This window comes from Vulpes lagopus, chromosome 7, assembly GCF_018345385.1.
Source record: "Vulpes lagopus strain Blue_001 chromosome 7, ASM1834538v1, whole genome shotgun sequence".
Lineage (NCBI taxonomy): Eukaryota > Metazoa > Chordata > Mammalia > Carnivora > Canidae > Vulpes > Vulpes lagopus.
Window position 1 is genome coordinate 11,552,639 of NC_054830.1, and position 131,999 is coordinate 11,684,637.

The 131,999-nt window shown below is 43.5% G+C and overlaps 10 protein-coding genes and 2 pseudogenes across 10 annotated transcripts; 5 read left to right on the forward strand and 7 right to left on the reverse strand.

The window, feature by feature from the left end:
- The first annotated feature begins 13,418 nt into the window (after positions 1 to 13,418).
- Positions 13,419 to 14,366, forward strand: LOC121496029 (olfactory receptor 10H1). The gene has a single exon (XM_041764212.1). The coding sequence runs from the start codon at positions 13,419 to 13,421 to the stop codon at positions 14,364 to 14,366; it is 948 nt and encodes a 315-aa protein (XP_041620146.1).
- Positions 14,367 to 28,395: 14,029 nt separating this feature from the next.
- LOC121495999 (olfactory receptor 10H1-like) lies at positions 28,396 to 29,355 on the reverse strand. Its single transcript, XM_041764166.1, has one exon. The coding sequence runs from the start codon at positions 29,353 to 29,355 to the stop codon at positions 28,396 to 28,398; it is 960 nt and encodes a 319-aa protein (XP_041620100.1).
- Positions 29,356 to 39,205: 9,850 nt separating this feature from the next.
- On the reverse strand, positions 39,206 to 47,080 carry LOC121495095 (olfactory receptor 10H4-like). The gene is made up of 3 exons (XM_041762385.1): positions 46,994 to 47,080; positions 45,749 to 45,809; positions 39,206 to 40,176 (listed from the first exon to the last, which is right to left on the reverse strand). The coding sequence occupies exons 1-3, from the start codon at positions 47,078 to 47,080 to the stop codon at positions 39,206 to 39,208; spliced, it is 1,119 nt and encodes a 372-aa protein (XP_041618319.1).
- A 257-nt stretch (positions 47,081 to 47,337) lies between these two features.
- LOC121495096 (olfactory receptor 10H3-like) lies at positions 47,338 to 48,852 on the reverse strand. Its single transcript, XM_041762386.1, has 2 exons — positions 48,729 to 48,852; positions 47,338 to 48,296 (listed from the first exon to the last, which is right to left on the reverse strand). Exons 1-2 carry the CDS (start codon positions 48,850 to 48,852, stop codon positions 47,338 to 47,340), a joined length of 1,083 nt encoding a protein of 360 aa, XP_041618320.1.
- Positions 48,853 to 54,794: 5,942 nt separating this feature from the next.
- LOC121495098 lies at positions 54,795 to 55,430 on the forward strand (annotated as a pseudogene).
- Positions 55,431 to 60,169: 4,739 nt separating this feature from the next.
- On the forward strand, positions 60,170 to 65,568 carry LOC121495099 (olfactory receptor 10H3-like). The gene is made up of 2 exons (XM_041762387.1): positions 60,170 to 60,260; positions 64,604 to 65,568. Exons 1-2 carry the CDS (start codon positions 60,170 to 60,172, stop codon positions 65,566 to 65,568), a joined length of 1,056 nt encoding a protein of 351 aa, XP_041618321.1.
- Positions 65,569 to 72,253: 6,685 nt separating this feature from the next.
- Positions 72,254 to 76,967, forward strand: LOC121495100 (olfactory receptor 10H3-like). Its single transcript, XM_041762388.1, has 2 exons — positions 72,254 to 72,293; positions 76,003 to 76,967. The coding sequence occupies exons 1-2, from the start codon at positions 72,254 to 72,256 to the stop codon at positions 76,965 to 76,967; spliced, it is 1,005 nt and encodes a 334-aa protein (XP_041618322.1).
- A 4,703-nt stretch (positions 76,968 to 81,670) lies between these two features.
- Positions 81,671 to 93,646, reverse strand: LOC121495101 (olfactory receptor 10H4-like). Its single transcript, XM_041762391.1, has 2 exons — positions 93,568 to 93,646; positions 81,671 to 82,635 (listed from the first exon to the last, which is right to left on the reverse strand). The coding sequence occupies exons 1-2, from the start codon at positions 93,644 to 93,646 to the stop codon at positions 81,671 to 81,673; spliced, it is 1,044 nt and encodes a 347-aa protein (XP_041618325.1).
- On the reverse strand, positions 93,646 to 101,368 carry LOC121495102 (olfactory receptor 10H3-like). The gene is made up of 2 exons (XM_041762392.1): positions 101,296 to 101,368; positions 93,646 to 94,655 (listed from the first exon to the last, which is right to left on the reverse strand). The coding sequence occupies exons 1-2, from the start codon at positions 101,366 to 101,368 to the stop codon at positions 93,646 to 93,648; spliced, it is 1,083 nt and encodes a 360-aa protein (XP_041618326.1).
- Positions 101,369 to 102,357: 989 nt separating this feature from the next.
- On the forward strand, positions 102,358 to 102,979 carry LOC121495103 (annotated as a pseudogene).
- A 4,816-nt stretch (positions 102,980 to 107,795) lies between these two features.
- On the reverse strand, positions 107,796 to 108,786 carry LOC121495567 (olfactory receptor 10H2-like). The gene has a single exon (XM_041763186.1). The coding sequence runs from the start codon at positions 108,784 to 108,786 to the stop codon at positions 107,827 to 107,829; it is 960 nt and encodes a 319-aa protein (XP_041619120.1). The 3' UTR covers positions 107,796 to 107,826.
- Positions 108,787 to 120,519: 11,733 nt separating this feature from the next.
- LOC121496280 (C-type lectin domain family 4 member G-like) lies at positions 120,520 to 127,119 on the reverse strand. Its single transcript, XM_041764709.1, has 7 exons — positions 126,990 to 127,119; positions 126,541 to 126,648; positions 125,946 to 125,999; positions 125,760 to 125,849; positions 123,518 to 123,669; positions 122,132 to 122,235; positions 120,520 to 120,759 (listed from the first exon to the last, which is right to left on the reverse strand). The coding sequence occupies exons 1-7, from the start codon at positions 127,069 to 127,071 to the stop codon at positions 120,621 to 120,623; spliced, it is 729 nt and encodes a 242-aa protein (XP_041620643.1). The 5' UTR covers positions 127,072 to 127,119; the 3' UTR covers positions 120,520 to 120,620.
- Positions 127,120 to 131,999: the final 4,880 nt, after the last annotated feature.

Below are 131,999 nucleotides of genomic sequence, written 5' to 3' on the forward strand. Positions count from 1 at the left end.
AATCAGAAATCCCACAAGGGAGAAGGCAAGACCAAGGAGAAATAGGAAAGGAACAAAACACTGCTGAGAACCTTTTTTTTATTTTCTTACCTCTGTGCCAGAGATGTGGGTCAAGGATGTTCCAGGTAGATTTAAAGGTGCAACAGAAAGATAACAGAAGAGAATACAGCCTCTTCCCTAAACAGTTTTGATAAGATCCCCGCCTAAATGCAAACTGTACCATTGGTGGTGGTGTGTATTCAGTGAGCACTCACTACATGAAGCACCATGGTGAAGACCAGGGACCCATAGTGAACAAAGCAGACCCAGCCTTGTGTGTACGAGAGATGGCAAGTTGAATACAGATGGAGCAGTGAAGGGCAAATTATGAGAGCATTCTGGAAGCTCAAGGGGCCAACTGACCCATATCAGAGAGTGTGGAAGACTTCCAAGGGGTGGTAACATCTAACCCAAGGCCTGAAAAATGCATAGAAATGAGCCACGCAAGAGAGTGATGGGAAATACAAGTGTCTGGGTTATTCCCCTGGTTTATTTTCTTCCTGCCACCAAGATTCCCTCCTCATCTTTTTCTTTTTCCTGGTATCACCTATAAGTCTCCCTGAGTCACTCATCTTTGTTCTTCTCATGACAGTAGAGACTCTGTTGAGCACCCACTATGGGTCATATACTATTCTTCTGGCTTTATAGACAGAGCGCATTGAATGCCCTTACTAGGGGGTAAGGTTTCACATTCCTAATTGCACAGATGGGGAAGCTGAGGCACAGAGAAGCTGGTTTAGACCATTACTCCAAGTCTACATTCAGTTTATGTTACTTTGTTAGTGCTTCCACAGCAAAGTACTGCAGATTGTGCATCTTAAATAACAAAAATTTATTTTATAACAGTTCTGGAGGCTGGAAGTCCAAGAGCAAGTTGTCAGAGGATTGTTTCTCCTGAGGTCTCTCTCCATGGATTGTAAATGGCCATCTTCTCCCTGTGTGTTCACATGATCTTTCCCTTGCATCTGTCTGTGTTCAAATTTCCTCTTCTTGTGAGGACACCAGTCATATTGCATTAGGATCTACCCATATGACCTTATTTTACCTTAATCACCTCTTTAGAGATCCTATCTCCAAAAACAGTTACATTCTGATGTGCCAGGGATTAGGACTTCAACATATGAGTTTTGGAAGGACACAGCTCAGATAGCCTTCAACTGGAGCAAGCCCAAGATGAAGTCTCCAAGCTGACAGATCTGAACAAGCCACTCTCCTCCAAGGTACAAGGAAATGAGACTTCTTAGGTATGGCCAGTCCTATGAGTAGAACCACATGTTGCTGAATTCCTGCCTTCCCCATTCACAAAAAGGTCTGTGGCTGTGCTCAGATATTCTGAACTCATCAAGAAAATGTTGGCGATTGCTCTCCATCCCAGTCCTGCTAGGCACAACTTTCAGCAGAGACTGTACCTTTTGTAATAAAATCCCTAGTCTCCTAGGCAATTATGATCAATGAAAGCTTCAACCATTCCATGAAAAGAAGGTAAGATGAATAGGCCAGATGTACATCAGAACCCACTGATTAATCCTAGTACCACTAAAAAGCATGTCTGTCAGGCATTATATTCTTCCTGATATGAAGCAATAGAAAACACACAACACTCCTTATCAAGTAAGGTTGCCCAAAAGAACTTGAATCCAATCAAGCTTTTACCTTTAACCTCTAACAGTTTATAACAGGAAATACAGCAGTTTGAGTCTGCCAACACAGGCAGCACCCTTTTTGAACTCAGCCACAGTAACTTCTTGCAAGATACATCCACGAAGGCAAAAGAAACAAAAGCAAAAATGAACTATTGGGACTTCATCAAGATAAGAAGCTTTTGCACAGCAAAAGATACAGTCAACAAAACTAAAAGACAACCTACAGAATGGGAGAAGATATTTGCAAATGACCTATCAGATAAAGGGCTAGTTTCCAAGATCTATAAAGAGCTTATTAAACTCAACACCAAAGAAACAAACAATCCAATCATGAAATGGGCAAAAGACATGAAGAGAAATCTCACAGAGGAAGACATAGACATGGCCAACATGCACATGAGAAAATGCTCTGCATCCCTTGCCATCAGGGAAATACAAATCAAAACCACAATGAGATACCACCTCACACCAGTGAGAATGGGGAAAATTAACAAGGCAGGAAACCACAAATGTTGGAGAGGATACGGAGAAAGGGGAACCCTCTTACACTGTTGGTGGGAATGTGAACTGGTGCAGCCACTCTGGAAAACTGTGTGGAGGTTCCTCAAAGAGTTAAAAATAGACCTGCCCTACGACCCAGCAATTGCACTGTTGGGGATTTACCCCAAAGATTCAGATGCAATGAAACACCGAGACACCTGCATCCCGATGTTTATAGCAGCAATGTCCACAATAGCCAAACTGTGGAAGGAGCCTCGGTGTCCATCGAAAGATGAATGGATAAAGAAGATGTGGTTTATGTATACAATGGAATATTACTCAGCCATTAGAAATGACAAATGCCCACCATTTGCTTCAACGTGGATGGAACTGGAGGGTATTATGCTGAGTGCAGTAAGTCAATCGGAGAAGGACAAACAGTGTATGTTCTCATTCATTTGGGGAATATAAATAATAGTGAAAGGGAATAAAAGGGAAGGGAGAAGAAATGTGTGGGAAATATCAGAAAGGGAGACAGAACATAAAGACTCCTAACTCTGGGAAATGAACTAGGGGTGGTGGAAGGGGAGGGGGTTGGGAGTGAATGGGTGACGGGCACTGAGGGGGGCACTTGACGGGATGAGCACTGGGTGTTATTCTGTATGTTGGTAAATCGAACACCAATAAAAAATAAATTTATTATAAAAAAAAGAAGGGACTGAGGACATTAAAAGACGAGGCCTGCTGCACCCAGGTTTAGAGAACTGAAAGAATCAATAATTTGCCTAGTGGAGGAATACAGAAAGATTCCCACTAACATGAGAAATGATAAGAATGCTTACTCTCAATATATATCTATATTGAATCCTTATGTTGTACACCTGAAACTAATATAATGTTATATGTCAATTATATCTCAATTAAAACAAAAAAATGTACACTATAATTACTTCTGCATTGTACTGGAGGTCCTAGATACTGCACTAGAACAAGAAAACAAAAAAAGAGGTATAAGGATTGGACGGGAAGACTCAGTGTTGTCAATATTTGCTCATAACAATTATCTATCTAGGAAAGCTTTGAGAATTAACTAACAATATAGGTTTCCAATATAATTAACCTCAGGAACACAATATAATAGAAAAAAATATCCCACTGACAAAAGCAACAAAATTTATGTGGTATCTAACTATAACACTAGCAAGAAATGAGCAAGACATTTATGAGGGAAACAGTAACATTTTGCTAATGGACAGAAAAGAATTTCCAGATAAATGGAGAAAGATACCAAAGATATAATAATGTAAAAGAACTCTCCCTAAATTAATCTGTAAGATGATAAAAACCTGATAAAAATTTTAACATGAAATTTGAAATGCTAATTCACAATTCACATGGACAAGTACCTGTGTAATAATATCTGATGCAAATGTGAAAAAAAGAATAAGGAATGGATGATAAAATTAGAGATGAGAATATGGAGGATTCAAATAGCCACTTCTTCATGGCTAAAGACCCTGGCCAAGTTATTTAACCTCCTTATGCCTCTGTTCCTTAAATTTGGAACCTGAGGATGCCTGAGTAGAGTTACGATGACTCACATATATACCTTTTTATGTAATTATAATCTTAGAAGAATATTAGGAACAAAGTACTGACCAAAGCTTAGTCATTATTAACTGCTACAACTACTGTTAGTATCAAAGATAAATATAATAGTATAATACATTATTAAAATATTAAAAAAACATTGTATTATATGGGAATAGACGTACAAAATAGTGGAACAGAATGAGTCATGGAGTAGAACTACATATAAGCAAACTTATATTAAAAAGGTGGCACTCCAAATCAGTGGAGTATTTATTAACTCATGTTAGAGCAATACAACCACACACCTAATAGAATCGCTGACATCTAGAACACTGTGAACATCGGATGCTGTCGAGGATGTGGAAAACAAAGAACTTTCACTCATTGCTGGTGGGAATGCAAAATGGTACCACCACTTTGGAAGACAGCTGGCAGTGTCTTACAAGACTAGATATATTCTGACCATATAATTCAGCAATCATACTCCTTGGTATTGACCCAAAGATGTTAAAAATATAGGTCTATAAAAAATCTGAACACAGATGTTTACAGTAGGTTTATTCATAACTGCCAAAATTGGAAGCAACCAAGATGTCCTTCAGTAGGTGAATGGATAAACTGTAGTCCATCCAGACAATGGAATATTATCCAGCACTAAAAAGAAGTAAGCTATCAAGCCATACAAAGACATGGAGGAACTTTAAATGCATATCGATATGAGAAAGAAGCCAATCTGAAAAGGCAGACTGTATGAATCCAACTACATAACATTCAGGAAAAGGCAAAACTATGGAGACAGTAAGAAGATCAATGGTTGCCAGGGGTTAGGGAGGGGGAGAGAGGGATGATTAGGTGGAACACAGAGGATTTTAGGGGAGTGGAAATACTTTGTAAGATACCCTAATGATGAATATATCTCATTACACATTTGTGAAAATCCTTAGAATATATGATGAGAGGGAACCATAATGTAAACTATTGACTTTGGGTGACGATGATGTGTCAATGTAGGTTCACCAATTGTAACAAAAGAACCACTCTGGTAGGGGATATTGATAATGGGAGAGTCTATGAATATGCAGGGCAAGGAGTATATGGGAAATCTCTGTACCTCTCTCTTAAATAGGCTAAGAACCTAAAACTGCTTTTTAAAAAGTCTTAAAAAATAAGTTGAAATCCATCCTGAAATGTTTGCACAATATTTTTTGGTAGATTAAAGTTAGAGAGCCTGGCAAACTTTCTCTGTAAATGGACAGATGGTAAATATTTTCAACTTTGCAGACCACACTATCTCTGTCACAACTACTCAATTCTGCCCTCATAGCACAAAAATAGTCATAGTTGATGAATGGGCATGAATGTGTTCCAAAAAAACTTTATTTATAGAAACAAAATCTATGAGAGATAGTTTTTCAACTCTTACATTATAGTATAAAAGCACTAGAGAAAAACCAAGCATATTTCTGACAGGAACAGTATTAAGGCACAAGAAACAGAAGGCAGAAGAAAAAGATTGATAGACAAAATTAGTATTTAGAGTCTCTTCAAAAATGCTTGCATATCAATAAGAATAAGACGATCCAATAGGAAAATGAGGAAAGGCTTTGGATAGACATATCAAAAAGAGGAAACTCATATGGTTAATAACCAGTGGAGATTTTCAACCCCATTAGTAATTAGGGAAATGCAAATGAAAGCCACAACAGGAGACCACTTGGCAACCATATTGGCAAAATTAAGTTTTACATGATCAAGTGTTAGTGAGGGTGTGGGGAAATAAATCCTCTGACACACAGGTCCTGGGAGTGTGAATTAGCACAGCCTCTTGGGAGTTTAATTTGGCAATTCTTCTTAAATTTAAGAATCATGTTTCCTATGACCTGATTATCTTGCTACTTAATTTGTCTTTGATAGTGTCTGTGGGTAGTAAAAGACATACAAAGATATATAGTTGCATTATTCCTAATAACAGAAAAATTAGAAGCAACTGAGGTGTCTATTAGTTAAGTATATACTATACATAAACATAAAATTGAATATTAAACTTATTTTATAAAAATGGAGTGGTCCTACAGCAGTGGTTCTCACCTAGAGGCAATTTTGGCAATATCTGGAGATATTTTTGTTATGACTGGGGTGGGAAGGTTACCGGCATCTAGCAGGTAGAGAACATTCTGCAATGCACAAGACAACTCCCATCGCAAAGAATGACTCAGCCCCAAAATGTCAGTATTGCCAAGATCCAGAAACATTGATCTCTACAAATTAACATGGATTTCACTTTGCAATGTTGAATAAAAAAAAGTTACAGAAGATACCTACCTTAAACCACAACAAAAACTCACAGTAGTAATCTTATTTTACAGATTTGTGTTTGTTCACGTGCCACATGCATACAAAGGTCTGGAGTGATGCCCATCAGATTCATCATCATAATTGCATGGCTGGCCATTGCATAACTTTTAGCCTTATTTCAATTATTTAATAAGAAAAAACAAATAGTTGTGGGTTTTTTTTATGTTTTATATCTTTAAAAAGACATTTAAGGGATCCCTGGGTGGCGCAGTGGTTTGGCGCCTGCCTTTGGCCCAGGGCGCGATCCTGGAGACCCGGGATCGAATCCCACGTCGGGCTCCCGGTGCATGGAGCCTGCTTCTCCCTCCGCCTGTGTCTCTGCCTCTCTCTCTCTCTCTGTGACTATCATAAATAAATAAAAAATTAAAAAAAAAAGACATTTAATTGCACAAGTGCCCTGAATAGGGAAGGATGAAGGTCAAGAGGGCATGTTAGGCAGACTCCTTGGCCCCAGTGGCCAATGGCAGGGCCACTCTCCTGTCAACGTCAGAAGCCAGGGCCTCAAATCCCAAATTTGCAGAACATTAGACTCTATCTGAGTCCTTGAGAAGCTCAGGTAATTGACTCATCCCTGGTAGGCAGGGAGGGAAGGAAAGTGAGGACATAGTGTCACTGAGGTTGCCTCCTCCCTTGTAGGGTCCCAAGGGGTCCCAGCATCCCTGTAGCAGTCACAGAGGGAGTAGGACCACAGTGAGAGAAGGCAGCAGGTAGGGAGCAGAGGTAGCATAAATAATGGCGGTCAGGCTCAGGTAAACCCCTCTCCCCGCCGCCACCTGACCAGCTGGCATGCTCAGGGTGGCCACTCCTTGCCTTGCAGCCCAGCCTTCACTTGCACAGCTGTCACCTGCAGAGAAACACCAACCTAGAACGTCCCACCGGAGTGAGGCATTGGCAGATGCAGAGCCTCTACCCCAGGTGAGTCACCTTCCCCGTGTTCACCTGACTAGGAGAGACCTGGGGAGCCAGCATCTGCCCTTGACTCAGTGAAGCCACCCTGTTTATATAACCCTTTTGCAATTTGAGTCTATGGTGTGGGGGTAGCAGGCAGGGCTCCACTTCCTAGCTTCAAGGCAGTGGGATGATTCTTTTGCAGGCATTACCCTTTTTGGAGTTCACATTACCTTATGAGGGAGGTTCATTGGACAGGGGAGAAACTGAGGCAGAGACAGAAAAGATGCTACTCAAAGTTAGCCAAGACACCTGTCTGGCTTTACGTCTCTTTCTCCTTTCTGTCCTGCCCAAACACCTATGGTAGATGATTAGGGAGAAGCAAAGACAAGAGAGAGATAAGAGAATTCAGGATTGAGAGGCTGCAGCCACCTCCAGGAGTGTAAACTATCAAGGAGGCCGGAGGGACAGAAGGGGTGATGTCAAAGAGTTAAGGATGAGGAGGAAGAGACAAGGCAGGTAAGAGATGTCTTAAGTGGGAAGGAGGATGTGAAGAAAGGAAACCAAATAGTTTCAGTAAGAAGAGACAGCCAGGATGGGGACAGATAGGTAAGGCAAGATGGGGGTCTGAGAGGCAAGACAAACCTAGCCTGTAGCTCTCAGCCAGGGGCACTTCTGCCCCCAGGAGACATATGACAATATGCAAAGATACTTTTGATTATCATAACTGAGAGGTGCTACTGGCATCTATGGGTACCAGAGATGCAGCTCAATCCTATAATGCATACACAGTCCCCACCACAAAGAATGACCCAGACCCAAATGTCCCTAATGCTGAAGTTGGGAAACCCAGCCCTGGAGGTGTGTGTGGGCAGGAGCTGTCCCCACCACTTCCAGTTGGCCAGATCACCTACACACTCTCTCCGGGCCAGTTAGGCTGACTTACAGAGGAATTCACCCGGTGTTCTCTTGGTAGATCAACATCAGGAGGGTTTTAGTCTCCCTCTCTGCTGTCCTAGACCCACATCCATTATGGTTTATGGGTTTTTTTTTCTACTTAAAAAAATTAATGAGACTCACATTTTAGAGCAATTTTTGGTTTATAAAAAAATTGAACAGAGGGACGCCTGGGCAGCTCAGTTGGTTAAGAGTCTGCCTTCAGCTTGGTCACGATCTCAGGGTCCTGGGATTGGCCTATGTTGTGCTCCCTGCTTAGTAGGGAGTTTGCTCCTTCCTTTCCCTCTGCCTCTCCCCACTCCGTTCTCATGGTCTCTCTCTCTCTCTCTCTCTTTCTCTCTCTCTCTCAAATAAATAAATTTTAAAATTCTTTGAAAAAATTGAGAATTCATCAGTTGCATATAACACCCAGTGCTCATTACATCACGTGTCCTCCTTAATGCATCTGAAGCTAATGATACACTATATACTAATTGAATTTAAATAAAATAAGTTTAAGAAAATTTAAAAATTGAGCAGATAATGCAGAGAATTCTTATAGACCATCTCTCTCTGCACAGTTTTTCCCCTTAATATCCTGTATTAATGAGGTACCTCTGTTACAGTTGCTGAGCTAATATTGACACATTATTTTTTTAAATGTACTTTATTTATTCCTGAGAGAGAGAGAGAGAGAGAGGCAGAGACACAGGCAGAGAGAGAAGCAGGCTCCACACAGTGAGCCTGATGTGGGACTTGGTCCGGGGTCTCCAGGATGAGACCCTGGGCTGAAGGCAATGCTAAACCGCTGAGCCACCAGGGCTGCCCATATTGACACATTATTATTAACAAAAGCCTACAGGGGTACCTGGGTGGCTCCGCTGGTTAAGCCTCTGCCTTCAGCTTGGGTCATGATCTCAGGGTCCTGCGATTGGCCATGTCAGGCTCCCTGCTCAGTGGGGAGCCTGCTTCTCCCTCTGCTTCTGTCTGCCTCCCCCTGCTTGTACTCTCTCTGTGTCAAATAAATAGATAAAATCTTTAAAAAAAAAGACTACAGTTTACATTAGGGTTCATTGTTGGTGTTGTATATGCTATGATTTTTGACAAATGCACAATGTGTATCCACCATTACAGTATCATACAGAAGAGTTCACCAGCTTACCTCATCCACCCATCGGAGTTCACCTATTTATCCCTTCCTCCTCTGCCCTGAGCTTCTGGCAACTACCAGTTTTTTTACTGTCTCAATAGTTTTGTCTTTTCCAGAATGAACAGGTACCCTCTAAACTTCATTCTGGATCCCCTCACTCCAGAGGAGCTGTATATGCAGCTCTGGGTCACCTCCTCAGGACATAGTGGCTTCTTACCTTCTCAAACATCCTCTCCCTTTCTTTCTTCATGGCTGTGGATTGTTGTGATCTTAACTGATATGGGGAGGGAGTGTGTGAATAGTCCAGCATGGTGAAGCTGACATCTCCCACGTCCTGGGAGTGGCCTCTGATATTCATTAACAGCCACCAGTAAATGGTAAGTGTGACAGGGAGGTTAGGAAAAGATAAGCTTTGGGGTACCTGGGTAACTCAGTGGTTGAGCATCTGCCTTTAGCTCAGGCTGTGATCCCAGGATTCTAGGATTGAATCCTGCATCAGGCTCACCACATGGAGCCTGCTTCTCCCTCTGCCTATGTCTCTGACTCTCTCTCTGTGTCTCTCATGAATAAATAAATAAATAAAATTTTTTTTTTAAAAAAAGGAAGAAATAAGCTTTGGGGTCATTCAGATGTAGGTTCAGATCCTGGTTTCCCCATTCCAAAACTGTGGTCCCTTGGGCAAGTGATGTGTCCTCTGTGAGATTCAGCTGTCACATCTAAAAAATGGGGATCGGGCAGCCCTGGTGGCGCAGCGGTTTGGCGCCTGCCTTTGGCCCAGGGCGCGATCCTGGAGACCCAGGATCGAGTCCCACGTCGGGCTCCCGGTGCATGGAGCCTGCTTCTCCCTCTGCCTGTGTCTCTGCCTCTCTCTTCGCTCTCTGTGTGACTATCATAAAAAAAAATATATATATTTATTCATTCAGAGAGATTTAATATAAAATGCATAAGCATATATTAAATGCTGGGTCTATAGGATATATCCAATAAAGTGTAGCTATTCTCATCAGAAACTCAAAATCCAGTGCCAGAGACAGTTGCATCTCCAGCAGGACACATTATGATGAGGGTCATGAGAAAGTTAGGAGCAAGGAGTTTTAAACTCACTCAGAAGTCATTGTTTTGGTCTATATATACAATAGAATATTACTCAGCCATTAGAAGTGACAAACACCCACCATTTGCTTCAACATGGATGGAGCTGGAGGGTATTATGCTGAGTGAAGTAAGTCAATCAGAGAAGGACAAACATTATATGGTTTCATTCATACGAGGAATATAAAAAATAGTGAAAGGGATTATAGGGGGAAGGAGAGAAAATTAGTGGGAAATATCAGTGAGGATGATAGAACATGAGAGACACCTAACTCTGGGAAACGAACGGGGTGCAGTAGAAAGGGAAGTGGGCCGAGGGATGGGGTGACTGGGTGATGGGCACTGAGGGGGGCACTTGATGGGATGAGCACTGGGTGTTACACTATATGTTGGCAAATCGAACTCCAATTAAAAAATATACAAAAAAATAAAAAAAGAAGTCATTGTTTTAGAAGCACGCAGGAATGAGTGATTAAATCTGCTTTGGGAAGATAGTGTCCAGGATGACATTTAAGCTGAATCTTAAAGATAAACAGGCATTTAATGGGTAGAACGGGGAAGGAACCAAGATTGGGGCAGAGGGAACATGCCAAGGAATTACAACTTACCGTCTATAGATCATTGCTCTCGTCACGATTAAGCAGGGGCTGATAGAGGCCAAGGATGCTGCTAAACACCTTGCAGTGCATAGAATGTCCCCCTACCTCATGGCAAAGGATGATCAGGCTCTAAAAATCAAGAGTCTCATAGTTGAGAAGCCTTGCACTAGATGCTGGAGAGCCACTGGAGGCTTGTGAGCACAGCCCTCATGACCTGGTCTCACCATTCAGCCTCTCCTTGGAGGTTTTTTATTTCCAAATCATTGACTTAGACCCACCCCTCCAAGATCTCAGGGTGGCAGGACTGGCTAGGAGGTTGTTGAGGCCACAGTCCTGGGGACCTATGGGCAGGTGCAAAGGTGGAGGAAGGATACAAAGGACTCCAGGAAAGAGAAGCCAAGTAACTCTGGAAACTGGTGATATTTGGGGAATACAGCCTCCAGTCACCAATGTAGCTGTTCCCTCCTTCATTCTCACTATCCACCTGTCAGGGCTTGATTAGGGACCTATGCCTACCTAAGAGGGCACTGACTACTTTTCCCTTATTTTTTAAATTGTGGTAAAATACATACAACATAGAATTTACCATTTTAGCCTTTTTATAGCATACAATTCAGTGGCATTAATTACATTCATGATGTTGTAAAACCACCACCTCTATCTAGTTCCAGAACATTATCCTCACAGGAAACCCTGTGTCCATTAGCAGTCATTTCCCATTGTCCATCCCCAGCCCCTGGCAATCACTATTGTGCTTTAAACACCTGCAAGTATGGATATTCCTAGTGGCATTATTCATAACAGTGAAAAAGTAGAAACAATCCAAATGTCCGCTAAATGGTGAGTAAATAGACAAAATATGGTTTATCCATATACTGGAATGTCTGTCAATCATAAAAAGCAACCAAGTTCTCAGAATGCTACTTGCTACAATGTGGATAAACCTCAAAAACATTATGTGGAATGAAAGAAGCCTGGCCCCAAAGGCCACATAGTGTATGATTTCATTTAGATGAGTGTCCAGAACAGGCAAATAGAGACAGAAAGCAGATTACTGGTTTACAGCCCTTTTAAACTTTATATTGCCTCATAAAAAGGTCATTTAAAAGTGGTTAAGTTATCCATAAAGAGACATTAAAGTCTCATTAAACTGAAGTGATTTACTGATTCCAGACTGTGTTTCCTCACTTAGTATATTGATTTAATTATCATGGGTACCACTTGCTAGTGTCAGGTCACATTCCAAGAATAACTCATATATTTCTCATAGCAACTCTTTGAAGTAGGCAGGAGGAAAGGGAGGTACAGAGAGGTGAGGAAACTTGCTCAAGTTTACACAGTAGGCAGAACAAGAATTCAAACTCAGGTTGGCTGGCTCCCATGTCCCTTTATCTCATGGCCATGTTATATTGCCTTGGAACATACAGACATGTCTCACGGGATCTGGAAAACAACCAGAAGATTATTTCTACTTAGCCTTCTGCCTCTGACTCCCTGCATGGGTAATGCCAGAGAAAGAATCTGATTTAAGTTAGAGGTGCATGCAGGTCCGAGAAATTGTAGCCATGGGGTAGGGGTATCATGTGGTGTCTGAGGCTATGGGGAGAACGGAATTTATCAGAAGGGAGTAGGAGAACACAGTGACAATGGCTGGAAGCTCCCAATATTTTCATTTAGAGAGGTAACCCAGAAGGATAATGAAAGGCATAGTCTTTGGAGATAGCCAGCCATGGGTTTAAGGCTTAGCTCTGCCATTTTGACAGCTTCACCTTGAGCAAGTTGCCCAACCTCTATGCACACCAACACTCTTGCTTTTTGCTTTTGTTTTTTAGATTTTATCTATTTATTCATGAGAGACACACAGAGACAGGCAGGGACATAGGCAGAGGGAGAAGCAGGCTCCCTATGGGGAGCATGATGGGGGACTAGATCCCAGGACCCTGAGATCATGACCTAAGCCAAAGGCAGACATTGAACCACTGAGCCACCCAGGTGCCCCTGCACATCAATACTCTTAATGAGTATGTTCAAGATGCTCAAAATGCAGGTGATAAAAACAGCACCTCCCTTGCTAGGTTAATGAGAGGGCTAAATCATAAGAGGCAAAGAGTGGGAACTCAGTCAATACGTTAACCTTAAAAATAAAAAGCACCAATTATTTTACCAGCAAAAGATGTGTTTATTTGGGAATAAAAGAGAATCACAACCCAGTGCAAACAAGCTTCTGCAGAACCAAAGGTAGGTTGAGGGGAACAAAGGAGAGGTAGACTTTTTAAGGAAAAAAGATGAAGTCAGGAAGGGTGTCATAAAAAGTCCATTAGAGTAAACTGAGAGTTCAAAGTATAGTGGCCTTTCCCTGGGACAGCTGTTAGGGATGAGGAGTAGTATCCACCCCCAAGGTCAAGTCCACCTCTCCCTGTCTGGTTGTTGGATTTGCATGGTACTAGGAGGGGCAGGTCATGAGGGCTATCCCTGCTGAAACCTCTTGGTGCATTTTAGTGAAGTTTCCCTCTACTAATTCTCATAAATGACAGCTGTCATTGATCAGGGGCAGCCTCCTGTCCAGGTCCAGGTGTGGTGGAAGCCTTTCTCCATCCAGTAGCCGAGGTCTCTCTGTGACACTTTGCCCTAGGCACAGCCTCCATGCAGAGAGGCAATTTCTCAGTGGTGACTGAATTCATCCTCGTGGGCTTCTCGACCTTCCCCCACCTTCAGCTGATGTTCTTCCTGCTGTTCCTGCTCATGTACCTGTTCACGCTGCTGGGGAACCTGCTCATCATGGCCACTGTCTGGAGCGAGCGCGGCCTGCACACGCCCATGTACCTCTTCCTGTGCGCCCTGTCCATCTCCGAGATCCTCTACACCTTGGTCATCACCCCGCGCCTGCTGGTAGACCTGCTCTCCTCCCGCCACACCATCACCTCTGTGGCCTGTGCCAGCCAGATGTTCTTCTCCTTCACGTTCGGCTTCACCCACTCCTTCCTGCTCACGGTCATGGGCTACGACCGCTATGTGGCCATCTGCCACCCTCTGCGCTATAACGTGCTCATGAGCCCCCGAGGTTGTACCTGCCTGGTGGCCTGGTCCTGGGTTGGTGGCTTGGTCATGGGGCTGGTGGTGACCACAGCTGTTTTCCACCTCACTTTCTGTGGACCCAATGAGATCCACCATTTTGCTTGTCATGTGCCCCCTCTCTTGAAGCTGGCCTGTGGAACTGATGTACCAATAGTGGCCCTGGGCGTGGGGCTGGTGTGCATCACCGCCCTGCTGGGCTGCTTTCTCCTCATCCTCCTCTCCTATGCCTTCATCGTGGCTGCCATCTTGAGGATCCCCTCTGCTGAGGGAAGGCACAAAGCCTTCTCCACCTGTGCGTCCCACCTCACTGTGGTGGTCGTGCACTATGGCTTTGCCTCTGTTATCTACCTCAAGCCCAAGGCTCCCCAGTCTCTGGAAGGAGACACTCTGATGGGCATCACCTACACAATCCTTACACCTTTCCTCAGTCCCATCATCTTCAGTCTCAGGAACAAGGAACTGAAGACCGCCATGAAGAAGACCTTCCTCAGCAAATTGTATCCAGAAAAAATATGATGATCTGGGAGGAATTACTTGGAAACAGCTAAATTGGGTTACCAGATGCTACCATTGGAAATGGCGCCCTGTAACCACATAATAACCTATATTTATCTGATGCTTTAAGGTTTACAAGGACCCTTGAAGGCAACATCCAAAGGTATACACAAAGGTTAATTAGCATTAAGAGTGTATTCAGAGTGGAAAGATGTATGAGATGATGACACAGAGAAAATCAGATTTCATGATTCTTACCTGCTGCAGGACACTTTATCAGGCAGCATCAAACCTAGGATCTGTTCTGCCAGATTCTGAGCCAGAGTGGTCTAATTACTCCCACCACCATTAATCTATATTATGAAGAGAAATGGAAGAGGTCAGGTCCCCACCTTCTACTAGGCAACAATGGGTACCTACAGCATGGATTTCATAAGGCTACAAAAGACTCAGCCAGATTAAAGTGGAGGAGAGCAAAGAACCCAAAATTTTGTGCAATAATAATTGGAAACTATTATAATAAAGCAGACTCACAGAAAAAGTCAAGGAAACCTCTGCATTTCAAGTATGCATCTTGAGCAGCTGCACAGAAGGAGAGAAGTCTCTACAATCAGTACAAGGGAAAAATCCCACTGTGAGAAATTGTCTGCTTTGTTAGAGAGCGATGTGGCACACAAGCCAGTGGGGAACTCTTCGTTGAGCCACAGCGAGTACAGAGTCCAGGATAAAGGCATTTCTCGTTATCAGACCGGCGTACTGCTTCCCTGTGGGCATGAGGGGGCGGTTAAGGTTGACCATGCTACATAGTATTTATAATTTGTTGAAAATATGTGTATTTAAGAGAATGACACATACTGTATAATATTACTTATATGCAAAACCTAAAAAAGCTGAACTTGTAAAAAAAGATAGTAAAATGGTTGGTTACCACAGACTGAGGGATGGGGGAATTGGGGAAATGTTGTTTAGGGGTACAAATTTGCAATGAGCAGACAAATAAGTCCTGGAGATCTCATGCACAGTATGGTGATTATAGACAATACCGTTATCAGTAACTTAAAAGTTGCTGAGAGACTAGATCCTAATTGTTCCCACCACAAAAATGAAATGATAATTACGTGACATGATAAAAGTACTGGCTAATGCTATAGTAGTAATCATATCAAAATATATATGTATCAAGTCAACACATAGCACACCTTAAACTTAACACAATGTTATGTGTCAATTATATCTCAATTAAAAAGAGGTTTCAAAAAAAAAAAAAAGGTTTCCCAAACAAGGGGTAGTGGAAGGGGAGACAGGCAGGGGGGTAGGGTGACTGGGTGATAGGCACTGAGAGGGACACTTGACGGGATGAGCACTGGGTGTTATACTACATGTTGGCAAATTGAACTTCAGTGAAAAAAAAATATTAAAATGACAAAAAGGGGTTTCCTTGGGATGCCTGAGTGGCTCAGTGTTTGAGTGTCTGCCTTCAGTTCAGGGCGTCAGCTCCCCGCAGGGAGCCTGCTTCTCCTTCTGCCTATGTCTCTGCCTCTCTCTCTGTGTCTCTCAGGAATAAATGAAAAAAATCTTTAAAAATTTTAAAAAAAGGTTTCCTTGAGGTATCTGTCTGGCTCAATTGGTAGAACATGTGACTCTTGATTTCAGGGTTGTGAGTTCCAGCCCCATGTTGGGTATAGAGATTATTTATAAATAAAATTTAAAAAAAAACTTTCCTTGACAAAGTTAGTTTCTGAATATGAATTTATGGATTATTTTAAAATTGCAATTTATCATAATACTTAATGGACACTAGTTTATGGTGATACTGTTGTACACAACAACAAATGTTATTGAAATGCACAAACAATAAATTAGTCAAATTAGCTAAAGCTAAAAAAAAAGAAAATATGTTTATTCATGTTTTAGTTGAATAATAAACTATTCATCATTTGTCCTAAAGTTGAATTGAGTTATTCTCTATAACTTGAGCAATAAAAATATCCCATGAAATCATGAAGTGGGAGGTTGTAGGAAACAACTTCAGTCAAAAGTGGGAAATCCAGACCATCTTCCTTTGCAGAATGCACACTGCACTGCATATTTCTTGTTACCTGTCATGTACATCATCTCATTAGTCTCACAATGAAGGATCAAGGCAGATAGATTCACATCCGCTCCATTTGACAGAGGGTCAAAATGGTTGCGTGACTCATCCAACATCATGCAACTTAGTAGGACCAAGTTTCTGCTGTAGATCTTTTGTGAATCCTAGTCTTGGCCACCCAACACTTCACACACCATTTTCCTACAGTGGGTTTTATGGGTTAGAGGACTAGTCTATCCTCTAACCAAACACTCCAGGATCTGAGAGCCTTTTTTCAGTTTTTAATTTTTTAGTTTTTTTTTTTTTTTTTTTTAGAGAGAAATAGAGTGAAATGGGAGGAAGGGGCAGAGGGGGAGAGAGAATCATAGGCAGGCTCCATGCTCAGCATCGAGCCCGATGTGGGGCTTGATCCCACAACCCAGAGAGCACCACTTAACTGTAACCAGATCAGATATTCATCTGACTGAGCCACTCAGGCACTTGGGAGCTTTTTATTTTATTTATTTTTTTTAATTAATTAATTAATTAATTAATTCATTCATTCATTCATTCATATTTTTTTTAAATAGAGTTCAGTTTGCCAACATATAGCATAACACTCAGTGCTCATCCCATCAAGTGCACCCTCAGTGCCCGTCATCCAGTCACCTCCACCTCCCACCCACCTCCCTTTCCACCACCCCTTGTTTGTTTACTTGGGAGCTTTTTAAACCACAGGTGGGCAATTGCAACCCACAAAGCACTGGAGCATGAATCTTTGGGACATTGATGGACTATTTCTACAGATCCAGGACTACTTCATGATTTTATAATATATTTGGTCTAGCAGTGAATTCCTTTCACATTAAGCCAAGATGCCTCCTTTGCCTAGCAGCAAAGCCAATCTGGATAAGAATGCAACCTAGCCTCTCTCATTTTATTCATTAAAGGCCAAGTTAGCCTCTGATCCTACTGGTATCTAAATGGAAAGAGAATCTGGAAGGTGATTGGGTACCCACAGTGAGTCAGGCCCGTACTGTCTTCTGCTAAGTTACTGTGATCCCTTAGACTATCAGCTTTCTGAGGAAATCTGTCCATCTTGCTCATCATCACACACCACCAACATGATACTTGGAAGATATAATTTATTAATAAATATTTCTTGGGTGAACCAATGTATTTCCTATAATACTGTACCGAACAAACCAGAATGATGGCTTATAATATTTATTATAAGAAACCTCACTTCACCCCAAAGCAGTTGGAGATGGTGTGGGGGGGAGCTGTGTTTGAGGTCAGACTGACCCAGGTTTGAACTTGCTTCCCATTTTCCCATCAAATAGATTGACCTCTTACTGATATATCCCGCATCTGTGTAAATAAAAGTATATTCAAAGCAGTGACATTTATGATTGGAAAACATAACATTAGATATATCCATTAGTGAAGGATTATTAAACAAATGTTTGTTCCTTCATATTTGGAACACAAAGCAGCCATTAAAACCATTTGATCCTTGGACTTCATCAGTGTCATTTCTCCCTGGGGATCCTACCCAGTATCAGGGCTTTATGTACACTCTGCACATAGGAGACCCCCCAAATTCTTATCTTCATCCCTGTCCAACTGTCTACTCAATATCTCCACATGGATATCTAGTAGGTATCTCAAACTTAATGTGTCCAAAACCTAACTTTGGAAGTTCTCATTACCATGATCATTCTCTCTCTCTGGCTCTCTCTGGCTCTGCCCCCCTCTCTCTCACACCCCCACATGCAATTTTTCCAGGCTTTCTTATCTCAGAAATCAGTGACTCAATCTCAATTCTCTGAAAATATTTCAGCTCAAAAATCATAAAGTCCTTCTCTAACCATACTACACAAAATAGAAACATTCTGGCTATGTTCTATGTCTCTTGATTTGAGTTACTTGTCTGACACATGCTTATTACCACCCGGCATATATCTGGTTATTGTCCATCTTTGCTCACCAGAATATTGTTTGATGTAGTCAGGAACTCTTGGTCCATTTTGCAAACTGCTATATGCCTACACAGTTTATGGTAAGTTCTCAAATATTTGTTGAGTAAATTAATTTAAAAGAATGATGGCAAGTGAAGGTAACTGTGAGGCACAGTTTTTGTCTATCCAAGCAGATAGATAAAAAATTTTTCAAGTTTGATAACATGGTTGCTGTGGGTGTGGGGGGATTGGCTCTCTTACATTGCTGTTTGTGCTTATGCAAGTCACTTCTCCTCTCTAAGCCTACCCTGAAGGAATATAACAGCACCTACCTTCTAAGATAGTTTTAAGACTAAAGTAAGACAATGCTTGTGAAGGGCTCAGCATGGTGCCTGACACAAGGATATCCATAGCAATTAGGATGAGTTTACAATTTCAAGTTTTGTTTAATGAGCTCAGGATCAGAGAGACCAGTGTGAGTTGAGGCAATGACCAATTGGAGCCATCAACTTTGATGTATCCATCTTGGTTATCAATGCTGTAGAAGTAGTAGGACTTCAGTGGAGAGGATTGGGGTGCATTAGGGGACACCACTGGGAGAAGTGAGGCTCCAACTAAGCTTCCTGACCTAGCTCTCTTTGCCCAGAATCCTCCTCTCCTGGAACATCCTCCTCCCTATGGCTCCTAGCCTCCACGAATGGTCCCCACGACTCATCACCATGGCAACAGCTAATGGCACCAGAGCTAGGTGACCCTGGCTCTCTCAAGAGGTAAAAAGATGCTCTGAATTGCAGACAGGGTTGTGCAGTGATTAAGTGGTGAAGCAAAGTGGCATTGGTTAAATCACATCTCATCTCTTGGCCTCAGTTTCCTATCATTAAAATAGGTTTAACAATAATGTCACCCCTTAGGATAGTTCTGAGAATTAAATAACATTATCTATGTAGGGTGATTGACAATGACTGGCATGCAAATGCAAATTCCAGTTTTTAAAGATCTGTTTAACAATTATTTGCAACCTTCTGTGTCTCAAATCCCGTGTTAGTTTTGGGAGTACAGAGATGGGTCCATTGCTATTCCCTGTCTTTGAAGGGTTTCTAGGTACTTGATGGAACGACACACAGAGAAATATCAGGGCTCTCACCAATATATGGACCAAGTACTAACAGCCACCAAAAAGGGCATGACTCTCACAAGTGCTCCCTAGAAGATACTTGGAAGTTTCTGGAGAATTTTTGGTTGTTACAGCTGAAGGAAGAGGAGATATGCTACAATATCTAGTGCGTGAAGGCCAGGGATGCTGTTCAACATCCTACAATGCACAGAACAGACCCTACTACAAAGAATGAGCCATCTCCAAATGTCAATAGTGCCAATGATGACAAACTTTGTTGTATTTATTCAACAAACATTTATTGAGCACCAACTGTGTTCCAGGCACTTTTTTAGATGCCATTAGGGATACAATGTTAAACTGAATAGACATGACCCCTGATTTCAGTGCTTGTACTTGAGAGAGATAGATGTGGGCATTAAAAAAATAATCAGCCTAATGAATATATATTATAAACTGTGATAAATGCTATGAGGGAAAAAAAGGAGTTGCTATGATAGGAGCTGCTAATAATAGGGATGGTAACATAGTGTGGGGAAATCTGGAAAGGCTTTCCTGAGGAGGTGGCATTTAAGGTGGCATGACCTAAACATGTGTAAGAGTAGAGGGAGGGTTCCAGGTAGAAGCAACAGGCTGTGCAAAGTTCCTAAGGTCCAAGCATGCCTGGTTTATTACAGAACAACTGAGGAGCTAATGGGAAGGAGCTGGGGGATAGAACTGGAGATGAAGCAGTGAGCCAACCACACTAGAGTTTATACTATATCTCAAGAGTATATAAACAGACTGATGAGTTTTCAGGTTTTCCTTTTAGAAAGATCCCTTTGGCCTCTGGACAGAGATAGCCTGGGGCAGGGTAGTGGGGAGGACGAAAACACCTTTGAGGAAGGAACTGGCAAGGGCAAGGGGGTCAAGGTCAACACTGGAGGAGAACAGAGCAAGAGAAGTAAAGGCAGCAAATTGCATCTCTCAAACTGGCCTTTGCCTCCAGCAATTAGCACTGAAACACTTGGTGGCTCCAATTAGTGCAGAGAGGGAAAAGTCCCCTAAAGTCTGGAGATCTCCCCAACAACAGCCCTTCTCTGTGCTCCAGGTCTTTTAATCACCTCTCTGGGCTCTGGCTCTGCCTTGGGGATACCAAAGAATGTGGCACAAAGGGGACCATTAATAAGGAATGGCAAACAGCTAGGAATGGAGGGGGTGGGGGAACTTCATAAAGTAGGAGCTGAATGATGGAGGGAAGGTGGGACAGGGCCCCTGGGTGTGGGTGTGGGGTCCTGGCCAACACTTGTGAGCAGAGGGGAGAGGGCTGTCTCCACCTCTGTGATGTCAAGGGTCATCACCTAAGACACTGTTGTGTTTACAATGACTTTTTGGCCTATATTCCTATTCCTACTTTCTTTCACCAGATAAGTTAATGATGGCTTCTATTTTTTGGTCTTTTTCAGGAAAAATAAATGCAAGGTTATTGGGGAGTCAAGGAGTGGGGGTCTAGTAGGGCAGGGACTGGGGTCAGGCAAGTGAGGTATTCACCTTGACCACCAAATTAAAGGGCCACCAAAAAATTCAGTGATCAAGATAAATCATATGTAATACCATATTTTAAAAGTCAAAATTAATGCAAAAAATTCATGATGAACAGCAACATTTCCACATCAACATTTTAAATATAGATGGGATGCAAGGGTGTGCTTTCATAACCCTGCCTCAAACATTGTCCTGACCCAGTCCTTGGAGTTTAGAATACATCACTTATAGAAACAACATGCATTCATTGAGTTCAAATTCTTTCGTTGTTTAAAATTTTGAAAACAACTAATACTAAATAAAGCAACGGAGTAAAAACATGGTTTCTTCAAATTTCAGGATGAGTTGACATTGGTCAATCAAACAAGAATAAGTTGATTTTCTGATGACAACAGGGAGCCACAGTGATACTTCTTGGAAATAATCCGGAAGTCATTTTTGCCATAGCTCTTTCAAATTCAGTCTCTTCCCATTTCCCAGGTCAACTAGTATAGTCCAAGATATCTCTGGATCTGTGACCAGGCAAGCTCTGGCTACACCCAAGATGTGTGCTGGCCACTTAAACGTACCTCATACATGACAACTCTGAGAGGGGTGGCTCTTACCATCTGGGACTCTTTCTCATTTTGTAAGGGAAGCAAAGGATGTTGCCAAATATTGCTAATTAACTACTTTGAATTTTCTGTCTCTTTTTTTTGATAATTTTTTTATTGGAGTTCAACATATAATATAACACCCTGTGCTCATCCTGTCAAGTGCCCACCTTAGTGCCCATCACCCAGTCACCCCATCCCCTGCCCACCTCCTCTTCCACTACCCCTTGTTCGTTTCCCAGAGTTAGGAGTCTCTCATGTTTTGTCACCCTCTCTGATATTTCCCACTCATTTTCTCTCCTTTCCCCTTTAGTCCCTTTCACTATTTTTTATATTCCCATATGAATGAAACTGTATAATGATTGTCCTTCTCCAATTGACTTATTTCACTCAGCATAATACCCTCCAGTTCCATCCACGTTGAAGCAAATGGTGGGTATTTGTCATTTCTAATGACTGAGAAATATTCAATTGTATACATAGACCACATCTTCTTTATCCATCATCTTTTGATGGACACCGAGGCTCCTTCCACAGTTTGGCTATTGTGGACATTGCTGCTATAAACATTGGGGTGCAGGCATCTTGGCTTTTCACTGCATCTGTATCTTTGGGTAAATCCCCAGTGCAATTGCTGGGTCATAGGGTAGCTCTATTTTTAACTCTTTGAGAAACCTCCACAATTTTCCAGAATGGCTGTACTGGTTCGCATTCCCACCAACAGTGCAAGAAGAAGGTTCCCCTTTCTTCACATCCTCTCCAACATTTGTTATTTCCTGCCTTGTTAATTTTCCCCATTCTCACTGGTGTGAGGTGGTATCTCATTGTGGTTTTGATTTGTATTTCCCTGATGGCAAGTGATGTGGAGCATTTTCTCATGCGCTTGTTGGCCATGTGTATGTCTCTTTGGTGAAATTTCGTTCATGTCTTTTGCCCATTTCACGATTGGATTGTTTGTTTCTTTGTTGTAGAGTTTGGTAAGTTCTTTATAGATCTTGGATACTAGCCCTTTATCTGATAGGTCATTTGCAAATATCTTCTCCCATTCTGTAGGTTGTCTTTTACTTTTGTTGACTGTTTCTTTGGCTGTGCAAAAGCTTTTTATCTTGATGAAGTCCCAATAGTTCATTTTTGCTTTTGTTTCTTTTGCCTTCATGGATGTATCTTGTAAGAAATTGCTGTGGCCAAGTTCAAAAAGGGTGTTGCCTGTGTTCTTCTCTAGGGTTTTGATGGAATCTTGTCTCACATTTAGATCTTTCATCCATTTTGAGTTTATCTTGGTGTATGGTATAAGAGAGTGGTCTAGTTACATTCTTCTGCATGTGGATGTCCAATTTTCCCAGCCCCACTTATTGAAGAGACTGTCTTTTTTCCAGTGGATAGTCTTCCCTGCTTTGTGAAATATTAGTTGACCATAAAGTTGAGGGTCCACTTCTGGATTCTCTATTCTGTTCCATTGATCTATGTGTCTGTTTTTGTGTCAGTACCACACTGTCTTGATGACCACAGCTTTGTAGTACAACCTGAAATCTGGCATTGTGATGCCCCCAGCTATGGTGTTCTTTTTTCATATTCCTCTGGCTATTCGGGGTCTTTTCTGATTCCACACAAATCTTAAGATGATTTGTTCCAACTCTCTGAAGAAAGTCCATGGTAGGGATCCCTGGGTGACGCAGCAGTTTGGAGCCTGCCTTTGGCCCAGGGCGCGATCCTGGAGACCCGGGATCCAATTCTGCATCAGGCTCTTGGTGCATGGATCCTGCTTCTCCCTCTGCCTCTCTCACTCTCTCTCTCTCTGTGTGACTATCATAAATAAATAAAATTTTTAAAAAAAGAAAGTCCACGGTATTTTGATAGGGATTGCATTAAATGTGTAAATTGCCCTGGGTAACATTGACATTTTCACAATATTAATTCTTCCAATCCATGACCATGGAATATTTTTCCACCTTTTTGTGTCTTCCTCAATTTCTTTCAGAAGTGTTCTGTAGTTTTTAGGGTATAGATCCTTTACCTCTTTGGTTAGGTTTATTCCTAGGTATCTTATGCTTTTGGGTGCAACTGTAAATGGGATTGACTCCTTAATTTCTCTTTCTTCAGTCTCATTGTTAGTGTATAGGAATGCCACTGATTTCTGGGCATTGATTTTGTATCCTGCCATGCTGCCGAATTGCTGTATGAGTTCTAGCAATGTTGGGGTGGAGTCTTTTGGGTTTTCTATGTACAGTATCATGTCATCCGTGAAGAGGGAGAGTTTGACTTCTTCTCTGCCATTTTGAATGCCTTTTATTTCTTTTTGTTGCCTGATTTCTGAGGCTAGGACTTCTAGTACTATGTTGAATATCAGTGGTGAGAGTGGACTTCCCTGTCGTGTTCCTGATCTTAGGGGACTCAAGTTAATAAAATCACGAATGAAAGATGAGTGATCACAATCAATACCAAGGAAATACAAATGATTTTATGAGCAGCTGTACGTCAATAAATTAGGCAATCTAGAAATGGATGCATTTCTGGAAAACCACAAGTTACCAAAACCGGAACAGGAAGAAATAGAAAACCTGAACAGGCCAATAGCCAAGAAGGAAATTTAAGCAGTCATCAAAACACTCCCAAGACATAAAACTCCAGGGCCAGATGGCTTTCCAGGGGAATTTTATTAAATGTTTAAAGAAGAAACAATACCTATTCTACTAGAGCTGTTCTGAAAGATAGAAAGGGACGGAATACTTCCAAACTTGTTTTATAAGGCCAGCATCACTTTAATTCCAAAACCAGACAAAGACCCCCCCCCCCAAAAAAAGGAGAATTATAGACCAATATGCCTGGTGAACACAGATGCAAAAATTCTCAGCAAGATACTAGCCAATAGGATCCAATAATACATTAAAAAGATTATTCACCATGACCAAGTGGGATTTATCCCCAGGATGCAAGGTTGGTTCAACACTCATAAAACAATCAACGTGATAGATCATATCAACAAGAGAAACAACAAGAACCATATGATCCTTTCCATAGATGCAGAGAAGGCATTTGACAAAATACAGCATCCATTCCTGATCAAAACTCTTCAGAGTGTAGGGATAGAGGGAACATTCCTCAGCATCTTAACAGCCATCTACAAAAAGCCCACAGCAGATATCATTCTCAGTGGGGAAAAACTGAGAGCCTTTCCCCTAAGCTCTGAATCTTCTCAGTATAACCCAGGAACCTGGCTTCAAAAGGGGTCACAATTTTTTTAGAGCAAACAATTTGGTGTTTGAACAAGACAATATTTTCTATATTAATACATATATTAATGAAAGCCAAAAACAGAAATGCTATAGCCAGTTTTGTTGAGCTTACAACATTTCTCTCTAATTCTCTCACACCGGATATTTCTTCCTAACTGTCTCCCCTCCTCCAAGAATAACGTATCTCTAGTTCTGCCTCATTTTATCAGTGCTTGCTAAAGTTGGTCCCTTGTTTCCAATCCAGATCTTCAACCCTCCTTGGAACACACTGGATTCCTCCCCTTGTAACCCCTGAGAAATGTATGCTTCTGATCCCCAGTTCCAATTTAAAGAATGTTAGTTTCTCCACTTCAGGGGCAAGATCTTTTTTTTTAATGTTTGGCAATTTTAGCCTTTTCTTTATTATATTTTTCTGAATACTAAAGTATTATATGCTTATTTTCATGAAATTATAATAATATGGAAGTATATAAAGTAAAAACGTCACCCCTTCAAAGCGTAATTATGATTATTTTTAAAATAAATTTATTTTTTATTGGTGTTCAATTTGCCAACATATAGAATAACACCCAGTGCTCATCTCATCAAGTGCCGCCCTCAGTGCCTGTCACCCAGTCACCCCCACCCCCGCCCACCTCCCCTTCCACCACCCCTAGTTCGTTTCCCAGAGTTAGGAGTCTTTCATGTTCTGTCTCCCTTTCTGATATTTCCCACTCATTTTTTCTCCTTTCTCCTTTATTCTCTTTCACTATTTTTTATATTCCCCAAATGAATGAGACCATATAATGTTTGTCCTTCTCTGATTGACTTATTTCACTCAGCATAAAACTAATGGATTTAATCTCTTTATATCTCTGTTTCCTCGTCTTCAAAATGGAACTAATTATATGACCTTCCTTGTGAAGTAAAAGAACCGATGTATGTTAAATCATTTAAGACTATACCTATCATTAGCTATCAGGGAAAATCAAATCAAAACCAATAAGATACTACTAGAATGGTTATGATAAAAAAGTTAGATATGTTAGTGGTTGGCAAGGATGTGAAGAAAGTGAGACCCTCAACACACTGCTGGTGGGGATGAAAATGGTGCAGTCACTTTGGAAAACAGTCTAGTAGTTCCTCAAATGATTTAACATAGAGTTACCATTTGATCCCTCAATTCCACTCCTGGATATATACCCCGTCCCCTGCAAATGAAAATGTATGCCCACGCAGAAACTTGAACATGAATGTTTATTGCAGCATTATTCATTATAGCCAAAAGTCGGAAACAGTCCAAATATCTATCAACAGATGAATGGATAAACAAAGTGTGGTCTATTCCAACAATGGAATATTATTCAGCCATAAAAGGGATGAAACACTGATTCATGCTACCATGTAGGTAAACCTTGAAAACATGCTAAGTGAAAGAAGCCAAACACAAAAAGACCAATATTCTATGACCTCATCTATAAAAAAATGCCCAGAACAGGCAAATCTATAAAGATAGTCATTAGTAGCTGCTTAGGGCTAGAGGGAAGGGAGGAAAGAGGGATGGCAGCTAAATGGCACAAGGTTTTATTTGGAGATGATGAAAATGTTCTAAATTGACTATGGTGATGATTGCACATATCTTTAAGTGGGTGAATTATGAGGTATGCGAAGTATATCTCCATAGAGCTGTTTCTTTAACAGATCACACCTAGATAAATGCTCCCCAAAATGGGAAAAAATACAAGTTGTTATCAACTATTAATAACTATTAACAAGGAAAGAAGGAAGATAGGAAGGAAAAACGAAAGGGACAGAGCGAAGGAGGGAGGCGGGGGAGGGAGGGAGGAGGGAAGGAAGGAAGGAAAGAAAGAAAGAAAGAAAGAAAGAAAGAAAGAAAGAAAGAAAAAAAGAAAGAAAGAAAGAAAGAAGAAATAGAGAAATTTGGTTACTTTTGTTTCCAAATCAAATATCTGGCTTTATCTTTGAGCTAAAGATTCTGTAGAGCAGTGGTTTCCAAAGTGTCATCATCAGAGCAGCAGCCTCAGCACCTGAGAGCTTGTTAGAAATGCAGATTCTAGAGCCCCTTCCCAGACTTGTTGAATCAGACACTTTGGAGTGGGGCCCAGCAGCCTATGACCTAACCAGCCATCCAAGTGACTGTGATGTGTCTCCAGTTTGGAGAACCATTACCCCATACCGCATCCCTGTACCTCGCTGGCTTTGTGACCCTGAGCAGGTCCCAAACCTCACTGTGCCCAGTTGTCCATTTAAAAATAAGGTACAGCCCCAAGGGGCTGCCTGACTTTGCCTAAGCACCTCCCTTGAAGCAGGACTCAGCCTGTGCATGTTACTGACCAATATATCTGACTCCATAACACACGAAAGAGAAATGGATGTTTATTGAGGATTGCAAGGGAGTCAGAGAAGGGGAATTTACATCAGGCACTTTTGGCAACCTCATAAACCTTATAAAATGCCCATTTACATGTCTATTCTTTCCTCAAACTTCTTCACCAATCATTGGACCACCACCTCCTTTATGTCCCAGTTAACTACTAGTAACGGGTTTTTCCTTCTCTCCCAACCCTTTCCCTCAGCCCAGACCCCACTTCCTTAGTCCCCTGCCACATCTTTGCCCCATCTGTCTACACAGCTCTTTTCCTCCAAGGAGAAATTCAGATTGCTTTTCTTTCTTTCTGTAATTTGCATCCTCAGGCTGGTCATTCAGCTCAGCTAACAAAGGCAACACATAGGAGGAGACATCTTTCCACCAACAATGTGAAGAACTAAAAATGAACAATCATCTTCTTCATTAAAAATGCTTTATTTTCTTCAACATGGTGTTCAGAATGAGAGCAATGATGTATCTGAAGCAGAGGACACAATGGTGCCCAATCACAGTTTATATATATTTTGGGCAGAGCAGCATCTCTCATTTACACATTGTGATAAACTATGCACATAGGTTTCCCCACATAGTACGGGGGCATCACCCCCTACTTCACCCCCGCCCTACTCCCAGCCACCCTCAGGCACATGAACCAGGAGGAAGTTGATATACATGATTAATATTGGGGAGGTTGTGACCCCAGTGAATCTGGGAGGAATGAGGTCACTGAGACCAGGTGAAAGGAGAGAAAACAAATATCTAGAATTTAGAGTACTTGCCAAGTAGGCAAGTGGGGGGAATTCACATACAAGAATCATCACTAGAGGCACCCAGGAGGCTCAGTCAGTTAACTGTCTGCCTTTGGCTCAGATCATGATCCCAGGGTCCTGGGATCCAGCCCCAAACATTGGGCTCTCTGCTCATCAGGGAGCCTGCTTCTCCCTCTGCCCCTCCCCCTGCTCTCTCTCTCTCTCTCTCTCTCTCTCTCTCTCTCTCTCACACACACACACACACACACTCTCTCTCTCTCTCTCTCTCTCCTGTGCACGTGCTCTCTCTCTCTCTCTCTCAAATAAATAAAATCTTAAAAAAGATCATTATAAGTGAAGCATAATCATTCCCATCTTATCGATGGAAGCCTGAGGAGCCTCTACCCAACACATCCCCTGCCACAAAAGAAGCCACTTCAGGAGCTCTGGGGATAGAGTTTGCTGAGGAAGGTCTTCTTCATGGCGGTCTTCAGTTCCTTGTTCCTGAGACTGAAGATGATGGGACTGAGGAAAGGTGTAAGGATTGTGTAGGTGATGCCCATCAGAGTGTCTCCTTCCAGAGACTGGGGAGCCTTGGGCTTGAGGTAGATAACAGAGGCAAAGCCATAGTGCACGACCACCACAGTGAGGTGGGACGCACAGGTGGAGAAGGCTTTGTGCCTGCCCTCAGCAGAGGGGATCCTCAAGATGGCAGCCACGATGAAGGCATAGGAGAGGAGGATGAGGAGAAAGCAGCCCAGCAGGGCGGTGATGCACACCAGCCCCACGCCCAGGGCCACTATTGGTACATCAGTTCCACAGGCCAGCTTCAAGAGAGGGGGCACGTGGCAGAAGAAATGGTGGATCTCATTGGGTCCACAGAAAGTGAGGTGGAAAACAGCTGTGGTCACCACCAGCCCCATGACTGAGCCACCAGCCCAGGACCAGGCCACCAGGCAGGTACAACCCCGGGGGCTCATGAGCACATTGTAGTGCAGAGGGTGGCAGATGGCCACATAGCGGTCGTAGCCCATGACCGTGAGCAGGAAGGAGTGGGTGAAGCCGAACGTGAAGGAGAAGAACATCTGGGTGGTACAGGCTGCAAAGGCGATGGTGCGGCGGGTGGAGAGCAGGTCTGCCAGCAGGCGCGGGGTGATGGCCAAGGTGTAGAGGATCTCGGAGATGGACAGGGCGCACAGGAAGAGGTACATGGGCGTGTGCAGGCCGCGCTCGCTCCAGACAGTGGCCATGATGAGCAGGTTCCCCAGCAGCGTGAACAGGTACATGAGCAGGATCAGCAGGAAGAAGGCAGGCAGGAGATGGGGCGGGAAGGTGGAGAAGCCCACGAGGATGAATTCAGACACAGAGCTGTGGTTTAGGCCCAAGGTGGCAGCCATCCCTGAGTGGGGAGAGAGTGAAGGTGGCCCGGTGGGCAGGAGTGCCGGGTCTGCACTGAGCCCAGCCCTGGAGGACTTCCTGGGGTGGGGCCCTCACTCTGCAGGCCATGGCCAGTCCCTCTGCCACTGGCTGCTCACGATGACCATCAGCACTCCTCAGAGCTGTTTGGGGTTCAGGGAAGATCATGTGCCTCAAGGGCACAGTGTAGGCCCTGGTGCATAGTAAGAATACAGGAAACAATGATAATACTAGTAGTAGTAGTGGTGGTGGTGGTAGTAGTAGTAGTAGTAGTAGAAATAATGATAGTAGTAACCACTATTTTAAAATCCTGGTGGAAGGAGCTCAGAGTGTCTATTCAGCCACACCTGGATTGAGTCCTCCTTCAGAGCTTGTCAGTGCTTTGGGTCATTTTTCTAAGTAGTAATGGAAAATTAAAGAAAAAAGCAACAATTCTGTCTTTTTTTTTTTAAGTTATGATGTGGGGGTCACCAATACAAATTTTGGAATTGGAGCGACTTGGTGCTATTTTAAATTCCATCTTTGAAAGGATGATGCAAATCTCACCATCCTTATGCTGGGTTTGCTGCATCATCTCTAAGCTGTCTGCAAGGTTTAGCAAGTAGTATGTGGTGGCTTTTTTTCTCTTTATATAAATCTCTACCATGTTAACCACTTGAGTTAAATAAATTTGAGAAATTGTTTTAAAACAGTGCTTCCGACAACTACACCCACAGCAACAACATCGGGTTGGTTCCTTAATCTTTTCGAGCCTTAGTTTCCTCACCCCTTAAAGGAAGTTGATGATTAACAATGTCTAGCTAACAAGATTATTATGAAGATTAATAAGATTAAAAAAGATTAATAAGACTATACAGATAATGCACTTACTAGGGGACATAGAATAGATAAGAGAGTAAACACTGGAGAAGTTAAGGCTGAGAATAGACATAAATGACCAGAATTAGATTCTCTTAAAGTGTAGCAACTTATGGTTGTATCTCTCTTTTAATTTGGTATTTAATACATTTATCTCTTTCATAATTACTGGTGTTTTAGGACTTAATTCTGGTACATTATTTAATACTTGAGCGGTTCTATATATATATATATATATGTAGATATAGCTAATGTATACTTATATATGGATATTTAATCCGTACAAATACACATAGACACATCTACATACCTATTTACTACACCAAAAACAAACAAAAAGAAAAAAAACAAACAAACACTAAGAGCATGGAATTATCACCAGAAAAGACCCTGTGTGGGCCACAAAGCAAGCACAATTGTATTCCTAAGTACCAATATCATAGAGACCCGGGTTTCTGATCATTTGGCAATAAAACTGTAAATTAATAATAAGAAGATATCTCAAAGTTCCCAAATATTTAGAATGTAAAGTCAGGTCGAACCACTTGACATCACCACAGTTACGTAATACTCATTAATCTTCAGGCTAAAAGGAAAAATTAATGAAAAGTTGAAATAACAACCAAATGAAATGGATTGTGTCTTGGGATAGAAAAAGGATATTAGTGGAGAGTTAGAAAAATTCTAGTAAGATCTGTTGCTATGTAGTGTTACATACCAATGATTATTTCCTGGGTCTGATCATTGTACTGGGATTCTGTAAGATCCTGGCATTAGAGAGGGTTGGTGAGGGGGAGGATAGGAATTTTCAGTATTATTTTTGTAACTTACGTTTCATAAATTTAAAATTAGTTAATAGAATATTACAAAATATGATATCACTCAAAGTTGCACAAAACCTGTCAACAATCTAGGAATTACTTTAAATAAGAACACACAAGAGCTTCATGGAGAACAATTAAATCTCTACTAGATAGAAAACATGGCAGATCATATAAGTAAATGTATGAAAAGAAAAGACACTGTCAGAAAGATGTTCATTCTCCCCCAAATTTAACATATACATGCAATGTAATCTTCTCAAAAATATCCATTGGATTGCTTGAGAGAGATGATAAATTTATTCCAAAATGTTTATGAAAAAATAATGACCCATGAATCACTAGTCAGTCTTGAAATGAAGAGTAAAAGGAGGTGGGTAGAAGGGAATTACCTTCTGAGAAATGGAGACATTCTACAGATTCTTGGAAACAAAGCAGTGTAGGATTAGTGCAAGGACACACAGATGACCAGTGATTCCAAATGCAGACCTCCAAAACAGAGCCATTTGTATATGGTTAAGGTCACACCACAAGTCTTTTGGAAAAAGATGAATGTTTAAGGGGATGTTGTTGAGGAAAGTATCTCCATACAAACAAAAACCAAAACTCTGTATAAAAACAAAACAAAACAAAAACAAACAAACAAACAAAAACCAAAACTAGACTCTCAATATCCCAACGAAAAGTGAATCAAGATAGATTAATAACAATTGTGACAGATAAAAACATAGCTAATGAAAACAAGTGTAATAGGATCTTTGTGCTCTAACAACGGGAAACAAGTTCCTTAAACAGAAAAAAAAGACACAAACTTTATTTATTTATTTTTTTTTAAGACACAAACTTTAAATAAAAAAGATTGATACTAACAAAAAAAAAAAGATTGATACTTTAACATCAGATTTATGAGTCATATTAACAAAGAGCATCACAGATAAAGTTAACAGATGGCAGAGAACAGGAAGCTATTTGCAATATAGGTAAGTTCTGGAGCTCTGCTATATAACCCAGAGCCTATACTTAACAATACAATAGTGCGCAATTAAAAACTTCTTAAGAATATAGGCAAAAAAAAAAAAAAGAAAGAATATAGACAACACTATTGTATTCTAATCATAAAACTTGCTAAGAGATTAGATCTTCATTATTCCCAACACAAAAAAGAAATAATTATTATGTGACCTGATAGAGGTGCTAACTATCACTGCAAGGGCAATCATTGCGATATATAAATATACCAACTCAGCATGTTGTACACCTTAAATCGATACCATGTTGTCAGTATATTTCAATTAAAAATTTGTTAAGATGATAGATCTCATTAATGTTTTAACACACAAACATACAGAGGAAGGGGACGCAAGTAACCTTTTGGAGATGGTGGATACCTTTATTACCTTGATTGTGGTGATGGCATCACAATTATAGCCATATGTCCAAACTCATTGAAATGTATACATTAAAAACATACAGATTTTTGTATAATATGTATACTTCAGTCAAACTGAAAAAAAAAAAACCCAAACCACTGACAAGAGACCAATATCTAATGAGATATCTAATGAGACCAATCTACAATGAGAACAAAGAAAAATGAGAAAACCAAGGAGAAAAAAGACAGGATCATGATAGAAAGTGGGCAAAGGAGAAAAAATAAGTGGGAATTATCAGAAAGGGGGACAGAACATGAAAGACTCCTAACTCTGGGAAACAAACTAGGGGTGGTGGAAGGGGAGGTGGGAGGGGGGTGGGGGTGACTGGGTGGCGGGCACTGAGGTGGGCACTTGACGGGATGAGCACTGGGTGTCATTCTGGATGTTGGCAAATTGAACACCAATAAAAAATAAATTTATTAAAAAAAAAGAAAGTGGGCAACGGAGGAGGTGGGCATGGGAGATTTGCAGCTGAGGAAGTGCAATAAGCAAGCAGCAAAGATGTAAGCAGATGACTAGCAATTAGAGGAATTCAATTTAAAACGGCAATACTAAAAAAAAAATAAAAAAAATAAAACGGCAATACTCTGTGAACACAGTGAGCACAGGCATCCCCTTCCACTTGTTAAAGCTGCAAGACTTAGAAAGCTGGATCTGCTATGTGTTGACCTAGAGGTGAGATAAGTGGACTGTGGTCACTCGTGCGGGTACTTGGTGGTTCATGGCCAAATTAAGGGGACACTTACCTGAAGTCCCACAAACACTGCTCCTAGGTCTCCATCTGAAACTCTCACACAGCTCAGTGAGGGGACGTGGTCAAGGCCAGTCATTGCAGCATTGTCTGTGATGGCAGAGTCCGGGGCAGTCTGCGAGACCCTCACCACCTGGAGGTGTGGAGAAGTAACCTGTGGTGGGCGTGAACCATGAAGCTCTAAATGGCATATAGGAAAAAAAAAAAACCTGACATCCACATAGCAATGTGGATGGCTCTTAAACCGTAGTTCTGGATGAAAAATTAGAAAAGAAATGTATACACACACACACACACACACACACACTTATATTGATATCTGTATCACTGACAAATATATATATCTCAGTGATCCATACATGTATATCCATGATACACACATCATTATTACATTCATTGCATACATTTGATGACAAGATTTCAAATACTTACACTGGGGCAGGGCTCACCACGATATCACAACACTGCTTCCACACTCCTCACTCCCTCCCCCAGAAGGTTGTTGCTAAGTGGTATCTTAGAGCCATGGTCAGCCAATGCTTGGAGGTCCTAGAATCCCATCTGGAAAATGGACAATTGGGCTAAGTGTCAGGATGGGGTCCTTCATAGAGGAAAGTAACATTTGTGGGCTGACAAGGACCTGGGGGCAGCCCAGCAATCCTGGGGCACTAGTCTCAACAGCCTCCTCTACCTCAAATCTCAGCTATCATCTCTGGCTCCCACTCCCAGCCCCTCTGTGCCATGGCCTAGCCCTGGCTCTGGCCTCACATCCTGTCTCCTGGTGCACTGTGTCTGCCCACCTCCCCTTTTCAACTCCACCCCTCTGCTGGCTGCCACAGTCCATCCTCTGAGACACACGCACCTTGTGGAGTCCTGCCAACCTGGGGTTCTAATTCCAGGTCCTCACCCTGTGTTGGGATAAACAGAGAACTGCTCTCATAAGTTCCCTGTGGGGATTTGATGCCAAGTGATTAACACAGAGAAAGTTCTCAAAGAATGCTAGCTGGCATTGTAGTAGTCACTTTTATTGTCATTATTGGGCTGGCTGTCACTCACACTTCTCTTTCAGGTGATGCATATTGGTGCCAACCCCTGTTCTGGGGTAATCTTTGCTCTACACTGTGAATATCTCCTGCCCCAGCACCTACTGCTACTCCCTTGGGCAGCCCATTTCTTCCTATTTCCTGGCTACAAACAGGCCAGGGTATGTGCTCCAAAATGTATAAATGGTACAAAAAAAGGGGGTCTCTCTTGGTTCTGTGTCTCTGTCTGGCACTTGTTCTATGTCACCCTTCTGAGAACAACTCCTCCAAAGTCTCCAAGTGACTTATACAAATGTGACTTAAAGGAGGAGAAAGGCCAGGCCCTCATCCTAGCTATAGGCTCTCAGCCAGAACCCCAAGCCTGGGCACACTCAGGCTGGCTCCCACATCTTGTCCCTGTGCCCTTCTTTCACACTATTCAACCCACTCAGCTCTCTCTCCTTATGTACCTGTGTTAGAGACTCAGGAATGGACTCCCAGGAGCATAAGCAAATAGAGCTGAACACAGACACACAGGTACATGGTTCTGAAATGCACACTGGCAGTGAAACCCAGGAGACACTCAGCCAGGAACAGAGACACTGTTGCTTGCTCTGCAGCCATCTACTGAGCACGAACCAGGTGCCTGGAACTTGTCTGGGATTGGGATAAGCTAGGAACACATAAACAAGGGCCGTGGTGGGTTGAATAGCACCTCCCTTCAATTCATGTCCACTGGAAAGTTAGAATGTGAGCTTATTTGGAAACAGGGTCTTTGCAAATGTAATCAAGGTAAGGATCAAGGTGGGATCATCCTGGATAAAAGTGCATCTTAAATCCAATGACTGGTGTCCTCACAGGAGTAGGAGGGGACACAGAGAGGGAAGCAGCCTGTGAAGACGGAGGCAGAGGCCAAGAAATGCCTGGGGCCACCAGAATCTGGAAGAAGCCAGGAAAGATTCTCTCCTAGAGCCTTTGGAAGGAGCATGGTCCTGCCAAATCCTAGCCTCCAAAATGGTGAGAGAATAAATTTGTGTTGTTTAAAGCCACCTGGTTGTGGGACTTTGTCACAGTAGCACAGGAGATGAATATATACAAACACAAGTGCACATATGCAAACAGTATTCACAGAAGCACACACAGTGCTGCATAAATGAACACATGTGCACGGTGAGAAACCCAGTGTCACCCTCCTGGCTCAACACCACTCTCCCCACACCTGTACAGAGACCACTTCCTTCCTGGGAGTGGACGCCAGCATCCCTGACTGCTGGGGGTCCAGGCTTTGAGGGAAAGAGGCAGCGTGGGCAGTAGATGGGACCAGATTGCTGGGACTGTAACCCTCCCTCCACCCCATCACCCTCCCAGAGCCCTCCCTCCAGCCAGAGCCTCCCTCTGCTTTGGTTTTCCATGGTCCTCATGCTTTCTCCCTTCCAGCTCCTTTCGCTCTTGCCACCTGTTCCTGGAAAGCACTGCTGGAAAGAGTTCCTCTTCCTTGCTTGCAGAAGACTGTTTGCCTGGATGCCCTGTTTGCAGCCAGGACTGGGACTGCGCCTCCTGCCGCGCGGGGCCAGCAGGAAGCCAGGTGGGAGCTTTATCTCCCTGGCTCCCTCCTCTGTGGTATGGATTCCCACAGGTCTCTCCTCAGAGCCTGGGATGCAGGATGCCAGCTCCTCCAAGTCCAAAGAGGGTGAGCGGGGCCCTGGGAATGCCCCTTCCTCTCTGGATCTTTCTCTCTCCTTCCTTCTTCTCTCCCTTCCAGTCATCCCTGCTTTCTTATCTCTCATGCTCTCTCCCTCCTTCTTCCATCCATCACATCTTCACTGAGCCCTTGCTAAGGAACTTGGTCTGAATCTCAGGACCCAAAAATAACATTGCTATAACCAGGCCCTAAAAGAACCCTCAGATTCAGGAGAGGCAGAGCTGGATGCAGACATGTTACACCATATAAAATGCAACAGTAGAACACAATGTATTATAAGCTATAGTGTATTGTAATTGCACAGGAGCATTATTTACTCACTACATTGAGTTTTTTAGTCGATCAACAAATATGTAATAAACTCCTACTATGTGCCAAGCAAGTCTTTCCTTTTTGATACTATTTCAAGTTTTTTCTTTGTTTTTAAAATTAGTGCCAAAAAGGAAAGGCAATATAATTTGTAAATTAAATTACACAACCTGTATCTCATTAACTTAGTAGTTGGAGTCACTTAGTCTTTAGCTGGAACACTATTGTTATGGTATCAAGGAAAAAATGTTATACATGCGATAGGATTGTGCATTTAAAGAAATAGAAACAAACAGTAAAAAATGAATTCAAAACATACTGAAACATTATTAAATACGTTATATGATATATACACATTCATATATATATACATATGTATATGTATATACATCCATCCTGGTAGTTCTCTTCTCTGGGGAACTCAAATACAAAAAACTCAAAAGAAAAAGAAGCCTTGTGAAGATGTCCCTTTTCCATCTGAAGAAATGAATTCCAGATATCCGGATCCCTGGTGGGTTTTGCTTCATTTAGTTTCTCCACCACGTTAGCCCCCTGCAATTCAGCGTTCTCTCTGACGATGTGCGTATTCGGGTATCCTTATTATAATGCAGAAGCCCCATCACATGGAGCACAGAGAATGTTCCTGGTGTCCTCCAGTTCATAGTCTACTAAGTTTGTTGGGGGGAGACCATAAGCCCCGGGCTGGGTACCCACATGGTCATGTGTGTCCTCACAACACACCCAAATGCCTTGCTGCCAACGAGCAAATTCTGTAGCCAGGCTGTTGGGACTCCTTCACCTCTGCTAATAGACTTCCAAAGATACTTCCCTTGAGCAATCTCAATGTCCTAAGTCTTCTCCATAAAGAAGAATGGCCTAAGAATCTGGCTTGAAATGAATTTCATCATGAAATCACATAACATATAATGACAGGATGCCATTTCAGAAGTCAGTTTTCTAGGGCTGCTGTAACAAAGCACATAAACCACTTTGGCCAGAAGCCAAAATCAGGGTCACCAGGTGTGAGTCAATGTGTGAGCAGGGCTGCATCCTTTGGAGGATCCAGGGGAGAATTTTCTCCTGCTTTCCCAGCTGGGAGAGGCAGCAGGCATTCCTTGGCTCAAGGTTCCCATCTCAGCTACTGCAATCCCTCCTTTCAGTGTCACAACCCCTATTTCTCTGTGTCTGATTCTTTTATAAGGACACTTGCAATCATAGCAGGCTCATCTGGGTGATTCAGGGCAACCTCCTGTCTCACATCCTGAACTGAATCTCATCTGCATGCAGTCCCTTTGTCCAGGGAAGGGAACATAGTCACAGGCTCTGGATAAGAGCACCTCAGGTAGGACGGATTGGCATGAGTCATTAACACCAATAATTGTAAAATAATGAAATAAAACCCCAGGGTCTCATTGTCAGTGTTGATGTGACAAAGTGTCTCTGTAACTCCTCTGGAGTCAGTGTTTCTCTCCGGCTGTGTGAAAGGGTTATGTGCACAAGCTGTACCTGCCCTCTTCCCTGAAAGGTGTCTATTCCTTCTAATGACAGCTCTCTCCTCCTGGTCACAACCACACTTTTCTCTGTGGGCACGGGAGAGAGAGGTGCATTCCTGATCACCAACTGCACACACATGCAGATTGTAATAGATTCCTGCTTCAGCACTTCAGGACACTGTGGCTGGGAACAAGTAATATCTCAGGTTTGCATTTTCTGCATTTCAAAAACGTGGATAGTAATAGATGTGGGTCATATCTAAATGTGCAAAAATAATAGTTCATTTTGAACCTTAGAAGAGTAAACAAATACACAGGAAATCCTTCCCACAACATTTGGCAAACAGCAGGCACTCATATGTGATAGTCATTCTTAGGTTTATTATTATAACACATCTCCTTCTTCCTGCAACTCAAATATCTGGCTAGAATTTCAAGTAAGAATTTACACCAACAGAAGGACCCTTCCCTGGATCCTCAGACATAAGCTTTCCAAATCCCAGCATGGGAGTCAGACAGAAAAAGTTCCATGTGACCCTCCATTCAAATATTGCTTGATCTCCACCAATATTTCACATCTGCATATTAAGGGTACCTATATCCTGACCTCTCTTTTTACCATCTTGGAATAGCACTGTGCCTACAACATAATCCCCTAGATAGATTCAAGGAAACACAGGAATGAGAAATTGCTATTTTACTGAAGATAATGTGGGGAAAAGGGGAATGGGATTTCCATAAGAATTCAGATAACATTCCACTTTTAACATTCTGTATGTTCTTACCTAAGCACTGGACCCTGTCCCCTTTGTCTGTCTGTCTTTCCATCTTTCTCTTTCTCTGCTTCACATTCTGATGTACTTCACTCAACTGAGATCAACATAGAAATCTCTTTAGGGTCCATCCACTCCAAAGACAGTGAGGAACTATAAACAGTCAACGATCTCCTTGGAGACAAATAGTTTATCTTTTCTTGTGCATTTGTTATAATTAAAAGATAATACTTATACAACACCGGACACAGTGCCTGATAAGAAAAGCCCCCATGTTGATGGCATTTATTATTATGCTTATTTCTGTTTATCCTTATGGTGGAGGAGGGAAGGTCCTTCCTTGCTCCTCCATTTAAGATGAATGCCCAGACATCAGTGCCCAGACACATCCATGTGATGCCTCTCCACTAGCCCATAGGTAGATAACACATTCTTAGAAAGAGGTAATGGGATGGAATTCATCACATGGGGTCAACAAGAGACAGAGCCTGTGCAAGAGAGGGGCAAACAATTGGGGGAAAAACAAATACCTAGCTTGCTTCAATACCTATGGATGCATACAACAATACCTATTCAGTATTTTTATATACTAAATTTCCACAACAGTCTTAGGTAGAGTCATTATTATTCCAGTCCTGCTATCACATTTCCTTACCACCAAACATGCTATCAGGAGCCTAGAGGACTGAATTTTCTCTGAAAGCTTTTCTTTATGGCATTCTTGAGCTCCTTATTCCTGAGGCTGAAAATGATTGGGCTGAGAAACGGGGTGAAGACTGTATAGGTGGTGGCCATCAGGGTGTTACTGTCCATGGAATGGAGGCTCTTGGGCTTGAGGTAGATAATGGAGGCAAAACCATAGTGCACAATGACCACCGTGAGGTGGGAGACACACGTGGAGAAGGTCTTGTGTCTGCCCTCAGCAGAGGGGATTCTCAATATGGTGGACATGATGAAGACATAGGAGAGGATGATGAGGAATAAGCAGCCCATCAGGGCTGAGAGACACACCAGGATCACACTCAAGGTTACAGAGGATGTCTCATTCCCACAGGCCAATTTTAGGAGGGAAAGTACATGGCAGCCAAAATGGTAGATCACATTAGACCCACAGAAGGTGAGGTGAAAAACTAACAGGGTCACCGTCATCCCTATTACTGAGCCACCAGCCCAGGTCCAAGACACCAGACGAGCACAGGTGTCGGTGCTCATGAGCACGTTGTAGCGCAGAGGGTGGCAGATGGCCACGTAGCGGTCATAGCCCATGATCGTTAGCAAGAAGGAATGGGTGAAGCCAAATGTGAAGGAGAAGAACATCTGGGTGGCACAGGCCACAAAGGTGATAGAGTGGTGGCTAGAGAGTATGTCAACCAGCATGCGGGGGGTGACAGTAACAGTGAAGAGAATCTCAGAGGTGGACAGGGCACACAGGAAGAGGTACATGGGTGTGTGCAGGCTGTGGTCACTCCAGACAGTGGCCATGATGAGCAGGTTCCCCAGCAGCGTGAACAGGTACATCAGCAGGTAAATCAGGAAGAAGACAGGCAGGAGATGCCTTGAGAATGTGGAGAAGCCCACGAGGATGAATTCAGACACCATACTATAGTTCTGACCAGCCACGGATGCTGCATCTGCTGAGACTAGAAAAGGAATGAAAAAAAAAAAGAAGAAGAAGGAGAAGAAGAAAGGGAATGAAAGTACATGGTTTATTTTATGAAAGACAAGGTTGATTCAACATCAGAGAACCTATCATGTGATTAGTCACATGAATAAACTAAAAAGGCAATGTCATATAATTATATCAACTCAGGCAGCAGTCCTGAATTACAAAAGTGCAATTCCTACTTGTGATTTTAAAAATTGCTATATAGTTGAGATAAAACATTGCCTTATTTTAGATATACAGGATGATGTGTTTTATGTGCACATATCTTTTTTTTCAGCTATACTCAATTTTTTTATTGGAGTTCAATTTGCCAACATATAGCATAACACCCAGTGCTCATCCCATCAAGTGCCCCCTTAGTGCCTGTCACCCAGTCACCCCCACCCCCCACCCACCTCCCTTTCCACCACCCCTTGTTCGTTTCCCAGAGTTAGGAGTCTCTCATGTTCTGTGTCCCTCTCTGATATTTCCCACTCATTTTCTCTCCTTTACCCTTTATTCCCTTTCACTATTTTTTATATTCCCCAAATGAATGAGACCATATGTTTGTCCTTCTCTGATTGACTTATTTCACTCAGCATAATACCCTCCAGTTCCATCCACGTTGAAGCAAATGGTGGGTATTTGTTGTTTCTAATGGCTGAGGAATATTCCATTGTATACATAGACCACATCTTAAGATGAATGTGCACATATCTTAAAGATTTTTAAAAAGCTTCTTCTCAACATGAAATCGACTAGGACTTTCTTAGCTAACTAAGAATATGTACTGCAAAACTAGCAAATAGTACATTTTGTGGGAAACTATGGATGCATTGTTTTAGAATCAGGAACATGCAAGTTTACTCACTGCCTCTGCTGCTCATTAGCATGGAACAGAAAGCCAAGAGTGGTGCTTGAGAGAAGATATAGAAAGAAGGAATATCAGGATCGGAAGGGAAGAGATATGATCATCTACCTAGAAAGGTAAAAGAATGAAGGTGGAGTATACTTGAGCAAAGACAGAACACCAGCTGCAGAAGATTAGATCAGCATCCCAAACTCACAGTATTTCCCGTAGAATTACATCCATAATAATCATGTTAAAGATAGAATTTAAGGAAAACATAAGATAGCATCACCATTAGTGGTACAAACTATGAGGAGATAGTGCCCATACATTTTGGGCTCAGGATTTCTTTACATTAGAAATATATTGAATCCCCTAGAGGGCTTTTGTTTGAGTGAGATACAACTCTTCATTCTTACCATATTAGTAATTAAAACTGAGATTCTTTGAAAATATTTAGTTATTAACACATTTTACAGAACAGTAATCAACCTTTTATTCAACCTTAAAGAACAATCAATTCATGTTAATATAAGTAACATTTTAGGAAGGTAACTGCATTAAAAAAAACTCATTTAGTGAGGAGTGTGACTTTATTTTAAATTTTAGCAAGTTTGTCCAAATTCTGGCTGGATGGAAGATAAGATGATGCTTGTATCTGCTTCTTCATTCAGCCTGCGGCATTATGTGGTTTTCAGTTGAAACATATGACAAAAATACATCCTCACCTTCATTGGAAAAATGAGGACCTGATGGTCCCTAGAAAGAATCTCTGGTACCCCAGGGCCCTCATATTACACTTTGAAAGCCTCTGGTTTAAGATATCTAGGAATTAACCAAAACATATGCAATACCTCTAAGGATAGAAATTTTAACCACTGGTAGATATGCAGAAGATGGTCTAGATACATGGAAAACACGGAAGCCAATGTGTTCTCTTGGACAGGATGAGTTAATGTAGAAATTATGTCAGTTCTTCCCCAAGTTATATTCAGTGCAACTGCATTTACAATTTAAGAAGTTAAATTTAAGAATTATTTTAAATTTTTTCCTGAAAGATAAAGTCAGTGAAAAGCTATACTGGTCTTCTAGAAATGGAGTACACAGGAGAGACCAAGAGCTATCCTTCCCAGTATTGAGACTCACTGTAGACTCAGAATCATTTTTTAAGAAAGTGTGACAATGAAATAGACACGTATGATATGTATGATACATGGATCACGCTGATTGGATATCTCAGAAAATATCCCTGCCTGATTTAAAACCCACTAGATGATAAAGATGGGAGCAGAAGTCAGACAGAAAAAAAATTGTTTGTTTACTGGTTTGTGGTGGAAAAACTGGCCATTTTATGAAGTGGTGCAAATCTGAATTCCTAAGACCACACCCAAACTAGATGGCTTTCACACATAAAATGAAATATAAAGTTAATAGGAGAAGGTGTAGGAGAATAACTTTGTGATTTCGGAGTAAAGAAGGACTTCTTATTCAAAGCTCAAACACACAAACATTAAGGTGATGTGGAGAAAGGGAAACCCTCTTACACTGTTGGTAGGAATGTGAACTGGTGTCACTTTGGAAAACAGTATGAAGGTTCCTCAAAAAGTTAAAAATAGAGCTAACCTATATTCAGCAATTACACTACTACATATTTACCCAAAGAATTCAAAAATACCAATTCAAAGGGATATATGCACCCTGATGCTTATAGCATCTTTATCTTCAATAGCCAAATTATGATAACAGCTCAAGTGTTGGATAAAGAAGATGTGGTTTATATACACAATGGAATATTACTCAGCCATAAAAATAATGAACTCTTGCTATTTGCAACAACATGGATGGACCTAGAGAGTATTGTGCTAAGTGAAATATGCCAGTTAGAGAAAGACCAAGACCATATGATTTCACTCATATAGGGCGTTTAAGAAACAAAAAACAGAGCAAAAGGAAAAAAAAAAGATAGTGAGAGTCAAGCCAAGAAAGATACTTTTAACTGCAGAGAGAAACTGTTGGTTAAAAGAAGGAAGAAGGGTAGAGGATGGGGGAGATAAGTGATGGGGATTGAGGAGGGCACTTAATGCGGTGAGCAGCGGGTGTTGTATGGAAGTGCTGAATCACTGTATTGTAAACCTAAAACTAATATTGCTAAAACTATATTGCCCAGTTAACTAGCTGGATTCAAATAAAAACATTAAAATGCATGAAATGTGCATATGCACATTTTATGTATAAAGAAATATTTGAATTTCGTAAGCATATCTTCTGTAAGTGCTGATGCCATTCTCTGGAGATAAATGTTAACTGGTTGAAAAAGAAACAAACATGGAAACTCCCCCCAAAAATGTGTTCAACAAAAAGATCTCAGATCCATGAATAAGTATGTAAATTGGGGAAAGAGCCTTTGCATTGCTGAAAATTGTCTTAGGAAATATCAGAAAGGGAGACAGAACATGGAAGACTCCTAACTCTGGGAAACGAACTAGGGGTGGTGGAAGGGGAGGAGGGCGGGGGATGGGGATGAATGGTTGACAGGCACTGAGGGGGGCACTTGATGGAATGAGCACTGAGTGTTATTCTGTATGTTGGCAAATTGAACACCAATAAAAAATAAATTTATTATTAAAAAAAAGAAAATGCAAAAAAAAAAACCTATCTAAAATAAATACGAAACCAGTGACACTAAGGAGGAGAGATCTCAATAGAAAAATGAGCCAAGAACATGAGCAGAGAGTCACAGGAGGAGGCACACAGACACACGAAAGGAAGGTTTTAAGACAAGAAAAGGCCTTAGGAAATGACCATTGACTCACTATATACCTCTTCATTTCTCGGGATTAGAAAATGCCCAATGCAGGTGGAAATATGTGGAGAAAGCACTTCTCAGGGATGCTGGTGAGAACCGAGAATGGAGAAGCATAGACCACATGGGCTGTGTGCACCAGACATGTGCTCGGGACCATCTCTCTCCATTGTCCCACCTGTCTGAAGGGAGCAAGTCGGAGGATGGTTCTGCAGCATTGCCTTAGTGGGGAAACGGACAAGCCTGCGTGGGAATCGAAGTTGGGAAGAGGGCAAGTCACATGGGCTGTGTGCAAACAGCAGGCCCCAGGCAGCAGTTCAATGCACACATGGCAGCAAACATGAACCTGTAAAATGATCTTGAGTGAATGAAGCAAAAGCAGATGAACACTCGAGCGTAATTCCATTTGGGCACACGACAACTAGAGCACCTGAAATTATTCTGGATGATGCTGTACCAGTGTATACATGTCACTATACATTTGTCCAAACCCACAGATTATGCAACACAGACAGTGAACTCCTAATGTAACCTGTGGGCTGAGGTAATAACAATTAACTGGTTTACCAACTGGGACAAATGTACCACAGCGATACCAGGTTGGACAACCTTTAGCAGGCCTCAACCCACCACATGCCAGTAGCATCCCTTCCCTCTCCATGAGATGTGACATGCAAAAGTTCCTCCACACATATAGAAACACTTCAGGAGAGCGGGGACAGATCCAGGCCCAAACAAGAATGCTGACTTAGAAGATGCAAAGGGCAGTAGGCTGGGTGAAGAATCCAAGACCCAGAATGGACAACCTGAGAAGACCCCACTCCCACCTCCCCCCCCCCGCCCACAGCAGCTGCCCAAGGCTGAGAGCCTATCTTGTGATCCTTCTCCTAAACCCTGTCCCCATCCTGAGATGGGCCTTGCTCCCCACAACTCCGAGTATTGCCACCTACCCTGTGGCCTCCTGGTCCCCCTTAGCCTGGGCTGTCTCTTCCAGGAAGCAGCCAGTGGGGGAGAACAGAAGAAGCTCTCCTGCCTGATGCTATCAGCAGCACACAGGGGCAGGTGTGGGGCCAGACCTCAGGGCTCCTGGAACTGATGCTGTGTGCTTTTAGCCCTGCTACAGCTTGCCAGCAGGCTGCTCCCCAGGGGCCCCCTGGGACACCAACCTACAAGGGCTGCCCTCAGGGTCTGGAGAGGCCAGGAGGATCATCAGAGGGCCTCCAGGGACCTGCTGCCTGTACACCTTCCTCCAACACTCCAACACAACCAAGGTTCCCTGCTGTCTCTCTCTGCCCAGAGAGCCCCAGCCCCCACTGAGGACTGGGACTCCCAGTCTTGGGGGAGATAGGGGTGGGTTAGATGCTGGATAGGTCCCCTTTGAGTCAAAGCAGTGTCAGAGGGAAGATAGGAGCTGAGCTCTGCCCTGGGGTCAAGGCAACTGGAAGACTTCCCACAATAAGGGTAGTTTAGAGCTGGATCTCAGAGAGTGATTTCCCTTGGTAAATGGAAGTGGTCAAACAGTCCAGCCCCACCTCTCCTTGTGGTCAGTTCTTCTCTATCCTTGGTGGCCTGGTGGTCCAAGCCAGAGAGTCCACATTAACATATACCTGTCTGTAATATAATCAAACAATATTTTTGGTGTCCTATGTTGTCTTTGTTTCCTGACCATATGATCAGAGAGTTTTTGTATGCTGGTGAGATGACTGGTGGCTCTAGGTTTAGTGTTACCACACATCTGCTTCCAGCTCCAATATCTGGTCTCACCATTGAGTAATAGTGCAGATCCACAGAAGGTTCTCTTCTTGATCCTCAGATATAAGCTTTTTCACACCCCCACATGGGAATCAGACAGACAGAACGTTTCGTGTGACCCCTTCATTCAAGTGTTGTATGACCCACACCAACATTTCTCACCTGCATAATAGGGGTATCCATACTCTTGACCCCTTTTGTGCCGTTTGAGATAGCACTGTGCCTACAACACATCCCCCAGATAGATTCAAGGAAACAGGAATGAGGACTTGATGATTTCCTGAAAGTAATGTGGGGAAGAAGGGAATGGGATTTCCATAAGATGTCAGGAAGCAAAACACCTTTATTATTTTTATTTTATTTTATTTTTTTAAATTAATTTTTATTGGTGTTCAATTTACCAACATACAAAAAAACACCCAGTGCTCATCCCGTCAAGTGTCCACCTCAGTGCCCATCACCCATTCCCCTCCAACACCCGCCCTCCTCCCCCCTTCCACCACCCCTAGTTCGTTTCCCCGAGTTAGGAGTCTTTATGTTCTGTCTCCCTTCCTGATATTTCCCAACATTTCTTCTCCCTTCCTTTATATTCCTTTTCACTATTATTCATATTCCCCAAATGAATGAGAACATACACTGTTTGTCCTTCTCCGATTGACTTATTTCACTCAGCATAATACCCTCCAGTTCCATCCACGTTGAAGCAAATGGTGGGTATTTGTCGTTTCTAATGGCTGAGTAATATTCCATTGTATACATAAACCACATCTTCTTTATCCATTCATCTTTCGATGGACACCGAGGCTCCTTCCACAGTTTGGCTATTGTGGCCATTGCTGATAGAAACATCGGGGTGCAGGTGTCCTGACGTTTCATTGCATCTGAATCTTTGGGGTAAATCCCCAACAGTGCAATTGCTGGGTCATAGGGCAGGTCTATTTTTAACTCTTTGAGGAACCTCCACACAGTTTTCCAGAGTGGCTGCACCAGTTCACATTCCCACCAACAGTGTAAGAGGGTTCCCTTTTCTCCGCATCCTCTCCAACATTTGTTGTTTCCTGCCTTGCAACACACCTTTAATATTCTGTATGTTCTTGTCCCAACACGGAGCCCTCTCCTCCCTCTGTTTTTTCCCTCTCCCTCCCTCCCTCTTTCTCTTTACTTCACATTGAGACATCCTTCACTCAACTCAGACCAACACAGAAATTTCTTTAGGGTTTACCTTCTCCAAAGACAGCAGGAACTATACAAGAGTCAGTCATATTCTTGGAGAGTAAGAGTTTATTTTCTCTTGTGCATTTGTTATAATAAAAGATAATACTTATACAATGCTGGACACAGTACCTGATAAGAAAAGCCCCAATGCTGGTGGCATTTATTATTATGATTATTTTTGTTTACCCTTACTGTGGAAGAGGCGTGTCTGCCCCCCTTGCCTATGCAAGAAGAGCCCTGTGTATCAGTGTCCAGACACATCCATGTGATGGTCCCCATGGCCCATAGGTAGATAACACATTCTTAGACAAAGCTTATGGGATGCACTTCATCACATGGTCCAAGAATGAGGGAGGATGATCAAAAGAGTGGCAACCAAATTGAAAGAAAAAAACACCTACGATGCATCCACCACCTATAGATCATCCAACAATACCTATTCAGTATTTTTATATACTAAATTTCTACAACAGTCTTAGGTAGAGTCATTATTATTCCAGTCCTGCTATCATATTTCCTTACCACCAAACATACTATCAGGAGCCTAGGGGACTGAATTTTCTCTGGAAGCTTTTCTTTATGGCATTCTTGAGCTCCTTATTCCTGAGGCTGAAAATGATTGGGCTGAGAAACGGGGTGAAGACTGTATAGGTGGTGGCCATCAGGGTGTTACTGTCCACAGAGCTCCTGGGCTTGAGGTAGATAATGGAGGCAAAACCATAGTGCACAATGACCACCGTGAGGTGGGAGACACATGTGGAGAAGGTCTTGTGTCTGCCCTCAGCAGAGGGGATTCTTAATATGGCAGCCACGATGAAGACATAAGAGAGGACGATGAGGAATAAACAGCCCATCAGAGCTGAGACACACACAAAGATCACACCCAAGGTAACCGAGGATGTCTCCTTCCCACAGGCCAACTTTAAGAGGGAAAACACATGGCAGCCAAAATGGTAGATCATATTAGACCCACAGAAGGTGAGGTGAAAAACTATCAGGGTCACCATCATCCCCATGACTGAGCCACCAGCCCAGGTCCAGGACACCAAACGGGCACAGGTGCGGATGCTCATGAGCATGTTGTAGCGCAGGGGGTGGCAGATGGCCACATAGCGGTCATAACCCATGATCATAAGCAAGAAGGAATGGGTGAAGCCGAACATGAAGGAGAAGAACATCTGGGTGGCACAGGCCACAAAGGTGATGGAGTGGTGGCTGGAGAGCATGTCAACCAGCATGCGGGGGGTGACGGCAACAGTGAAGAGAATCTCAGAGGTGGACAGGGCACACAGGAAGAGGTACATGGGCGTGTGCAGGCTGCGCTCACTCCAGACAGTGGCCATGATGAGCAGGTTCCCCAGCAGCGTGAACAGGTACATCAGCAAGTAGAACAGAAAGAAAGCAGGCAGGAGATGCTGTGGGAAGGTGGAGAAGCCCACGAGGATGAATTCAGACAGCATGCTATAGTTCTGGCCAGCCACGGATGCTGCATCTGCTGAGATCACAGAGGGAATGAGAGGACCAGCAGAAAGATCATGAATCTATATAACAATATTGTGTTTGAACAACAGGAAATATGTGAAATGGGTAAACATTAGGTAACAATGGGTAAACAATGCATTTCCATGCATTGTGTTAGGACTGGGAGAATGACCAGGGTACTCACTGTTTCTGCTGTTCTTTAGCATGGAACTGAAAGCTGTGAGCGGTGCTATAAAGGAAAGAAAGAGAAAGTAGGTGTGCAACCATTGGAAGGGAAGAGACCTGCTCATCCATCCAAAAAGGAAAAGAATAAAGACATAACATACCACAGCAAGAGAGAGCACAGAGCTGCAAATATTAGATCCACTTCCAAAAACCAGTTATTTCTCATAGAATTACAACAGTAGTAATCATTCAGAATATGAATTTTAAGTAAGGAAGATACCATTCCCAATAGTGACACAAAGTATAAAGAAACATTCTCTAGCATTTGGTCTGGCGATTTCTTTGTACTCAAGAAAATTTGAGCCTCTAATGAACTTTTGTTTGGGCGCATTATCACTCCCCATGTTTACCATCTTAGAAATTAACACTGAGATTCTCTGAAAATATTTGATTTTAGGTGCAGTCAAGATGGCTGGCTGGAACACAAGACAATGTTTATATGTACTCAGCCTGTGGCAACACGTGATTTTAGTTGAAGGATATGACAACAATACATCCTCATCTTCATTGGAAAACTGAGGACCTGATGGTCCCCAGAAAGGATCTCTGGGACGACAGGGTCCTCCCTCACACTTTGGAAGTCTCTGTTATAAAATATCTAGGATTCCATCAATCACATGCAATTCTTCCAAATTCAGAAAATTTAACCATTAATGAAAATTTAGAAGTTGATTTGAATACATGGAGAAAAATCTATACTCTCAGATGTCGTCAGTGAATATGGTAATTATGACACTTCTTCCTCAAATTATATCATCAGGCAGCTGCCTTTACAGTTTCAGGGAATCAGCTGTACATTTCACAAAAGTTTCCTTAAATTCCTTTTGAAAAACAAAGTCACTGCAAAACTATACTACTCTTCTAAAAATGAAGTCAATGGGAAAGAGATGTTCTGGCAGATACAAGACTCATTATACGCATTATACACATCATAGTCATCTCTCAGTGTAACTCTGAAACAGATAAAGACACTGACCAAATTGATTGGATACCCCAGAAAGTATCCCTGCATGAGTCACAGCTTAACATGTGATAAAGGTGGGAGCACAGATCAAAGGGAAAAGGTGGACAGTCTAGGAGTTTGTGGTGGGAAAACTGGTCCTTTCATGAAGCAAAGTCAATCTGAACTTCTGCCTAAGACCACACGCAAACAGGGATTCCAGGATTCAAGAATGAATTTGAAATAGGACTGAGAAGTTAATAGGAGAAGGTGTAGGAGAATCATTTTGATGACCTAGGAGTGGAGATGACATCTTAAACTTAAGAAGCACAAACACTGGTTGATTGTGAAGGAACAAAAACACCAACACGAAGAGTTTTTGTTCAACAAAAGATATCCCGGATCCAGTTAACAGGAGATGGAAAGGTGGGGAAAGATCATTTTAATGGTCCACAATTGACCAGGGAATGTGATGTAGAAGAAGCCAGTTACCTCTACAAGTAGGAAGCTCAATACAGAAATGAGCAAAAGTGTGAGCAGAGAACTCACAGAGGGTGTAGCACAGGCAAAAGAAAACACACTAAAAAGAAAAAAAAAAAAAGAGAGGGAGGAAAGGAATGAGAGAAAGAAAGGGAAATGCAGTGGGAATTCAGTGTAGACCTATTCAATGCCCCAAATGAGAAAGTGCCCAGTGCTGATCAGGATCTGGGGAGAAAGCAATATTTGTGCACTGCCTGTGAGAGCCAGGTGGGGAAAATTAACAGTTCATCTGCTAAGTGCACCAGCACAGGGCTCCAGTATCTATCTCCATTGCTCACATCTGTCACAAGGGACCTATCAGAGGATGGTTTTGTAACTGCCTATAGTGGAGAAATGGACAAGCCTGCGTGGGCATCATAACTGGGAAGATGGCAGGTCACATGGGCTGGAGCAAACCCTGGAGCCCCAGGTACTAGTTTCATGCACTTGCAGCAGCATAAATGACTCTTTTTAAAAAAAAAAATTATTTTTTTATTGGTTTTCAATTTGCCAACATACAGAATAACACCCAGTGCTCATCCCATCAAGTGCCACCCCCCCAGGGCCCGGGAGCCATTCACCCCCACCCCCCGCCCTCCTCCCCTTCCACCACTCCTAGTTCGTTTCCAGAGTTAGGAGTCTTCCATGTTCTGTCTCCCTTTCTGATATTTCCTACCATTTCTTCTCCCTTCCCCTCTATTCCCTTTCACTATTATTTATATTCCCCAAATGAATGAGACCATAAATGACTCTTAAAATAATAGTGAGTGAATGAAGCAAAAACCAGATGAGTGCTCTAGCATAATTCTACTTGGGCACATGGAATATAGAGCACCTGAAACTATTCTGGATGATGCTGCAACAGTATATACATGTCACTATACATTTGTCAAAACCCACAGAATGTGCGACACAGACAGCTAATATAACCTGTGGGCTGAGTTCATAATAATGTATCCAGATTGGTTCCCAACTGGGACAAATGCACCACAGTAGCACAAAAGGTAAAAGAGGAAGCAGTATGCAGGGAAAAGGAGGTATGTGTTTTTCGGTCAACCTAAAACTTTTCTATAAGATCCAAAATTAACCAATTTTCTATGAAATTAAAAAAGGAAGAAGAGAATTTACAACATACAGATGCATAGAGAAACAATACCTCTCTACGAGAGCATATACCTACCAAAGAGCGTGCTTTCAGTATGTTAGAATGGTTGTTGAAAGTAGAGGGAAACAGGGTGGCATAAATAGCTGCCCCTGGGCCCTGCTTCTCTCCATCTGTGTGGCTCCACCTCCCCCCCCTGCACTGCTCACTTTCCCGGGCTCCTCCTCTGCTCCCACTCCACTTGGGCTTCCAGAGACAATTGTCTAAAACACGCACCCAGTGTGCAGTCATCAGAGCGAGGCTTCAAGTCCCAGCTTTTCTGTGTGTTTCTGAGAAAGAAGGTTCCAGCTCTGAGTCTCCTCTCCTTAAATGAAACATGGGAGTAAGCGGAGCCCTGTCTTTAGAAGGTCCACGAGGATTCACAGAAGGGGCCCCATGTTTACCTAATCTGAGTAGTTATCACTGAATTTGACATCGTTTCCAAGGTGCGTGGATGTCATCCATCTGTTCCACGTGACACCAGTTGGCCTCATTCTAAACTCATGGTCTCTGGCCCCAGAGGAGCCCTTAACCTCTGGTAACCTGACAACGCAGTTCCAGGAATGGTTGGGCCAACCTCCACCCTCTCACCTAGCCCCTGCCTCACCCTTAGAGTCTGTCTTCCCACGTCCCGCTCGACAGAGTGGCAGCAGTGCTCTGCGCTGGCTCCCCCATCTCCTCTGACAGGTGCAGGAGACAGTTCTGTCTTCTCTGGTGTCACAGAGGATGGCTCACACAAAGGGGCTGAGCTCACACACAGGTGTGCATCCACTGCACTCACTCTTGTGCCTCCCCACAAGGATACTCTCCAGGTCAGCACATGCCACCTTCACCTAAGTCAGGACACAATAGCACAGACAAGATACACACCAGGAGCAATATTTTTGATCTTCAGTATTTGTATACGTGCGGCATTTGGACCAGATCATTCTCTGGGGATGGTGGCTGTCCTGTGCATTTAACAATGGTCAACAGCATCCCTGGCCTCATCCCCCCAGATGCCAGTACACCCGTACCCCACCTGAGTCATGACAACCAAAACTGTCTCCAGTGATGTGCACATGTTCCCTGTAGTGCATGTTCAGCCTGGGCTAAGAGCCATTGATATAGAGGCTGCAAAGACACTAGGCTAGGTGAAGAACTCAAGACCCAGAGTGGGCACCCTGAGAAGATGTCCCAACAGCCCTAGACTAAGATCCTGTCTTCTGTCCTTCGTCCCACATCCTGTCTCCTCCCCCAGTTTGGGTCTGAATCCCCACGACTGTCGAAGTATTACAACCTACCCTTTGCCTCCTGGTCCCCCTCAGCCTGGGCTGCCTCTTCCAGGAAGCAGCCAGTGGGGGAGAACAGAAGAAGCTCTCCTGCCTGATGCTGTCAGCAGCACACAGGGGCAGGTGTGGGGCCAGACCTCAGGGCTCCTGGAACTGATGCTGTGTGCTTTAACCTGGCGGTAGCTTCCCAGCAGGCTGCTCCCCAGGGGCTCCCTTGGACACCAACCTGCAAGGGCTGCCATCAGGGTCTGGAGAGGCCAGGAGGATCATCAGGGGGCCTCCAGGGACCTGCTGCCTGTACACCTTCCTCCAACACTCCAACACAACCAAGGTTCCTTGCTGTCTCTCTCTGCCCAGAGGATTAGAGACTAGGGACTCTCAGTCTTGGGGGAGATAGAGGTGGATTAGATGCTGGATTAGTCCCCCTTGGGTCAAGGCAGGATCAGAGGGAAGGCAGGAGCTGAGCATCCCAGAGTGAGAAACCAGGACTCTGCCCTGAGGTCAAGGCAGCTGGAAGGCTTCCCACAATAAGGGCAGGTTGGAGCTGGGTCTCAGAGAGTGGTGTCTCTTGCTCAATGGAAGTGGCCAAACAGTCCAGCCCCACCTCTCCTTGTGGTCAGTTCTTCCCTATCCCTGTTGGCCTGGTGGTCCAAGCCAGAGTCCACATTAGTCTGTTCATCCTTGGGCTATAACAAAACACTTGGTCTCTGTCCAGTTCCTGAGACACAGCCCCTGAGCCCTTGACTCAGGAGTGATAATAGTGGCTTTTGTATTCTAATGAGATGAGTGGTGGCTGGGAGCCCAGGATAATTTTAGAAAGGAGGCTGCTCACCAGATCTAACAAGGGGTGATTAAGAGGGGAGAGGGACTACAGATCAATATTCAAAACTCATGACCAACGATTTAATCAATCACATCTGTGTAATAAAACCTCCATTAAAAAACTCCCTGAAGATGGAATTCAGAGACCTTAGCAGTTGCTGAACACATGGAGGTGCTAGGAGGGTGGCATGTCCAGAGAGGGCATGGAGATTCCTCACTCCTTCCTCTATACCTTGCAGGATGCCTCTCTCTTTTGGCTGTTCCTGAGTTGTCTTTCATAATAAACCTTAGAGAGTGAGTGTGGCATTTTCCTGATTTCTATAACTCATTGTAGTCAAGTATCCAAACTGAAAGGGGGAATTTGGAAATCCTCACATTTGTATCCATTTCAGACAGAAGTGCAGGTACCCTGGGCACCCAATACTTGTGACTGGCATCTCGAGGTAGTGTCAGTATTGAACAGAATTATAGGACACCAAGGTGGTGTCTGGGTAGCTGGAGATTTGGTCATTGCTTTGGAAAGAACTCATCCATTTGGTGTTTTGAGAGTTAGAAGTAGACACAGCTCACTTCCTGTCTCCCTCTGTCCAGTCAACAACACTGTTGTCAACCTCAGTATGCCATCCAGAGTGCCCCAACACCTTTCCCCATCTCTTCCTGCATCTGCCCACCTTATCTGCTCTCAGCAGCCTGCATCCCTCATCAGACGGGGGGCGGGGGGGAGAGGTCTCTACAAACAGGAGTCTGACCATGCTGATTATGACTAAAATGTACCTCTTGGTACAAACACTTTGGAAAACTGTGTAGAGGTATTTATTCAAGCTGAACATAGGTATTCCCTATGAGTTTGTATTTACACAGCTAACTACAGTCCCAACGTAACACATCAGTATTAATCCACTAAAAGACAAGCACTACATGTCATAAGAGCACCATTCACAGGAAGCCCCACCAAGAAACATTCTTGACTATGTTCATACAATGGAATACAGATCTTTCTTCCATGCGTTTAAAAAACATTTAGGGGTCCCCATGGCCCTTAGAACAAACTCCTCAAGTGGACACAATGGTCTTGCATGCTCTTGCCCTTCCTACTTGTCTGCCTTCACATTACAGACCTCCCCCAACCACCTATACTCTCTGGGGCACACTGAACATACCATTGTGCCAAATGCACCATATCTCTGTCACCCTGAGCCTTTGTTTTGCTCTCCCGCCTGTCTGCAAATGTCTCTTCCACCTGCCTGTCTCACCTGAAGCATACCTACTCACCCTCCAGATTTTCCTGCAGACACCACCAATTTCAAAGCCTCCTAATCCCAGGTTGTGTCTGTGACCCACACTTAGCTTTTCCAGATCCCTAGGCTGTCCCCAAACACCTGTGACCACTCTGCTATCATCTTGGTTATATGACAGCTTCCCTCAGTGGACCATAGCATAGATAGGAGAGGACAGAGATCTAGCCTTTGGTATTGGGGGATCCCAGCACCTAGAATATTTCCATATAAAATAAGTCTTCAAAAAAAAAACCAAAAAAACAAACAAACAAAAAAATAAGTCTTCAAAACATTTCTTGACTATATGAATGAGTAAATGAGGGCAAAGTGCTGTGAGGACATATCGCACTCCTTTCTGTTCATAACCATGGGCAATGATCAGCATGTTCAGCATCTGCCACCCAGAGCACCACAACATGCTCATGAGTCCTCACGGCTGTGCCATTGTGTGTTCTGATGTTGGGCTGGTGGCTCAATCATGGGGATGATGGTGACCCTGACAGGTTTTCACCTCACCTTCTGTGGGTCTAATGTGATCCACCATTTTTCCAGCCTCATGCTTTCCCTCCTAAAGTTGGCCTGTGGGAAGGAGACATCATCTGTCACCTTGAGAGTGGTCCTGGTTTGTGTCACAGCTCTGATGGGCTGTTTATGCCTCATTGTCCTCTCCTGTGTCTTCATCGTGCCCATGGTATTGAGGATCCCGTCTGCTGAGGGCTGGCATAAGACCATCTCCACTTGTGTCTCCCACCTCACTGTGGTCATTGTGCAATATGTTTTTGGCTCCACTATCTGGCTTCAGCCCATGGACCCATTTCTATGGACAGTAACACTCTGATGGCCACCACCTACAGTCTTCACTCCCTTTCTCAGCCCAATCATTTTCAGCCTTCAGTGTAAGGAGCTCAAGTGTGCCTTAAAGAAATCATCCAGAGAAAATTCAATCTCCTAATCACCTGACAGTTGGAGGAATTATGATGGTGAGGAAATGTGACTTGAACTCCTGTGTCCCTCGGACTGTTCCAGGGTTTCAAGTATATGAAAATATCCACACCCACAAGAGATGGTTGCATGCTTGGTGTTTGTTTTCCTCCAATTTGTTTGCCCTCCTTACATGGGATAGTTGTCATGATCTCTTGTTCTTGACCCTGTATGATGAAGTCCGTCCCATTAGCTCCATCACAAGACATGTTATCTACCTGAGGACTGGAGGGCAGCATCACGTGGGTTTGTCTTGTTAATGATGCACAGGGTTCCTCTTGAATGGACAAGCAATGGAAGACTTTCCTCTTTTTCACCGTAAGGATAAAGAAAATTAAGCATAATGGGTTTTTTTGTATATTTTTTATTGGAGTTCGATTTGCCAACATATAGCAAAATACCCAGTGCTCATTCCATCAAGTGCCCCCCTCAGTGCCCGTCACCCAGTCACCCCATACCCCGCCCGCTCCCCCTTCCACTACCCCTTATTCATTTCCCAGAGTTAGGTGTCTCTCATGTTTTGTAACCCTCATTGATATTTCCCACTCATTTTCTCTCCTTTCCCTTTTATTCCCTTTCACTATTTTTTATATTCCCTGAATGAATGAGACCATATAATGTTTGTCCTCCTCCGACTGGCTTACTTCACTCAGCATAATACCCTCCAGTTCCATCCACGTTGAAGCAAAGGTGGGCATTTGTTCTTTCTTTCTTTTTTTTTTTAATTTTTATTTATTTATGATAGTCACACAGAGAGAGAGAGAGAGGCAGAGATACAGGCAGAGGGAGAAGCAGGCTCCATGCACCGGGAGCCTGACGTGGGATTCGATCCCGGGTCTCCAGGATCGCGCCCTGGGCCAAAGGCAGGCGCCAAACCGCTGCGCCACCCAGGGATCCCTTGTTCTTTCTTTCTTTCTTTCTTTCTTTCTTTCTTTCTTTCTTTCTTTCTTTCTTTCTTTCTTTCTTCCTTTCTTTCTCTCTTTCTTTTCTTTTCTTTTCTTTTCTTCTTCTTTTTTTTTTTTTGGTTTTATTTATTCATGCAGAGAAAGAGAGAGAGAGAGAGAGGCAGAGACACAGGCAGAGGGAGAAGCAGGCTCCATGCAGGGAGCCCGACAGGGACTTGAACCCGGGTCTCCAGGATCACGCCCTGGGCTGAAGGTGGCGCTAAACCACTGAGCCACCCGGGCTGCCTGATTTGTCATTTCTAATGGCTGAGTAATATTCCATTGTTTATATGGACCGCATCTTCTTTATCCATTCATCTTTCAATGGACACTGAGGCTCCTTCCACAGTTGGCTATTGTGGACATTGCTGCTAGAAACATCGGGGTGCAGATGTCCCAGCGTTTCACTGCATCTGTATCTTTGGGGTAAATCTCCAGCAGAAAAAATAAACATAATGTTAAATGCCACAAGCATTGGCCCTTTTCTTATTAAACACTGTATCCAGTGTTTCATAGTACTGTGTTTTAAATTATAATAAAGTATTTGCCTCAGAAGATGGTTTTCTGTTCATAATTCCTCCCTGACTTGGGAGAGATAGACCCTAAGGGAGGTTTTCTATGTTAAGAGTTTAGAAGGTGAAGGAGAGAGAGAGAAAGAGAACTAGTGGGATGGAGTCCTTTTAATTGATATGAACAGAAACTGCCTAAAATTGGATATGGGGCAAAATCTGGGAAAGGAATGAAGAAGGACAAGGAGGTTGGTAACAGGGCAATTTTCACAAAAGAAAAGGGAAGAGTCAATGAGAGAGGAAGCGATGAGAGATAGAAGGATAGAGACAGAAATGACAGCTGGAAGGGAGAAAGGGTTCACGCTTGCTTTAGAACTTAAAGGATGGTAAAGAGGTGTTGCTGTCTGACATCTTATGGATATCCTTTACTCTTCCCCCCCATATTACTTTCAGGAAAGCATCAATTCTCATTCCTGTGTTTTACTTGAACTTATCTGGGGCATGTATTGTGGGCACAATGATATCTCAATATGACACAAGAGAGGTCATGGTTTAGGTACCCCTATTGTGCAGATGAGATCTGTTGGTGGAGGTTACACAACACATGAGGGGAGGGGTCCCATGGAAATTTAGTTCTGGGTGTCTCCGAGGCTGGGGTTTGCAAAAGCATCTGTCTGAGGATCAGGAAAGGGGGCCTTGTGTGGATCCAAACTATTACTCAAAGGTGAGGCCAGATATTGGAGTTGGAGGCAGATGTGTTGTTTCGTTAAGGCCACAGGCACTAGTCATCTCAGGAGCATACAAAGACTCTCTGATCAGATGGTCATTAAACAGAGACAACACATAGACCAAAATGTGTTTAATTACATCACAGAGAGGCATATGTTAATGTGGACTCTCTGGCTTGGACCACCAGGCCAACAGGGATAGGGAAGAACTGACCACAAGGAGAGGTGGGGCTGGACTGTTTGGCCACTTCCATTGAGCAAGAGACATCACTCTCTGAGACCCAGCTCCAACCTGCCCTTATTGTGGGAAGCCTTCTAGCGGCTCTGACCCCCGGGCAGAGTCCTGGTTTCTCACTCTGGGATGCTCAGCTCCTGCCTTCCTTCTAAACCCTGCCTTGACCCAAGGGGTACTAATCCAGCATCTAATCCACCTCTATCTCCCCCAAGACTGAGAGTCCCTAGTCTCTAATCCTCTGGGCAGAGAGAGACAGCAGGGAACCTTGGTTGTGTTGGAGTGTTGGAGGAAGGTGTACAGGCAGCAGGTCCCTGGAGACCCTCTGATGATCTTTCTGGCCTCTCCAGACCCTGATGGCAGCCCTTGCAGGTTGGTGTCCCAGGGAGCCCCTGGGGAACAGCCTGCTGGGAAGCTACAGCCAGATTAAAGCACACAGCATCAGTTCTAGGAACCCTGAGGTCTGGCCCTACACCTGCCTCTGTGTGCTGCTGACAGCATCAGGCAGGAGAGCTTCTTCTGTTCTTCCCTGCTGGCTGCTTCCTGGAGGAGGCAGCCCAGGCTGAGGGGGACCAGGAGGAACAGGGTAGGTTATAATATTCGACAGCTGTGGGGAGCCAGGCCGAGACAGGATGGGGACAAGTCCTGGGAGAATGATCATAGGACAGGCTCTTAGATTGGGAGTCTCTTCGGGTAGTGCATTCTGGGTCTTGGGTTCTTCACTCAACCTAGTGTCTTTTGCACCTTCTGAGTCTTCTTGTTGGAGGCTGATTCTGTCCCCTATATAATGTTTGTCCATGTGTGGAGGCCCTTTTGGTTTTCACAGCTCTTGGGGAGAGATCGGATGCTGCTGGCATCTAGGGGGTGGAGGCTTGAGTTGCTGCTAAAGACTGTCCAATCTGGTATTCATGTGGTTCATTTGTCCCAGTTGGTGAACTAATATAAATTCATTATTATTAACTCAGCTCACAGGTTACATCAGGATTCACGTTCTGTATTGCACTTTCTATGAGTTTTGACAGATACAGAGTGACTTGTGTACACCGTTACACCATCATCTACAATAGTTTCCAGTGCTCTGTGTTTCATGTGCCCTAATGAGTTATGCTACAGTGTTCATCTGCTTTTGCTTCATTCACTCAAGATCTTTTTACAGGTTTATTTATGCTACTGTGTGTGCATGGAACTGGTGTCTGGCACTCCAGTGTTTGCATCCAGCCCCTGTGACCTGCTCTCTTCCCTGTTATAGTGCCCAAGTAGGCTTGTTCATAACCCCACTACAATGCTACCGACACATCCTGTGACAGCTCCCTCAGACAGCTGTGAGCATTCAAGATAGATGGTCAGGAGCTCTGTGCTGGTACATACAGCTTGTAAAGTCTATGCCTCTCCATTCTCGGTTCCTGCCAACAGGCCCAAGGCTTAAGTGCTTTCTCCCATATTTTGACCTGCATTGGGCACTCTCTAGTCTAGGGAAATGAATGGGTGTAAGTGAAAGTGCAGGGTCATTTCCTCCACCCTCTCCTTGCCTTAAAACCATCGTTTCATGTGTCTGTGGACCTCCTCCTGTGACTTCTCTGCTCATATCCTTGTCTCATTTCTGTATTGAAGTCTCTCCTCCTTAATATAACTGGTTTCTTATTTATTCTAGATAATATTCCTTGGTCAATTTTCTGCAGTGCAAACCTCAATAACTAAATATTTCAAAGACTCTCCGGTTTAATAACTGACTGGAGAGTTACAACTTACTCAAAGAAAAGCACTGTAAGGGGCTCAATAGTTTTTTAGCATAAAGAAATCCCGGGTCAAAATGTGTAAGAGCTGTCTTGTTATAGTTGGTATCACTAATGGTCATGTTATCTTACTTTTTCCTTAAATTGTATGTTTTGCATGATTACTATGGGTGTAATTCTACAGGACATATAATGAGTTTGGGATGTTGATCTAATCTTCTGCAGCTTGAGTTCTTTGTTTGCTCAAATATATTCCACCTTCATCCTTTTACCTTTCTAGGTAGATGATCACATCTCTTCCCTTCTGATCCTGATCATCTTTCTTTTCTTACCATCCTCAAGTACCACTCCAGGCTATCAGTTCCCAGCTAATGACCAGCAAAGACAGTGAGTAAGCTTGGCTTGTTCTGATTCTAAAATAATGCATTGTTAGTTTCCCACTTCATGTACTATTTGCCAGTTTTGTGGTATATATTCTTAGCTAGCCAAAAAAGTCTCAGTCAGTTTCGGGTTGAGAAGAAGCTAACTCTCAAAACAGCAAATGGATGAGTTCTTTCCATAGCAATGACCAAATCTCCAGCTACTCAGACACCACCTTGGTGTCTTATAATTCAGCTCAATACTGACACTAACTACCTCGAGAGGCCAGTCACAAGTATTGGGTGCCCAGGGTACCTGCACTTCTGTCTGAAATGGATACAAATGTGAGGATTTCCAAATTCCCCCTTTCAGTTTGGATACTTGACTACAATGAGTTATAGAAATCAGGAAAATGCCACACTCACTCTCTCAGGTTTATTATGAAAGACACAACTCAGAAACAGCCAAAAAGATGCATCCTGCAAGGTATAGAGGAAGGAGTGAGGAATCTCCATGCCCTCTCTGGACTTGCCACCCTCCTAGTACCTCCATGGGTTCATCAACTGCTATGATCTCTGAAATCTTTCGTTCAGGAAGTTTTTATGGAGGTTAATACATGGTCATGATTGATTAAATAATTGATCATCGCTACGAGAGTATCAATCTGTAACCCGTCTCTCCTCCCTGGTGGTTCCAAGTCTCTGATCACTGCGTGGTAGCTCTGGAGAGCAGCCTCCTTCCTAAAGTTATCCTGGGCTACCAGCCACCACCCAATTCACTAAAAATCAAAAGCCCCTAGATAAAACATAGTGAAAGGGATTTTAGGGGAAAGGAGAGAAAATGGGTGGGAAAAATTAGAGAGGGTGACAAAACATGAGAGTCTCCTAACTCTGGGAAATGAACAAGGGGTGATGGAAGGGGAGGTGGGCGGAGAGTAGGGGTAACGGGATGACAGACACTGAGGGTGACCCTTACGAGATGAGCACTGGGTGTTATACTATATATTGGCAAATCAAACTCCAATACAATATATATGTATATTACATATATATTTAAAAAGCCACTAGTATCACTCCAGAGACAAGGGCTTAAGGGCTGTGTCTCAGGGACTGGACAAAGACCAAATGTGTTATTATAAACCAAGGATGAACAGACTAATGTGGACTCTCTGGCTTGGACCACCAGGCCACCAGGGATAGGGAAGAACTGACCACAGGTAGAGGCGGGGCTGGCCAATTGGCCAGAAGACACTGAACACTTCCATTGACCAAAAGACACCACTCTCTGAGACCCAGCTCTAAACTGCCCTTATTGTGGGAAGCCTCCACCTGCCTTGACCCCAAGGCAAGGCCCTGGATTTTCACTCTGGGGTGCTTGGCTCCTGTCTTCCCTCTGACCCTGCCTTGACCCAAGGGGTACTAATCCAGCATCTAATCCACCTCTATCTCCCCCAAGACTGAGAGTCCCTAGTCTCTCATCCTCTGGGCAGAGAGAGACAGCAGGGAACCTTGGTTGTGTTGGAGTGTTGGAGGAAGGTGTACAGGCAGCAGGTCCCTGGAGGCCCCCTGATGATCCTTCTGGCCTCTCCAGACCCTGAGGGCAGCCCTTGCAGGTTGGTGTCCCAGGGAGCCCCTGGGGAGCAGCCTGCTGGGAAGCTACCGCCAGGTTAAAGCACACAGCATCAGTTCCAGGAGCCCTGAGGTCTGGCCCCACACCTGCCCCTGTGTGCTGCTGACAGCATCAGGCAGGAGAGCTTCTTCTGTTCTTCCCTGCTGGCTGCTTCCTGGAAGAGGCAGCCCAGGCTGAGGGGGACCAGGAGGAACAGGGTAGGTTGTAATCTTTGACAGTTGTGGGGAGCAAGGCCAAGAGAGGATGGGGACAGGTCCTGGGAGAAGAATCATAGGACAGGCTCTCAGCCTCGGGCAATTGTTGGGAGTCTTTTCAGGTTGTTCTTGGATTCTTCACCCAGCCTAGTGTCCTTACTGCTTCTAAATCAGCATTCTTGTTTGGGGCTGAATCTACCCTGTCCCTCCTGAAATGTTTCTATATGCCTGGAGGAACTTTTGGTTGTGACAGCTTATGGAGAGGGAAGAAATGCTCCTGGCATCTAGTGGGTTGAGGTCTGGGTGGCTGCTAAAAGTTGTCCAATCTGGCATTCTTGTGGTGCATTTGTCCCAGTTGGTGAACAAATATTGATTTGTTATTATTAACTTGGCTCACAGGTTACATTAGTGTTCACTCTCTTTGTTGCGCATTCTATGAGTTTTGACAGATGTAGAGTGACATGTATGCACCATTAAATATCATCCAGAATAGTTTCAGGTGCTGTATTTTTCATGTGCCTAAGTTGAATTATGCTTCAGTGTTCATGTGCTTTTGCTTCATTCACTCAAGACCGTTTTACAGGTTTATTTATGCTGCTGTGGGTGCATTGAACTGCTGCCTAGGGCTCCAGGGTTTGCTCCAGCCCATGTGACCTGCCATCTTCCCAGTTATGGTGCCCACGCAGGCTTGTCCATTTCTCCACTACAGGCAGTTACAGAACCATCCTCTGTTAGGTCCCTTGTGACAGATGTGAGCAATGGAGATAGATACTGGAGCCCTGTGCTGGTGCACTTAGCAGATGAACTGTTAATTTTCCCCACCTGGCTCTCACAGGCAGTGCACAAATATTGCTTTCTCCCCAGATCCTGATCAGCACTGGGCACTTTCTCATTTGGGGCATTGAATAGGTCTACACTGAATTCCCACTGCATTTCCCTTTCTTTCTCTCATTCCTTTCCTCCCTCTCTTTTTTTTTTTTTCTTTTTAGTGTGTTTTCTTTTGCCTGTGCTACACCCTCTGTGAGTTCTCTGCTCACACTTTTGCTCATTTCTGTATTGAGCTTCCTACTTGTAGAGGTAACTGGCTTCTTCTACATCACATTCCCTGGTCAATTGTGGACCATTAAAATGATCTTTCCCCACCTTTCCATCTCCTGTTAACTGGATCCAGGATATCTTTTGTTGAACAAAAACTCTTCGTGTTGGTGTTTTTGTTCCTTCACAATCAACCAGTGTTTGTGCTTCTTAAGTTTAAGATGTCGTCTCCACTCCTAGGTCATCAAAATGATTCTCCTACACCTTCTACTATTAACTTCTCAATCCTATTTCAAATTCATTCTTGAATCCTGGAATCTCTGTTTGTGTGTGGTCTTAGGCAGAAGTTCAGATTGACTTTGCTTCATGAAAGGACCAGTTTTCCCACCACAAACTCCTAGACTGTCCACCTTTTCCCTTTGATCTGTGCTCCCACCTTTATCACATGTTAAGCTGTGAATCATGCAGGGATATTTTCTGAGTATCCAATCAATTTGATCAGTGTCTTTTTCTGTTCCAGGGTCACACTGAGAGATGACTATGATGTGTATAATGTGTATAATACGTCTGCATACCTACCATATCATTTCTTTCCTATTGATTCCATTTTTAGAAGAGCAGTATAGTTTTGCACTGACCTTATTTTTCTGAAGGACAAGCATTAAGAAGGGCACGTGATGTGATGAGCAGTCAGTGCTATATTATATGCGGCATATTGAAATTTAATTTAAAAAATAAACAAGGAAAAAAGGAAATTTAGGAAACTTTTATGAAATGTACAATTGATTCTCTGAAACTATGAATGTAGTTGACTGATGATATAATTTGAGGAAGAAGTGTCATCATTACCATATTTACTGTTGCCATCTAGAGTATGCATTTTTCTCCATGTATTCAAATCCACTTATATTTTTATTAATGGTTAAAATTTCTGAATTTGTAGGTATTGCATGTGATTGAATCCTAGATGCTTTATAACAGAGGCTTCCAAAGTGTGGAAGACTTGTGTGGACAACTCTAGGGCCTCAGAGACTCTTTCTGGGGACCATCAACTCCTCCTTTTTCCAATGAAGGTGAGGATATATTCCTCAAATGTTTTGACTAAAACCACAAATTACCACAGGGTGAATGAAGGAGTAGATAAACTGTCTTGTGTCCCACCCAGTCAGCTTGACTATATCCAAAACTGAATATTTTCACAGAATCTCAGGGTTAATTGCTAAGATGGTAAACATGGGGAGTGAATAATGTACCCATACAAAAGCCCATACAAAATGACCATTAGAGGCTCAAATTTTCTTGAGTACAAAGAAATCGCCGGGCCAAGTGCTTAAGAATTGTTTCCTTATACTTTGTGTCACTATTAGGAATGGTATCTTCCTTTTTACTTAAAATTCATGTTCTGAATGATTACTACTGTTGTAATTCTATGAGAAATAACTGGTTTTTAGGAAGTGGATCTAATATTTGCAGCTCTGTGCTCTCTCTTGCTGTGATATGTTATGTCTTTATTCTTTTCCTTTTCTGGATGGATGAGCAGGTCTCTTCCCTTCCAATGGTTACACACCTACTTTCTCTTTCTTTCCTTATAGCACCGCTCACAGCTTTCAGTTCCATGCTAAAGAACAGCAGAAACAGTGAGTACCCTGGTCATTCACCCAGTCCTAACACAATGCATCTAATATTTACCCATTTCACATATTTCCTATTGTTCAAACACAATATTGTTATATAGATTGTGATCTTTCTGCTGGTCCCCTCATTCCCTCTGTAATCTCAGCAGATGCAGCATCCGTGGCTGGCCAGAACTATAGCATGCTGTCTGAATTCATCCTCGTGGGCTTCTCCACCTTCCCACAGCATCTCCTGCCTGCCTTCTTTCTGTTCTACTTGCTGATGTACCTGTTCACGCTGTTGGGGAACCTGCTCATCATGGCTACTATCTGGAGTGAGCGCAGCCTGCACACGCCCATGTACCTCTTCCTGTGTGCCCTGTCCACCTCTGAGATTCTCTTCACTGTTGCCGTCACCCCCCGCATGCTGGTTGACATGCTCTCCAGCCACCGCTCCATCACCTTTGTGGCCTGTGCCACCCAGATGTTCTTCTCCTTCACATTTGGCTTCACCCATTCCTTCTTGCTTATGATCATGGGTTATGACCGCTACGTGGCCATCTGCCACCCCCTGCGCTACAACGTGCTCATGAGCATCCGCACCTGTGCCCGTCTGGTGTCCTGGACCTGGGCTGGTGGCTCAGTCATGGGGATGATGGTGACCCTGATAGTTTTTCACCTCACCTTCTGTGGGTCTAATGTGATCCACCATTTTCTCTGCCATGTGTTTTCCCTCTTAAAGTTGGCTTGTGGGAATGAGAATTCCTCAGTCACCTTGGGTGTGATCCTCGTGTGTGTCTCAGCTCTGATGGGCTGTTTATTCCTTATCATCCTCTCCTATATCTTCATTGTGGCCGCCATATTAAGGATCCCCTCTGTTGAGGGAAGGCACAAGACCTTCTCCACCTGTGTGTCCCACCTCACTATTGTTATTGTGCACTACAGTTTTGCCTCCATTATCTACCTCAAGCCCAAGGGCCCCCATTCTATGGACAGTAACACCCTGATGGCCACCACCTATACAGTCTTCACCCCATTTCTCAGCCCAATCATTTTCAGCCTCAGGAATAAGGAGCTCAAGAATGCCATAAAGAAAAGCTTCCAGAGAAAATTCAGTCCCTTACGCTCCTGATGGTCAGTTTGGTGGTGAGGAATATGATAGAATGACTGGTGGGAATTAAGTCTACTCCCATGGACATAAGAAAATAAGGTATTGTTCGATGCACCCAGGTGTTGGAGATATGGTAGGTATTTGTTTTACTCCAATTTGTTTTCTCCTCTCTTGCATAAGATTTAGTGATCACAATCTCTTATTTAAGATCCGTTGTGATGAGCTCCATCCCATACCTGTGTCTAAGACTGTGTTATCTCCTTATGGGCCAGAAAGGAGCATCACATGAATGTGTATAGCCACTGATCCAAATCATTGACCTTACCTCCTGCACGGTAAGATAAACAGAAATAAGCATAATAAATGCCCTCTCATTGGGCTTTTCTTTCAGGCATTTCCAGTGTTTTATAATTACCCTTTAATACGAAAATGTACAAGTAAATAAATTATTTGTCTCCAAGAAGGTAGTTGACTCTGTCTAGTTCCTTCTGTCTGTTGATCTGAGTTGAGTGAAGGATGTCAGAATATGAAGAGAAAGAGAGAGAAAGCGATTGGAGGGGGTGGGTATAGGGCAGGAGAAGGTTCAATGATCAGATTCAAAAACAGAGAATGTTAAAAGTGTGTTGCTATCTGACATCTTCGAGAAATGCTTTTCCCTTTTTCCTCTTTCCTCCCATTACTTTCGGTAAAACATTAATTTCTCATTCCTGTGTTTTACTTGAATCTATATGGGGGATGTGTTGGAGGGCACAGTGCTATCTCAAGATGGCATAAAAAGTAGTCAGGGTATGCGTACCCTCTTTAATAGATGAGAAATGTTGGTGGATGTTACACATGAATGAAGGAGTCACATGCAACTTTAGATCTGTCTGAGTCCCATGCTGGAGGTCTGCAAAACCACATGTCTGAACATCCAAGAAGAGGGCCTTCCGTTGGTGTAGGGTCATACTCTAAGGTGTGACCAGATATTTGGGCCACAGGCAGAAGATATTTTATCATAATAAATGTAAGAATGACTATCACATATGAGTGCTTTCTTTTTACCAAATGTTGTGGGAAGGATTTCCTGTGTATTCGTTCACTCTTCTAAGATTCAAAATAAACTATTATTTTGGCACATTTAGATATGACCCACATCTATTACTATCCACATTTTTGAAATGCAGAAAATGCAAACCTGAGAGATTATTTGTCTGCAGCCACACAGCCCTGAAGTGCTGAAGCAGGAATCTATCACAATCTGCATTTGTGTGCAGTTGGTGATCAGGAATGCACCTCTCTCAACACCTGCAGAGAGAAATATGGTTGTGACTGAGAGGAGAGGGCTGTCATTAGAAGGAATAGACAACTTTCAGGGAAGAGGGCAGGTACAGCCTGTGCACACAGCCGTTTCACACAGCCAGGGAGAAACACTGACTCCAGAGGAGTTACAGAGACACTTTGTCACATCAACACCGACAATGAGACCCTGGGGTTCCATTTCATTATTTTACAATTATTGGTGTTAATGACTCATGCCAATCCGTCCTACCTGAGATGCCCTTATCCAGAACCTGTGACTATGTTCCCTTCCCTGGCCAAAGGGACTGCATGCAGATGAGATGCAGTTCCAGGATCTGAGATAAGAGGTTACCCTGGATCACCCAGATGGGCCTGCTATGATTGCAAGTGTCCTTATAAAAGGGGGCAAGAGGGGTCACCCACAGAGAGAAATAGGGGTTGTGACATTGGAAGGAGGGATTGGAGTAGCTGAAGCAGGAACCCTGAGCCAAGGAATGCCTGCTGACTTACAGCTGGGAAAACAGGAGACAGTTTCTTCCCTGAATCCCCCAAATGATGCCGCCCCGCTCACATGTTGACTCACACCTGGTGACCCTGACTTTGGCTTCTGGCCTCCAACATGGAAGAGGAAAGATGTGTGTGGTTTTAAGTCACCGGTTTATGTGGTTTGTTACAGCAGCCCTAGAAAACTGACTCCTGAAATGGCATCCTGTCATTATATGTTATGTGGTTTCATGATGAAATTCATTTTAAGCCAGATTCTTAGGCCATCCTTTTTTATGGAGAAGACATAGGGCATTGAGATTGCTCAAGAGAAGGGTTGAGTATCTTTGGAAATCCATTAGCAGAGGTGAAGGAGTCCCAACAGCCCGGCTGCAGGATGCTTGTTGGCAGCAAGGTCCTCCGGTGTATAGCTGCAGGGTACCCAGCCCAGGACCTGGGGAGCCCATCCTTCACATGTACTTATGACTCATATATGCTGAGTCCTTCACTTCTATGGAATATGTGGCTAAGTTTGCTGGGAGGAAAAAATGTAAAATCACAGCTCTTGACACTCTTAAGGCATTTTGCAGCCTTCACATGGTGCGGAGATCTTGCTATCTGCACTTCATTGTGGTTTATATGAATCAGTTTTGAATAGCTTGATTATTGTACAGCACACATTGGTACCCCAGTCCCCCGTAAATCTCCCCATTAGATTGTAAGCTCCTCAGAGGCAAGGACTCTGTCTTGCTTACCATTGTAGCCTACTATGCTACTGTGCTTCTTCTAATGCTATTATAATATATTACATATTATATATAGTATGCTATAATTGTATTGTCCACTATATAAAATGTAATATATATTAAGTTATATATAGTACGTATTATATACTATGATACTATATATATAGTATATGTAACATGTAATATACCATATTAATATGGTAGATATGTTAATAAGGCATATAATATATAATATACCGCATATATTTTATATATATTATGATATAAATTATATACCAATATGTAAATATAATTAATATCATTCTCTAGCACAATTGTATTATAATAGTGATAAACAAATAATAATAAATTTATATATATGAATACATTATGTGTATATTATTACATACATGTGTATTATTAGGTATTATATTTGATAATAATTTATTACACTGAATTTTTATAAAACATAGTTTTTATATATAATATAATTTAATTATAAATGCAATGATAATATATAATTATTAATATAACATACAATAGTGACACAGTATATATTTTCATGAGTATAATTAAATATTAATGTGATTATAATATGTAATATAATACTAATATTATGAAATATAATACATTGCATATAATATTACATTATAATATCAATAGATATAGAGACTTATTATAGGAAGAATAAGGAACCAACACAATATTATTTGTGGTGTTTTGACCAGTGCTTTAAAACCATTTCTCCTATTTATTTAACTCATGCAGATAACATGGTAGAGTTTTGTACAAAAACGAAGAAAACCACCACATAATACTCAGCTCAGAGTTGATGCAATACACAGCTCAGAGTTGATGCAAGCCTACTGGACATAGCGATGTGAGATTTGCATTATCCTTTCAAAGATGGGATGTCAACCAGCACCAGATTGTTCCAATTCAAAATTTTTATTAGAGATCGCAATAAAAAATTGTTAAGGAAAGACTAGGCTTGTTTTTTGTGAATTTTCCATTCTTCCTTAGAAAAGTGGCTGGAGGCACTGACAAGCTCTGAAGGAAGATTCAACCTGGGTGTGGGTGAACACAGACCCTGAGCTCCTTCCACTGGGATTTTAAAATAGTAGTTATAATAATTATTAATATTATTTTGAATCCTTGCAAGGAGCCTGTTTCTTCCTCTGCCTGTGTCTCTGCCCCTCTCTTTGTGTGTCTTTCATGAATAAATAAATAAAATCTTAAAAAGAAAAAGAAATCATCCAGAGAAAATTCAATCCCCTAATCTCTTGACAGCTGGAGGTGATACAATGGTGAGGAAATGCGACAAAACTGCTTTGTCCCTAGAACTGTTCTAGGGTTTCAAGTATATGAAAACAGACACATCCGCAGGAGATGGATGCATGCCTGATATTTGTTTTTCTCCAATTAGTTTGCCCTCCTTGCATGGGATCTAGTGGTTCTGATCTCTTGTTCTTGACCCCGTGTGATGAAGCCCATCCTATTAGCTGCATCACAGAACATATTATCTACCTGGGGACTGGAAGGCAGCATCATGTGTGTGTGTGTCTTGTTAATGATGCACAGGGTTCCTCTTGAATGGGCAAACAATGGAAAACTTTCCTCTCTTCCACCATGAGGATAAACAAAAAATAGCATAATATTAAATGCCACATGCATTGGCCCTTTTTTAATCAAACACTGTATCCAGTATTTCATAATATTGTCTTCTAAATTATAGCAAAGCACAAAAGAAAATAAAGTATTTGCCTCAGAAGATGGTTTTCTGTTCATAATTCCTTCCTGCTTTGGGAGGGATAGACCCTAAGGGAGGTTTTCTATGTTAAGAGTTTAGAAGGTGAAGGAGAGAGAGAGAAAGAGAACTAGTGGGATGGAGTCCTTTTAATTGATATGAACAGAAACTGCCTAAAATTGGATATGGGGCAAAACCTGGGAAAGGAATGAAGAAGGACAAGGAGGTTGGTAACAGGGCAATTTTCACAAAAGAAAAGGGAAGAGTCAATGAGAGAGGAAGGGATGAGAGATAGAAGGATAGAGACAGAAATGACAGCTGGAAGGGAGAAAGGGTTCACGCTTGCTTTAGAACTTAAAGGATGAGGGATCCCTGGGTGGCGCAGCGGTTTGGCGCTTGTCTTTGGCCCAGGGCGCGATCCTGGAGACCCAGGATCGAATCCCACATCCGGCTCCCAGTGCATGGAGCCTGCTTCTCCCTCTGCCTGTGTCTCTGCCTCTCTCTCTCTCTCTCTCTGTGACTATCATAAATAAATAAAAATTAAAAAAAAAAAAGAACTTAAAGGATGGTAAAGAGGTGTTGCTGTCTGACATCTTATGGATATCCTTTACTCTTCCCCCCATATTACTTTCAGGAAAGCATCAATTCTCATTCCTGTGTTTTACTTGAACTTATCTGGGGCATGTATTGTGGGCACAATGATATCTCAATATGACACAAGAGAGGTCAAGGTTGTAGGTACCTCTATTGTGCAGATGAGATCTGTTGGTGGAGGTTACACAACACATGAGGGGAGGGGTCCCATGGAAATTTAGTTCTGAGTAACTCCCAGGCTGGGGTTTGGGAAGGCATCTGTCTGAGGATCAGGAAAGGGGGCCTTCTGTGGATCCAAACTATTACTCAAAGGTGAGACCAGATATTGGAGTTGGAGGCAGATGTGTTGTTTCGTTAAGGCCACAGGCACTAGTCATCTCAGGAGCATACAAAGACTCTCTGATCAGATGGTCATTAAACAGAGACAACACATAGACCAAAATGTGTTTAATTACATCACAGAGAGGCATATGTTAATGTGGACTCTCTGGCTTGGACCACCAGGCCAACAGGGATAGGGAAGAACTGACCACAAGGAGAGGTGGGGCTGGACTGTTTGGCCACTTCCATTGAGCAAGAGACACCACTCTCTGAGACCCAGCTCCAACCTGCCCTTATTGTGGGAAGCCTTCTAGCGGCTCTGACCCCTGGGCAGAGTCCTGGTTTCTCACTCTGGGATGCTCAGCTCCTGTCTTCCCTCTGACCCTACTTTGACCCAAAGGGGATTAATCCATCATCTAATTCACCCCTATCTTCCCCAAGACTGGGAGTCCCAGTTCTCAGTGGGGGCTGGGGCTCTCTGGGCAGAGAGAGACAGCAGGGAACCTTGGTTGTGTTGGAGTGTTGGAGGAAGGTGTACAGGCAGCAGGTCCCTGGAGGCCCTCTGATGATCCTCCTGGCCTCTCCAGACCCTGAGGACAGCCCTTGTAGGTTGGTGTCCCAGGTAGTCCCTGGGGAGCAGCCTGCTGGCAAGCTGCAGCAGGGCTAAAAGCACACAGCATCAGTTCCAGGAGCCCTGAGGTCTGGCCCCACACCTGCCCCTGTGTGCTGCTGATAGCATCAGGCAGGAGAGCTTCTTCTGTTCTGCCCCCCCTGGCTGCTTCCTGGAACAGGCAGCCCAGGCTGAGGGGACCAGGAGGCCACAGGGTAGGTGGCAATACTCGGAGTTGTGGGGAGCAAGGCCCATCTCAGGATGGGGACAGGGTTTAGGAGAAGGATCACAAGACAGGCTCTCAGCCTTGGGCAGCTGCTGTGGGGGGGGTGGTGGTGGGAGTGGGGGTCTTCTCAGGTTGTCCATTCTGGGTCTTGGATTCTTCACCCAGCCTACTGCCCTTTGCATCTTCTAAGTCAGCATTCTTGTTTGGGCCTGGATCTGTCCCCGCTCTCCTGAAGTGTTTCTATATGTGTGGAGGAACTTTTGCATGTCACATCTCATGGAGAGGGAAGGGATGCTACTGGCATGTGGTGGGTTGAGGCCTGCTAAAGGTTGTCCAACCTGGTATCGCTGTGGTGCATTTGTCCCAGTTGGTAAACCAGTTAATTGTTATTACCTCAGCCCACAGGTTACATTAGGAGTTCACTGTCTGTGTTGCATAATCTGTGGGTTTGGACAAATGTATAGTGACATGTATACACTGGTACAGCATCATCCAGAATAATTTCAGGTGCTCTAGTTGTCGTGTGCCCAAATGGAATTACGCTCGAGTGTTCATCTGCTTTTGCTTCATTCACTCAAGATCATTTTACAGGTTCATGTTTGCTGCCATGTGTGCATTGAACTGCTGCCTGGGGCCTGCTGTTTGCACACAGCCCATGTGACTTGCCCTCTTCCCAACTTCGATTCCCACGCAGGCTTGTCCATTTCCCCACTAAGGCAATGCTGCAGAACCATCCTCCGACTTGCTCCCTTCAGACAGGTGGGACAATGGAGATAGATGGTCCCGAGCACATGTCTGGTGCACACAGCCCATGTGGTCTATGCTTCTCCATTCTCGGTTCTCACCAGCATCCCTGAGAAGTGCTTTCTCCACATATTTCCACCTGCATTGGGCATTTTCTAATCCGGGAAATGAAGAGGTATATAGTGAAAGTGAAGGGTCGTTTCCTCAGCTCTTTCCTTACCTTAAAACCATCCTTTCACGTGTCTGTGTGCCTCCTTCTGTGAGTTTTCTGCTCATGTCCTTCGCTCATTTCTGTATTGAGGTCTCCTTAGTGTTACTGGTTTCATATTTATTTTAGATAGTATTCCCAGGACACTTTTCTGCAACACGAATGCTCTTTTCCCAATTTCCACATACCTGTTCATGGATCTGGGACATCCTTTTTTGATCAAATTCTTTGGGGAAGTTCATTTCTGTTTCTTTTTCCAATCAGTAACATTTACTAGTGAGAATGGCATCAGCTCTCACAGAAGATATGCTTATAAAATTCAAATGCTTTCTTTATATATAAAACCTTCATATACCCATTTCTTGTCTTTCTAAAATCACCTTCCCATTTGTGTTTTTGAGGTTTGCTTAAGAAGTACTTCATCACTCTTAGTTCACAAAGTTGTTCTCCTGCGCCTTCTCCTACACACCTCATATTCCCTTCTATGGGTGAAATCCATCTGGATTCTACCTTTTTGTGCAGTCACGAACTCAGGTTTACACCGTTTCATAAAATCACCATTTTCCCACCACAAACCAGTAAACAATCTATTTTTTCTGTTTGATTGTGCTGCCACCTTTACCACTTATTGGGTTTTGAATTAGGCAGGGATATCTCTGAGGTATCCAACCAGCATTATCCAGTATCATACATATGATACATGTTTGTTCTAGGCTCATAATTGGTTTTTTTTTTGAAGATTTTATTTATTTGACAGAGACAGAGAGTAAGAGAGCACAAGCAGGGGAGAAGCAGGAGTCACTGAGAAGCAAGCTGTACCCCAGCACCATGGTATCATGACCCAAGCATAAGGCAGACACACTTAACCAACTGTGCCACCCAGACATCCCTAGGCTCACAATTTTTTTTTTTTTTTTAGGCTCACAATTTTTAAAATGATTCTGAGTCTATAATTGAGTCTCAATATGAGGATAGATATCTTTGTATCTCTCTTGTGTATTCCATTTTATTTATTTATTTATTTATTTATTTATTTATCAAATTTATTTATTTGAGAGAGAGAGAGTGTGTGTGTGTGCACGAGTGGGCGAGGTGCAGAGGGAAGGAGACAAGCACAACCCAGGTACCCCTTAAATTTAACTTCTTAAATTGTTTTTTTAAGATTTTATTTATTTATTCATGAAAGACAGAAAGAGGCGGAGACATAACAGAGGGAGAAGCAGGCTCCCTGCAAGGAGCCCGATGTGGGACTCGATCCCTGACCCCAGGACACGCCCTGAGCCGAAGGCGGTGGCTCAACTGCTGAGCCACCCAGGCGTCCCTAACTTCTTAAATTGTAAATGCAGTTGCACTGGATATAATTTGGAGGAAGAACTGACATAATTGTTACATTAACTCATCCCATCCAAGACAGCACATTGGCTTTCATGTTTTTCATGTATCTAGACCGTCTTCTACATATCTATCAGTGGTTAAAACTTCTATCCTTGGAGATATTGCATGTGTTTGGCTAATTCCTAGATATTTTATAACAGAGGTTTTCAAAGTGTGATATGAGGACCCTGGGGTTCCAGAGACCCTTTCTAGGGGCCATTAGGTCCTCACTTTTCCAATGAAGGTGAGGATGTGTTTTTGTCATATGTTCAACTAAAAACTGCATATAGCCACAGGCTGAATGAAGGAGTAGATACAGACATTGTCCTGTGTCCCACCCAGCCAGCACTGGACAAACTTGTTAAAATATAAAACAAAGCCACACTCTCACTAAATGAGTTTTTTAAATGCAGTTACTTTCTGGGGTGCCTGGGTGGCTCAGTCGGTTAAGTGTCTACCTTCAGCTCAGGTCTAGTTCTGGGTGTCCTAGGATTGAGCCCCCCTGCTCAGTGCAGAGCTTGCTTCTCCTTCTCCCTCTCCTGTCACTCCCTCTGCTTGTACTCTCTCTCTCTGTGTCAAACAAACAAATAAATAAATAAAATCTTTTAAAAGATGGAATTACTTTCCTAAAATGTTAATTATATTGACAGTACACTGTTCCTTTAGGTTGAATCAAATGTTGGTTATTGTTCTGTAAAATGTGTTAATAACTAAATATTTTCAAAGAATCTGTTTTAATTCTAATATGGTAAGAATGGAGTGTTATAACTTATTCAAACAAAAGCTCTCTAGTGGACTCAATAGTTTTCTAGCATAAAGAAATCCTGAGGCCAGGGGCACCTGGATAGCTCAGTTGGTTAAGAGTCTGCCTTTGGCTCAGATCATGATCCCTGGGATTGAACCCCACGTTGGACTCTCAGTTCAGTGGGGAGTCTGTTTCTCCCTCTCCCTCTGCCCTTCCCCAATTCAGGCTGTCTCTCATTCTCTCACCCAAATAAATAAATAAACAAAAGTCTTTGTTAAAAAGGAAAAGAAAAGAAAAATCCTCAGGCCAAAATATTTGAGAGCTGTCTCCTTATAGTTTGTGTCACTAATGGTAATGTTATCTTACTTTTTCCTTAAATTCTATGTTTTGCATGATTATTGTTGGTATAATTCTATGAGAAATGCTATGAGTTTGGGAAGATGATCTAGTCTGCTGCAGCTTGTGTTCTTTCTTTGTTTTAATATATTGTGCCTTCATTCTTTTACTTTTCTAGATAGGTGATCACGCCTCTTCCCTTCCAATCCAGATACTCCTTCTTTTTATATCTTTCCTCAAGTACTGTTCCAGGCTTTCAGTGCCCACCTAATGAGCAGCAGAGACAGTGAGTGGCCTTGCTTATTCCTGATTCTGAAATAATGCATTGATAAATTCCCACATCATATACTATTTGATAGTTTTGTAGTATATATTCTTAGTTAAGAAAGTCTCAGTCGGTTTCAGGTTTAGAAAAAGCTTTTAAAAAATCTTTAAGGGGGATCCCTGGGTGGCGCAGCGGTTCGGCGCCTGCCTTTGGCCCAGGGCGCGATCCTGGAGACCTGGGATCGAATCCCATATCAGGCTCCCAGTGCATGGAGCCTGCTTCTCCCTCCGCCTGTGTCTCTGCCTCTCTCTCTCTCTGTGACTATTATAAATAAATAAAAATTAAAAAAAAAATCTTTAAGGGTTCCCTGGGTGGCTCAGCGGTTGAGCGTCTGCCTTTGGCTCAGGGTGTGATCCCGGAGTCCCAGGATTGAGTCCCACATTGGGCTCCCTGCATGGAGCCTGCTTCTCCCTCTGCCTGTGTCTCTGCCTCTCTGTGTCTCTCATGAATAAATAAATAAAATCCTTTAAAAAAATCTTTAAGATATATACATATATCAATCATCATGCTATTTATCTAAAATAATACAATGTTACATGTCAATTATCTATCAACTTTCAAATCATAAATAGGAACTGAAATTTGGTAATCCAGGATTGCTGCCTGGATTGATATAATTCATGGCATTTCCTTTTTGGTTTATTCATGTGACTAATCACATGTAGGTTTTCTGACACTGTCTCATCCTTGTCCTTATGGAATAAACCATGTATCTTCATATCCTTTCTGGCCTCAGCAGATGCAGCATCCGTGGCTGGCCAGAACTATAGTATGGTGTCTGAATTCATCCTCGTGGGCTTCTCCACCTTCCCACAGCATCTCCTGCCTGTCTTCTTTCTGTTCTACTTGCTGATGTACCTGTTCACGCTGTTGGGGAACCTGCTCATCATGGCTACTATCTGGAGTGAGCGCAGCCTGCACACGCCCATGTACCTCTTCCTGTGTGCCCTGTCCACCTCTGAGATTCTCTTCACTGTTACCCTCACCCCCCGCATGCTGGCTGACATGCTCTCCAGCCACCGCTCCATCACCTTTGTGGCCTGTGCCACCCAGATGTTCTTCTCCTTCACATTTGGCTTCACCCATTCCTTCTTGCTCATGATCATGGGCTATGACCGCTACGTGGCCATCTGCCACCCCCTGCGCTACAACGTGCTCATGAGCCCCCATGGATGTGCCCGCCTTGTGTCTTGGACCTGGGCTGGTGGCTCTGTCATGGGGATGATGGTGACCCTGATAGTTTTTCATCTCACCTTCTGTGGATCTAACGTGATCCACCATTTTGCCTGCCATGTGCTTTCCCTCCTACAGTTGGCCTGTGGGAAGGAGACATTCTCTGTCACCTTGGGAGTGATTCTGGTGTGTGTCTCAGCTCTGATGGGCTGCTTATCCCTCATCGTCCTCTCTTATGTCTTCATCGTGGCTGCCATCTTGAGGATCCCTTCTGCTGAGGGCAGGCACAAGACCTTTTCCACCTGTGTGTCCCACCTCACTGTGGTCATTGTGCACTATGGTTTTGCCTCCATTATCTACCTCAAACCCAAGGGCCCCCATTCTACAGACAGTAACACTCTAATGGCCACCACCTATATAGTCTTCACCCCGTTTCTCAGCCCAATCATTTTCAGCCTCAGGAATAAGGAGCTCAAGAATGCCATAAAGAAAAGCTTCCAGAGAAAATTCAGTCCCCTAAGCTCCTGACAGCTAGAGGAAATATTGTGGTGAGGAAATATGACAGAAGTGCTGCAAATAATAAGGACTCATTCCATAGGAGTTTTGTAGGGATCAGTATATGAAAATACTGCATAGGTATTGCTGGATGCATCCATAGGTGTTGGAGCAGGCTAGGTATTTGTTTTTCTACCACGGTTTTCCTCACTCTTGCATAGGTTCTAGCAATCATTATCTCTTATTCTTGACCCCATGTGATGAACCCCCTCATATTACTTCTTTCTAAGAATGTGTTATCTACCTATGGGCTGGTAGGGGCATCACATGGATGTGTCTGGGCACTAATGTCAATGGTTCATCTTGAGTGGAGAAGCAAAGAAGGACCTTCCTCTCTGCCATGAAAAGAATAAACAAAAATAAGCATAATAATAAATAGCACCATAGGGCACCTGGGTGACTCAGTGGTTGAGCCTCTGTGTTTGGCTCAGGTCAATACAAATCCCAGGGGTCCTGGGATTGCATTCCTCATCAGGCTCCCCACAGGGGGCCTACTTCTCCCTCTGCCTGTGTCTCTGCCTCTCTCTGTGTGTCTTTCATAATTAAATAAATAAAAATCTTTAAAAAAATAATAAACACCACCAGCATTGAGGCTTTTCTTATCAGGCACTGTGTCCAATGTTTTATTTTTATCTTATTTCATTTTTTTTATTGGAATTCAATTTGCCAACGTATAGCATAACACCCAGTGCTAATCCCATCATGTGTCCAGTGTTTTATAAGTATTGTCTTTTAATTATAACAAATGCACAAAAGAACATAAACTATTTGTCTCCAAGGAGATGGTTGACAGTTTATAGTTTCGCACTGTCTTTGAAGGAGATAGACCCTAGGCAGTTTTCAATGTTGATATGAGTTGAGTGACAGATGTCTAAAATGCAAAGTGGAGAAAGAGAGAGACAGAGGAACAGAGACAGAGATGGGGTGGGGGAGAAGGTTCAGTGTTTACCTAAGAACATACAGAATGTTAAAAGGGTATCGCATTCTGATAACTTAGGGAAATTCTTTTTCCTATTGCCTCACATTACTTTCAGTAAAACATCAATTTCTCATTCCTGTGTTTTACTTGACTCTATATGGGGGATGTGTTGGAGTGTACAGTGCTATGTGAAGATGGCAGAGAGAGAGGTCATACCCTTAATGCAGATGAGAAATGTTGGTATGAAGGAGTCGCATGGAGATCTGTATGACTCCAATCCTGAGGTTCTGGAAACTATATATATACACACACACACACACACACACATATATATACAAATGTATACATATACACATGTGCATACATACACACATACACATACAAATATATACATATATGTGTATACATATGTGTATATATGTTTATGTGTATATATATATGTATATGTGTGTGTGTATAAATAAATATATGTTTTCCAGAACCTTAGGATTTGAGTCAGACAGATCTCCATGCGACTCCTTCATTCCAACATTTCTCATCTACATTGTATACATCTGTATATGTGTATATATATATATGTATATGTAAGTATAAATTCTTACTAAAAGTTGTGGCCAGATATTTGAGTTGCAAGCAGCATATGTTCTATAATAATAAACCTAAGAATGGCTATCACATATGAGTGCCTGCTGTTTGCCAAATGTTTTGGGAAGGGTTTCCTGTGCACTCACTCTTCTACCCTCAAATTATTATTTCTGCACATTTAGATATGACCCACATCTATTACTATTCACATTTTTGAAAAGTAGAAAATGCAAGAGATTATTTGTCCCCAGTCACAGTGTCCTGAAGTGCTGAAGCAGGAATCTATTACAACCTGCTTGTGTGTGCAGTTGGTGATCAGGAATGCACCTCTCTCTCCCGTGCCTGCAGAGAGAAGTGGGGTTGTGACCAGGAGGAGAGAGCTGTCATTACAAGGAATAGACACCTTTCAGGGAAGAGGGCAGGTGCAGCCTGGGCACACAGCTCTTTCACACAGCCAGAGAGAAACACTGACTCTAGAAGAGTTACAGAGACACTTTGTACACATCAACACTGACAATGAGACCCTGGGGTTCCATTTTATTATTTTACAATTATTGGTGTTAATGACTGCCAGGTGACATGCCAATCTGTTCTACCTGAGATGCCCTTATCCAGAGCCTGTGACTATGTTCTCTTTCCTGGTCAAAGGGACTTCATGCAGATGAGATGTACTTAAGGGTCCGAGACAGCCACAAGTAATAAACAGAGGAATTCAAAACATATTGTAACATTAAATATGTTATATGACATATACACACCCGTATATATATACACACATATATGTTTACACATCCATCCTGATAGTTCTCTTTCTCTGAGGAACTCAAATACAAAAAAACTCAAAAGGTAAAACGCCTTGTAGAAATGTCCCCTTTCCAGCTGAAGAGATGAGTTCCAGATCTCCAGATCCCTGATGGGTTTTGCTTCATGTAAGTTTCTCCACCAGGTCAGGCCCCTGCAATTCAGTGTTCTCTCTGACGATGTGCGTGTCCATGTATCCTTGTAATGCAGATGCCTCATCACTCAGGAGTTTTAGCATCTCCTCTGACTCATGCAGTCCACATGGAGCACGGAGAATGTTCCTGGTGTCCTCCAGTTTCTAGTCTACCGAGTTTGTTGGGTGGAGACCATAGGCCCTGGGCTGGGTGCCCTACAGCTATACAGTCATGTGTGTCCTCACATCACACCTGAGGGTTTTGCAGCCAATGAGCAAATCCTGCAGCTGGGCTGTTGGGACTCTTTCACCTCTGCTAACAGATTTCCAAAGATACTCAGCCCTTTCCTTAAGCAATCTCAATGCCCTAAGTCTTCTCCATAAAGAAGAATGGCCTAAGAATCTGGCTTGAAATGAATTTTGTCATGAAATCACATAACATATAATGACAAGATGCCATTTCAGAAGTCAGTTTTCTAGGGCTGCTGTAAGCACATAAACCAGTGATTTAAAACCATACACATCTCTCCTCCTCCATGTTGGAGGCCAGAAGCCAAAGTCAGGGTCACCACGTGTGAGTCAACGTGTGAGCAGGGCTGTGTCCTTTGGGGGAATCAGGGGAGAATCTGTCTCCTGCTTTCCCAGCAGTGAGAGTCAGCAGGCATTCCTTGGCTCAAGTTCCTGCCTCAGTTACTCCAATCCCTCCTTCCTGTGTCACAACCCCTATACTTCTCTCTGAGTCTTAACCCTCTTGCCCCCTTTTATAAGGACACTTGCAATCATAGCAGGCCCATCTGGGTGATCCAGGGTAACCTCCTGTCTCAGATCCTGAACTGCATCTCATCTGCATGCAGATGAATTTCAAAAATGTGAACAATTTGGGTGCTTGGGTGGCTCTTTTGGTTAAGCATCCCACTCTTCATTTAGGCTCAGGTCACGATCTTAGGGTCCTGGGATCGAGCACCACATAGGGTCTGCTTGAGATTCTCTCTCTCCTTCTCCCTCTCCCCATCCTGCTCACTCTCTTTCTCTCTCTCTCACTCTCTCAAAAAAATGTGAGAAGTAATAGATGTGGGTAATAAATGTGGAAAAGTAATACTTTATTTTGGGTCTTAGAAGAATTAATGCATAGGAAACCTTTCCTACATTTGGCAAGCAGCAGGCACTCACATATGATAGTAATTCTTACATTTTTGTTATAAAAACATCTTTTTCTGGCAACTCAAATATCTGGCCACAACTTTGAATATTAACTTACCCAACAAAAGTCCCCCTTCCTGGATCCTGAGACAGTTTTCTGAACCCCAGCATGTAGTCAAACAGACCTAAAATTGTATGTGACCCCTTCATTTACATGTTGTATGACCTCCACCAACATTTCTCATCTATTAAAGGGGGTACCCACACCCTTGACCTCTCTTTTTGCCATCTTGAGATAGCATTGTGTCCTCCAAGACATGCTCCAAATAGATTACATAAAACACAGGAATGAGAATTGATACTTTATTGAAAGCAACATAGGGAAAAAGGGAAAAGGATTTCCGTAAGATGTCAGAAAGCAACACACATTTAACATTCTGTATGTTCTTACCTCAGCACTAAACCCTTCTTGCCACCCCATCTCTCTCCTTTTCTCCATGTCACATTCTGACATCCATCACTCAACTAAGTTCAACATAGAAACCTCCTTCAGGTCTATCTGTCCCAAGGGCAGAAGGAACTAATACATTCAACCATCTCCTTGGAGAAAAATAGTTAATTTTCTTTCTGCATTTGTTGTAATTCAGAGAACATTTATAAAAACACTGGTCACAGTGCCTGCTAAGAAAAGCCCCAGTGCTGGTGGCATTTATTATTATGTTACCTTTATGTATGTTATGGTAAAGGCAGGTGAGAGTCCTCCCTTGCTTGTCTATTGAGGAAGAACCCTCTTCATCAATGCCCGCATATGCATGTGACTCTTCTACCAGCCCATAGAGAAATAACACGTTGTTGGAAAGAGGTAATGGGATGGTGTTCATCACAAAGGGTCAAGAACAAGAGATGATGATTGCTAGAGCCTATGCAAGAGACAGGGGACAAACAAATGGAAAAACTAATATGTAGCCTGCTCCAACACCTATGGATGCATCCAACAATACCTATTTAGTATTTTCATATATTGAATACCTACAACAGTCCCCTGGAGATGATCATACCCCCAGTCATGTATCATATTCTTCATCACCAAACTGGCCATCAGGAACTTAGGGGACTGAATTTTCTCTTGAAGCTTTTCTTTATGGCATTCTTGAGCTCCTTATTCCTGAGGCTGAAAATGATTGGGCTGAGAAATGGGGTGAAGACTGTATAGGTGGTGGCCATCAGGGTGTTACTGTCCATAGAATGGGGGCCCTTGGGCTTGAGGTAGATAATGGAGGCAAAACCATAGTGCACAATAACAATAGTGAGGTGGGACACACAGGTGGAGAAGGTCTTGTGTCTGCCCTCAGCAGAGGGGATCCTCAATATAGCGGCCACGATGAAGATGTAGGAGAGGACGATGAGGAATAAGCAGCCCATCAGAGCTGAGACACACACCAGAATCACACCCAAGGTGACAGAGGAATTCTCATTCCCACAAGACAACTTTAGGAGGGAAAGCACATGGCAGAAAAAATGATGAATCACATTAGACTTACAGAAGGTGAGATGAAAAACTATCAGGGTCACCATCATCCCCATGACTGAGCCACCAGCCCAGGTCCAGGACACCAAACGGGCACAGGTGCGGGTGCTCATGAGCATGTTGTAGCGCAGGGGGTGGCAGATGGCTACATAGCGGTCATAACCCATGATCATGAGCAAGAAGGAATGTGTGAAGCCAAATGTGAAGGAGAAGAACATCTGGGTGGCACAGTCCATAAAAGTGATGGAGTGGTGGCTGGAGAGCATGTCAACCAGCATGCGGGGGGTGATGGCAACAGTGAAGAGAATCTCAGAGGTGGACAGGGCACACAGGAAGAGGTACATGGGTGTGTGCAGGCTGCGCTCACTCCAGATAGTAGCCATGATGAGCAGGTTCCCCAGCAGCGTGAACAGGTACATCAGCAAGTAGAACAGAAAGAAGGCAGGCAGGAGATGCTGTGGGAAGGTGGAGAAGCCCACGAGGATGAATTCAGACAGCATGCTATGGTTCTGGCCAGCCACGGATGCTGCATCTGCTGAGGCCAGAAAGGATATGAAGATACATGGTTTATTCCATGAAGGACAAGGATGAGACAGTGTCAGAAAACCTACATGTGATTAGTCACATGAATAAACCAAAAAGGAAATTCCATGTAATTATATCATTCAGGCAGCAATCTGGATTGCTAAAGTCAACGCCTATTTATGATTTTACAAATTTATATATAATTAACACAAAACATTGTATTGCTTTAGATATGTAACATACTAATTGACATGTGTACATTGAAGATTTTCTTAAAGACTTATTTAATTAATTAATTAATTAATTAATTGACAAAGAGAGGAGAAAGAGAGCACACAAACACAGGGAGAGGCAGGCAGAGGAAGAGGGAGAAGCAAGTTCCCCCCTGAACAGAGAGCCTGATGTGGGGCTTGATCCCAGGACCCTGGGATCATGACCTGGCCAAAGACAGATGCTAACCCACTGAGCCATCCAGGAATCCCTTGAAGATTTTTTTAAAAATTTATTTATTCATGATAGACAGAGAGAGAGAGAGAGAGAGAGAGAGAGAGAGGCAGAGACACAGGAGGAGGGAGAAGCAGGGTCCATGCCGGGACCTCGACACGGAACTCAATCTGGGGACTCGATCTGGGGACTCCAGGATTGGGCCCTGGGCCAAAGGCAGGCGCTAAACCACTGAGCCACCCAGGGATCCCCTCCTTGAAGATTTTTAAAAAGCTTCTTCTCAACCCGAAACTAACTGAAGCTTTTTTGGCTAGCTAAGAATATATACCACAAAACTGGCAAATAGTACATGAAGTGGGAAACTAACAATGCATTATTTTAGAATCAGGAACAAGCCAAGCTTACTCACTGTCTCTGCTGGTCATTAGCTGGGAACTGATAGCCTGGAGTGGTACTTGAGGATGGTAAGAAAAGAAGGATGATCAGGATCAGAAGGGAAGAGATGTGATCATCTATCTAGAAAGGTAAAAGGATGAAGGTGGAATATATTTGAGCAAACATAGAATTCAAGCTGCAGAAGATTAGATCAACATCCCAAACTCATAATATGTCCTGTAGAATTACACCCATAGTAATCATGCAAAACATACAATTTAAGGAAAAAGTAAGATAACATGACCATTAGTGATACCAACTATAACAAGACCGCTCTTACACATTTTGACCCGGGATTTCTTTATGCTAAAAAACTATTGAGCCCCTTACAGTGCTTTTCTTTGAGTAAGTTGTAACTCTCCAGTCAGTTATTAAAACGGAGATTCTTGATGTGGTTTATGTATACAATGGAATATTACTCAGCCATTAGAAACAACAAATACCCACCATTTGCTTCAACGTGGATGGAACTGGAGGGTATTATGCTGAGTGAAGTAAGTCAATTGGAGAAGGACAAACATTATATGTTTTCATTAATTTGGGGAATATAAATAATAGTGAAAGGGAATATAAGGGAATGGAGAAGAAATGTGTGGGAAATATCAGAAAGGGAGACAGAACATAAAGACTCCTAACTCTGGGAAACGAACTAGGGGTGGTGGAACAGGAGGAGGGCGGGGGGTGGGGGTGAATGGGTGATGGGCACTGAAGGGGGCACTTGACAGGATGGACACTGGGTGTTATTCTGTATGTTAGTAAATTGAACACCAATAAAAAATAAATTTATTTGCTGTGGGCTTTTCGTAGATGGCTTTTAAGATGTCGAGGAAAGTTCCCTCTATCCCAACACTCTGAAGTGTTTTAATCAGGAATGGATGCTCTATTTTGTCAAATGCTTTCTCTGCATCTAATGAGAGGATCATATGATTCTTGGTTTTTCTCTTGCTGATATGATGAATCACATTGATTGTTTTACGAGTGTTGAACCAGCCTTGTGTCCCGGGGATGAATCCTACCTGGTCATGGTGAATAATTTTCTTAATGTGCTGTTGGATCCTATTGGCTATTATCTTGTTGAGAATTTTTGCATCCATGTTCATCAGGGATATTGGTCTGTAATTCTCCTTTTTGGTGGGGTCTTTGTCTGGTTTCGGAATTAAGGTGATGCTGGCCTCATAGAACGAATTTGGAAGTACTCCATCTCTTTCTATCTTTCCAAACAGCTTTAGTAGAATAGGTATGATTTCTTCTTTAAACGTTTGATAAAATTCCCCTGGGAAGCCATCTGGCCCTGGACTCTTGTGTCTTGGGAGGTTTTTGATGACTTCTTCAATTTCCTCTCTGGTTATTGGCCTGTTCAGGTTTTCTATTTCTTCCTGCTCCAGTTTTGGTAGTTTGTGGCTTTCCAGGAATGAGTCCATTTCTTCTAGATTGCCTAATTTATTGGCGTAGAGCTGTTCATAGTATGTTTTTAAAATCGTTTGTATTTCCTTGGTGTTGGTAGTGATCTCTCCTTTCTCATTCATGATTTTATTAATTTGAGTCTTCTCTCTCTTCTTTTTAATAAGGTTGGCTAATGGTTTATCTATCTTATTAATTCTTTCAAAGAACCAACTCCTGGTTCTGTTGATCTGTTCCACAGTTCTTTTGGTCTCGATTTCATTGAGTTCTGCTCGAATTTTAATTAACTCTCTTCTTCTGCTGGGAGTGGGGTCCATTTGCTGTTTTTTCTCTAGCTCCTTTATGTGTAAGGTGAGCTTTTGTATTTGAGTTCTTTCCAGTTTTTGAATGGATGCTTGTATTGCGATGTATTTCCCCCTCAGGACTGCTTTTGCTGCACCCCAAAGATTTTGAACGGTTGTATCAGACAACAAAAAGACATTAAAGGCATTCAAATTGGCAAAGAAGAAGTCAAATTCTCCCTCTTCGCTGATGACATGATACTCTACATAGAAAACCCAAAAGCCTCCACCCCAAGATTGCTAGAACTCATACAGCAATTTGGTAGCGAGGCAGGATACAAATCAATGCCCAGAAATCAATGGCATTTCTATACACTAACAATGAGACTGAAGAAATAGAAATTAAGGAGTCAATCCCATTTACAATTGCACCCAAAAGCATAAGACACCTAGGAATAAACCTAACGAAAGAGGTAAAGGATCTATACCCTAAAAACTATAGAACACTTCTGAAAGAAATTGAGGAAGAACAAAGAGATGGAAAAATATTCCATGCTCATGGATTGGCAGAATTAAAATTGTGAAAATGTCAATGTTACCCAGGGCAATTTACACGTTTAATGCAATCCCTATCAAAATACCATGGACTTTCTTCAGAGAGTTAGAACAAATTATTTTAAGATTTGTGTGGAATTAGAAAAGACCCCGAATAGCCAGGGGTATTTTAAAAAAGAAAACCATAGCTGGGGGCATCACCATGCCAGATTTCAGGTTGTACTACAAAGCTGTGGTCATCAAGACAGTGTGGTGCTGGCACAAAAACAACACATAGATCGATGGAACAGAATAGAGAACCCAGAAGTGGACTCTGAACTTTATGGTCAACAAACATTTGATAAAGGAGGAAAGACTATCCATTGGAAGAAAGACAGTCTCTTCAGTAAATGGTGTTGGGAAAATTGGACATCCACATGCAGAAGAATGAAACTAGACCACTCTCTTGCACCATACACAAAGATAAACTCAAAATGGATGAGAGATCTAAATGTGACACAAGATTCCACCAAAATCCTAGAGGAGAACACAGGCAACACCCTTTTTGAACTCAGCCACAGTAACTTCTTGCAAGATACATCCACAAAGGCAAAAGAAACAAAAGCAAAAATGAACTATTGGGAGTTCATCAAGATAAGAAGCTTTTGCACAGCAAAGGATACAGACAACAAAACTAAAAGACAACCTACAGAATGGGAGAGATATTTGCAAATGACATATCAGATAAAGGGCTAGTTTCTAAGATCTATAAAGAACTTATTAAACTCAACAGCAAAGAAACAAACATCCAATCATGAAATGGGCAAAAGACATGAAGAGAAATCTCACAGAGGAAGACATAGACATGGCCAACACGCACTTGAGAAAATGCTCTGCATCACTTGCCATCAGGGAAATACAAATCAAAACCACAATAGGATACCACCTCACACCAGTGAGAATGGGGAAAATTAACAAGGCAGGAAACAACAAATGTTGGAGAGGATGCGGAGAAAAGGGAACCCTCTTACACTGTTGGTGGGAATGTGAACTGGTGCAGCCACTCTGGAAAACTGTGTGGAGGTTCCTCAAAGAGTTAAAAATAGACCTGCCCTACGACCCAGCAATTGCACTGTTGGGGATTTACCCCAAAGATTCAGATGCAATGAAATGCCGGGACACCTGCACCCCGATGTTTCTATCAGCAATGGCCACAATAGCCAAACTGTGGAAGGAGCCTCGGTGTCCATCGAAAGATGAATGGAAAAAGAAGATGTGGTTTATGTATACAATGGAATATTACTCAGCCATTAGAAATGACAAATACCCACGATTTGCTTCAACGTGGATGGAACTGGAGGGTATTATGCTGAGTGAAGTAAGTCAATCGGAGAAGGACAAACATTATATGGTCTCATTCATTTGGGGAATATAAATAATAGTGAAAGGGAATATAAAGGAAGGGAGAAGAAATGTGTGGGAAATATCAGGAAGGGAGACAGAACATAAAGACTCCTAACTCTGGGAAATGAACTAGGGGTGGTGGAAGGGAGGGGGTCGGGGGGTGGGGGTGAATGGGGGACGGGCACTGAGGGGGACACTTGACGGGATGAGCACTGGGTGTTATTCTGTATGTTGGTAAATTGAACACCAATAAAAATTAATTTATTAAAAAAATAAATTCATTATAAAAAATAAAACTAAGATTCTTTGAAATATTTAGTTATTGAGGTTTGCACTGCAGAAAATTGACCAAGGAATATTATCTAGAATAAATAAGAAACCAGTTATATTAAGGAGGAGAGATTTCAATACAGAAATGAGACAAGGATATGAGCAGAGAAGTCACAGGAGGAGGTCCACAGACACATGAAACGATGGTTTTAAGGCAAGGAGAGGGTGGAGGAAATGACCCTGCACTTTCACTTACACCCATTCATTTCCCTAGACTAGAGAGTGCCCAATGCAGGTCAAAATATGGGAGAAAGCACTTAAGCCTTGGGCCTGTTGGCAGGAACCGAGAATGGAGAGGCATAGACTTTACAAGCTGTATGTACCAGCACAGAGCTCCTGACCATCTATCTTGAATGCTCACAGCTGTCTGAGGGAGCTGTCACAGGATGTGTCGGTAGCATTGTAGTGGGGTTATGAACAAGCCTACTTGGGCACTATAACAGGGAAGAGGGCAGGTCACAGGGGCTGGATGCAAACACTGGAGTGCCAGACACCAGTTCCATGCACACACAGTAGCATAAATAAACCTGTAAAAAGATCTTGAGTGAATGAAGCAAAAGCAGATGAACACTGTAGCATAACTCATTAGGGCACATGAAACACAGAGCACTGGAAACTATTGTAGATGATGGTGTAACGGTGTACACAAGTCACTCTATATCTGTCAAAACTCATAGAAAGTGCAATACAGAATGTGAATCCTGATGTAACCTGTGAGCTGAGTTAATAATAATGAATTTATATTAGTTCACCAACTGGGACAAATGAACCACATGAATACCAGATTGGACAGTCTTTAGCAGCAACTCAAGCCTCCACCCCCTAGATGCCAGCAGCATCCGATCTCTCCCCAAGAGCTTTGAAAACCAAAAGGGCCTCCACACATGGACAAACATTATTTAGGGGACAGAATCAGCCTCCAACAAGAAGACTCAGAAGGTGCAAAAGACACTAGGTTGAGTGAAGAACCCAAGACCCAGAATGCACTACCTGAAGAGACTCCCAATCTAAGAGCCTGTCCTAAAATCATTCTCCCAGGACTTGTCCCCATCCTGTCTCGGCCTGGTTCCCCACAACTGTCAAATATTATAACCTACCCTGTTCCTCCTGGTCCCTCTCCGCCTGGGCTGCCTCTTCCAGGAAGCAGCCAGCAGGGAAGAACAGAAGAAGCTCTCCTGCCTGATGCTGTCAGCAGCACACAGGCGCAGGGGTGGGGCCAGACCTCAGGGCTTCTGGAACTGATGCTGTGTGCTTTAACCTGGCGGTAGCTTCCCAGCAGGCTGTTCCCCAGGGGCTCCCTTGGACACCAACCTGCAAGAGTTGTCCTCAGGGTCTGGAGAGGCCAGGAGGATCATCAGAGGGCCTCTAGGGACCTGCTGCCTGTACACCTTCCTCCAACACTCCAACACAACCAAGGTTCCCTGCTGTCTCTCTCTCTGCCCAGAGGATTAGAGACTAGGGACTCTCAGTCTTGGGGGAGATAGGGGTGGATTAGATGCTGGATTAGTACCCCTTGGGTCAAGGTAGGGTCAGAGGGAAGGCAAGAGCTGAGCATCCCGGAGTGAGAAACCAGGGCTCTGCCCTGAGGTCAAGGTCCCTGGAAGGCTTCCCACAATAAGGGTAGTTTAGAGCTGGGTCTCAGAGAGTGGTGTCTCTTGCTCAATGGAAGTGGCCAAACAGTCCAGCCCCACCTCTCCTTGTGGTCAGTTCTTCCCTCTCCCTGTTGGCCTGGTGGTCCAAGCCAGAGAGTCCACATTAACATATGCCTCTCTGTGATGTAATTAAACACATTTTGGTCTATGTGTTGTCTCTGTTTAATGACCATCTCATCAGAGAGTCTTTGTATGCTCCTGAGATGACTAGTTACGGTGGCCTTAATGAAACAACACATCTGCCTCCAACTCCATATCTGGTCTCACCTTTGAGTAATAGTTTGGATCCCCGGAAGGCCCCCTTTCTTGATCATCAGACAGATGCCTTCCCAAACCCCAGCCTGGGAGTTACTCAGAACTAAATTTCCATGGGACCCCTCCCCTCATGTGTTGTGTAACCTCCACCAACAGATCTCATCTGCACTATAGGGGTACCTACAACCTTGACCTCTCTTGTGCCGTCTTGAGATATCATTGTGCCCACAATACATGCCCCAATAAGTTCAAGTAAAACACAGGAATGAGAATTGATGCTTTGCTGAAAGTAATATGGGGGGAAGAGTAAAGGATATCCATAAGATGTCAGACAGCAACACCTCTTTGCCATCCTTTAAGTTTTAAACCAAGCGTGAACCCTTTCTCCCTTCCAGCTGTCATTTCTGTCTCTATCCTTCTATCTCTCATCGCTTCCTCTCTCATTGACTCTTCCCTTTTCTTTTGTGAAAATTGCCCTGTTACCAACCTCCTTGTCCTTCTTCATTCCTTTCCCAGGTTTTGCCCCATATCCAAATGTATGCAGTTTCTGTCGTATCAATTAAAAGGACTCCAACCCACTAGTTCTCTTTCTCTCTCTCTCCTTCACCTTCTAAACTCTTAACATAGAAAACCTCCCTTAGGGTCTATCTCTCCCAAGTCAGGGAGGAATTATAAAGAATAAACCTTGTTCTATGAGTCAAATACTTTATTATAATTTAAAACACAATACTATGAAATCCTGGATACAGTGCTTGATAAGAAAAGGGCCAATGTGGCATTTAATATTATGCTATTTTTGTTTATGGTGGAAGAGAAGAAAGTCTTCCATTGTTTGCCCATTCAAGAGGAACCCTGTGCATCATTAACAAGACACACCCACATGATGCTGCCTTCCAGTCCCCAGGTAGATAATATGTTCTGTGATGCAGCTAATAGGATGGACTTCATCACACGGGGGCAAGAACAAGAGATCAGAACCACTAGATCCCATGCAAGCAGGGCAAACTAATTGGAGAAAAACAAATATCAGGCATGCATCCATCTCCTGTGGATGTGTCTGTTTTCATATACTTGAAACCCATAGAACAGTTCTAGGGACATAGCAGTTTTGTCATATTTCCTCACCATTGTATTACCTCCAGCTGTCATGAGATTAGGGGATTGAATTTTCTCCGGATGATTTCTTTTTCTTTTTAAGATTTTATTTATTTATTCATGAGAGACACACTGAGAGAGAGGCAGAGACACAGGCAGAGGAAGAAACAGGCTCCCTGCAAGGATTCAAAACAATATTAATAATAAATAAATAAATAAAACTATATGTTTTATAAAAATTCAATATAATAAATGATTATCAAATATAATATGTAATAATATACATGTATATAATAATATGCACATAATATGTTCGTATATATCAATATATTATTATATATTTATCACTATTATAATACAATTGTGCTAGAGAATGATAATAATTATATTTGTATGTTGATATATAATTTATATCATAGCATATATAAAATATATGCAGTATGCTATATATTATATGCCTTTTTAACATATTTACCATATTAATATGGTATATTACATGTTACATATACTATATATAGTATCATAGTATATAATACATACTCTATATAACTTAATATATGTTACAATTAATATAGTGGACAATACAATTATAGCATAGTATAATATGTAATATATTGTAATAGCATTAGAAGAAGCACAGTAGCATAGTAGGCTACAATGGTAAGCAAGACAGAGTCCTTGCCCCTGAGGAGCTTACAATCTAATGGGGAGATTTACGGGGGACTGGGGTACCAATGTGTGCTGTACAGTAATCATGCTATTCAAAACTGATTCACATAAACCGCAATGAAGTGCAGATAGCAAGATCTCCGCACCATGTGAAGGCTGCAAAATGCCTTAAGAGTGTCAAGAACTGTGATTTTACATTTTTTTCCTCCTGGTAAACTTAGCAACTTGCCACATATTCCATAGAAGTGAAGGACTCAGCATACATGAGTCATAAGTACATGTGAAGGATGGGCTCCCTAGGCCCTGGGCTGGATACCCTGCAGCTATACATGGGAAGACCTGGCTGCTAATGAGCAAATCCTGCAGCCGGGCTGTTGGGACTCCTTCACCTCTGCTAATGGATTTCCAAAGATACTCAACCCTTCTCTTGAGCAATCTCAATGCCCTATGTCTTCTCCATAAAAAAAGATGGCCTAAGAATCTGGCTTGAAATGAATTTCATCATGAAACCACTTAACATATAATGACAGGATGCCATTTCAGGAGTCAGTTTTCTAGGGCTGCTGTAACAAAGCACATAAACCACTTTGGCCAAGAGCCAAAGTCAGGGTCACCAGGTGTGAGTCAATGTGTGAGCAGGGCTGCATCCTTTGGAGGATCCAGGGGAGAATTTGTCTCCTGCTTTCCCAGCTGGGAGAGTCAGCAGGCATTCCTTGGCTCAAGGTTCCCACCTCAGCTACTGCAATCCCTCCTTTCAGTGTCACAACCCCTATTTCTCTGTGTCTGATCCTTCTTGCCTACTTTTATAAGGACACTTGCAATCATAGCAGGCCCATCTGGGTGATCCAGGGTAACCTCCTGTCTCAGATCCTGAACTGCATCTCATCTGCATGCAGTCCCTTTGGCCAGGGAAGGGAACATAGTCACAGGTTCTGGATAAGGGCATCTCAGGTAGGACGGATTGGCATGAGTCATTAACACCAATAATTGTAAAATAATGAAATGGAACCCCAGGGTCTCATTGTCAGTGTTGATGTGACAAAGTGTCTCTGTAACTCCTCTGGAGTCAGTGTTTCTCTCTGGCTGTGTGAAACGGCTGTGTGCACAGGCTGTACCTGCCCTCTTCCCTGAAAGTTGTCTATTCCTTCTAATGACAGCCCTCCCCTCTCAGTCACAACCATATTTCTCTCTGCAGGTGTTGAGAGAGGTGCATTCCTGATCACCAACTGCACACAAATGCATATTGTAATAGATTCCTGCTTCAGCACTTCAGGGCTGTGTGGCTGCAGACAAATAATCTCTCAGGCTTGCATTTTCCGCATTTCAAAAATGTGGATAGTAATAGATGTGGGTCATATCTAAATGTGCCGAAATAATAGTTTATTTTGAATCTTAGAAGAGTGAACGAATACACAGGAAATCCTTCCCACAACATTTGGTAAACAGCAAGCACTCATATGTGATAGTCATTCTTACATTTATTATGATAAAATATCTTCTGCCTGTGGCCCAAATATCTGGTCACACCTTAGAGTATGACCCTACACCAACGGAAGGCCCTCTTCTTGGATGTTCAGACATGTGGTTTTGCCGACCTCCAGCATGGGACTCAGACAGATCTAAAGTTGCATGTGACTCCTTCATTCATGTGTAACATCCACCAACATTTCTCATCTATTAAAGAGGGTTCGCATACCCTGACTACTTTTTATGCTATCTTGAGATAGCACTGTGCCCTCCAACACATCCCCCATATAGATTCAAGTAAAACACAGGAATGAGAAATTAATGTTTTACCGAAAGTAATGGGAGGAAAGAGGAAAAAAGGAAAAGCATTTCCAGAAGATGTGAGATAGCAACACACTTTTAACATTCTCTGTTTTTGTATCTGAACATTGAACCCTCTCCTGCCCTATACCCACCCCCTCCAATCCCTTTCTCTCTCTTTCTCTTTGCTTCATATTCTGACATCCTTCACTCAACTCAGATCAACAGAAACATTCTCTTAGGGTCTATCACATCCAAAGACAGAAGGAACTAGACAGGGTCAACTACCTTCTTGGAGACAAATAATTTATTTACTTGTACATTTTCATATTAAAGGGTAATTATAAAACACTGGAAATGCCTGAAAGAAAAGCCCCAATGAGAGGACATTTATTATGCTTATTTCTGTTTATCTTATGGTGAAGGAGGCAAAGTCTTCTCTTGCTTCTCCAATCAGGTAGAACGATTGGGATCAGTGGCCATACACATTCATGTGATGCTCCTTTCTGGCCCATAGGTAGATAACACAGTCTTAGACACAGGTATGGGATGCAGATCATCACATGGGATCTTAAGAGATTATGATCGCTAGATGTTATGCAAGAGAGAGGAAAACAAATTGGAGAAAAACAAATACCCAGCATATCCCCAACACCTGGATGCATCCAACAATACCTATATTTTCAAAGTCCTTGGGAATAGACTTTATTATCACCAGCCATTCTATCATATTCCTCACCACCAAACTGGCCATCAGGAGTTTAGGGGACTGAATTTTCTCTGGAAGCTTTTCTTTATGGCATTTTTGAGCTCCTTATTCCTGAGGCTAAAAATGATTGGGCTGAGAAACGGAGTGAAGACTGTATAGGTGGTGGCCATCAGAGTGTTACTGTCCATAGAATGAGAGCCCTTGGGCTTGAGGTAGATAATGGAGGCAAAACTGTAGTGCACAATAACAATAGTGAGGTGGGACACACAGGTTGAAAAGGTCTTGTGCCTTCCCTCAACAGAGGGGATCCTCAATATGGCGGCCACAATGAAGATGTAGGAGAGGATGATGAGGAATAAACAGCCCATCAGAGCTGAGACACACATGAGGATCACACCCAAGGTGACAGAGGAATTCTCATTCCCACAAGCCAACTTTAAGAGGGAAAACACATGGCAGACAAAATGGTGGATCACATTAGATCCACAGAAGGTGAGGTGAAAAACTATCACAGTCACCATCATCCCCATGACTGAGCCACCAGCCCAGGTCCAGGACACCAGACGGGCACAGGTGCGGATGCTCATGAGCATGTAGTAGCGCAGGGGGTGGCAGATGGCCACATAGCGGTCATAACCCATGATCATGAGCAAGAAGGAATGGGTGAAGCCAAACGTGAAGGAGAAGAACATCTGGGTGGCACAGGCCACAAAGGTGATGGAGCGGTGGCTGGAGAGCATGTCAACCAGCATGCGGGGGGTGACGGCAACAGTGAAGAGAATCTCAGAGGTGGACAGGGCACACAGGAAGAGGTACATGGGCGTGTGCAGGCTGCGCTCACTCCAGATAGTAGCCATGATGAGCAGGTTCCCCAACAGCGTGAACAGGTACATCAGCAAGTAGAACAGAAAGAAGGCAGGCAGGAGATGCTGTGGGAAGGTGGAGAAGCCCACGAGGATGAATTCAGACAGCATGCTATAGTTCTGGCCAGCCACGGATGCTGCATCTGCTGAGATCACAGAGGGAATGAGGGGACCAGCAGAAAGATCATAATCTATATAACAATATTATGTTTGAACAATAGGAAATATGTGAAATGGGTAAATATTAGATGCGTTGTGTTAGGACTGGGTGAATGACCAGGGTACTCACTGTTTCTGCTGTTCTTTAGCATGGAACTGAAAGCTGTGAGCAGTGCTATATGGAAAGAAAAAAGAAAGAAGGTATGTAACCATTGGAAGCGAAGAGATCTGCTCATCCATCCAGAAAAGGAAAAGAATAAAGACATAACATATCACAGCAAAAGAGAGCACAGAGCTGCAAATATTAGATCCACTTCCAAAAACCGGTTATTTCTCATAGAATTACAACAGTAGTAATCATTCAGAATATGAATTTTAAGTATAAAGTAAGATACCATTCCTAACAGTGACACCAAGTAGAAAGAAACAACTCTCAAGCACTTGGTCCGGCGATTTCTTTGTACTCAAGAAAATTTGAGCCTCTAATGGACTTTTGTATGGGTGCATTATTCACTCCCCATGTTTACCATCTTAGAAATTAACCCTGAGATTCTGTAAAAATATTCAGTTTTGGATACAGTCAAGCTGACTGGGTGGGACCCAAGACAGTTTGTCTACTCCTTCATTCACCCTGTGGCAATTTGTGGTTTTCCTCTAAGCATTTGAGGAATATATCCTCACCTTCATTGGAAAACTGAAGAGTTGATGGTCCCCAGAAAGGGTCTCTGTGGCCCTAGCGTTGTCCATCACACTTTGGAAGCCTCTGTTATAAAACATCTAGGATTCAATCACATGCAATACCTACAGATTCAGAAATTTTAACCATTACTAAAAATATAAGTGGATTTGAATACATGGAGAATAATCTATACTCTCAGATGGCATCAGTAAATATGGTAATGATGACACTTCTTCCTCAAATTATATCATCAGTCAACTACATTTATCATTTCAGGGAATCAACTGTACATTTCATAAAATTTTCCTTAAATTCCTTTTTTTCTTGTTTATTTATTTTTATTTTTATTTTTATTTTTGTTTATTTTTTTGTTTTTGTTTATTTATTTTTAAATTAAATTTCAATATGCCACATATAGTATAACACCGAGTGTCATCACGTGCCCTTCTTATGCTTGTCCTTCAGAAAAATAAGGTCAGTGCAAAACTATACTACTCCTCTAAAAGTGGAATCAATACGAAAGAAATGATATGGTAGGTATGCAGACCTATTATAGACATAATGTGTATAATACACATCAGAGTCATCTTTAACTGTGACCCTGGAACAGACAAAGACACTGATCAAATTGATTGGATACCTCAGAAAATACCCCTGCATGATTCACAGTTTAACATGTGATAAAGGTGGGAGCACAGATCAAAGGGGAAAGGTGGACTGTCTAGGAGTTGGTGGTGGGAAAAACGGGTCCTTTCATGAAGCAAAGTCAATCTGAACTTCTGCCTTAGACCACACACAAACAGAGATTCCAGGATTCAAGAATGAATTTGAAATAGGATTGAGAAGTTAATAGGAGAAGGTGTAGGAGAATCATTTTGATGACCTAGGAGTGGAGACGACATCTTAAACTTAAGAAGCACAAACACTGGTTGATTGTGAAGGAACAAAAACACCAACACGAAGAGTTTTTGTTCAACAAAAGATATCCTGGATCCAGTTAACAGGAGATGGAAAAGTGGGGAAAGATCATTTTAATGGTCCACAATTGACCAGGGAATGTGATGTAGAAGAAGCCAGTTACCTCTACAAGTAGGAAGCTCAATACAGAAGCGAGCAAAAGTGTGAGCAGAGAACTCACAGAGGGTGTAGCACAGGCAAAAGAAAACACAGTATAAAGAAAAAAAAGTGCAATTGCTGGGTCATAGGGCAGGTCTATTTTTAACTCTTTGAGGAACCTCCACACAGTTTTCCAGAGTGGCTGCACCAGTTCACATTCCCACCAACAGTGCAGGAGGGTTCCCCTTTCTCCGTATCCTCTCCAACATCTGTGGTTTCCTGCCTTGTTAATTTTCCCCATTCTCACTGGTGTGAGGTGGTATCTCATTGCGGTTTTGATTTGTATTTCCCTGATGGCCAGTGATGCGGAGCATTTTCTCATGTGTGTGTTGGCCATGTCTATGTCTTCCTCTGTGAGATTTCTGTTCAAGACTTTTGCCCATTTCATGATTGGATGTTTGTTTCTTTCCTGTTGAGTTTAAGAAGTTCTTTATAGATCTTGGAAACTAGCCCTTTATCTGATATGTCATTTGCAAATATCTTCTCCCATCCTGTAGGTTGTCTTTTACTGTTGTTGACTGTATCCTTTGCTGTGCAAAAGCTTATCTTGATGAAGTCCCAACAGTTCATTTTTGCTTTTGTTTCTTTTGCCTTCATGGATGTATCTTGCAAGAAGTTACTGTGGCTGAGTTCAAAAAGGGTGTTGCCTGTGTTCTCCTCTAGGATTTTGATGGAATCTTGTGTCACATTTAGATCTTTCATCCATTTTGAGTTTATCTTTGTGTCTGGTGCAAGAGAGTGGTCCAGTTTCATTCTTCTGCATGTGGATGTCCAATTTTCCCAGCACCATTTATTGAAGAGACTGTCTTTCTTCCAGTGCATAGTCTTTCCTCCTTTATCGAATATTGGTTGACCATAAAGTTGAGGGTCCACTTCTGGGTTCTCTATTCTGTTCCATTGATCTATGTGTCTGTTTTTGTGCCAGTACCACACTGTCTTGATGACCACAACTTTGCAGTACAACCTGAAATCTGGCATTGTGATGCTCTCAGCTATGGTTTTCTTTGTTAATATTCCCCTGGCTATTCAGGGTCTTTTCTGATGCCACACAAATCTTAAAATAATTTGTTCCAACTCTCTGAAGAAAGTCCATGGTATTTTAATAGGGATTGCGTTAAACGTGTAAATTGCCCTGGGTAACATTGACAAGGAGCCTCGGTGTCCATCGAAAGATGAATGGATAAAGAAGATGTGGTTTATGTATACAATGGAATATTCCTCAGCCATTAGAAATGACAAATACCCACCATTTGCTTCGACGTGGATGGAACTGGAGGATATTATGCTGAGTGAAATAAGTCAATCGGAGAAGGACAAACATTATATGGTCTCATTCATTTGGGGAATATAAATAATAGTGAAAGGGAATAGAGGGGAAGAGAGAAGAAATGGGTAGGAAATATCAGAAAGGGAGACAGAACATAAAGACTCCTAACTCTGGGAAATGAACTAGGGGTGGTGGAAGGGGAGGAGGGCGGGGGGTGGGGGTGACTGGGTGGCGGGCACTGAGGGGGGTACTTGACAGCATGAGCACTGGGTGTTATTCTGTATGTTGAGAAATTGAACACCAATAAAAAATAAATTTATTAAAAAGAAAAAGAAGAAAAAGAATAAAAGAGAGGGAGGAAAGGAATGAGAGAAAGAAAGGGAAATGCAGTGGGAATTCAGTGTAGACCTATTCAATGCTCCAAATTAGAAAATGCCCAGTGCTGATCAGGATCTGGGGAGAAAGCAATATTTGTGCACTGCCTGTGAGAGCCAGGTGGGGAAAATTAACAGTTCATCTGCTAAGTGCACCAGCACAGGGCTCCAGTATCTATCTCCATTGCTCACATCTCTCACAAGGGAGCATGGTTCCGTTGATTTGCCTGTAGTGGAGAAATGGACAAGCCTGCTTGGGCACCATAACTGGGAAGATAGTAGGTCACATGGGCTGGAGGAAACCCTGGAGCCCTAGGCAGCAGTTCAATGCACCCACAGCAGCATAAATAAACCTGTAAAACGATCTTGAGTGAATGAAGCAAAAGCACATGAACACTGTAGCATAATTCTACTTAGGCACATGAAAAATACAGCACCTGAAACTATTCTGGATGATATTGTAATCACGCATACATGTCACTCTACATCTGTCAAAACTCATAGAATGCACAACAAAGAGAGTGAACACTAATGTAACCTGTGAGCCAAGTTAATAATAACGAATCAATATTTGTTCACCAACTGGGACAAATGCACCATAAGAATGCCAGATTGGACAACTTTTAGCAGCCACCCAGACCTCAACCCACTAGATGCCAGGAGCATTTCTTCCCTCTCCATAACCTGTCACAACCAAAAGTTCCTCCAGGCATATAGAAACATTCAGGAGGGAGAGGGCAGATTCAGCCCCAAACAAGAATGCTGATTTATTTTTTTATTTTTTTATTTTTTGGTCATTTATCATTTTATTTTATTTTATTTTATTTTATTTTATTTTATTTTTTAATAAATTTATTTTTTATTGGTGTTCAATTTACCAACATACAGAATAACACCCAGTGCTCATTCCATCAAGTGCCCCCCTCAGTGCCCGTCACCCATTCACCCCCACCCCCGCCCTCCTCCCCTTCCACCACCCCTAGTTCATTTCCCAGGTAGCAGTCTTTATGTTCTGTCTCCTTTTCTGATATTTCCTACACACTTCTTCTCCCTTCCCTTATATTCCCTTTCACTATTATTTATATTTCCCAAATGAATGAGAACATACAATGTTTGTCCTTCTCCGATTGACTTACTGCACTCAGCATAATACCCAGTGCTGATTTAGAAGCAGTAAGGACACTAGGCTGGGTGAAGAATCCAAGAACAACCTGAAAAGACTCCCAACAATTGCCCGAGGCTGAGAGCCTGTCCTATGATTCTTCTCCCAGGACCTGTCCCCATCCTCTCTTGGCCTTGCTCTCCACAACTGTCAAAGATTACAACCTACCCTGTTCCTCCTGGTCCCCCTCAGCTTGGGCTGCCTCTTCCAGGAAGCAGCCAGCAGGGAAGAACACAAGAAGCTTTCCTGCCTGATGCTGTCAGCAGCACACAGGGGCAGGTGTGGGGCCAGACCTCAGGGCTCCTAGAACTGATGCTGTGTGCTTTAACCTGGCTGTAGCTTCCCAGCAGGCTGCTCCCCAGGGGCTCCCTGGGACACCAACCTGCAAGGGCTGCCCTCAGGGTCTGGAGAGGCCAGAAGGATCATCACAAGGCCTACAGGGACCTGATGCCTGTACACCTACCTCCAACACTCCAACACAACCAAGGCTCCCTGCTGTCTCTCTCTGCCCAGAGGACTAGGGACTAGGGACTCCCAGTCTTGGTGGAGACAGGACTGAATTGATTAGATGCTGGATTAGTCCCCCTTGGGTCAAGACAGGGTCAGAGGGAACACAGGAGCTGAGCGTCTCAGAGTGAGAATCCAGGGCCTTGTCTTGGGGTCAAAGCAGGTGGAGGCTTCTCACAATAAGGGCAGTTTATTTTTATTTTATTTTTTAAAATAAATTTATTTTTTATTGGTGTTCAATTTACCAACATACAGAATAAAACCCAGTGCTCATCCCATCAAGTGCCCCCCTCAGTGCCCGTCACAGATTCCCCCCCACACCCCGCCCTCCTCCCCTTCCATCACCCCTAGTTCGTTTCCCAGAGTTAGGAGTCTTTATGTTCTGTCTCCCTTTCTGATATTTCCCACACATTTCTTCTCCCTTCCCTTATATTCCCTTTCACTATTGTTTATATTCAATAAGGGCAGTTTAGAGCTGGGTCTCAGAGAGTGGTGTCTTTTGGTCAATGGAAGTGTTAAGTGTCTTCTGGCCAATTAGCCAGCCCCACACCTCCTTGTGGTCAGTTATATATATATATATGATTTGCCAACATATAGTGTAACACCCAGTGCTCATCTCGTAAGTGCCCCCCTCAGTGCCTGTCATGCTGTCACTCCATCTCTCCGCCCACCTCCCCTTCCACCACCCCTTGTTCATTTCCCAGAATTAGGAGTCTCTCATGTTTTGTCTCTAATTTTTTTCTCTAATTTTTCCCACCCATTTTCTCTCCTTTCCCCTAAAATCCCTTTCAGTATGTTTTATATAGGGGCTTTTGTTTGCTGGTGAATTGGGTGGTGGCTGGTAGCGCAGGATAATTTTAGGAAGGAGGCCGCTCACCAGAGCTACCAAGCAGTGCTTAGAGACTTGGAACCATCAGGGGCGAGAGAGGGGTTACAGACTGATACTCTAGTAGTGATGATCAATTATTTAATCAATCATGTCCATGTATTAACCTCCATAAAAACTTCCTGAATGATGGAATTCAGAGATCTTAGCAGTTGATGAACCCATGAAGGTACTAGGAGGGTGGCAAGTCCAGAGAGGGCATGGAGATTCCTCACTTCTTCTTCTATACCTCGCAGGATACATCTCTTTTTTGGCTGTTCCTGAGTTGTGTCTTTCATAATAAACCTGAGAGAGTGAGTGTGGCATTTTCCTGATTTCTATAACTCATTGTATCCAAACTGAAAGGGGGAATTTGGAAATCCTCACATTTGTATCCAATTCAGACAGAAGTGCAGGTACCCTGGGCACCCAATACTTGTGACTGGCATCTCGAGGTAGTGTCAGTATTGAACAAAATTATAAGACACCAAGGTGGTGTCTGGGTAGCTGGAGATTTGGTCATTGCTTTGGAAAGAACTCATCCATTTGGTGTTTTGAGAGTTAGAAGTAGACACAGCTCACTTCCTGTCTCCCTCTGTCCAGTCAACAACACTGTTCATTCTACCTCTGAAGTCAACCTCAGTATGCCATCCAGGGTGCCCCAACACCTGTCCCATCTCTTCCTGCATCTGCCCACCTTACCTGCTCTCAGCAGCCTGCATCCCTCACCAGACTGCGGGGGGCGGGGGGTCTCTACAAACAGGAGTCTGACCATGCTGATTATGACTAAAATGTACCTCTTGGTACAAACACTTTGGAAAACTGTGTGGAGGTATTTATTCAAGCTGAACATAGGTATTCCCTATGAGTTGGTATTTATACAGTCAACTACAGTCCCAACGTAACACATAAGTATTAATCTACAAAAAGACATGTACTATATGTCATTAGAACACTATTCACAGGAAGCCCCACCAGGAAACATTCTTGACTATGTTCATATAATGATCTTTCTTCTATGCATTTATAAAACCTTTAGGGGGGATCCCTTGGTGGCTCAGCGGTTTAGCACCTGCCTTTGGCCTAGTGCGTGATCCTGGAGGCTCCATGCAGGGAGCCCGAGTCCTGCGTTGGGCTCCCTGCATGGAGCCTGCTTCTCCCTCTGCCTGTGTCTCTGCCTCTCCTTCTCTCTCTCTCTATCATGAATAAATAAATAAAATCTTAAAAAAAAACATTTAGGGGTCCCCATGGCCCTTAGAACAAACTCCTCAAGTGGACACAATGGTCTTGCATGCTCTTGTCCTTCCTACTTGTCTGCCTTCACATTACAGACCTCCCCCAACCACCTACACTCTCTGGGGCACACTGAACATACCATTGTGCCAAATGCACCATATCTCTGTCACCCTGAGCCTTTCTTCTGCTCTCCCGCCTGTCTGCAAATGTCTCTTCCACCTGCCTGTCTCACCTGAAGCATACCTACTCACCCTCCAGATTTTCCTGCAGACACCACCAATTTCAAAGTCTCCTAATCCAAGGTTGTGTCTGTGACCCACACTTAGCTTTTCCAGATCCCTAGGCTGTCCCCAAACACCTGTGGCCACTCTGCTATCATCTTGGTTATATGACAGCTTCCCTCAGTGGACCATAGCATAGATAGGAGAGGACAGAGATCTAGCCTTTGGTATTGCTGGATCCCAGCACCCAGAATATTTCCATATAAAATAAGTCTTCAAAACATTTCTTGACTATATGAATGAGTAAATGAGGGCAAAGTGCTGTGAGGACATATCGCACTCCTTTCTGTTCATAACCATGGGCAATGATCAGCATGTTCAGCATCTGCCACCCAGAGCACCACAACATGCTCATGAGTCCTCATGGCTGTGCCATTGTGTGTTCTGATGTTGGGCTGGTGGCTCAATCATGGGGATGATGGTGACCCTGACAGGTTTTCACCTCACCTTCTGTGGGTCTAATGTGATCCACCATTTTTCCAGCCTCATGCTTTCCCTCCTAAAGTTGGCCTGTGGGAAGGAGACATCATCTGTCACCTTGAGAGTGGTCCTGGTGTGTGTCACAGCTCTGATGGGCTGTTTATGTCTCATTGTCCTCTCCTGTATCTTCATCGTGCCCATGGTATTGAGGATCCCGTCTGCTGAGGGCAGGCATAAGACCATCTCCACTTGTGTCTCCCACCTCACTGTGGTCATTGTGCAATATGTTTTTGCCTCCACTATCTAGCTCCAGCTTGTGGACCCATTTCTATGGACAGTAACCTAAAGTCCTCACCCCCTTTCTCAGCCCAATCATTTTCATCCTTCAGTATAAGGAGCTCAAAAATGTCTTAAAGAAATCATCCAGGGACACCTGTGTGGCTCAGTGACTGAGCGTCTGCCTTCAGCTCAGGGCGTGATCCCTAGTTCATGCTATGTACCAAAATTAATTCAAAATGCATCAAAGACCTAAATGTAAGAGCTAAAACTATCATGTTCTTAGAGGAAAACATTGCTAGGAATCTCCATCACCTTCGATTAAGTAATCATTTCTTACACATTCACCCAAACCATTAGCAACAAATGAATCCAATACATAAATTGGATGTCATCAGAATTAAAATCTTCTGTACTGCAAAGAATAACAGCAAGAGAGTGGAAAGACAACTCATAGAATGTGAGATAATATTTGAGACTCACATATCTGATAAGGGCCTTGTAACTAGAAACTATAAAGAATTATTTCAGCTTAGCAAAAAGACAAACAAAAAAAATTGGTGAAATGCAGAGCATTTTCTCATGTGCATGTTGGCCATGTCTATGTCTTCCTCTGTGAGATTTCTCTTCATGTCTTTTGCCCATCTCATGATTGGATTGTTTGTTTCTTTGGTGTTGAGTTTAATAAGTTCTTTATAGATCTTGGAAACTAGCCCTTCATCTGATATGTCATTTGCAAATATCTTCTCCCATTCTGTAGGTTGTCTTTTACTTTTGTTGACTGTATCCTTTGCTGTGCAAAAGCTTCTTATCTTGATGAAGTCCCAATAGTTCATTTTTGCTTTTGTTTCTTTTGCCTTCATGGATGTATCTTGCAAGAAGTTACTGTGGCCGAATTCAAAAAGGGTGTTGCCTGTGTTCTCCTCTAGGATTTTGGTGGAATCTTGTGTCACATTTAGATCTCTCATTCATTTTGAGTTTATCTTTGTGTATGGTGCAAGAGAGTGGTCTAGTTTCATTCTTCTGCATGTGGATGTCCAATTTTCTCAGCACCATTTATTGAAGAGACTGTCTTTCTTCCAGTGGATAGTCTTTCCTCCTTTATCGAATATTGGTTGACCATAAAGTTGAGGGTCCACTTCTGGGTTCTCTCTTCTGTTCCATTGATCTATGTGTCTGTTTTTGTGCCAGCACCACACTGTCTTGATGACCACAGCTTTGTAGTACAACCTGAAATCTGGCATGGTGATGTCCCCAGATATGGTTTTCTTTTTTCTTTTTTATTTTTTATTTTTTTTTTAAATTTTTTTTTCTTTTTTTTTTTTTAATTTTCCCTTTTATATTTTTTTATTTATTTATGATAGTCACAGAGAGAGAGAGAGAGAGAGAGGCAGAGACACAGGCAGAGTGAGAAGCAGGCTCCATGCACCGGGAGCCTGATGTGGGATTCGATCCCGGGTCTCCAGGATCGCGCCCTGGGCCAAAGGCAGGCGCCAAACCGCTGCGCCACCCAGGGATCCCCGGTTTTCTTTTTTAAAATTCCCCTGGCTATTCGGGGTCTTTTCTGATTCCACACAAATCTTAAAATAATTTGTTCCAACTCTCTGAAGACAGTCCATGGTATTTTGATAGGGATTGCATTAAAAGTGTAAATTGCTCTGGGTAACATTGACATTTTCACAATATTAATTCTACTAATCCATGAGCATGGAACTTGCCATCAGGGAAATACAAATCAAAACCACAATGAGATACCACCTCACACCAGTGAGAATGGGGAAAATTAACAAGGCAGGAAACCACAAATGTTGGAGAGGATGCGGAGAAAAGGGAACCCTCTTACACTGTTGGTGGGAATGTGAACTGGTGCAGCCACTCTGGAAAATGTGTGGAGGTTCCTCAAAGAGTTGAAATAGACCTGCCCTACGACCCAGCAATTGCACTGTTGGGGTTTTACCCCAAAGATACAGATGCAATGAAACGCCGGGACACCCGCACCCCAATGTTTGTAGCAGCAATGGCCACAATAGCCAAACTGTGGAAGGAGCCTCGGTGTCCATCGAAAGATGAATGGATAAAGAATATGTGGTTTATGTATACAATGGAATATTACTCAGCCATTAGAAAGGACAAATACCCACCATTTGCTTCAACATGGATGGAACTGGAGGGTATTATGCTGAGTTAAGTAAGTCAACCGGAGAAGGACAAACATTATATGTTCTCATTCATTTGGGGAATATAAATAATAGTGAAAGGGAATATAAGGGAAGGGAGAAGAAATGTGTGGGAAATATCAGAAAGGGAGACAGAACATAAAGACTCCTAACTCTGGGAAACGAACTAGGGGTGGTGGAAGGAGAGGAGGGCAGGGAATGGGGGTGAATGGGTGACGGGCACTGAGGGGGGCACTTGACGGGATGATCACTGGGTGTTATTCTGTATGTTGGTAAATCGAACACCAATAAAAAATAAATTTATTTTAAAAATTGGTGAAATGTTTCAACAGCATTTCTCCAAGAACACATAGAAATGGCCAATAAGCATGTGATGAGATGCACAATATCATTACTTATTAGAGAAATTCAAATCAAACCTACCATGAGATGCCACTTCTTATCACTAAGATACAGGACAGGTAATAACAAATGTTGGCAAAGATGTGGAGAAATTTGAACCCTACTACACTGCTAGTGGGGATATATAAGGGTGTAGCCACTTTGGAAAACAGTATGGAACTTTCTTTAAATGATAGGCTAGTTCAAATGGATACTTTAGGGTAAAATGTAATTCAATCGGCCACTTGCATGTGGACCAACATGACTGTGCCACTTTCTGCATATCCCATTGGCCACTGGTCCCTATAAAGCTGCTACACCTCTTAGTCTCAGGGTCCAAGTCCCTGCTCCGCTGTGTAGGGTATACTTGGACCCAAGCTCGAGCTTGTAATAAACCCTCGTGTGTTTGCAAAAAAAAAAAATTAAACATAAAGTTACCCTTGAATCTAAAAAATCCACTCCTTAGTATACATGCAATAGTATGAAACCATATATTCAAGAAAAATGTGTACTCAAATGTGTACTCAAATGTTTCTAGTGGCATTATTCAACATAGCAAAAAGTAGAAATACTGAGAAGTTCAGTAATAGACAGATGAAATACAGTATGTCCCATTATCAATAGCCAAACTATGGAGAGAGCCCCAATGTCCATCGAGTGATGAATGGGATATATATATATATATATATATATATATATCACATCGAGATATATATATATATATATATATATATATATATATATATATATCACATCATTACTCAGTCATCAAAAAAATGAAATCTTGGGGAATCCCTGGGTGGCTCAGCGGTTTGGCGCCTGCCTTTGGCCCGGGGTGTGATCCCAGGATCGGGTCCCGCATCGGGCTCCCTGCGTGGAGACTGCTTCTCTCTCTGCCTGTGTCTCTGCCTCTCTCTCTCTCTCTCTATGTCTATCATGAATGAATGAATAAATAAATAAATCTTAAAAAAAATACGAAATCTTGCTATTTGTAACAGTGTAGATGGAGCCAGAGGGTATTGTGCTAAGCGAAATAAATCACTCAGAGAGAGATCCCTGGGTGGCGCAGCGGTTTGGCGCCTGCCTTTGGCCCAGGGCGCGATCCTGGAGACCCGGGATCGAATCCCACGTCGGGCTCCCGGTGCATGGAGCCTGCTTCTCCCTCTGCCTGTGTCTCTGCCTCTCTCTCTCTCTGTGACTATCATAAATAAATAAAAATTAAAAAAAAATTTAAAAAAAAATAAATCACTCAGAGAAAGACAGATGGCATATGATTTCACTCATATATGGAATTTAAGAAACAAAACAGATGAACATATGGAAAGGGGGGATAAAGGAGAGAGGGAAACAGCCATAAGAGACTCTTAATGATGGAGAACAAACTGAAGGTTGATGGAGGGAAGTGAGTGAGAGGTGGGCTAGATAGGTGATGAATATTAAGGAGCGTACTTGTTGTGATGGGCACTGGGTGTCGTATTTAAGCAATGAACCTCTGAATTCTATTCCAGAAACCAATATTACACTGAATCTTAACTAACTAGAATTTAAGTTAAAAAAAGAAAGAAATACAATATATCCATACAATAGAATAGTATTTGACAATAAAAATGAATGGGCCTCACACATCTACAACATGATGAAACCTTGAACACATTGTGCTAAGTGAAAGAACTCAGTTAAAAAGACAACCTGATGTATAATTACATTTATGTGAAATATCCAGAACAAGCAAAGTGGAATGAGTAAGTCACGGGAATGATGAGACGTACAGCACAGGGAATGTATCAATGGTATTTGTAATAGTATTGTGTGGGGTCAAATCACTATAGTGTATAATTGAAACTAATCTAACATCGTGTGGCAACAATACTTCAATTAAAAAAATTTTAAACAATATTTTCTGAGAAAAAAGTGGTTTCTTAGGGCTGGGGGTTATGGGAGTTGGGGAAGAAATGGGGACTGAATGGGTAGAGGTTACTTTTTTGGGTGACAAAAATGTTTCAAATTGATTGTGATGATGATCACATAACTCTGAATATAGTAAAGACCACCTGAACTGTGTACTTTAAACAGGCAAATTATATGGCATGTGGATTATATCTTGATAAAACTGTTTGATTATAAATAAAACTAATATCCAAGACACAAACCAAGGGAGGAAAAAGAAGTAAAGTTCACATTTATTGAACACCTGCTATGTCATGGGTGTTGTTTCAAAAACTTTTTTTTATTGGTGTTCAATTTGCCAACATATAGCATAACACCCAGTGCTCATCCCATCAAGTACCCCCCTCAGTGCTTGTCACCCAGTCACCCCCACCCCCCGCACACCTCCCTTTCCACCACCCCTTGTTCGTTCACTTTTTACCAGTCTTACTAGGTAGTCATTGTTCACCCCACTGTACAGATGAGGGTATGGTCATCCTTCTACCTTATTCTAAGACCACCCCCACACTGGCCACTTAGATGCTGGAGGGATAGAGTTTACTGAGGAAGGTCTTCTTCATGGCGATCTTCAGCTCCTTATTCCTGAGACTGAAGATAATGGGGCTGAGGAAGGGCGTGAGGACCGTATAGGTGATGGCCATCAAGGTGTTGCCTTCTTGGTAGTGCAGACCCTTGGGCTTGAGGTAGATAACAGAGGCAAAGCCATAGTGCACAATGACCACTATAAGGTGGGACGCACAGGTGGAGAAGGCTTTGTGCCTTCCCTCAGCAGAGGGGATCCTCAAGATGGCAGCCACGATGAAGGCATAGGAGAGGAGGATGAGGAGAAAGCAGCCCAGCAGGGCGGTGATGCACACCAGCCCCACGCCCAGGGCCACTATTGGTACATCAGTTCCACAGGCCAGCTTCAAGAGAGGGGGCACATGACATAAAAAATGGTGGATCTCATTGGGTCCACAGAAAGTGAGGTGGAAAACAGCTGTGGCCACCACCAGCCCTATGATCGAGCCACCAGCCCAGGACCAGGCCACCAGGTAGGTGCAGCCACGGGGGCTCATGAGCACATTGTAGCGCAGAGGGTGGCAGATGGCCACATAGCGGTCGTAGCCCATGACCGTGAGCAGGAAGGAGTGGGTGAAGCCGAACGTGAAGGAGAAGAACATCTGGCTGGCACAGGCTGCAAAGGCGATGGTGCGGCGGGTGGAGAGCAGGTCTGCCAGCAGGCGCGGGGTGATGGCCAAGGTGTAGAGGATCTCGGAGATGGACAGGGCGCACAGGAAGAGGTACATGGGCGTGTGCAGGCCGCGCTCGCTCCAGACAGTGGCCATGATGAGCAGGTTCCCCAGCAGCGTGAACAGGTACATGAGCAGGATCAGCAGGAAGAAGGCAGGCAGGAGATGGGGCGGGAAGGTGGAGAAGCCCACGAGGATGAATTCAGACACAGAGCTGTGGTTTAGGCCCAAGGTGGCAGCCATCCCTGAGTGGGGAGAGAGTGAAGGTGGCCCGGTGGGCAGGAGCTCTGGTTCTGCGCTGAGCCCAGCCCCGGAGGACTTCCTGGGGTGGGGGGGTCCCCACTCTGGGCCAGTTCCTCTGCCACTCGCTGCTCATGATGACTGTCAGCGCTCCTCAGAGCTGCTTGAGGTTCAGGGAAGATTATGCACTTCAAGGGCACAGTGTAGCCCTGGCGATTAGCAAGAACGCGGTAAAAAATAATACTGGTGATAAGAATTACAACTACTGTTATTACTATTATTGATTCCATATACAACCACCTGGCTTTCCTGCCTTTGAGCATGTTAATCTCTCCATGCTTCTCTCCGTCTCTGTGATTCCAAATCCTTCCTGAATTTTAAGTCCGAGCTACTCCCTAATTGCTATCTTCAGCTGTTGGTCACCTCTCTTGCGTGACGTAGAGAGGATACAGGCCCTGGTTAATTTTCAGCATTACCCCTTACTAGCTCACTGGGAACATGGGATACTAATGCTTATTCCACAGGGCTGTCGTGGCACTAGGCGAGGTGACGCACATTCAGCTCTTAGCTACTCTTGCTGTTGTGTGGTCTAACATGCGTGAATCGCTCACAAGGATGTGGCAGTGTCGGGCATCACCAGAGTCTGACCCCAGCTGGGCACTCTATCTCTGGTCATTTACCAGTGCCATTCTCTGAATCTCCTTCCCTCTCCCTGAGCCCTACCTACTCTCCTATCCCCAAACTCCTCCTTCGTGGAGCAACCAAGGCTCGCAGCTGTGGGTTCTCTCATGTTCTTCCCTAAGTGGCAACAGACTCACATCTGCCCTGGCTCCCTGTGAGGACAGCTCTCCTAAGCATCTGCTTCATCAGGTGTTGCTTCTCTGTCTCTCTGTCTTCCTCTCTCTGCCACCAACAGACTTGCAAAAAAGCAACACCTTGGGGCACCTGGGTGGCTTCGTCGTTAAGCATCTCCCTTCAGGCCCAGGATCCTGGGATTGAGCCCTGCATCTATCATGATCTCAGGATCCTGGCGATTGAGCCCTGTGTCCAGGTTTCTTGCTCAGCAAGTAGTTGGCTTCCCCGTCTCCCTCTTCCTCTCTCTCTATTCATGTTCTCTCTCTCTCTCTCAAATAAATAAATAAATAAAATATTTTTTAAAATGCAACATCTTCTTTTAAAATGCAAAATGGGTCAACAGATGAATGGATAAACAAAAAGTGGTATAATCATATAATAGAATATCATTTAGGTATACAAGATCATGAAGTACTGACACACGCTACGACACTGATAAACCTTAAAGAGATTAAGCTGAGTGAAAGAAGCTAGCCACAAAGACCACATAATGTATGATTTAATTTATTTGAAATATCCAGAATAGATAAATGGATCAAAGCAGAAAGCAGGGGACACTGGGGTGGCTCAGTGTTTGAGCATCTGCCTTCAGCTCAGGGTGTGATCCCAGGGTCCTGGGGTCAAGTCCTGCATCAGGCTTGATGCAGAGGCTCTCTGCCTCTCTCTATGTGTCTCTCATGAATAAATAAATAAAATCTTCATTTTTTTAATCTTTAAAAAAAAACAGGAAGCAGATCAGCAGTTGCCAGGGAATAGGAGTAGGGTAGAACGGAGAGTAACTATTAATGGGTTAGCAGATTTCCTTCTAGGGTGGTGAAATATCTTGGAACTAAACAGAGGTGTTGGTGGCACAACATTATGAATGTTTAAATGACACTGCATTGTGCCATTTAAAATGGCAAGGATGTAGAGAAATTGGAACTCTAGTGCCATTACAACTCTAGTGATTGTACAGTGGTGCAACAGTTATGGAAAATAGTATGAATGGTCCCCCCAAAATTAAAAATAGAACAACCTATGACTCAGCCATCCTACTTCTGGATCTATATGCAAAAGTGGCGAAAGCAGGGCCTCAAAGACATATTTGCACACTGGTCACAACATCATGAGTCATGAGCCCAAGAGATAGAAACAACCCAAATAGCCACTGATGGATGAATGGATAAACAAGGTGTGATATATCCATACAATGGAATATCATTCAGCCTTAAAAGGGAGGCAATCCTGTCACATGCTACAACACATGAACCTTGAGAACATTATGCTATGTGGAATCAGCCAGTCCCCAAAGAGGAGGAATCTTGTATGATCCCACTGATGTGAGGTATCTAAAGTAGTCAAGTTCATAGAAACAAAGTAGAATGAAGGCTGCCAAGGACTACGGAGAGTGAGAAATGGGGAGTTTCGTTTAATGGGTATAGAGTTTCTGTTTTGCAAGATTGAAAGAGTTCTTGAAATCTATTACACAACACTGTGAGTATACTTGAAACCACTGAACTGCATACTTAAAAATGGTGAAGATAATAAATTTTATGTCATGTGTTTTTTGCACAACAAAGTATGAAGATGTGCTACAACATGAGTGAACCTTGAAAATATTATGCTATGTCGGTGGGTGGAGGGGGGGGGGAAGCCAGGCACGAAAGGTTGTCTGAACCAAAGGGTCTGATTCCATCAATATGAAATATCTAAAATATGCAAATTCATAGGCACAACAAGCAGACTAGTGGTGGGGGAGGGGTTGGGGATGGATGGGGGTGTTGGTGGTGATGGGGAAGTGACTACTAATGAAGGCAGTGTTTCCTTTTAGGGTGATGAACATATTTTCCAACTAGAAAGGGGTGATGGTTGCACAGTATTGTGAATGCACTAAACGCCATTGATTTGTACACTTCAAAATGGTTAATTCTATACTATGTGAATTTTGCCTCCTCCCTTTTTTTAGAAAGCAAAATGAGCCTGTCCTTGGGCCTCCTCTCCCTCTGCGCGCGTCTCTTCCCCTGGTTCGTATGCAGCCCAGCCTGTCCCCAGAAAGGGACAGAGTGAGTGCCCAGTGCCAGAGGGGAGGTCCGGAAGGAAGAACCACCCGACACCTGCTCTTAACCCTTCCCGCTCCTTCCAGGGCAGCCGCCGAGCCTCCGCCCAGGCGTGTGTGAGAGCAGAAGAGGAGGCACCTCAGCACTGCTCCATTCTGGGGTGGGCGGCCTCCAGTTCTTACAGACTGGGACCTGGGGGCCCCTTTGTCTCCCAAACACCTGCATATGGATGTGTTCCCACACTTCTACATCCCTGCATTCCGCTCCCCAGCCGCCCCCAGGCGCGCAGCGGCCGAGAGCTCCCACACCAGCGATGCACACAGAGGCCGGCGTGCACCTGCGGCCGCCTTAGGGCCCGCGCGCTCACACGGACGCGGAGACCCCGCCGCGGGGACGGACTCACTCGGCCACAGCCACATCTGCAGGCGCACGCAGACGCAGCTCTCACAGCAGGCGCAGCAGAGGCGGGAAGACCACGAATAACGCCCGTGTCCCAGACAGACAACCTTCACCCTAAGATCTGCGGCGACGGCCAGGAAGCGCACGGGAGGCGCGTGGACCAGGAGCCCGAGGGCACGATTCCTGATTCCGGAATTAGAGGCCTCCGCTCAGGCATTGTTTGCTTCCCACTTCCTGGTTCTGGGCCGGGTTCTGGGTCGCAAGATCCACCCCAATACCATTACCTACAGTCCTTCCCCACATCCCGCGCGCGCATCACCTCCTCGCCTCTGTTGGCGGCTGCGAGGAGCGCTCTTGGGGCGTCGCAGAGGAAGCCCTGGGTCCCCTCACTCACACTCAACACCGGGAGCTCAGAAGTGGGGTGGGCAGGGCGGGAGGTGCACCTGCACTTTATCTAGCTCTACTCCAGTGGCATCCCAAAGGCTTCCCAGAGGAGGCGGGCGGGTGGGCGGGCGCAGGTTGCAGGCGGGGCCATCCTCAGGGGCCGAGAGTCAGGCGGGGGCCTTAGGGAGTCTTCCAGAAGCTTCTCTGAGATTAGCCCACAGCAATACATGCAGCCTCCAAATCTTCCCTGAGGCCTCCCAGCTGGGCAGTAGAGGATGGTTAAGTCAGAAGACAGAGGTGACAGGACTGCCTCTAACTGGGCAGGGGAAGGAATACAAAAGGAGGCTGGTGCCCCTCCCCCCACTCTCTGAGCATACTTCTTTGCTCTTACCCAGGGTGGATTATGGACACTCCGTTCCCAAAGCTCAAGCTCCATCCACACCCCACAAACAGGCTCCCCTGGGCCATCCTAGAGAGGACAGCACAGGTTCCCAGTGTTTTGGTGGGGGAAACCCTGGGTCCCAGCGCCCCGGAGTGGGTCCGGAAGAGGGGCTGATGTCCGGCCTCTGCAGAAACAGAGGTGCCCCGCCAGAGATGGGATGTCGAAAACATGGCCCTGCTCTGGGCCCAGGCTGCACCAGGCTGAGGACTGAGGAGGGATGGAGGAGGCAGTGCCAACCCATCACAGCCATCGGCAGCCAGGCTTGTCTTGTTCTAGGGCCACAATGCAGCTCAGTGCCCACTGTCCCAGCTTCTAGTGGCTGCCAATCCCCTTGACTGCATCATTCAAATCTCTTCCTGTGTCTTCACACGAACTTCTCCTTGTGTCTGTATGTGTTCTCCTCTCCTTATAAGGACACCAGTCATTAGACACGAGCATTTAGGAGCGCAACACCCAGGGTGATTTCATCTTGACATCCTTATCTGATTATACCTATAAAGACCCTATTTCCAAACAAGGTTATGTTCTGAGGTTCCAAGTGGACATGCATTTATGAGTGACACTATTTTAACCCACCACAACATCCCTCCTGATTTCGTTCTCTGCTTCTGTTCTGAGCTCTACACCTGCTTCCAACACAACATCAGAGGGATCCTGCTAAACAAACCAAATTACTTCCTCCCCATATGCTTAGAACCAGTTGCCTAGTCCCAGATGCCTCGCTGCAGCCAAAAATCTGGTCCTTATTAGCTTCTCCAGTGTTCTTTCTTGGCTCCCTCTCCCTATTCCAACACAGTACCCTCACTTCGTTTCTCTAGGGTAAAATGAGATGGGAACATTTTCAATTTTGTGAGTGTACCAGACCTCTCATCCCCAGGTTCCACTGCATCCCTCATGCCCCACTCCCATCTGCTCCAACCAACCAGTCGCAGGTCATAGGCTACCTCCTTCAGGAACCTATCCTGCATCCTGCACCCTTGACTTGGCCAGGTGCCTCTCTGACTCCTAGCTTGCCCTGAAGTCCCCCATCACATGGTGCTGTCATCACCAGGTTGTGGGTTTGCGCTTCCCACTGGACTTCTACAGACCTCCTGAGGGCAGAGATGGCATCTCACTGGTTGCACGCCATGTTCCCAGCACCCAGAATGGTAAATATTAAATGGAAAAGTAAATATTCAATAACAATGCATTAAAGAAAACAGTGGAGGAAGGACATGCATTGTGCTGCGAGACCCTACAGTGCAGGCAGGAAAGGAGGGAAGTGGCATCTGAGCTGAACTCTGAAGGATGAACAGAATCTGCACACAGCATCAGGCGTCACAGAGGGACTGGCAGGCAGAGGAACCGGCATGAGCAAACGCATGGAGAAGTGCCCAGAATGGGGTCCGAGGAGGCTGGAAAGTCAGACAGGGCCAGCAGAAGACCCAGAATGTGGGGGCAATCTGGGGGTTTCCTGGCACCACTCAAATCAGAAAACGACATCAGAGGAATGGATGTCCAACCAAGGAATGAATTCAGGACAAGGAGAAAGATCATTTGTTGCTGCTTCTGGGTGCCCAGAGAGGTAAGGGTTTTAGGCTAAGGTCACAGAAGGGGGTCAGTACTAAGCCAGGAGATGGAGAGGAGCCCAAGGTCTCAGCTCAGCTGCATCTTGCAGCCCTGCCTGGAGGGGGCGCTGTAACTCTGGACAAGTGGCTTGGCCTCCCTGAGCCTCAGTTTTTCTTGAACTATGGCCCCATGCTTTCCTTTGTCTCGCAGGTATTTCTTGTAGACCTACTATGTGCCAAACTGTGTGTGGCCCCCAGAGATAAAATGAACAATAACCAAGGTCCCTCGAACCACAGCCTTGTAGCTTTGCTCAGCTGTTCTGCCAAGCAGGACCCATGCATTTCTGGGTCTCTGCACTGGGTCTGACCCAGGAGTGACCAAGAGATATTGTCCAAGTCGTTTCCTTCCCAACAATCATCAGCCCCCACTGGGAGCCAGAATCTGTGCTCACAGCTGTGGGCGGAGAGATGGGTCAGACCCAGGCCATCCCCAAGAGTAATGTTCTGCACCTGCTTCCCTCGCTGGCACCGCACCCCTGGCCCTGGGTGTGTGGGGCAGGTTCCCCCGAGTCTCCCATCTGATCCCAGACACAGGAACGTGGCAGTACTCTCTAGTGTTAGTGGCAAATTAATTGTCAGTGGATTTCCTTTTCGGATCTTTTTACCTTGATGGGTTTCAGGGAAGTCAACAGGACTGTAGTGTCCCAGAAGTCTGCTGCACCTCCATGGCATTTAGCTCCCAAGATCTGAGTGACTTCAGCACTCGCCCATCTCCCCGCTCCTTGCCTGGTTGCTCTTAGGGGTGGCACTCAGGTCCAGTCACTTTCCATCTCTAGCACCAACTAGGAACACCGTGAATATTTGTAGGACAAAATTCCCGCTACGGATTGTACAGTTAAGTCAAGTTGAAAAACTCTTCAACCCGCTGGTCATCGTCTTGTTTAAGAAGTGCCCCCACATTTTGCTAGGCAGCTGTGTGACGGTGCATGGAGGGAGGAAGCCTCATGCTTGATCTGGTCTCTTTGATAACTGGGTAAAGTCGGAACAGGCCACACGAGTTGGTTAGTTTGATAAGCATGACCAGCCTTGGTACTGTGTGCCAGATAACTCTTATCTCCAGATGAAAGGAAGTCCAGCCCCAGCTAGCATGTATCCAACAGCTGTATATGCAACGTCTGAGCCCTTCTCTGGGGAGCCCCCAGTGACCAGGACTGACATGCCTGCTCCTGTGGACATGACAGTTAGAGGGGAGAAGGTGAATGACAAATAACTGAATTTAGGCAAGAATATGAGATGTGTGAAGAAGAGAAGGTGGTAGGCTAAGGAAGTAGGGCAGATTGAGAGGGTTTTGTGGAGAAGGGGACATTTTAGCTGAGACTTTCCCCTCTAGTGGTAGAGTGTGAGGAAAGGGTGCCGTCAGACAGAGGGAATGGCATGTGCCAGAGACCTGAGGTGGGAAGATGATTATCCATTTAAGGAACAGAAGAAAGCCAATGTGACAGGGGGCTTGGATAAGAAAGGAGGCAGTGAATAGCTCAGGATGGCTTAAAGGCGATCAGGGATCCAAACAAAAGGACCCTATCCCATTATCCTAACTGCCAAAGGATAGTACTCATCTACATGACATACTGGCTATGATACACACACAAGGGTAGGTGGATTCCTGTGATGTCAGTCACATAGTCACACCTGAAAAGTGAGTTTAGGGATGAGCCATTCATATTTCAGAAGGATTTTGCAGCTCACATACTTTCTGTAGTGTTGTAATGAAGGATGAGTTTATTTTCTCAGCCAGTTTTATTGAACATCTATTAGGTGCCCAACTGTGGGAACACCACAGTAAGCAAGTTCAGATTAGTTCTACTCTCCCAGGGCTGCCAGTCTAGTGGGGAAGGAAGGGAGGTGTTGATCAAGTAATTTATACAAAACAGCACAGAGAGCAACTGTGGAAGTAGAAGCTTCAGCCACCCTCAGAGCTCTGGAGACCTTCACCTCTGTCTGTGCCCAACAGCATGAAGCATGGAGTGCTCACAATAGCCACTTGGCCCCAGGTGGTTTGTGGGCTATGGTTCTCTCATGGCACATGTTGTAGAACTTGGCCACTTTGAACTCCAGGAAATTGGTGCATGGGCCAAGAAATGGTCACCTCCATTTCCCACCTATGTCTCTTGGTACTAATCAAACACCAAGTCTGAGCTTGAGACTAAGCTTGAAAACTATCCAGGGACTATTCCTCTGGAGTGAGCTGAATCTGTGGCTCTGTCTCTACCTTAGTTCTGAGCTTTGCATTGAAACTCATTTGCCTACTGCTCTGTGGCCGATCCTTGGGGACTCCTTAATTTCCACAAATAAAGTGGAGATGGGAAATTGTGTGTCAACTTTTAATGAGCCCCCAGCTATCACTTAAAATCCTGTGATTTGTTCAGTAATGAACCAGTCTTGGTTTCTAGAGCTTGCTATGCCGGCCGGGCTTGGCAGATTCTACAGGGAAAGGGTCCCATTGCGCTCTTTAATGCCATTGACTGACTCCTAATGAGCAGAACTCTGTTCACCTCTCTGTGTCTTCCAGGAAGTGTGCCCACGGGCTTTAGCTGATGGGCTCTGAGTACATGAGGGCAGGACTGGAGGTGGTACATTCAGAAAATCCTACTAATCCTGCTACCCCAAGATATCACTTCCACTGAATTCTCTGGGGCTTGTTGTTTACTTTAAAGAAGTAAAAGACAAAGACTCTGTAGCCACCATTGTGAACTGTTCAGCTCTCTTCAGGCTTTTAAACACAGATTAATAGGCAAGGGTTTGTAGTAGGCAGAGTTGTTTGTAGTAGCTTGGTGGCTCTCTGTCTCAGGCCACTGACTCACATCAGACAGACTCAGGTGGAAATCGGTAATAGTACCGGCCTAATGTATAAACTGTCTGGTACTTAGTGAATGTTCAGTAAGTGCTTGATACTGTTAGTTCATCACTTAGGAGAGCCCTGTAGGAGTCTGGGTATAGTGAATGGAGCCAGCTCACTATTCACCTATCTTACCCCATGCCTTTGGAACTCAACATCCATTCATCCATCAAACATTATTGAGTAATCTCTGTGTTCCAGGCTCTGGAAACTCAAACACAGAGCAACCAAGATGATTCCTTATGGTTTTTACTTTCTCCTGGGGAGAAACTAGTTTATGAAAATATGAGCTAATGAGTCACACAAAAGAAGTGCTAATTTCAAGGAAATGGATTTGTGGTTGCAGTTCTTGGGCCAGATAGTAGCATCCAAGTCCACAAATAAATGGATATTATATCAGAGTCAATATGGGCTGTGACAAAATTATTTTCCTGGATTTGGACTCTTCCCCAGTGAGAATCAGGTCCCATTGTTGTTTGTTCAAACCTACTGTTATGAGCATGCTATGAAGGCGCAAACACATGTTGTGTCTTTCTCTAACATCAGCTTTATTCAATCATAAAGCAAGGCTAACATAATTGAAAAGCAGTTTAAGGATTCCAAACTCAGTGACATTTTACTACATGTTTAACTTGACTTTATACAAGTCACACAAGACAAAGTTACACAAGAAAAGGGTAAGAAGTTAACAGACCAAATGCAAAGTCAGTTCATGAGCATGCAGTTGGGAAGAGGCCTTGGCCTGGTCTGAGTCAGCTCTCTCCACGTGCTGCTTATTATGTTCAAGCAGTGGAGGATCTCTGTTGTGTTCAGAGATCATTTGGGCAGATCTTTTGCAAGCAATTACGTTTTTGATGTGGTCAGATGTGAAAGGGGCAGTTTCTGGAAAGTCTGACAGTTTGCTGTAAAAATATTCCTTTTTAAAGGAGTTTAATCAGTCTTGGGCCTTTGTAGACTTCCTTTGGTTCTGCTGGTTACTAGTTCTTTTTTTCTTTTTTTAAGATTTTACTTATTTATTTGACATACAGAGGGAGAGAGAGAGAGAGAGAGCGAGAGAGAGCACACAAGCGGGGGAGTAGCACGCAGAGGGAGAGGAAGAAGTGGGCTCTCCACCAAGCAGGGAGCCTGATGCAAGGCTTTGATCACAGGACTCTGGGATCATGACCTGAGCTGAAGGCAGATGCTTAACCAACCGAGCCACCCAGTCACCCCGGTTACCAGTTTTTGAAGCCATTATCTTGTGCTTCTTTCGGCAGTATACTATGTGAGCAACAACGCCCTTGGCTGCTTATGTCATTTCTTGACATAAGTTACTGCTTGGCATGAGTGACTCCATCTTGCTTTCTACACTTGTTCTATCAGCTACCCCTCTGCCATAAGCTACAAAGTCCCAGGAAGGTACCCTTGTGACAGGCTTGTCTATCCTGGTTCTTAATCACTGTGTCTGCCATGTTATAAGTACTCATGAGTTTTTACTGAATAAATGCATTGCAAAACACATCCTGAGAAAGCACGTGGTTTGATCCAGTTCGCTAAATCATCATGAGACATCCGGTCAACCTGCATTTTTCCAATAGCTGAACTTCAGCTAAACTTTCTGAACAAAGAACAAGAGCCCACTCTTAATTCTGACAACTCATCTCCATGGCCGTGGAAGAGAATCACATTTTATATTTCTCTTCCTTGCAGCAGGGATATAGGCATGCATCTCATTCCCATACAGTTTCAGATTCTAAAGAGAGAGATAGCAGGGACCCAACCAAATTGCTATTTTATCTATTTCAAAATGGCATTTTTTGGAGAACAATTTTTCTATCCAGACCTTAACGTTGTTGTGCCATGGCTATCTAACCATGAGTGACACATGTATAAGTAAGTGAGCCTAGGCCAGGTCCAGGGAATGGCCGTGCCTAATCCTGATGCCTGATGCCTGCACCTTATCATTGGTCTTGGTATCAAGAATCCAAGGATGTGGAAGAAACTCACATAGGTTTTGGGATTAACAGAAGGAGGCCATACACAAGTGAGGAATTGAAGGATTTTTAAAAATGGGATAGAGTTCCACTGCATCTGTACAATATAGATCTTAAAAGTTAATAAAGGTCTCTAAGAGGAAAGCAAGAGTCAGAATCTGAGTAGACCATGCAGATGGTACCAATTGATTTGAGTCCAATGGAGGGAGAGATGTCCCAAGGGAAGCCAGGGGAAGGGATCATCCCAGGCAAAGAAAACTGTAAAAACAAATGCATGGAGGTGTAAGGGGCATGGATAAAGGGAAGTGGCAGACTGTGAAGGGGCTTTAGAGATGTCTCAGAACCAGAGAAGAAACTGGACCAGCAGGAGATGCTACAGAGGAAATTGGAGAGGCTGGCTGAGTTAATGGTGATGCTGAATGAATGCGAGAGGCCCAATCACCCTGTATCCACAAGCTTTATGCTTTTTAGGTCAGAAGAAAGCCCTAGATATGTGGATTTTGTGAAATGGACCTTGGTCCCCTGTATTATTCAGCTTAGGTTGAGTATGCTGCAGTGGTAACTGGTGACATCAAAATCTTAATGGCCGACAACCAGAGAGCTTTATTTCCTGGTCATGGTTATGGTGATTGTGGGTTAGCAGAAGCTCTGTTTGAGGGGGTCTTCTTTGTTGCAGAACCAAGTTTGAAGGAGCTGCCCTCTCTGGAAAGAACTGGTCTTGTGGCAAGAGCAAAATAAAGATAGCAGAACCACACAAGACTCTTAAGATTCCTACCTTACAAGGGCACATGTCAGCTCCCATCACATTTCATTGGCCCACTCAAGATCATGGCTGAGCCTGGCTTTAATGGGAGTTAAGAATTATTATTATTATTTTTAAAGAGTTTATTTATTTATTCATGAGAGACACAGAGGGAGAGGCAGAGACACAGGCAGAGGGAGAAGCAGTCTACCTGCAGGTAGCCCAATGTGGGACTCGATCCTGGGACTCCGGGATCACACCCTAAGCCAAAGGCAGACACTCAACCACTGAGACACCCAGGTGTCCCGGGAGTTACAAATTATAATCCTCCTGCAGGAATGGGCCCAGGACTGTTTCTGGGGCATTTCTTCCACTCAGCAGAAACCAGGAAAGGAAATAAGGGTAGGCAAGCCCAATGTCAAGAAAAGGACCCTAGAGTTTGGAGAAAGGTCTTTTATTATTGCCTCTCATGAACTCAGAACCAAGAGAAGGTAAGGATGGCGTCTGAGGCTGTATAGCAAGGGTTCTGTATCATCCCAGGGAGTGAAGTATAAAGGGTTGGGTCAGCAGCTCTGCCTCCTTTCACAAATGAAAGCAAATTGCCCTGATTCACAAGAGAAGTCTCTCCAGTGTCCATAGTTGTACATCATCATGCAGGCCGGGGCAGTTACATTATCAGGTAGTTCCTTGGAGTCCCAGTTGCTGTAAAGAGATGCCCACAAAATTCCTGAGGGTCTGGCCCTGAAATTCTTGAGGTCTCCAATGGGAGTCATTTATTGAACCCATCTTATAGTAGTTATCTGGTCAAGCCCTCCTGATTTTTTTTTTTTCTGAGTGGAGAAAGGAGCTCAAATGGGAATGGCAACAGGCAACAGTCTTCAGAGAAGCGGACAGTCTCCAAGCTCTGGGGGCCACTATCTCTATCTGCCTCATCCCACTGACCCTCTCCCCTTCCCTGAGATCCATTCACCCTGAGCCTCTCTCTTTGTCCAAATTCTAGCTCTGCCACCTGCTATCTATGTGACCTGGGCAACAGTCTAAATGTCTCAGCCTCTGTTTTCCTCTTTTGTAAAATGGGAGCACATTCTGAGGATGTGTTGGCCAGTGCATGTAAGGTATACAGTAGGTGCTCAGACAGTAGATGAGTTTACCAAGGAGATGAATTCTTCCCTAACCCAAGACCATCCAGAGCAGTTTGCCAAACAGAGAAAGGTGATACTGGCAGATGGAAACACCCGAACAAAGACAAAGAGTATGAGGAGGCAGGTAACTGCCAAGAAGGTATAGTGGATTCAATGTTGTCTCCACCAAAAATATATGCCCATGTCCTAACCCCAGGTACCTGTGAATGTGACCTTATTTGGGAAAAGGGTCTTTGCAGATGAAATTAAGTGAAAGATATTCAGATGAGATCATCCTGGATTGACTGAGTGAGCCCTAAATCCAATGACAAGTATCCTTATAAGGGATAGAAGAGAGAAGACACAGGGGAGAAGGGTAGGGTGTGTGCCAGAGATTGGAGTGATGAGTCCAGGGAACACCTGGAGCCACCAGAAGCTGGAAGAGGCAAGAAAAAATCCTCCCCTACAGCCTTTGGAGGGAGTGTAGCCCCACTAACAGGTTGGTTTGGGACTTCTGGCTGCCAGAACTGTGAAAGAATAAGTTTCTGTTGTTTTAAGATACACAGTTTGTGGCTCTTTAAAACAGAGGCCACACACACACACACAAAAAAACCTCATACAGTTGGCAAGTGCTACATTATTATACTCCTGAATAGGCCCAATCTGCATACATCAAGGCTCTAAGAAGTCCTGCAACAAAGAACCAACCTGGCATTGAACCCATTGTTTCTCAAGCATTTAAATGGGAACACTCTTCCCAAGTAACAAAATAACAATAGCTAGTATGGTAGAAATGTGTCATGTTGTTTTGGGGTAAATAGTGAGTGAATGACAGGGAAGCATCCAAAGTGGTCATAAACTTACTCTTCCTAGTGCTGCTGATCTCTTGGGGTGGGGTGGTGGGACTGTCGTGGGTGGTTAGGGGCATCTGCATTGCAGACAGGGAGACTCACATGTAGGTGGGGGTTGAGCCATCCATCCACCTGTGGTTGCCTTTCTGGCCCTCTTTGAAGAGGCCTATCCAGGATGTCACCTGCCCAGTGGATGTCAGGAAGTCCTAGATGGGAGAAGGCATACTGCTGGGTAAAATTCCATCAAAGATAAAAAGACAGAGGTTGAAGTGTCGGGGGGTCAGAAGAGGTCTAAGGTACAGATGAGCTCTCAGGTGGGCAGACAGACAGAGGCAGGCCTGCACAGCACTTTGTATCCTGATGCAAACTCCAGACCCACTATGTGCGTATCATATGGCCTCAGACAAGTTACCCACGCCTTGGTCTCCCCATCTGTACAAAGGAAAAAAATAGAGTCTCCCCCTCCTAGCATATTCTCAAGATTGGAAGAATCAGATGTGTGAGGTCTGGGCGCCTAGAAAGAAGTACTGGACAAATACTGGCTGTGAATGTTTTTTAAGGTCAATGCATGTTGGAGCTAGGGGTTTGATCTGTAGGCTGTAAGAATGTCTCTGGCTGGGGCAGCCCGGGTGACTCAATGGTTTAGCGCTGCTTTCCGCCCAGGGCATGATCCTGGAGTCTCAGGATCGAGTCCACGTCGGGCTCTCTGCATGGAGCCTGCTTCTCCCTCTGCCTGTCTCTCTCTCTCTCTCTCTCTCTCTCCCCCTCATGAATAAATAAATAGAATGTTAAAAAAAAAAAAAAAGAATGTCTCTGCTGGAAACCCAACTCAAAGGACATTCTTTTTTTTTTTTTTTTTTTAATTTTATTTATTTATGATAGTCATACAGAGAGAAAGAGAGAGAGGCAGAGACACAGGCAGAGGGAGAAGCAGGCTCCATGCGCCGGGAGCCTGATGTGGGATTCGATCCCGGGTCTCCAGGATCGCGCCCTGGGCCAAAGGCAGGCGCCAAACCGCTGCGCCACCCAGGGATCTCAAAGGACATTCTTGATGCCCTACTTTGAGCCAAGTCTTGTTCCTGAGATTACTTAGATCCAGCCCCATACTTATAAGCAGGGAACCCTGATGCAGTGTGAAATTCCATGATGAAAGCCTCTGATGATGTCATGAGAGAATATGGAGAAAGGATGTTTGTATTGGGGTTTTGACAGGTGAGTAAGAATTCTCCACACATATCTGTGTGGAGTAAGAATAAGGGCACTCCTGGCAGAGGGACCTACATGAATCAGAGCTTGGAGGCAGAAGCACAGTGCAGAGAGTCCATTCCCTGTATGTCATAGCAGTGGACGTTGGGTTGAGGCAAGATGAGGCAGTTCTTGAAGACCATACTAGAAATATTGTGCTAGATCCCAGAGGGGACAGAAAAATGAACCCCCAAATTATTTTATAACCCCTTCCCCACCCTGCTAAGATTCTGCATGTCCCACCTGTTCTGTTCGGCTGTTGATGATAACCAAGTGAGCTTGCTTCTGGACACAAGAATCATTAGCCTGGGTCCAGGTGAGGTTGTCCAGGGAAAAGAAGTAGCAGGAGCCCTGAAAGAACTTCCAGTCCAGGGGGCAAGGCTCGCAAGAGGATTCTGTGAGAATGGAGCCATTAGCAAAATATTCATGTCCAGTTCTTCATCCAGGGAAGAGGTGTGACACCCATCACCCCTTGGTCACATTCCCAGTGGCCTCCATTTGAATATAGCCAACAGTAACTTACTACCTGGTTAAGTTGGTGTTTCCCATTATTGAAACATATCAGAAGGAAATAATAAAATGCTATAGATATCCTATGAGGTGGGGAAAGGAGACCCAAAGAACAATGAATAATATCCTATGTTTGTATAAATATATCCTACTTTTGTACCATAGAGGGGATTATGTTTGACATCCTTATTTGCTTGAAGAAACTCTAAAGCAGTAGTTCTCAACCAGGGGCAATTCTGGAGGGGACAATGGGCAACATCTGGAGAACTTTTTTGTTGTCCCAACTCAGGGGGGGTTGTCATGTCTGGTGGGTCAAGGCCAGGGATGATGCCAAACACCCTACAATACACAGGACAGTCCCCCACTGCAAAGAATGATTCAGCTCCAAATGTCAACAGTGCTCAGTTTAAGAAACTGTGCTCTAAAGGAAAACATATATAACTATATAATATAATTACAGTGGTTCCTGAGGGTTAGCTGAGAACTTGGCAGTGAGGGCTCAGGAGTGAGAAAGAGAATTCTTGCTGCATTCATCTATATCCACTTAGTGAATACACGCACACATGCATGCGCACGCACGCACACACACACGCACACACATATATAATTACTCCTTGCTATTTGCAGATTCCATATTTGCAAATTCACCTACTTGATAAAAATCTATTAATAACTCCCAGATCAATACTTATGAAGTTTCCCTTGTCACTAACAGATATGCACAGAAGTAGCAAAAAAAACTTGAATCTGAGATAGAAAAAGGCAAGGCTCTGTCTTCTTGTTTCACCTCTCATCCACCATAAACAAGTGTCCCCCCCATAGGACATTTTGTGCCACGCCTTTCACATTTTTGTGCTTTCTGTTGGAAATTTTGCTGTTTAAAAAGGCCCTCAGGATTCCTGGGTGGCTCAGTCATTTAAACGTCTGTCTTCAGCTCAGGTCATGATCTCAGGGTCCTGGGATGAAGCCCTGCATCAGCTCCAAGCTCACTGGGGAGTCTGCTTGTCCTTCTGCTCCTCCTTTCACTCATTCTTTCTCTCTCTCTCAAATAAAATATAAAATATTTTTTTAAATAAAATGAAAAATCAAAAGGCCCTCAAGTGCAATGCAGAAGTGCTGTCAGTGTTCCTGAATGAGCTGGAAGACTGCAATGAGTCTTACAGAGAAAATGCATGTGCGTTAGATAAGCTACATTCAGGCATGAATCATAGTGCTGGTGGCCATGAGTTCAATGTTAATGAAACAATATCTATTAAATATATTTAAACAGAAACACACAAAAACAGGGTTAGGTATTGATTCAGTTGACAAAATGTTATAACCGGAGGCTCAAATAAACCTAACACTGTTATTTCCCGTAGGAGCAATGATTCAAGATTCAATTCATCATTTGCAGGGACTTTACACGACATAGGTACATGAAGAATAAGAATTGGTTGTATACATAGTGAATGTCATCCACTCACGCTAAAGTTATATGAAAAACATGTGGCACCAAGAGCACCCCCTCCAGGAGCATCTGATCCAAAGGGTTTTTTGGGACCCAGGAATCTACACTGTTGCTAATTCTCCAGGTACTTCTAACATTCCGCTAAGGACTGACTACCTTTTGTAGCACACTGATGTGGCTAGTAAAAGTGGAGGCTTTGGATCCTGTTGGTCTATCTTAAAGAAAACACTGTTAATTATATCTCCATTGTACAGCCGAAGCAACGGAGGCTTAGAATGGTTTAAATGGGCTCCCCAAGGTCATAGACAGCCACAAGCTCAGTCAGATTTGGCTGTCTCAAAGATCTTGCTTTTCTGGGAGCCCTCCATTACAAATATAATCTGATCATATCACCTGAACTTCCTAAAAAGATTTGAGAAGACATTGGCATTGGGGTGACCCTCTGAGAACCACTGCTGTGGGAGCCCCACTGTTATAGATAATGAAGGGAATACAGCCTCTCCCCTCTCCACCTCCTCTCCTTACCATTGCCTGCCAGTACAGCCTTCATTTGCCGGAACACTTCACTCCGAATGAAGTCTCGGTCGTGCCCGGCATCCCCCAGTCCCTGTGTCACTGGGAGACCCAAAGAGAAAGGGCTGGTGAAGGTCTTGGCAGAGAGAGGAGATGTGGTTGAGGGGCAGGAGGCCAACCATGTCAAATCCCACTCACCTTTTTCATTCAGTTGAAATACTTTCTCCTGTACCTGTTGTGTCCTCTTCAAGACTGGGGAGAGGTATAAAAAGGTGTTCTGGACCCCAGAACCTCCCTGGAGTCTCTCCCAGTTCCTCAAAACCCAAGTGGACAAAGCTTTCTTCCCTTCCCAGGGCAAGGCATTCTGGAGTTCTGAAATGCCCCACCCATTTTTCAGATGAAGAAATTGAGGCCAAGAGAGGTAAAGGTCCTTGTCTAAGGCAGCCAGCTAGAGAGCCATGAGGCAGGACTTTTATTCAGGAGTGTCTGTTGAGCCCCTTCTCTCTAGCAGTTAGCAGGGAGCCTGGAGTTCTAGTCTAGGTCAGGGATGAGCTTTGGGAAGACACTCATCAATGACTCCATAATATCCTGCCTGGACTTTAGCCCATGCAGGTCCCCCAAATCCCTCTGAGACTGATGGGAAGGTGAGCTCTGTTCTGTTATCATTATGATCCCTCTAGAGACACAGACCAGCCTCCCCTGCACCAGCCCTGCAGATCTGCCTTTATAGGATGGGAGCCAGTGTGCTTGCTTCCCTGTGGTCAGCCTGTCTCCACTGACCCACATGCCTTACCTTCAGACAGGATCACACTGAGGATAATGACTGTGAGAAGCAGGATCAGGGACACGAAGAAGCAGAGATACTTCCAGGTCTTGTCCTGGGATGTCTGTCCCCATTGCCCTGGAGGAAACGAGGTCAGCCTCCCTCTCCCCAAGGATATACACTCTCTTGCCCTCTGCAATGCCTCGGACAGTCTGCAGGAAATTGCTGTATCCCTCGGGATATTCTGGATTCACTATTGGACCCACCTGATAGGGAGGACTCAGAAAAGGCTGGAAAAGGAAGCCCATCCTTCTAGGATAAGAAGTCATGACAGTGAAGGCCGATGGGATGAGGAAGGGCTTCAGGAAGACTCAAACCTCAGATACTCCCTTCCCCTAACCTGTGAGGGAATTAGGGCAACCCAACACCCAGCTTTTGCTGGCATGGAAAGGGCCCCTGGTCCCAGCTCCTTGACTCACCAGTGTTCCCCTGCTGTGGGGGGAGTTCGGCTTTCAGTGCAGTAATCTCACTGGGGTTTGGGGAGTGCCTGGCTTCATCCATGGCCGCAGTTCACTCAGCTCTGAGATGCCCCTGCCCTGCAGGGTTTACTGGGTGATCAACTCAGCTCTTGGAAGGAAACACCCTCCTCCCCACCCCTCCTACACTTATCTTCCTTCCTGGCTCAACGTGGGGCCCCCAAGATCTCTATAGATGGCCTATGATCAAGTAATCTGATAGGGGAAAGGAAGTGGGCACCTGGGGCAAAGGCAGTGGGCACCGAGTTTCCCCTGCAAACTTCATCTCTGCCAGAGGTGGTTAAAACACAAAACAATATAGAACCGAATCTAAATCCCTGTACTCACACCATCACCACTCTCTGCTTCTAACAGCTTTCTGTGAACAATTATCTCAAGTTTGCCCAGTTATGGATATTTGGCCTTAGGAAATCACATGTGTGATTCTTTTCTTGGCTACTGTGGCCAGTACCACTTCCCAGCACTGTTCATTCATTCACTCATTCATTAGTACATGCATGCGTTCATTCATGAATGCATTACTCTAGCTAATTACCTATTTATTATTTCAAAGTTTTAAAATAGTGACAAAGGAAGAAGGAGCTAGCATTTATTGCCCACCCTATTTTGTCAAACATAATGAAATGCCCTTTACACTATCTCATTTCATCTTCACAAAAAACTGTCCAAAATAGCGGCTGTTCAACACAGAATAGATGAAAAGCTTGGTGAGGTGAAAACACAAGGCTAAGAAAAAGCACAGCTAGGATGTAAATCAATCCTTTCTGACACCACACAGTCTTCCCCATTATTCTCTGCTGTGTTGCCAACATCAATACTACGTATTTGAAAGAGAAGAAAGAAAAGCTACAAGTTGAGTTGTAACCCTCCTCCACCCAAAATTTATGTGTGAAAGTCCTATAAGCCCCAGGACCTCAGAATGTGACTTCAGTATTTGGTAATAGGGTCATTGCAGATGTAATCAGTTTAGATAAGGTCATACTGGAGTAGGGTAGACCCCTCATCTAACATAACTAGTGTCCTTATTTTTTTTTTTAAAGAAGGAGCTTGCATACAAGGAGAATATCATGTGAAGATAAAGACAGAGGTTGAAGTGATGCTTCTACAAGTCAAGGAACATCAAAGATTGCTGGCATGCCACAGAAGCCAGGAGAGAGGCAGGCAACAGATATTTTCCTCACCCACCAGAAAGAACCAAACTGCTGACCCCTTGATCTGGGACTCTATCCTCCCAAATGGTGAGACAACAAATTTCTGTGTTCTAAGCCATTCATTGTGCCTTCCTTTGTTATAAAAGCCCCAGGAATTGGCAGCCCGGGTGGCTCAGTGGTTTAGTGCCATCTTCACCCCGGGGCCTGATCCTGGAGACTCGGGATTGAGTCCTGTGCTGGGCTCCCTGCATGGGGCCTGCTTCTCCCTCTGCCTATGTCTCTGCCTCTCTCTCTCTCTGTGTCTCTCAGGAATAAATAAATAAAATCTTAAAAAAAAAATAAGCCCAAGGAAACTAATATGCCACCTATTTTGCATATTGCATTGCAATCTTTAGCCACATGCATACCTATTTTACACTATTATGACCATAGTAGCATATATCATAGAGTTTCCTCATGCTTCTAGGAAATCCTGATAGTTTTTTAAATAGGAAATGTGCTCATGCTTATTGGTAATCCGGAAGATGCAATCTAAATGAACAAGGAGATATTATTACATGCATATCAGATTACCGAGTGTTGGTGAAGATATGGAGTGACTGGAACGTTCATACGCTGCTGATGTGAGTGTAAATTGGTGCAATAATTCTGGGAAAAAGTTCAACACAAATGACAAAGTTGAGGACACATATACCCTTGGAGTTGCATTTGTAAGTGTATATACAACAAAGTTGTGTGCTTACTTGCACAGGGAGGCATGCACAAGAATGTTCATCATCTCAATCTTTTGTAATTGCCGTAATTGAGAATAATCAAATGTCCATCTGAGTAGAATAGAAGAGCACAATTGCAGTATATCTATACAATAGAAAAACAGAAAACATACATCAATGAAAATGAGCCAACCAGAGCTGTATACAACAGCTTGGATGAGTCTTTCATATTTTATTCTGGTGAGAAAACACACATGCAAACAACAGACTACAAAAACTCTTCGTAAGCAAAAGCAATTATTCAAAAACAATTTGTGCAATACACTGTCAAATAGATAAACTTAATTAAGAGTATGTGTAAGGTAGGTAGGTAGGTAGATGATAGATAATAGTTCAATAAAGCAAATCCAGCACAGAGTTAATAAATGGTGAATCCAGATGAAGGGCACACAAGTTCCTTGGACTATCCTGCAACCTTCCTGTAGGTCTAAATTTTTTCAATTTATAAGTTGTGGAGAGGGCACCTGGGTGGCCCAGTGGTTGAGCATCTACCTTTAGCTCAGGTCAAATACAAATCACAGGGGTCCTGGGATCGAGTTCCCATCAGGCTCCCCACAGGGAATTCATTGGGTTTTGGGGAGTACCTGGCTTCATCCATGGCTTCTCCCTCTGCCTGTGTCTCTGCCTCTCTGTGTGTGTGTCTCTAATGAATAAATAAATAAAATCTTTAAAAAAAAACCCACAAAAATAAAAAAAGTTGTGGAGAAAAAGTTTAAAAATGTGAGAAACTAATATTCATAGCAGTTTTTTTAATAGCCTCCAAGCTGAAATAACTAAAATGTCCATCAACTGGTAAATGGATAAATATATCTTAATAGCTATGCAATGGAATACGACTGAGCAATGTAAAAGGAATGCATTCCTGACTCATGCAGCAACGTGAACGGTTCTCAAAGGCATGTTAAATGAATGAAGCCAGACCAAAAGGACTAGCTAACTATAGGATCTCATCTATACAGAGCTAATTATCGTGACAGCAGAATATAGTTGGCTGGGGCTGGATATATCTATCTATATCTATATCTATAACTATAGGTATATATATATATGTAAATATTTATACAGATATATAAAGAAAATCAGTAAACAATAATCAGAAATTCGGAATACTGGATAAGTCTGGAGAATTAACCAATGTGATGGAAAATGGGTATGTGGGGCTTCTGGGTCTGGCAGTTGGGCAAGTATCTTTTACTGCACTTGGGTTGTAAATGTGTGAACATTGATTACATAACCAACCATTGACTGTATATATTTGTTTATACATTTTGTGTATATGCATTGTATTTCACAATAAAGGTAAAAAATGTGGAAAGGGATACAAATATACTTTGCACAGTTAAACTGCTATATAACTGCTAATGGAATAAAGGACATTTATACAGTTCTCTTGCTTTTCATGATCAAATGTAGAAAAAAAGATGAATTTTCCAATTTGGATGGCCTATCAATCTCTCAGTTGGCATTTTCTGCAGACCTATTTTAGAGGCCAGCATAACAACAATGTCATCTTACTTTTACACAACACAGTTGGCTTCTGTGTAACCACCAACTCAGAATCTTTCTTATGTCTGATATTGGGTGGTACTGCCTTATAGATGATTCCCATAAATTTTGTTTCCACTGTCCTGGAAAGAAATTACTCAAGGGAGGTCAAAGGTAAGGACAGAACCTTCATAGACCTGGACTCGCTGTTGGGCAACTCGGAAGTGTTGGAGAAATAAAAATCAAAACCCAAAGAACATGCCAGTTCATACAGAATGAGTTAAGTTTATTACTGAACAAAGAAAAGGTTGGGTAGCCCCAGTGGTGCAGCGGTTTAGCGCCGCCTGCAGCCCTGGGTGTGATCCTGGAGACCTGGGATCAAGTCCCACATCGGGCTCCCTGCATGGAGCCCACTTCTCCCTCTGCCTGTGTCTCTGCCTCTCTCTCTTTGTGTGCCTCTACGAGTAAATAAATAAAATCTTAAAAAAAAAAAAAGAAAGAAAGGAAAGGTCTAGAATACCTGCATGTAGCCTGTAATTGGCTATAAAGACAAATTTTCAGCTCTTCATATATGGAATTAAACCAATAGTTGATACACATCACCTTTTAGTAAACAGTTGGCAGTTACTGAATTCACATTGGTATTTTGTATTAGTCATGCCTTTTAATTTTCTGATATGTTGGTCCTGGAGAGACTAGCCCAGTTCTAGAATTAGCAAACAACTCACCCAGGAGAATGTCATTCATATGCATATCAACCCATCTGAAGCCCATACCCCCAACTACCTCCTTTCTCTATATACAAATCATCATTCATACAAATTTTATATAAATATTTATAAATATTCATATATTCATTTTATATTTATAAGCATATTTTAAAATTTTTTTTTTTTTTTATTTATGATAGTCACAGAGAGAGAGAGAGAGAGGCAGAGACACAGGCAGAGGAAGAAGCAGGCTCCATGCACCGGGAGCCCGACGTGGGACTCGATCCCGGGTCTCCAGGATCGCGCCCTGGGCCAAAGGCAGGCGCCAAACCGCTGCGCCACCCAGGGATCCCCATATTTTAAAATTTATATTCATTTATTTATATTTAATATTAATCAAATATTTATAAAAAGTCATCATAGATGTGGCCCAAGGAACACTCAACAGATTCCAAACCACTCATACCTTCCTGCTGTTAGGGAGCCCTCTGGCTCAACCATAGACCCCAACAGTTAAAACCAGAAACAGACAAGACCCCTTAACTCTTACGCTAAAACCCATTGTGCTTATTTCTTATGCATTTTCTACAGGCATTGATGAAGGCATTTTGCAATGATAGGAACATTCCAACTAGACCAGAAAAACCCTGCTAGCAAAGGACTGCCTAGAGGACCACACCCCACACGCCCCATTCCCAGCCCTAGCTAGATCCCAGGCTGAACACCTAGTGACCCATCCCTGATCACGTGCTTTCCGCCTACTCTCTTGCAGCTCCCTCACCCCATCCCCAACCTCTCCTTATAAAACTCTGGGTGTCCCTCTAGCGGGTGGAG

Bases quoted from the DNA above. Each gene is read 5' to 3' on its own strand.
- LOC121496280 (XM_041764709.1), bottom strand. From the start codon at position 127,071: ATGGATGAAGCCAGGCACTCCCCAAACCCCAGTGAGATTACTGCACTG. The intron at 126,000-126,540 runs GTAAGGCATGTG...ACCTCTCCCCAG, and splicing joins CAGTGTGATCCTGTCTGAAG to TCTTGAAGAGGACACAACAG. The intron at 125,850-125,945 runs GTGAGTGGGATT...TGGGTCTCCCAG, and splicing joins ATTTCAACTGAATGAAAAAG to TGACACAGGGACTGGGGGAT.
- LOC121495102 (XM_041762392.1), bottom strand. From the start codon at position 101,368: ATGGTCAGACTCCTGTTTGTAGAGACCCCCCGCCCCCCGCAGTCTGGT. The intron at 94,656-101,295 runs GTAAGGTGGGCA...ATTGTTATATAG, and splicing joins ATGCAGGCTGCTGAGAGCAG to ATTATGATCTTTCTGCTGGT.
- LOC121495095 (XM_041762385.1), bottom strand. From the start codon at position 47,080: ATGGGGACCATCACATGGATGTGTCTGGACACTGATACACAGGGCTCT. The intron at 45,810-46,993 runs GTAAGGGTAAAC...GATGTGTTGTAG, and splicing joins GCAGACACGCCTCTTCCACA to GCACAGTGCTATCTCAAACG. The intron at 40,177-45,748 runs GTGAGAAATGTT...TTCCTTTTCTAG, and splicing joins TGGATACCCCTATTATGCAG to TCTCAGCAGATGCAGCATCC.
- LOC121495096 (XM_041762386.1), bottom strand. From the start codon at position 48,852: ATGGGGAGTGATAATGCGCCCAAACAAAAGTTCATTAGAGGCTCAAAT. The intron at 48,297-48,728 runs GTATCTTCCTTA...CTGTGATCTCAG, and splicing joins TTGTGTCACTATTGGGAATG to CAGATGCAGCATCCGTGGCT.
- LOC121495099 (XM_041762387.1), top strand. From the start codon at position 60,170: ATGACCAAATCTCCAGCTACTCAGACACCACCTTGGTGTCTTATAATT. The intron at 60,261-64,603 runs GTATTGGGTGCC...CTGTAATCTCAG, and splicing joins CCTCGAGAGGCCAGTCACAA to CAGATGCAGCATCCGTGGCT.
- LOC121495999 (XM_041764166.1), bottom strand. From the start codon at position 29,355: ATGGCTGCCACCTTGGGCCTAAACCACAGCTCTGTGTCTGAATTCATC.
- LOC121496029 (XM_041764212.1), top strand. From the start codon at position 13,419: ATGCAGAGAGGCAATTTCTCAGTGGTGACTGAATTCATCCTCGTGGGC.
- LOC121495100 (XM_041762388.1), top strand. From the start codon at position 72,254: ATGCTGCAGAACCATCCTCCGACTTGCTCCCTTCAGACAG. The intron at 72,294-76,002 runs GTGGGACAATGG...TTCTGGCCTCAG, and splicing joins GACTTGCTCCCTTCAGACAG to CAGATGCAGCATCCGTGGCT.
- LOC121495567 (XM_041763186.1), bottom strand. From the start codon at position 108,786: ATGGCTGCCACCTTGGGCCTAAACCACAGCTCTGTGTCTGAATTCATC.
- LOC121495101 (XM_041762391.1), bottom strand. From the start codon at position 93,646: ATGGCCAGTTTGGTGGTGAGGAATATGATAGAATGGCTGGTGATAATA. The intron at 82,636-93,567 runs GTATTGTTGGAT...TTCTGGCCTCAG, and splicing joins CAAGGACTTTGAAAATATAG to CAGATGCAGCATCCGTGGCT.